The sequence below is a fragment of the Ranitomeya variabilis genome, chromosome 8 (assembly GCF_051348905.1).
Source record: "Ranitomeya variabilis isolate aRanVar5 chromosome 8, aRanVar5.hap1, whole genome shotgun sequence".
Taxonomy (NCBI): Eukaryota; Metazoa; Chordata; class Amphibia; order Anura; family Dendrobatidae; genus Ranitomeya; species Ranitomeya variabilis.
The window spans coordinates 53988573-54132751 of record NC_135239.1 but is presented as its reverse complement, the minus strand read 5'-3'; the positions used below and the strand labels follow the sequence as shown (position 1 = coordinate 54132751).

The 144179-nt window shown below is 43.4% G+C and overlaps 2 protein-coding genes across 3 annotated transcripts in view; one reads left to right on the top strand and one right to left on the bottom strand.

Moving 5' to 3' along the window:
- Window positions 1–28878: 28878 nt before the first annotated feature.
- Window positions 28879–129697, top strand: LOC143788634 (very-long-chain enoyl-CoA reductase-like). 2 transcript variants are annotated; one of them, XM_077278435.1, is made up of 13 exons: window positions 28879–29041; window positions 66865–66915; window positions 70728–70779; window positions 86432–86476; window positions 90134–90237; window positions 91359–91474; window positions 91570–91675; window positions 121609–121681; window positions 121766–121809; window positions 122146–122203; window positions 125492–125584; window positions 129137–129178; window positions 129263–129697. In XM_077278435.1, the coding sequence occupies exons 1-13, from the start codon at window positions 28973–28975 to the stop codon at window positions 129388–129390; spliced, it is 981 nt and encodes a 326-aa protein (XP_077134550.1). In that variant the 5' UTR covers window positions 28879–28972; the 3' UTR covers window positions 129391–129697. The 2 variants fall into 2 exon arrangements, with proteins under 2 accessions (XP_077134550.1, XP_077134552.1); XM_077278437.1 differs by lacking the exon at window positions 70728–70779 and having other exon boundaries at window positions 86432–86465; window positions 129263–129538.
- A 6598-nt stretch (window positions 129698–136295) lies between these two features.
- Window positions 136296–144179, bottom strand: part of ABCA4 (ATP binding cassette subfamily A member 4) — a 218507-nt gene continuing 210623 nt past the window's right edge. Inside the window, exons 46-51 of the mRNA XM_077277785.1 lie at window positions 141381–141522; window positions 141017–141151; window positions 139737–139840; window positions 139557–139649; window positions 138374–138623; window positions 136296–137201 (exon numbers count right to left, since the gene is read on the bottom strand). Coding sequence (XP_077133900.1) covers window positions 137082–137201; window positions 138374–138623; window positions 139557–139649; window positions 139737–139840; window positions 141017–141151; window positions 141381–141522 — 844 coding nt within the window. The 3' untranslated portion in view covers window positions 136296–137081. The remainder of the gene's footprint in view (window positions 137202–138373; window positions 138624–139556; window positions 139650–139736; window positions 139841–141016; window positions 141152–141380; window positions 141523–144179) is intronic.

Here is a 144179-nt window from a genome sequence, read left to right as displayed (position 1 = left end):
GTTTTGATGTGGTGGTCTCTTAATTTTTGCCAGAGCTGCATATTTAGTACTGACTAACGAACCACAAACGGTCACATATTAATAATGCTCTTACCCATCACTGCCTGTGGTGCCACCCCGACGCGCGTTCCGCGTGGGCTTCTTCCTGGGGCTGCCGCTGTCGCAATTCCACAGTTGTTTTTACTGTGTTCTCTAATTGATAAAACTGACCTGCCATTGTTATTCTCCAGGTCATTAGGAGTTCACAGACACCAATCATGTATAGGTTCCTTTTTATTTAAGTGGTGAAAAAAAATCCAAAATTTGTGGGGGAAAAAAAGGTGCCATTTTCCGAGATCTGCAGCGTCTCCATTTTTCGTGATCTGGGGCTGGTTGAGGGCTTATTGTTTGCGTGCCGAGCTGACATTTTTATTTATATCAATTTGGTGTAGATAAAATGTTTTGATTGCCCCTTATTGCTTTTGATTGCATTGTAGTAGCAACCAGAAAAAACGTATTTCTGGCATTTTTAAATTTTTTTCTCATTATGTCATTTAGCGATCAGGTTAATTTTTTTTTCTTCATATTGATAGAAATATGTGTATATTTGTGTTTGTTTTTGTTTTATTTTGAATGGGGCGAAAGGGGGTGATTTGAACTTTTATTTATTTTTATCTTTTTATATTTTTTAAAACATTTTTTAACTTTTTTCATGCTGCATGGGAGACTAGAAGGAGACTAGAAACTGCAATTCTTTGATCGCCTCTGCTACATACAGTGTTCCAAATTATTATGCAAATAATATTTCCTCATATTTTCTCTAAATTACCTATCTGAATTGCAGTCATTGTTATTTTCCAGTCATCTACTATTCTAGTATAATTGCAATGTTTTGGAACAAACTGCCTATGAAACCAGTATCTTTAAAAAAAAAATAAAAACTCAAAATGCATGTTCCAAATTATTATGCACAGCAGAGTTTTCAACCTTTTTTATTTTATTTTGAACAAAAAAATGGTCAATTGTGAAGTTATAAGCATTATCAGCTTATTACAAAATGAAATCAAACAGTTTTCAAGTGAAAACTTTATTCTAGGTGATGTTACATTTGCACATAGGACCCCTTGTTCGAAAGAAGCTTCTGAACTCTCTCGTCCATTGAATTTGTCAGTTTTTGGATGGTTTCTGCTTCAACTGTTTTGCATGTGGACAGAATACCCTCCCAGAGCTGTTGCTTAGATGTGAACTGCCTCCCACCATCATAGACACTCCTTTTGATGATGCTCCAGAGGTTCTCAATGGGGTTGAGGTCAGGGGAAGATGGTGGCCGCACCATAAGTTTGTCCTCTTTTATGCCCATAGCAGTCAGAGATGCAGATGTGTTTTTTGCAGCATGAGATGGTGCATTATTATGCATTAAAATGATCTTGCTGCAGAAAGCACGGTTCTTCCTCTTGAACCATGGCAGGAAGTGTTTTTAGAAACTCCACATAGATTATGGAGTTCATCTTTACCCCTTCAGGGATCATAAAGGGGCTGACAATCTCTCTCCCCATGATTCCAGCCCAAAACATTACTCCACCTCCTCCTTGTTGGCGCCTTAGCCGTGTTTTCATGGGGTGTCCATCAACCAGCCATCCTCCACTCCATCCAACTGGACCATCGAGCGTTGCACAGCACTCATCGGTGGACAAAACAGTTTGGAAGTCAGTCTTCATGTATTGTTTGGCACTCTGGAACTGTTTCTGCTTGTGTGCAGTGGATAGAGGTGGTTGACACGATGGCTTACGCACCTCTGAAGGACCCTGCATCTTGTTGTTCTGAGGACGTTGGAGGCACCAGCAGCTTCAAAAACTAGTCTGCTGCTATGACCAGGCATTTTTGCAGCTGCTCTTTTAATCTTATGCAATTGCCTGTTGGAAAGGGTCCTCAATTTTTCCTTATCAGCACGCACACGTGTGTGCTGGGAATCAGCTACATACTTCTTGATTGTGCGATGATCACGATGAAGTGTCTTGGCAATGTTGATTGTAGTCATGCCTTGACCTAAATACTCCATAATTTGTTGCTTCTCAGCAGCCGACACATCCTTTTTCTTTCCCATTTTGGCCAAAAATGTAGGCTGCTTAATAATGTGGAACAGCCTTCTTAAGTAGTCTTGCCTTTATTTGGACACGCCTGCCAAACTAATTTGTACAGGTATCTGCAATTGCTTTCAGTGATATAAAGAGCCCTGACACACATCACCATCAATGAGTTTAAATGACAAACAAAAAAATTCTAACCTTATCACTCCTAAACTCTTTGTGCATAATAATTTGGAACACAGTGTACAGGCGATGATCAGATTTTTTTTTGCAGCGTGAATTTTGAAAAGTTGCTACTGTAAAAAAAACCTGCGGACTTGCCTTGTGTGAATTTACTGTGAGAAGTCTTTCTATAAAGAGGTAAGGCATCAGCCATAGTCTAAAAGTTTGTGGTGGGTCGTTGCCCCATTACCGAATATGCTTGTAGACTCTAAAGATCTCTAAATCAAAACAGGTCATTCAACTAATGACCAATTTAGACCAGCTAATTATCAGCAAATGATCGTTTCTAGGAACTTGACTATTTGTAAATCTAAACGTGCCAGAAATCATCAAATCTTCATACAAAATGCACTAAGGCTACTTTCACACTAGCGTCGTTCGATGCACGTCGAAATGCGTCGTTTTGGAGAAAAAACGCATCCTGCAAAGTTGCCCGCAGGATGCGTTTTTTCCCCATAGACTTTCATTAGCGACGCATTGCGACGGATTGCCACACATCGCATCCGTCACTGGGATTTAGGCCGGGTTCTTGTTAGCGTTTCTGTGCGCAGCATATGATCCGCATGCATCATGCATGCATATCTTTAACATGGTGTACGCAGGGACATGCTTTTGCATCGGATGCGATGTGAGGCGGTGTCCGGCGAACGCAACATGTTGCATTTTTTGAGGCGTCAAATATTGTGCAATTATGTTGATTGCAGATGAGAGCGTAAAAAACCCAACGCATTACTGTGTATGGTAATGCATTGGTACGCAAAGACATGCGTATGCATGTGTTCGATACACATGCATACCTCACACTAATCATGTCCAGGAAATGATGTCACCACCTGCAAAATCCCTGATGTATGAAAGGGGGTCTGGAGACAGGTAGTCCATTACTCTCAAGACTCTGGATGGAAGCACAAGACTCTGGAAAAGACTCTGGATGTAAGTATAGAAGCTTTGAAAATGTCTGTTTGTCTTTGCAGTCTGTACTCTGTACTAATTTTTTTCTGTTCCTTGTAGACTGTTTGCTGCTCCGGTCCTGGTGCTGCCATCCTGGTACTGCTGCCTTCCGGGTGCTGCCGTCTTCCTGGTGCTGCCGTCTTCCTGGTGCTGCCGCCGTCCTGGTGCTGCATGACTACTGTGCTGTTGGACTACTGCCTGGACTACTGCCTGTAATGTAAGTATTGGTGTCCATTGTTCTTTTTTTAGAGGGGGGGGAGCTATATTGTGTTTGACTCTTAACAAGTTACATTTTTTTATCTGTTCTTTTCTCTAGTGTTTCACTTGACTGCTGCCTGCTCTTCCAACATGTCCTCCACTGAAGCTTCCGAAAGTGGACATGACACTCATTATGTAATCACATTTGATTTACTGATTAGTATGTATTGACTGTCAATACTAGACATGTGGTAAATTTGTTTTCACTTTTACTTACAAATTCTTTTTTTGTATTTCATCTATAGGTTCCACAAAGTGAGGAAGGACTATGTGACATAGATAACGACGTATTTATTCAAGCTGTGCAAGAGCAAGCAGCGTTGTGGGACCCCGTGATCGGAATCATTCCAACTCTGCCTTGATACGACGACTGTGGGAAGAAGTTGCCAGATCGCTGTTGGATGATTGGGACCGTGCAAGGCCACAAGTCAGAAATGATTTTCGTAAGTATTGCAATGTGGTCTTTTACGCATCGGATTTGCTGTAAATGTTGGTGTATTTTTACAATTAATTTTTTTCTTTCCCCTTTCACAGTGAAGAGAGTAAAAGTTCGTTGGTGCTCGATGAAGGATCGCTTCAATAAGGACATGAGAGAGGAGATTCGGCTTTGAAGTGGTGCTGCTCAAAAACTCAGAAAATATAAGTATAAGTACCATCATCGGCTTTATTTTCTGAAGCCTGAGCTTGCTCAGCGAACGTGAGTATCTTTTGTGTTGTTTTACTATTATTTAAATTTTATTTTTTTACTAATGTTTTTCACTTATTTTCCACACAGAACCTGGAGCAGCACCACAGAACCTGGATCGTCCTCTGTTGGAGCGGCCCCTCATCAACCAGCCACCAAACAGGCCCAATCATAATCATCCACCGGCAATGGAGCAACCAGGCTGGGGAATAGGAAGCCGGTCCATTTGGTTTTCCCCTCTCCCAGCCCTCTGCCACTACTTTACTTGGGTCTGCTGGCCAGCGGCAGGGGTCCTGGGAGAGGTCGGTCATGCCCGAGTTTATTCACCTAAGCTCGGTCTTCCGGGCTGGGATGAAGGCGGTTATAGAAAGACTGGATAGTTGGTTCACTCAGGTGTACAAACTTTTCCAGGCAGTCCACAGACGCCTTGACCTCCTGGAAGCCGACCTTAATAGACCAGTGCAACATTATTTTTCCGCTATAGAACAGGGCATGACGGAAAACCTTAGTCCTGATCTCCAGCTGTATGCGATGAAGGCCTGTCAGGCTGATTGCACCGAGGCCATGCAGCAGTCCCGATATCAGCAGCAGGCACAAACTTCATTCCCTACAGGGCAACAAACTCCAGCACAGCATCAGTGGCAAAATCCGCCAGCACCTTTCCCAACATCACAAGGACTTGGATACCAGTCTGGTCACCAAGTGACCTATCCACCACAATCACCGCTGGACATTAGGACTGTTCAAATAGTACCCAGCTACACCATGCAGCTGAGTGCAGCAGCCCAGCCACACACATCCACCACGCAGCCGAGTGCAGCAGCCCAGTCTTCTCCTTCAACCTCGCAGCTGAGTGCAGCAGCCCAGCCTTCCTCTTCAACCATGCAGCAGCCCAGACTTCCACTCCCACCACGCAACAACAGGAACCAAAAGGCCCAGGAAGCAGCAAAACAAAGACCAGGAAGCGAAAAGGAAAGCGACATTAGCCACCCCCTCCACCCTCACCTCCGAACGTGTCTTTGTTTTCAAGTCTGTCTACACCTTCCCTTGGTTCTTTCCCATCCAACGTGTCAATCCCTTCCAGCTTGTTTTTCACTCTAATGTGTCCTCTTCCCCCAATGTATCCTCTGCCAATGTTTCTGACCCAACCCTCCAATTGACTGCCACTTCCACTTCCCCTATAACAACTTCCCCAACCACTCCTTTCCTACCATCACAGCCCAACACCCCCCAGGTCCACCATGTAATTTCCTCTCGCAGACCCCTGGACATTATTTTCCTTTTTTATTTAAAATTTCAAATTGTTTTTATTTTTGTTAGTAAAAATTCTTTTGTTTCACAATACCTGTCTCCCTGTGTTTTTTTAATCTCTTTATTTTGGACATTAAAATTAGTGTCACGCAATGAGAAACCGATGCGTTTTGATCGGTATGTCTTAGTCTTGGCTATGGTGCATGATGATGTCTGTAGAGCACTGGGGAATTAATGACACTCTATTAGTGAGTAAAATAAATAAATACATATTAGGGAACATCCATTTTATGCACAATAATTACTTCCCAATGGGCTGAACCAATTATAAGAAACACACGTTAATTAAAATGAACACATTATACGCCTACACAAAAGACACAGATTATACAGAAATATGCAATTAACTACAATATATTCATATTGATATACAAGATGGTGTCCATAATTTAATCCTGGTGGAAAATGAATGTTCATTGCAAAAATCCCTCTCAATTTAATAAAAAAAACACTTTCCATTTTCTCCTTTGCTGGGAAACTTAACCCTGTTGATATCCAAAAAACAAAGGCTACTTGTGTTCATGATAAAATTGTTTGGATACCTTGGATGAATTGCTATCATTAGCGTTATTGCTATCAGAAAGATGTTTTCTAATTTTTACTTTAACGGGACATATGGTATACGCTATAATATACTGAATTTTGCCATAGGTGTATATAATTAAATATACAGTTTTTTATTAATCACATATAGGATGCCCTATATATTAAACCCATATATATCATTAGATAAACAATAATTCACTGTATTGGCGACCACAAGTGAATAATGATCCCCAAAAAAACTTTTTAGTACTAAAATAAATAATTTTATTGTTGTAGTTATAAAATAAATATTTAAAAGATTTTTACATATGAATAGTAGAAAAAAGGTGCTGGATTCAATTACAAACAGGGATCATAATGCCATGGGGAGATCTAGTTGTACATAACGGCTAAACAACAAAAAGTTTAAAAGACAATCGCGTGATCCATTAAATGCCCAAGGATTTCCAATGAAAAGGCTACAGAAACGTGTGCTTATACTGAAGGAAAATATCCCATCCTTAATACAGCATAGAATGTCTCCGTATGTGTTAAGCCTGTGATAATGTCATATCTTAGTATCTTAGTATCTATAATTATAGGCAACTAAATGACACTGAATTTTCTAATGAAGTATATTACCTGTATGGCCGTATGTAATCCCCTGGCGTCCCACACCCCGATGCGCATTTCGCTGTGCTTCTTCGGGAGGCGTGAATATACAGTTGTCTGAAAAAGTGTTGCCCTCTTCCTGATTTCATATTCTTTTGCATGTTTGTCACACTTAAATGCTTCACATCATTAAACAAATTTAAATATTAGACAAAGATAACACAATGAAGGTTTTTATTATTAAGGGAAAAACAAATCCAAATCTACAGGTTCCTGTGTGAAAGTGATTTCCCCCCCTCTTAAAACATAAATTAACTGTGGTTTATCACATCTTTTGGAAGCTGAATTCAAATTTTCTAGCCACACCCAGGCCTGATTACTGCCACACCTGTTCTCAATAAAGAAATCACTTAAATAGGACCTGCCTGACAAAATGAAGTAGACCAAAAGTTCCTGAAAGCTAGACATCATGCCACGATCCCAAAAAATTCTGAAACTAATGAGAAACAAAGTAATTGAGATCTATCAGCCTGGAAAAGGTTATAAAGCCATTTCTCAAGCTTTGGGACTCCAGTGAACCACAGTGAGAGCCATTATTCGCAAATGGCGAAAACATGGAACAGTGGTGAACCTTCCCAGGAGTGGCCGGCATTCCAAAATTACCCCAAGAGCACTGCGATGACTCATCCAAGAGGTCACAAAAGGCCCCACAATAATATCCAAAGAACTGCAGGCCTCACTCTGCCAAACCAGCTCTCTAGCTTTGCACTGATGAGGGGAAATTGTTATGATCCGGTGACCTTGGAGCCGCATGAAACTTTCTCTGGAGTCGGTGGAACCTGTTGTGGATTCTGTTTGTGGGCTCCCTCTGGTGGTTACTGCTGGTACTGGGTGACTTTGGTGGGTTGCGGCCTTTGGTTTCCACCTGTCCATCAGAGGCTGGGTGTTTCCTATTTTACCTGGCCTTTCTGTCATTCCCTTGCCGGCTATCAATGTATTCAGATGTGCTCTGTTTGGTTCCTGCCTACCTGCTCCCAGATCTTTCAGGATAAGCTAAGTGCTGATTTTCAGTTGTTGTTTTTTTTGTCCAGCTTGCTTATTATGTCTCTATGCTAGCTGGTAGCTCTAGTGGACTGAGGTTCTCCCCATGTGCCATGAGTTGGCACATGGGTTCTTGTAATCTCAGGATGGTTTTTTGATTAGGGTTTTTTGCTGACCGCTCAGACCCCTTTTGTATCGTTCTGCTTTCTAGTTTACAGCGGGCCTCAATTTGCTGAACCTATATATATCATCTCTATGTGTGTGCCTTCCTCTCATTTCACCGTCAATACATGTGGGGGGCAACTATACCTTTTGGGGTTCATTCCTCTGGAGGCAAGTGAGGTCTTTATTTTCTCTGCAGTACTAGTTAGCTCTTAGGCTGGTGCGTGGCGTCTAGAACCAACGTAGGCACGCTCCCTGGCTATCTCTAGTTGCGTTTGTCAGGCGTAGGGCAGCGGTCAGCCCAGGTTCCATCACCCTAGAGCTCGTCCGATATTTTGTATTACTTTGCTTGTCCCTTGCTATCCCTAGCCATTGGGATTCATGACAGTATAGCCGGCCCACAAAGTGTTAATTGTTTGGGCTGAAGCAGGAGAAAAAGAAGTGTTTAAGGGAAATTTATTTATTTATTTTTTTTTTTTCCTTCAGAGTTTTGCTGCCTAGCCCTTAATTGCTGTCTAGCTGCTTCTTACCTCCTCTTAACCCTTGAATGGCTCTGATATTAGCTGTTTAACATGGATGTCCAGAGTTTGGCTTCCAGCCTGAGTAATCTCGCGGCAAAAGTTCAAAACATACAGGATTTTGTTGTTCACACTCCCATGTCTGAACCTAGAATTCCTATTCCAGAGTTCTTTTCTGGAGATAGATCTACCTTCCTGAATTTCAGGAACAATTGTAAATTGTTTCTTTCTTTAAAATCTCGCTCCTCTGGAGACCCTGCTCAACAGGTCAAGATTGTAATATCTTTCCTGCGAGGCGACCCTCAGAATTGGGCATTTGCATTGGCACCAGGGGATCCTGCATTGCTCAATGTGGATGCGTTTTTTCTGGCATTAGGATTGCTCTATGAGGAACCCAACCTGGAGATTCAGGCTGAAAAGGCTTTATTAGCCCTCTCTCAGGGGTATGATGAAGCGGAAATATATTGTCAAAAATTTCGGAAATGGTCGGTGCTTACTCAGTGGAATGAGTGCGCCCTGGCTGCAAACTTCAGAAATGGTCTTTCCGAGGCCATTAAGGATATTATGGTGGGGTTCCCTACGCCTACAGGTCTGAATGAGTCGATGGCTATGGCCATTCAGATTGATCGGCGTTTACGGGAGCGCAAACCCGTGCACCAGTTGGCGGTGTCTTTTGAACAGGCACCTGAGACTATGCAATGTGATAGAATTCAGTCCAGAAGTGAACGGCAAAATTATAGGCGGAAAAATGGATTGTTTTTTTATTGTGGTGATTCAGCTCATGTTATATCAGCATGCTCTAAACGCACAAAAAGGGTTGATAAATCTTTTGCCATTGGTACTCTGCAGCCTAAGTTCATTTTGTCTGTGACTCTGATTTTTTCACTGTCTTCCATTTCCGTCGATGCCTATGTGGATTCGGGCGCTGCCCTGAGTCTTATGGATTGGTCATTTGCTAAACGCTGCGGTTTTAGTCTGGAACCTCTGGAAGTTCCTATTCCTCTGAAGGGAATTGACTCTACACCATTGGCTATGAATAAACCGCAGTATTGGACACAAGTGACCATGCGCATGACTCCCGTTCATCAGGAGGTGATTCGCTTCCTTGTACTGTATAATTTACATGATGTACTAGTGCTTGGTCTGCCATGGTTACAAACTCATAATCCTGTCCTGGACTGGAAAACAATGTCTGTGTTAAGCTGGGGATGTCAGGGGGTTCATGATTATGCACCTCCGATTTCAATCGCTTCATCTACTCCTTCTGAGATCCCTGCGTTTTTGTCTGACTATAGGGATGTTTTTGAGGAGCCTAAGCTCAATTCGCTCCCTCCGCATAGAGATTGTGACTGTGCTATAGAATTGATTCCTGGCAGTAAGTTCCCTAAGGGTCGTTTATTTAATCTGTCACTGCCAGAGCATACTGCTATGCGGAATTATATTAAGGAGTCCTTGGAAAAGGGACATATTCGTCCATCTTCGTCCCCTCTGGGAGCAGGTTTTTTTTTCGTGGCAAAAAAAGATGGTTCCCTGAGGCCTTGTATAGATTATCGCCTTCTGAATAAGATTACAGTCAAGTATCAGTATCCATTGCCATTATTGACTGATTTGTTTGCTCGCATTAAGGGGGCTAGGTGGTTCACTAAGATAGATCTTCGCGGTGCGTATAATCTGGTGCGGATAAAACAGGGTGATGAGTGGAAAACCGCATTTAATACGCCTGAGGGCCATTTTGAGTATTTGGTAATGCCTTTTGGACTCTCCAATGCTCCGTCAGTCTTTCAGTCCTTTATGCACAATATTTTCCGTGAATATCTGGATAAGTTTATGATTGTGTATTTGGATGATATTTTGGTGTTTTCTGATGACTGGGAGTCTCATGTTCTACAGGTCAGGAAGGTGTTTCAGGTTCTGCGGGCCAATTCTCTGTTTGTGAAGGGCTCAAAGTGTCTCTTCGGAGTCCAGAAGATTTCTTTTTTGGGGTACATTTTTTCTCCTTCTACTATTGAGATGGATCCCGTCAAGGTTCAGGCGATTTGTGACTGGACACAACCTACATCTGTTAAGAGCCTTCAGAAGTTCTTGGGGTTTGCTAATTTTTATCGTCGGTTCATTGCTAATTTTTCCAGTATTGTTAAACCTTTGACTGATTTGACTAAAAAGGGTGCTGATGTTGCTGATTGGTCTCCTGCGGCCGTGGAGGCCTTTCAGGAACTTAAGCGCCGGTTTTCTTCTGCTCCTGTGTTGTGTCAACCAGATGTTTCGCTTCCTTTTCAGGTTGAGGTTGATGCTTCCGAGATTGGAGCGGGGGCGGTTTTGTCACAGAGAAGTTCTAATGGCTCGGTGATGAAGCCATGTGCATTCTTCTCTAGAAAATTCTCGCCCGCCGAGCGCAATTATGATGTGGGTAATCGGGAGCTTTTGGCCATGAAGTGGGCATTTGAGGAGTGGCGTCATTGGCTTGAGGGTGCTAAACATCGTGTGGTGGTCTTGACTGATCACAAGAATCTCATTTACCTTGAGTCTGCCAGGCGTTTGAATCCTAGACAGGCTCGTTGGTCGTTGTTTTTTTCTCGTTTCAATTTCGTGGTTTCATACCTGCCAGGTTCAAAGAATGTGAAGGCAGATGCTCTTTCCAGGAGTTTTGTGCCTGACTCTCCTGGAGACTCTGGGCCTACTGGTATCCTTAGGGATGGGGTAATATTGTCCGCCGTATCCCCAGACTTGCGACGTGCATTGCAGGAGTTTCAGGTGGATAAACCGGATCGTTGTCCACCAGAAAGACTGTTTGTTCCGGATGATTGGACCAGTAGAGTCATCTCCGAGGTCCATTCTTCTGTGTTGGCTGGTCATCCTGGAATATTTGGTACTAGAGACTTGGTGGCCAGGTCTTTTTGGTGGCCTTCCTTGTCTAGGGATGTGCGTACCTTTGTGCAGTCTTGTGAAGTGTGTGCTCGAGCTAAGCCTTGCTGTTCTCGGGCCAGTGGGTTGTTGTTATCCTTGCCCATCCCGAAGAGGCCTTGGACGCACATTTCCATGGATTTTATTTCTGATCTCCCGGTTTCACAGAAAATGTCCGTTATCTGGGTTGTGTGTGACCGCTTTTCTAAGATGGTTCATTTGGTGCCCTTGCCTAAGTTGCCTTCCTCCTCTGAGTTGGTCCCTTTATTTTTTCAGAACGTGGTTCGTTTGCATGGGATTCCGGAGAATATCGTTTCTGACAGGGGATCCCAGTTTGTGTCTAGATTTTGGCGGACGTTTTGTGCCAAGATGGGCATTGATTTGTCTTTCTCGTCTGCATTCCATCCTCAGACGAATGGCCAGACGGAGCGAACTAATCAGACCTTGGAAACTTATTTGAGGTGTTTTGTTTCTGCTGATCAAGATGACTGGGTTGCTTTTTTGCCACTGGCCGAATTTGCTCTTAATAATCGGGCTAGTTCTGCCACGTTGGTTTCTCCTTTTTTTTGTAATTTGGGGTTTCATCCTCGTTTTTCCTCTGGTCAGGTGGAGTCTTCGGATTGTCCTGGAGTGGACGTGGTGGTGGACAGGCTGCATCAGATTTGGAACCAGGTGGTGGACAATTTGAAGTTATCTCAGGAGAAGACTCAGCAGTTTGCTAATCGCCGTCGCCGCGTGGGTCCCCGACTTCTTGTTGGGGATTTGGTGTGGTTGTCTTCTCGTTTTGTCCCTATGAAGGTCTCTTCTCCTAAGTTCAAGCCTCGGTTCATCGGTCCTTATAGGATCTCGGAGATTCTTAACCCTGTATCTTTTCGTTTGGATCTCCCAGCATCGTTTGCTATTCATAATGTGTTCCATCGGTCGTTGTTGCGGAGGTATGAGGTGCCCGTTGTTCCTTCGGTTGAGCCTCCTGCTCCGGTGCTGGTGGAGGGAGAATTGGAGTATGTTGTTGAGAAGATCTTGGATTCTCGTGTTTCCAGACGCAAACTCCAGTATTTGGTTAAGTGGAAGGGTTATGGTCAGGAGGATAATTCCTGGGTGGTCGCCTCCGATGTTCATGCGACTGATTTGGTCCGCGCCTTCCATAGAGCTCACCCTGATCTCCCTGGGGGTTCTCGTGAGGGTTCGGTGACCCCTCCTCAAGGGGGGGGTACTGTTGTGGATTCTGTTTGTGGGCTCCCTCTGGTGGTTACTGCTGGTACTGGGTGACTTTGGTGGGTTGCGGCCTTTGGTTTCCACCTGTCCATCAGAGGCTGGGTGTTTCCTATTTTACCTGGCCTATCTGTCATTCCCTTGCCGGCTATCAATGTATTCAGATGTGCTCTGTTTGGTTCCTGCCTACCTGCTCCCAGATCTTTCAGGATAAGCTAAGTGCTGATTTTCAGTTGTTGGTTTTTTTTGTCCAGCTTGCTTATTATGTCTCTATGCTAGCTGGTAGCTCTAGTGGACTGAGGTTCTCCCCATGTGCCATGAGTTGGCACATGGGTTCTTGTAATCTCAGGATGGTTTTTTGATTAGGGTTTTTTGCTGACCGCTCAGACCCCTTTTGTATCGTTCTGCTTTCTAGTTTACAGCGGGCCTCAATTTGCTGAACCTATATATATCATCTCTATGTGTGTGCCTTCCTCTCATTTCACCGTCAATACATGTGGGGGGCAACTATACCTTTTGGGGTGCATTCCTCTGGAGGCAAGTGAGGTCTTTATTTTCTCTGCAGTACTAGTTAGCTCTTAGGCTGGTGCGTGGCGTCTAGAACCAACGTAGGCACGCTCCCTGGCTATCTCTAGTTGCGTTTGTCAGGCGTAGGGCAGCGGTCAGCCCAGGTTCCATCACCCTAGAGCTCGTCCGATATTTTGTATTACTTTGCTTGTCCCTTGCTATCCCTAGCCATTGGGATTCATGACAGGAACCTGTACTGACCGCAAATCCTGAACTAACACCGCAACTAGAAGTAGCCGTGGGGTGTGCCTAACAAACCCTAGACACCTCGACACAGCCGGAGGACTAAATACCCCTATAGATGGAAATAGGAATACTACCTTGCCTCAGAGCAGAACCCCAAAGGAAAGGCAGCCCCCCACGAATAATGACTGTGAGTAGGAGAAGAAAAGACACACGCAGGTAGAAAACAAGATTTAGCAAAAGAGGCCACTCTAGCTAAATAGGAAAGGATAGAACAGAATACTAGGCGGTCAGTAATAAAACCCTTCCAAAAATATCCACCGCAGATAATACAAAAAATTCCACAATCTAACTAAAGACGTGGAATTAATATCTGCAACCCCAGAGAATCCAACAAGACTGAGAAAATACTGACACAATCTAAGCTGGACAAGAAAACACAAAAGAATAGCACTGAATTATGAAGCACACAGCATGTGTGCCACAGAAGAAAAAACCAGACACTTATCTTTGCTGATTTGGCAGAAAGGCAGGAGGAACCAGGCAGAGGTCCAACACCTCCCAACAACAATTGACAACTGTCAAGGACTAATGAATCCTGCACACCTAAATACCCCAGTCAGAACTGCAATCAGCAGACACACCTGACCAGGACTGCAACCCAGGGACAACTGCATTACCACCTACTACCACCGGAGGGAACCCAAAAGCAGAATTCACAACAGGAAATACTCCGAAACACGTGTTTGCAAATGGAGTATCTTTTTTCGGCCTCTTATCCCAACGTCATGCTGAAAGGTCTTTTTTAAAGAGTCAAAATTAGCTTTTAGGATTGTAAGATCTAATAATTGTGACCAACATGAGCTCCCATTTCACATTCAGTGCCTAAGATGGTGCTTCTCAATTAAAATTCACTGCAAATTCTTTAGGGTAGCTGGTTCCTACGCAGTTGGAGGGCACCTGGTGCACCAACCACACGACAGTAATGGCAGATTGTGTTGTTTCAGTAAAAGTTGCAGACTCTTCAAGACCAATACATCATAACTCTGAGATAAGAAGTTCCCATTACTCCTGCTTGTCCATTGATATTTGACCAATATTTTGAAAGTCCTCTGTGTAAACACAACTGTTGTGTTGCTCCATTTCAAATAATTTTCCATCCTTTTTGCTCAGATACTGTGCAAAGCTCTTCAATTGTTACCTTTTTTCTGTTTCTTACATTTACCTATCACGAATTTAATTTTTGAGCTGTTTATTGCAAATTTCTGTAAAATAAGAGTTAAGCGCAGCAGTGTCTTGAGTTTGCATTATTTATCAGTCCTCTTTTTAAAGTTTACAGAAGCCAGGTAGGAGTTTTTACATGCTTAGACGATAATGAGATTTAGTTAGTCGCATTTGTGCATTATTAAAATATGTAGTGACCCAATTAGGTGAAGCTAATTATTGAGTAATATTGGGAAAATAGTAGCAATAAAAAAGAAAATCAGCTTACTCATGAAACAAGGATCCCTGATGCGCGGATAAAGCCTTATAGTACGACAAGCGTTCACATATAGGAAAAATGTTTAAGGACGTTGTGTCCACATTGGATTTTTGATGGAGTTTCAATAAAGATGTTATTTTAAGGACCCATTTGATGAATTTCTACATTTTTCCTACATTGGCAAAATAGACCCTCAAAAAGTTGTAAATAATAAGAAGAATCAAGAGTTTTTACGTATAAAAAGTATATATTTTTTATTTCATATAATTTAATAAATGTTTTTCTTTTACAACAAGTATAAAGACAATCTGTCAATATGGACAAAAAAGATGATCCAAACCAGGTGAAAACGCAATGTAAACGCTAGTACACAGGATCGACTATGTGCAGAATTTCTAATTGTCTTTTACTGACTGCCCAGTATACATAATAATCTAAAATGGATACAATTTAAATATAAATAACAGCACCCTGTTTCTACTGATAATCATTACGCAATTGCGTTATATTAATAGAATTTTAAGTGTCACATTAAGTTTACAGAGAGCATATATCAAATGATCCAAGATGGGCGCAGTTTAAATGAAGATGCAGACACCTGATATAAATAAATGTAGATCGCGCTCTTGCGCAGATTCAATAAGTCCATAGGTGTCACACCATATTAGAAGAAAGACCGCACATAAATATATAAGAAGTTATAAAGGTTATTTACCCATATTCAGTGGATGTCAGACCTGGAAGCGTTCGTTGTCCCCGACGCGCGTTTCGCGAGAAAAGACTCTCGCTTCCTCAAGGGGGCGTGGTCTTACAGGGGTAAGCGTCTGCCTTAAATATGATCTAATTCCGGATTATTTCCATATATATCAGATACAGTAGAACAGGGAATTATTCCCAAAAAATTATTTGATGGTTTATTCACTAAATTTCCAAAAATCCCTACCTTGTACTTTATTCCCAAAGTGCACAAGGATCCAACGAATCCTCCAGGTCGCCCCATTGTCTCTGGCATAGGAGGACTTTGCGACCCCATTTGTAAATTTATTGATTTTTATTTGAAACCCTTAGTTGAGTCGCTTCCCTCCTATGCCAGAGACACTTCAGATGTCCTCACCAGAATCAATGGTATACAACTTGAAGAAGATATGGTACTAGTCACGGCCGATATAGAAACACTCTATACCTGTATTCGCCATGAGGATGGCATGGAAGCGGTCCGCTTCTTTCTGGGAACTAGCAACTGGGATGGCCATACATGTGAATTGATTCTTGAATTATTAGATTTTATTTTGACAAAAATTTTTTTTGTATTTAAAGACATTTTTTATTTACAGAAACGCGGCACTGCCATGGGCGCGGCCTGTGCGCCATCTTTCGCCGGCCTTTTCCTGGGTTATTGGGAAAGGGGAGTGTTCGGCGGAGATGGCGTCCGGGGCGCGGACCATGTGCAGTGCTGGATACGTTATATTGATGATTTACTTATTATTTGGCAGGGTAACGGAACAAAACTACAGGAGTTCATGCAGCAATTAAATTGTAATGATATGAATATCAAATTGACATACTCTTGGAGTAGAGAATCTATTGATTTCTTAGACATTAAGATCCAAGTGGACCAAGATCAATTTTTACAAACTGATGTCCACAGAAAATCCACTTCTACAAATTCATTGCTGCATGCTAACTCAAGCCATCCTTATAGCACTATAAAGGCCATCCCAGTTGGTCAATTTCTCAGAATGAGGCGGATCTGCTCATCCGAAACTAACTTTCAATTTCAGGCTAGAGATCTCCGTGAGAGATTCTTGGAGAGAGGATACTCCAGGAAAAGTATCAAAGCAGGTTACAATAGGGCAAAATCCTGTTTAAGAGAAGATCTATTGTGCCCTAAAATTAAAGGCAAAGAAAAAGAGAATAAAATCCGTTACATTTCTACTTACAACGGACAATGGCAAGAAATGAGATCTTGCATTCAAAAATATTGGCATGTGCTAAAAGCCGACCCAATACTAGCAAAAAGTCTCACTAGCTCACCCTTGATGACTTCTAGACGCAGCAAAAATTTGGGTGACCTGCTAATGAACAGCCATTATGTTCCAATTATCAAACATGGAAGCACATTTTTAGATTCTAATGGACCAGTTAAGGGATGCTTTGCATGTGGCAATTGCGTATCATGCAAAAACATTGTTCGATCTACCAAATTTTATTCGGTAGATGGAAAAGAGTTTAGCATCAAACAACGTATAACTTGTAACACCACACAAGTTATTTACTATGCAACCTGCACATGCCCTAAAATATATGTGGGTTTGACCTCTAGGCGTCTAGGAACCCGTGTTCGGGAACATGTTCGAGACATTGTAGCTGCAAAACCAATAAAGGATATTTCTCTTTTAAAAACATTACCTCGACACTTTTATACATTTCATAACTGTAATCCTAACCACCTTACAGTTCGAGGCATAGAACATATACAATGTGGAATAAGAGGTGGAAATATAAAAGGCTTATTGGCACAAAAGGAATGTAAGTGGATTTTCACTTTGGGCACAATGGTACCAAACGGATTAAATGAAACCAATGGATATTCATCATACCTTTAATTATATAGTTTAGTCAACCCCTTAATGATACCCCCTCCAGATATACCACCTTCCATATATTTTGTCTTATGGTCGGGTTTTAATTTATATGTTTCTCTATGTTTTTATTCATTTTATCTCATTTTATCCTTCAGATTCACGACAATTGTTATTTATTTCTGGCTGGTTATTCATCTTGATCAACATTAATCACTCATCTGGGAGATCACGTTTACACAGGAAGATTTTTACCTAGTATAAAATTTATTGCTTCTTTATATATAAATGTTTATTTTATATTGCATATAAAATTATTATGTATGTACCGAAAGGCTTTTAATACTTTTGTATATTAATTTAATTATATTATATGATCACCAAAATATAGAAATGTATATTTATTAATGTATAATAATTGCACTTTATATTGATCACAACATCACATTATTAATTTTAAAGTCATCATTATTATTATTTTTTATTATTTTTATTTATGCACTTGTAATATGGTTACAGCCACCAATATCTTCCAATTGTCGTTGTTAATTCATTTTTTGTGTAATAGTTTCTATCTGATATATATGGAAATAATCAACATTTTTGATCGTTTTTGCCTTGGTATGGTAATAATGCCGTCCTTCTCTGCGCTGTCAGTGCACAATCTCCTGTTGCGTGTCGGATGTCATGCGGCTTGGTGCCGGCCGCTGCTTCTGGCAGGTACATGGAGACCACTAATAGGCAGATGGTTACTTAGGAACGGCATTCACCCCTGACGCTTAGAAGCGCAACACTATTTGCCGGTCCGATAACATGTGACCGGAATTAGATCATATTTAAGGCAGACGCTTACCCCTGTAAGACCACGCCCCCTTGAGGAAGCGAGAGTCTTTTCTCGCGAAACGCGCGTCGGGGACAACGAACGCTTCCAGGTCTGACATCCACTGAATATGGGTAAATAACCTTTATAACTTCTTATATATTTATGTGCGGTCTTTCTTCTAATATGGTGTGACACCTATGGACTTATTGAATCTGCGCAAGAGCGCGATCTACATTTATTTATATCAGGTGTCTGCATCTTCATTTAAACTGCGCCCATCTTGGATCATTTGATATATGCTCTCTGTAAACTTAATGTGACACTTAAAATTCTATTAATATAACGCAATTGCGTAATGATTATCAGTAGAAACAGGGTGCTGTTATTTATATTTAAATTGTATCCATTTTAGAATATTATGTATACTGGGCAGTCAGTAAAAGACAATTAGAAATTCTGCACATAGTCGATCCTGTGTACTAGCGTTTACATTGCGTTTTCACCTGGTTTGGATCATCTTTTTTGTCCATATTGACAGATTGTCTTTATACTTGTTGTAAAAGAAAAACATTTATTAAATTATATGAAATAAAAAATATATACTTTTTATACGTAAAAACTCTTGATTCTTCTTATTATTTATGATTAAGTTGAGTTTAGTATACTTACCTATAGGCGTATTGCTGGTCTTTTTGTATCCTCAAAAAGTTGTGCTGTTTGGTTAATAACACAGAATACAACAGACTCTTCATTCATTCAGCATGATAGTTGTTGTGAATTCCGTTCTCGGGCTCCCTCCTGTGGTCGTGAATGGTACTTTGGTGAGTTCTGTCCTTGGACACCCTCTGGTGGCTTTGAGTGGAACTGCTGATCTTTGAGGTTGGCTTTCTCAGCTGCCCTCGTTTATTGCTGCTGCTCGCTTCCCTATTTAACTCTGCCCAGGTCGTTAGTTCATGCCAGCTGTCAATGTCTCAGTACTGGTTCAGATCTCTCTTGGATTTCTCTGATGACCTGTCTACTCCAGCAGAAGATAAGTCCTTGCTAGTCCATTTGCTGTTCATTTGTTCATTGGTTTTTTAATATATTTCTCAGTACATGCTATGTTTTTGTCCAGCTTGCTCTTATGATATTTCCTTGCTAGCTGGAAGCTCTGGGGGTGCAGAGCTGCACCTCCACACCGTGAGTCGTTGTGGAGGTCTTTTTGCACACTCTGCGTGGTTTTTGTAGTTTTTAATACTGACCGCATAGTTCCCTTTCCTATCCTCTGTCTATCTAGAGACGATTCGGCCTCCTTTGCTAAAATCTGTTTCATTCCTGTGTTTGTTACTTCCCTCTTAACTCACAGTCAATATTTGTGGGGGGTTACCTTTACTTTGGGGAATTTCTCTGAGGCAAGGTAGGCTGCTATTTCTATCTTTAGGGGTAGTTAGCTCTTACGCTGTGAAGAGGCGTCTAGGGAGAGTTAGGTACACTCCACGGCTATTTCTAGTGTGTGTGATAGGATTAGGGATTGCGGTCAGTAGAGTTACCACTTCCTCAGAGCTTGTCCCAGGTTTTCCATTTTAACCATCGGGTCTTTTCGGGTGCTCCTAACCACCAGGTCCATAACAGATAGTAGACAATCAATCTTCCTGTCACCATTGTCTGAACCCCTATTTTGCATCTGCTTTTACGGTGAGGGAGGAAGAAGGATGCAGAGAGCTGTGCTCGTGCGCCCACCTGTCCATTCATAGTGGTGTGAGATAAGGGAAGCTCTTGAGATGTTTGGGTCCCAGAGATAGGATCAACACCTATCAAACCTTTATAACCTATCCTAAGGAATAAGGGAGATGGGAATACTTTTTAAAATTGTAGCACATGGTGTTGAAATTTAGAACTCGCTCCAAGATCATTGACCAACGCCTGTAAATTTGGTCAGGACCCAAATCCAAGTGTCAAGCTAAAACGCTAGGCTTGTTTTCTCCATTTTAAAATAAAATTCAGATTAAAATAGTTAACAGCTATTTATAGCTATTGCATTCTCCTTTTTTCATCTGTTCTTGGAAAAAATAGTTTGGTTGGGGGTCCTCAAGGTAAAAAAAAAAAAATCCCTAGGGTTGCCTCGAGTTTGAAAAATTTGGAAACACTGTATAACAGAAGGACTATCTTCATTGTTCCTTAATTCCAAATATCTTCCAAGACTTTTGCCAGAGAATTAAGCCAATAAAGAAGCTGATAAAAGCTGTTGTGAAGGAAGACTGGTAGGATGTGAAGAATCAGATTGCAAACAATGAAGCTTTTCTTTCCTACGTCAGTGACTGTCCCTTTCCATTTTCCTGTTGAAGAACGAGACACTCATTGGGAGTCAGAGCTATATTTAAATAGTGATTGTATGGAAATGTTACACTGGATGTGAAATGTTATAGAGAACCTGTAAATTAGCCCCTTTTTTTAAAACAACTAATGAATATACTGTGATAATAATACATACAGAGCAGCACATATGTGTTAGAAAGGAAAGGGCAGATGGCAGAGTAAATTATCTGCTATTCCCTTTCATACTTTTCATTCTTCCAATCATCTTGCATGTGAATAAAATCACTCGCTCATTTATTTATGTATTTTAAAGGAAACTGTGCAGCTGAATTAACGTTTATAATATTCTATATCATTACTCTTTCGAGCATCGTGTGTACTCCGCATTGGCATTCCACACGCTTCTCTTGACATTTTCAACTTTGTATAATGATTAATTCTTACTAATTCTTGGTTTTGTCGACTGTCAGTAAATAACTAGTTGGTGGTTGGTTTATTTTCAGCCTTTCGTGGCTCCATCGGGGATAACTTTCCCTTATTGAGGTCATTATACACCACTGTAATTGCATCATGTGTTTGAGGGCTTATTTATACAACTGCTGTAATGAAAGGACCGGTCACATCCGGAAGAAGTGGACGTCAGTGCAGTCCATGAGGGGGTTTTAGACACCACTTGGACCTGCATCTATCAGATATTTATGATATATCTTGTTGATATGACTTAAATGCACTCGATGAAACAACCCTTTTAAAACTGCATAAGCTCTTAATGGGAATCTGTCAACAGGATTTTGCTGCTGTCGTCGCCACATAATGTGGGGCGTTCTGAGACTTTGTGCCTGTTCCAAATTAATCAAATAATCCCCAGTAGTAGATTCAATAATTAGTAATAACCATTACTAAAAAAATACTAAACAGATATCTTGGATGGTCAATACCCCCTGATGAACCCCCGATATTCCCACGGGGGGGAAACGCGTCGGGTATTACTTGGAATGATGTCCCGATTGGAGGTCTTCTTAGATGGCTAAAAGGATGCCTTCAGCGCTATTATTGGAACATTGGGAAATCAGATGAGTAATAAGCGCTGTATTATGATTGACTTACTAAAATGGAATGTTACCAATCAATAAGTGAGATATGTTTTGGGGCTACCACTCTGAGAGTTGTGGGACGGATTCTTCCATCATGTATGTCTTTTGAATCCGTTAGAGTGGCCCTTCATTATTGAGCAATTTTGGATGAACAAGGACATTAGTTTCTGTTACCCAGAAAGTGGTTGTATTTATATGACTACCCTATCTAGGGTCTCAGCCTGTGGCTGAAAAATGATTTTGTTTTTTTGCTGATTTTGGATTGTTTTCTTTTTTTCTGTTTTTTTTCTACCCTTTTGTTTATTTTTTATATTATTTTCTTTTTTGGGCCATTAACCTATTGGGACGCTTTCTATTAGGGATCACTCCATCACTGGAGTCTTTTTTATGTGTGTGCTCATAGAGCTGACTTTGATATTGTTGTTGTAATATAAGTCATTCAGGGTGATCCATATATGAGATATTGTTCTCTTGTCTGTCGCCCAAAAATAGCTGGATTGCAAATATCACCCTATCCAGGGTTTTAGCCTTTGGCTATATATATATATATAAGAAAAACTTTTTTGTTTTTTTGTTTAGTTTTTTTTTTCCTCTGAGTTTTTTTCTATTTTTTCACTATTTTGCTGATTTTTTATATTAATTTCATCCTCTTTGGGTGACTGAATTATTGATATACGACCTATTAGGGACCACAGGGACTATCTAGGGCTACCAGGGCCAGCCGTCGCTGAGCGGGGGCGCCAACCGCAGAAACTTAGGGTGCCAACCTCCGCTGACAGGAAGCTAACAGCACTAGGGTACCTTATAGGGTCAGTTAATTTTGATTATATATTTTCATCCCTGTGGTTTTATGTATATATATTTGTGATTAATGTCTTCAAATCTGGAACGAAGTTTTTAGCTTTATCTATTAAAAGTTATATTTTAGGGGTCCTTGTGTTTTTGGTTTCTTTTTTTGTTCTAGGACTCCGTTTTGGTATTGAATATAGGGTTTTTTTCAATGTCTGTAGACAGTAAGGTGCCTATCACAGGAAGGGGCGGAATCAGACTTGGACTCACGCTCTTCTGTGTCCGAGCAATGATAAGCTCCTGGAGCTAAAACAATCAGTGCAAGTTAACAACAGGACGGAGCATGATAAATGAGGCAACACTGAAATCTGTGTCTTAACCCATATCTCATGTTGTCTTCAGATTACAGCTGCTGACAGATTCTCTTTAAGCCGGCCATACATATTAGATGGCCAACAGGCATCTCTGCCAGCTCTCCCATACACAGGAGCACTCATTCTATTGAGTGCTCCTGTATTCACTACGAGAAAGCCATCACCAGACATGTTTGACTTATCTCCAAGAGAACAAAACAATCAGTAGACTAACATCTGACATGCCCGATCAATATCTATCCTGGCAATCAGTTGTCCGGACCCCCATACACACTAGATTGTTGGGCCAACTCTTCGATATCAAAGGATTTGGCTGACATTAGTCTAATATGTATGGGGGTCTTTGCATACTATCCTGTAGATATATAATAAATGCACATCTAAAGAAAAGCCAGTTGATTTGCTGGACCCTGGTTCACTTGCCACATCACTTATGTGACCACTGCATGGCAGTCCTGTAAACCGGCTTCTACCTGTCAGCATCCCCGTCACCTCTTTTGACTAGTAGGCCTGGCACAAGGCAATTGTTGCAACTTGTCGCTAACATGACACCAGGCCTAACTAATCAGTAGAGTCGCTGGGGATGCCAGCAGGTAGGCAATTCATAGGGCTCCCAATCAATAGCCACGAAGTAATGATGTGCCCACCAGACCAGGGTCATGTGAATCGAATAGCTTATTTCTAATGACAGCCCCTCTAGTATCTGATACCAGCGACTATGGTGTGAATCCTCCAGACTGCCTAAACATTGTTGGCACCAGCAGAAAAATCATCTGGATCTCATGTAGCCACAGAGGCATTTTCTTTTCCAAGCTGTAACCCTACAAGTTAAAGTAACAGAGGCCTAATAGATGGTTAACAAAAATTGGAAAGGTTTACAAATTACAGTAATGTGGCCAAGGCTCGCATCCTCCAAGCCCTAACACACTACAGGAAAATGGGGTGTGCTACTGGAAAATGGGGTGTGCTGCTGTTACCTTGGTGATATACCACTTCAGACCGCACGCAGCTCCCGACTACTTGTACCCACATAACTCTCCCTCAACCCTCTCTGCAGCTAACCAACAATTGTAGAACACAAACCAGATATAAAAATTTAAAACATGGCAATGCATTATATAACCATAAAATCTTCAAGATCGGTGTGGGCAGCTTTTCCTCTCCTTTACAGTCCAGCTCATCTCATGAGAACATTGCATTAGTGAGCAACAAACTGTTTCTTCATAAGTGCAACGATTGGAAAGACATGCTTGCTGTGTCAGCTGTACCTTTCCCTTCTCTTAGTGTTAGAGATAGTAGAAGGCAAAGGGAGATTGCTATTGGAAGATCCAAGTGTGAAGTAGGGGCCAGCAGGAGAGGCAGATCACAGCTGTATGACAGTATACCTAGGGCAGAAAGCAAATACAAGACAGTCGGAAGGGGTGAACTACATAGACAGTGTACAAGTGAAGGAAGGACACAGTAGACACTTCAGTAGCAGAGGGTAATAAGGGAATCATACATTCCTCAACATCAGTGTCTGTCAGCTGTGATGCAGCGGTAGCACCATACGAAGTGAAACGGCAGTGACCCAAGCAAGTTCAAACAAAACTTTCCTTTAATGTGTTACTTCACACAATCCATTAGAAATACACTAAACATGGCTTCTTCACCCAGACCATTGGAAATACACAGTACACGGCCTCTTCACACAGTCCACTAGAAATACACAGTACATGGCTTTAGTTTGCAGTCCCTAAAGAGGCCAGACTTCCCTTTGTCCAGTTTCCGTGGGCGACCACACGCCAGTACCAAGTCTCTTTACTCACGCCTTGCACCGCACGCTATATCCTCTGGATTGCAGCCGGGTAAACATAAGACAGCCAGAGATGAAGGGTGTCAGTCTCTTTGGTTCCTCTTGCTCGTGTTGCTTCACACAGGGAGTGCTCTGCAGACAACTGCTCTGTCTGCTTCCAAGGACAACACTCACACCCTTCCCCCTCTACTTCAGGGCTTTTTAATCAGTCACTGCTTCACCATTCTATGTAATCACAGCCACACCTGTGTCTGCAGTATGCCCTCATGGCCTCACTACGACTACGTGTGCATTCTGGAGAGCAAAAACAGCACCCCCTAGCTGTAACAGGGGTCACTGCCTCACACAGCACAAAGGTGAAGAGATCCATTATGGTCTGTAGAAGGGGAAATCACTAAAGGAATGAGTCTGTGCTGCTACCTGAGAGCTAATGAAGGCAGCAACCCATGGGCACATGACCTTACATCTAGCATGTATTACTGAGGGACACGTACCCAAGAAAAGTCTAAAACTAGAATCAGGCTGCGAACTGCATATCAGGCAGTCTCTAAATGTATGATGAATGAGGATTGCACCCTGAAATTCATGCAACTTTTTCTATTTCAAACTTGTTATTGCTTTTTATAAAATGTAGATATGGGTATGACAGGATAACAATGATGTTTTCACAGCATGACCGATTGTATGACATGTTGTCATGATTAAGGGAGCTTAGTCTCCAGAAACGCGTTGAGATTCTTACCCATATGGTTCGTGCTGAAGTCTGTATCCTCCATGTTTAAAGTTTGTGAATAAAGAAAACTCTTTTTTACGGACTCGGTGAAGCTGGACATTCTTTTCTTTTTTGGACTTTATACGCCTGGACACAGCGGGTCCGTGCTCCCTAGGTTTGGTATATGTATCACAGGTGAGCTGGTTTATATTCCTTCTTTCTATGGCAAAAGTTGTTACAGAATATAGTGGTAGTTATGCTGGGTAAGTATGGCTTGAATTTAGAATAAATCATCAGCAGTGTCAACACAAAGCACCACCACACCATCCCTCCATGCTTCCAGGTGGGCACCACACATGTAGAAATCATCTACTCATAATTTCTGCTACTTCCACAGACATGGTGGTTGGTACCAAAAATCTCAAATTGTGACTTATCAGTTTTGATTCATCAGACCACATATCCACATATACGGATATCCACTGATCTAATGTCCAGTCCTTTTGCTGCTTGGTTCAAACAGGTCTCCTCTTACTTGCAGTAGTACCATATTTGCAGCAATTTGACAGTAAAGGCCTCCTTCTCGCCATCTCCTCTGGACAGTTGATGTTTAGATGTGACTGCTACTTGATGTCTGTGTATTACTTATGGGGGCTGCTTTTTGAGGTGCTGTCAAATTATGATTTCTGAGGCTGGTAACCTGATGAACTTATCCTCCGCAGCAGAGGGAATTGTAGGTCTTCATCTCTTGGAGTGATTTTCATGAGAGCTAGCTACAGTATATTATAGTGCTTGATGGTTTTTATGACTGCACTTGAGGATACTTTCAAAGTTATTGCAATTTTCCAGATTACCTGACCTTCATGTTTAAAAGTAATGATGGGCTATCATTTTTCTTTATTTAGTTGAGTGGTTCTTGACACATTATGGCTTAGAACAGTTATGGAATAGGACTCACCACTGTATAGAACTGTGTACCACCAACACTGTATCTGCAAAACCCACCTGATGGTCGCAAACACTTTCTCCACAAATGAATTCAAGAATAGCATACCTGTCCATTGGAAACCATGGGGTTGTAAAGCAGCCATCTGAGTAAACGGGGGTTACTCTGAGGAATCTAAGACTTTAATGCATATTCTGGTTTATGTCTCAGAAGTTTTTACTTTTCACTTCTTTAAGTCTGAATATATAATGAATTCCAATAAGAATATGGAAAACCACTGCATGAACAGGTGTGCCAAAACTTTTGCCTGGTACTGTATGTGAAAATCAGAATTTACATGCAAAAAGAGGGTATAACCTTTAAAATGGTCAGAAAAATGTAAAATGAAACGCAAAGTAAAAGGTGTGTCCACTTCTCGGCCAACCCATTGTAAAACCCAATTCTTCGCCCCCAATAAAATGCTAACACTTAAGGCTCATACTCACTTGCGCGAGACTCGGATGAGTCTTTCACGACAATACCCGGCACTCAGATCGGAGTGTGCGGCTGCATAGGAATACATGAAGCCGCACGCTCCGCTCCTCTGTGCCGGGTGCAATGGCGGGTATTGCCGTGCGAGACTCATCCAAGTTTTGCGCAAGTGACTATGAGCCCTTATACTGACCTCTTGTGCCAGCGGCATTCCAGTGATAACTGACATCTGGAGAAAGTAAGCTCTCCAGCTGTTCTCTCACTACCTCCGAATGTCTTGATTTGTCCAAACCAGTGGAGAGTAAAGCTGTTGGCCAAAGGGATTAAAGGACAAAACAATGTCACGTGAGCCCTGAGAGAGACCGTGACAACGCTGCTGGAATGGCGCTGACAACGCTGGAGTGGCGCTATTATTTTACTTGGGGGGGGAGACCTAGGAATTCCGAAGGGGCTGTGTAAGTAGAGGACAACCACTTTAGTCCAGAGGCGACAAACCATTGGTGCAACCTGTGCAGCCACACAGGGGCCCAAGAGATAAGGGGGCCAATTCCGCCTCTAGAGCAGGTGCAATTATGCATTTTGATCAGATAGTAAACTGTAAAAGGACCATATATTGTTCTCGCAGGGGGGCCCTCTTCTCTCTGTGTTTGCCAGTGCTGTAATCAAACTTCCAGGTTCATTTGGTTGCAGAAAGGAAACCATTCCTCTGAGTTGTCACGTGACAAGTTATGTGCTTGAAGGTGGCTGGCTTGGTTCATAGCTAAGCCAGTCCTTTTCTCAGTCTCTGCCTTAATGGGGTGTCCAGGACTTTTACATTGATGGCATATCCTTATATCTGACGGGTGGGTATGTATCATCCGTCACCCCTGTCAATCAGCTAGTCCTGTGGAGCTGCACAGTACAGTGCCGTCAACTGTATAGTGGCCACAACTGGGTACTGCATATTTGAATCAATAGGGTGCGATGTGCAGTACCCTGCAGTGGCCACTATACAGTTGATGGAGCCATGCTGGTTCTCGAAGGACCAGTGCAGTTCACATACTGGTCCTAGGAGACTCTTCTGCGATTTGGCTCCTCCCAGCGGACTTATCTAACAAATGTGCTTACAGCGCATCAAAGCTTTTTTTTTTTTGTAAGGTTCGGTCCATCACAATATGGCATCAGTTGTCTCATACATGGACAGCTTTTGAATCAGTTGCTTGTCGTGTTCACATGTTGCGTTTTCACAGCTTTTTTTTAATGCAAATTTAAAACTGCATTTTACGATACCAGCAAAAGCTGTGAGATTTCAGGAATCTCATGCACACAATTGCTTTTTTTTCCTTGAACAAATTGGAAAGCTGCTTCTTTTTTAGAAAACTGCACCATGTCAATTCTTTCAGTGGTTTTTGACCTTAGAAATCAATAAGTTCAAAAACGCTGAAAAAAGCGCCACCGTGCGTTTGGCGAACGAAACTAACTTTATTAAACATGAGCAATAGACAAGTGACACACTTAGGCTGCGTTCACACATTGCGTTTTGTGCTGCGTTTTTTTTTCCTGCAGTCAAAACCTGCTCTCTTGGCAGAAAAGATGCCGCTTAACAAAAAGCAGGTTTTGCTGCGTTTTTATCAGGTGGATTTGTCTTTAGTGCATAAAAAAAAAAAAAACATGATGCAATTTCCTGAGTTTTCTGCACCAAAAACGCAGTAAAATCTGATACTTGCGGTTTTTTTTTTTGCTCTTTTTTTTTGCACTTATTGCTTTCTATGGGTGAAAAAAACGCTGAAAGAAGTTTGCAAAAAATGCAGCAGTTTTTCCAATTCAGTCAGGAAAAAAAAAAGGGTGTATGCGATTTCTGAAATCTCATAGCTTTTGCTGGTACTGTAAAATGCAGTTTAAAATTTGCGTTAAACAAAACGCAGCAAAAAATGCAACGTGTGAAAGTAGCTGTAATCTGCACCAAAAAAAAATGTGGGAAAAAAAAAATCAGCAAAAAATACTTTTTCTACTGCAGGTGTGAACATAGTCGGATGGTCAGGAGGCCATTGTAACATTTTTTTTTTTAATATATTTTAAGATTTACAAATAAATAAATGAACACCTATTAGTATAAAACATGAAAGGGAAACCTGATAATTAGAAGATTTGACTCTGGGAATGGCTAATATCGCTGTGGTCAGTGAGGATGGGACTGCCTCCCCCGCCGTGAAGGGGTTAATCCCGGGAGCCCGCTGCTAGCTCTCAGCCAGGCTCCCAGTGCTGGCCGGCTTCCCGCACACAGCCGCTCTGATAAGCCGCTGCTGATGCTGAGCGCTGCCGCTATATAACGCGCTCCCCGCTGCGGGCCGGCACTGGCTGCCGGGGTGTGCGGGCGGGCGGCGCGGGGGGCTCCGGGCGACTCTCCCCCACTGCATGGCTTCCTGGCGAGGACCCCCGCACCGAGCGATCATGAGCAGCAGCAGCAGAATCAGTTTCTTTGAGGTAAGTGCCAGGATCTGCAGCTAGAACCGCAGCCTCCAATCACCGCTGTATACCCCTATATACCGCATGGAGCCGCCGATCAGCTGCACAAACTTTCCACTGCCATTCATCTGCGGTTTAACCAGTTCAGTGCCGGCACTGGATCTCTGCAGTAACGCCTTATCTTAGAGGGGTCTCCAGAGGCCCCTTTTTATACTGATCACCTATGTGGGCAGCTTTGCAGCATTGTGCAAACAAAAAAAAATTATTGATTAGATGGTTGTTTCTTCAGGCTGCGTTTACGCATTTTTTGCAAAAAAACCCCCAAAACTTTATTTTTACTGCAGTGTAAAACCACAGGCGTGATTTTAACTATATGAAATGATGACCGTATTGGAGCAGGTATGACTCCTAGCGAACGCCGGTGTGCAGCCTGCAGGGCGCCCAGTGGTTCAGGAATACTGTCATGTCAGTACCTGCTGTAGGTAACTTCTTTTTTTTTTTGGGTACAGAAAATTGGCAAAAACTTGTACAAGGCTATGTTCACACGTTGTATTTTTGCTGCGTTCCCCCCCCGCAGGCAAAACCACCTCTCTTGACAGTAAAGAAGTTGCTTGCAAAAATCAGGTTTTGCTACGTTTTTGTTGTCTCTTGTGCATGTTGATAAAGATAGTGACCCCCAAGAAAAGCCTGATTTTACTTCCTTAGGTTTTTGCACCAAAAACGTACCGAAAACTGTTAAATGCATTTTTTTTTTTCTTTTTGCTACGTTTTTGCACTTACCCATTGTTTCCTATGGGTGAAAAAAACGCTGAAAGGAGTGACGTGCTGCAGTTTTCCAAATCAGATAGGAAAAAAAAACCCACAATGTGTGCATGAGATTTCTGAAATCTCATAGACTTTGCTGGTAGTGTAAAACGCACCTTAAAATTTGCATTAAAAAGATGCAGCAAAATCGCAATGTGTGAACATTACCTAAATGAGTCACTCTCAAAGGATGCCATGAGTCCTCTTCCCGACTATTAGAAAGATAGAGTCCGGGTTTAAAGAAATTGGGGGAGGGAGAGGATACAGGGGTATAAATGTGCCCCATTATGTTCATGATCCAGAAAGGTGATACAGGTTTCATCACTGGGACCCCCATGATCAATAGAACAGGGGTCCTGAGCCCCATATTGCTCAAAAGTGATCACTATGCCGGCGCCATGATGAGATCAACCATACGTGGTCAGTGCGACAGCCGAGTTCAGCGCTTAGATGTTTGCATCAGTCGGGTAATTATAAAAAGTTGTAAGATCGTCTGGGTGACTCCTAATATCCTTATATAACCTATAAGTTCTTTATAGTGCATGCTTGGCTGCTGCAGAACCTCTTTTTAAAAAGTAAAGCAAGCTTCCCATCCATGACAGATTGGTACTGTAATATATTCCTCTCCTTTCACGGAAGAAGTTCTGCAGCGTCTAAAGCGTGGATCTTGACAAAACACTGTATAGTAAATGCTGCAGCACTTCTTTTTTTTTTTTTTTTTTTTTTAATTTAATTTCAAGAAAGATTCTGACATCAGACGGTTTTATGAAGTAATTTGAAGACACGTCTGCCCTGACTATGATATTTTTAGTATATAGGCTATGGAAAAACCAGCCTAGTTGTGAATGCTGTGCGACACCGCGTCGGTAGGGTGTTAAATGTGATAATGGGAATGTGAGGGAGTAGTTGGAGCGCAGAGACTTGTCGTCGCACATCCCAGGTGTCCTACATAAAATGGTAGGGATGTCTCATGTAAGTGCTGAACTGCTGTAGCCATATTATTGTCCAATCACTGTATAAAGCATTACAGGTAAATGTATAGAAACAGTAAGCTATGTGCACACGTTGCGGATTAGGGTGCAGAATTTTCCCAACAAAATCCGCATCTTCTGGCAGAAACCGCAGGTGCGGATTTGCAGCGGAATTGACGCGGATTTTGTGTGGTTTTGATGCGGATTTTGTGCGGATTTTCTGCAGTTTTTACCCCTGCGGATTTCTATTATGAAAGGGGTCAGAAACGCTGCACTTCCGCACAAAAGAAGTAGCATGCTACTTCTTTTGTTCCGCAGCGGTTTTCATGCGGATTTTTCCGCACCATTAGCACAGCTTTTTTTTTTTTTTTCCAATTGATTTACATTGTACTGTAAATCACTGTGCGGAACTGCAGCATTTCTGCATGGAAAAATCCGCTGCGGATCTGCACAAATTCCGCATTGTGTGCACACAGCCTTAGGCCGGTTTCACACGTCAGTGGCTCCGGTACGTGAGGTGACAGTTTCCTCACGTACCGGAGACACTGACACACGTAGACACATTGAAATCAATGCATCTGTGCAGATGTCATTGATTTTTTGCGGACCGTGTCTCCGTGTGCCAAACACGGAGACATGTCAGTGTTCATGGGAGCGCACGTATTACACGGACCCATTAAAGTCAATGGGTCCGTGTGAAACACGTACCACACACGGACGTTGTCCGTGTGCATTCCGTGTGCCGTGCAGGAGACAGCGCTACAGTAAGCGCTGTCCCCCCCACATGGTGCTGAAGCCACCATTCATATCTTCTCTGCAGCAGCGTTTGCTGTAGAGAAGATATGAATAATCCTTTTTTTTTTTTTTTTGGTTTCTCATGTTTAACATAAAGATCCCTGTCCCCACCCCCCTCCCACCCCCTGTGCGGCCGCCCGCTGTTATTAAAATACTTACCCGGCTCCCTCGCAGTGTCCTGTCCTGGCCGCAGCTTCTACTGTAAGCGGTCACGTGGTGCCGCCCATTACAGTGATGAATATGCGGCTCCACCCCTATGGGAGGTGGAGCCGCATATTCATCAACTGTAATGGGCGGCACCACGTGACCGCTCATACAGGAGAAGCTGCGGGGCGGAGAGCGAGCGTCGAGGGAGGCGGGTGAGTATTTTAATGCCGGCGGCCGAGCGTACAGGGGTTGGGAGGGGGGAGGATGCCCTAAAGTTTATTTTAAACACATAAAAACAAAAAAAAAAAGATTTTTCATCCCTTCTCCCCAGCGAGCGCTGGAGAGAACGGATGAATGGCGGCTTCAGCACCATGCTGGGGGGACAGCCCTTACTGTAGCGCTGTCTCTCCTGCACGGTCCGTGTGGTACCCAGGCGGCACACGGCTGCCGCACGTGTGCCACATGGATGGCCTACGTGAGCTCACAGACACACGGACACCTCCGGTACCGATTTTTTTTTCCGGTACCGGAATTATCTGGACGTGTGGGACAGGCCTTAAATAGGAAAACTACCAAACCAGGTCTCTAAGGGTATGTGTCCACGGTCAGTAAACGCTGCTTGTTTGACGCTGCGCAGAGCTGCAGCGTCAAACACGCAGCGTCCAGATGTTCCAGCATAGTGGAGGGGATTTTATGAAATCCTGTGTCCACTATGCGTGGAAACACGCATCCGACTTCCCTGCGACTCCGGACATGCTGCGCATCTTTTCAGATCGCAGCATGTCCGTGCTACCTGCGGCGACGCTGTGTCGCCGCAAGTAATATCACAGGGCGCTATGCGAGGATGCGATGATCCCGGATGTGTACAGTTAACACATCCGGCATCATCGCGTCCCAGAAAGGGGGTGGGGCTTAGCGCCGAGCGGCTTCGCCGCTCCGGCGATACCGCCGTCCATCCTGACCATGGACACATACCCTGGGTCTTAGGGTATGTGTCCACGTTCAGGATTGCATCAGGATTTGGTCAGGATTTTTCATCAGTATTTGTAAGCCAAAACCAGGAGTGGAACAATTAGAGGAAAAGTATAACAGAAACATATGCACCACTTCTGCATTTATCACCCACTCCTGGTTTTGGCTTACAAATACTGATGAAAAATCCTGACCAAATCCTGATGCAATCCTGAACGTGGACACATACCCTAAGACCCATATTCAGATTAGATAAATTATCTGAACCTTCTAATTTGTCGCCCCATCTTCACTTTGCAGGTTGTCAGACGTCCTGCACACCATGGACCGGCAGTATTATATTCTCACAAACTAAGGGAGATTGTTGTATTTACTGTATAAAAGTATTCATTCCACTAATATTGATAAATACTTGTTGGATTACAAGCATGGTTGTAATAAACAGATACATTGTAAATCTCAAACATAGAAGGTACAGTCTAATCAGATCTGCTCTCCTTATAGAGTGCGATTCCAGGGGGTAAAACCTCACCAATCCTGAATTCTGGGCCTATAATTAAAGGAATGTTTTTTTTTGGACAATGTTATTTTCTGGTGATACCTTCCCTTTAAAGGGGTTGTCCACTACTAGGACAACCCCTTCTTGATAAAATTGTTTGGCTTCCATAAAATAATACAGCTTATACTCCCATTCCGTGCTGGTGCCATTCTCATGGTATTGGCACTCGCTCTCCTATCGTGCGGTTGGGCGCCGGTGTTACAACAATCTACGCTGCCGTCCCTATCTCCGTCACCACTTCTGTATTTATCACCTACTCCTGGTTAGGGCTTATTAATACTGATATATAATACTGATCAAATACTGAATGTGTGAATATGGTCTAAAAGACAGATCATCTGGCCACATACATACAACCCCTGGCAAAAATTATGGAATTACCGGCCTTGGAGGATGTTCATTCAGTTGTTTGATTTTTTTTTTTTTATTTTTTTTTTATATAAAAAAAAAAAAGCAGATCAGACATGGCACAAAACTGAAGTCATTTCTAATGACCACTTTCTGGCTTTAATAAACACTAAAAAGAAATCAAGAACAAAAAATGTTGTAGTCAGTATTTGTTACTTTTTTAGAACAAGTAGAGGGGAAAAATTATGGAATCATGAAAAACAAACCAAAAAAAGACTCCAAAACATCACTAGTATTTTGTTGCACCACCTCTGGCTTTTATAACAGCTTACAGTCTCTGAGGCATGGACTTAATGAGTGTCACACAGGACTCTTCATCAATCTGGCTCCAACTTTTTCTGATTGCTGTTGCCAGATCAGCTTTGCAGGTTGGAGCCTTGTCATGGACCATTTTCTTCAACTTCCACCAAAGATTTTCACTTGGATTGAGATCCGGACTATTTGCAGGCCATGACATTGACCTGTGTCTTTTTTTCAAGGAATGTTTGCACAGTTTTTGCTCTATGGCAGGATGCAGTATCATCTTGAAAAATGATTTCATCATCCCCAAACATCCTTTCAATTGATGGGATAAGAAAAGTATCCAAAATATCAACATAACCTTGTGCATTTATTGAAGATGTAATGACAGCCATCTCCCCAGTGCCTTTACCTGACAAGCAGCCCCATATTATCAATGACTGTGGAAATTTGCATGTTCTCTTCATGCAGTCATCTTTATAACTCTCATTGGAACGGCACCAAACAAAAGTTACAGCATCATCGCCTTGCCCAATGCAGATTCGCGATTCATCACTGATTATGACTTTCATCCAGTCGTCCACAGTCCACAATTGCTGTTCCTTAGCCCACTGTAACCTTGTTTTTTTTCTGTTTAGGTGTTAATGATGGCTTTCGTTTAGATTTTCTGTATGTAAATGCCATTTCCTTTAGGCGGTTTCTTACAGTTCGGTCACAGACATTGACTCCAGTTTCCACCCATTCGTTCCTCATTTGTTTTGTTGTGCATTTCCTGTTTTGGAGACATATTGCTTTCAAGGGAACCTGTCACCACGTTTTTGGAAGATGGGATAAAAATAGCGTTAAATAGGGGCAGAGGTGGGCGTTACATTAGTGTGTTTGTTATGCGTTTATTACCCACCTAAGTTGCCGAAATACCTTTGCAAAGTCTCCGTTTTCGCCTGTCAATCAGGCTGGTCTGGTCAAAAGGGCGTCTTGTCTTCCCCCAGATTTTGCGTAGTTTTCCGTTGGTGGCGTAGTGGTGTGCGCATGCCCAAAGTCCTGAATCCTCTGCCATGGGATTTAAAAGAGCGCGCTGTTCGTTTTCATTGGTGATCGGTGGGCGCGGCCATCTTCCTTTGGCCGCGCGTGCGCAGAAGCGGCGCTCTGCTGGCCGCGGCTTCAGGAAAATGGCCGCGGGATGCCGCGCGTGCGCAGATGGATATCGCGGCGGCCATTTTCCTGAAGCCGCGGCCAGCAGAGCGCCGCTTCTGCGCACGCGCGGCCAAAGGAAGATGGCCGCGCCCACCGATCACCAATGAAAACGAACAGCGCGCTCTTTTAAATCCCCTGGCAGAGGATTCGGGACCTTGGGCATGCGCACACCACTACGCCACCAACGGAAAACTACGCAAAATCTGGGGGAAGACAACGCCCTTTTGACCAGACCAGCCTGATTGACAGGCGAAAACGGAGACTTTGCAAAGGTATTTCGGCAACTTAGGTGGGTAATAAACGCATAACAAACACACTAATGTAATGCCCACCTCTGCCCCTATTTAACGCTATTTTTATCCCATCTTCCAAAAACGTGGTGACAGGTTCCCTTTCAGTTTCCAGTCTTGACGCTTTGATGTCTTCCTTGGTCTACCAGTATGTTTGCCTTTAACAACCTTCCCATGTTGTTTGTATTTGGTCCAGATTTTAGACACAGCTGACTGTGAACAACCAACATCTTTTGCAACATTGTGTGATGATTTACCCTCTTTTAAGAGTTTGATAACTCTTGATGTCCAATAGTCTGACCGATGCCATTGAACAAAAGAGCAGATGACCATTTTGTACTTCAATATGCCCAATCTTTCGCAACTTTTTCCATTTCCATGGTAATTATAGATATTGCCCGCTTTCCCCTTATTTTGGGAAACTTCGAAGAAAATAGATAAATATGGTAATTTAAATGTATTGTCTGAGATAATATTATTGATGACCTATCCTGAGGATTAGTAAGTAATCAGATCTGTGGTGGTCCGACACACGGGAATCCCATCGATCAGCTGCGGCTGGATGTAAAACGCAAAACACCACAGCGCCATTCAGTGTGAAGTGGCCGCTGCTGAGAACTGCAGCTCAGCGACTAGTAAGAAATCATGTAAAAAGAAAAAACAATCAAAAACCGTATTTTCTTTTTCTTTGCATATAGTCTGCAATGTACACAACAGATTCTTCTCTGTATGCAGCAGAATGCATGGAGTTAGTTTCTTCTCTATCACATAAAGACTATTCTACAGTAATTTGACCAATAATACAATATTGTCAACCACATTAGTAAAGTTTAACAATCGTACAAAGATTTTTTTTCTTTAAATGAAATAGTAGGAAAATAGGAGGAATATATTAGATGTATACATTAGAGATGTACACATATCTGTGGATATATATAACGTTGGCAACTAGGCTGGAAATATTCCTTGTATATATGGCTGGTTTCACTCACAGAACTAGGAGATGTATACTAGAAATCATGTTTATATTGGAAATAATTTAGTTTTTTATTTCAGAACTGAAAAAGTTTAATGCTAAAAAAAGTAAAACAAAATATATATATATTTGCAGCCCCTTATTTTATGGTATTTGCAAAACCTCTTTTGTAATAATACTAGACTTCTTTGCAATGTGGTGCAGTGCATTTTCCACCCCAGACTTCCTCCTGAATGTTCTCTCTCCCCAGACGTCAGTACATTTTCAGTATCATCGACCACGCTTTGCTTACATGTAATATATACAACAGCTGTGGTCACCGGTCGTTATTCTGTCCAGCACAAAATATCTGTCTGATCCTTTAGGCACAGATCCTGAGGCTCGGCTTCATAAAGAGGGGGGTGCTGGAGAGCAGGGAATGGATTAAATAGGAAATAAACCCTATGCTCGCCTCTTGTATCCACCCAATGTTCCAGCGCTGCTCCTGTGATGGTCTCCACTACCAATGATTGCTTCATCTGGCAAAATTACGGATAAGCCAGACCTTGTTTCCTTAAATGATGTAGACGACGCTTCCAAAGTCATCCTCGGGCTTTTACAGCAAAGAACCAGGGAAAATATTCCCACTATTTGTCATTGTGTGCATGCCCAGCCCCAATACCATTTTTATCCTTGATGGGGCCGGGTCAAAACAGTGTTTCCTCTGGGAACAAAAGGAATAATTTATGGTGCGTCCACTGTCAGAGGCATCATCCAAATAATTCAAGGGCTGACTTAGTATTGACTATGATGACTACTTGGAAGGTCTGGATGTCCCCAAAGGACACTTCTCTAACATACAACATGGAAGGTTTTCTTTCTTCTTTTTTTTTTTTTTTTTTTACCTAATTTTTTAAGGATGGCAGCATTGGTGGCAATTTATAACAATGGGCTTACAAAGGTTTTTTCATGTCATACATTATGATAGAAAGGGTTTAGAAGGGTTAAAGCCTGGTGGAGAACCAGGCTTCAAACCTTCTTATCCACCATTCTTATCATAAGGGCAGGCTCAGAAGACCATAAATTCTCTCATCCGAGATCAGAGTATGATCGTAATGTGATCTGATTCTCTCGGATGTGATGAGATGGAGAAAAAAAAAATGTCTTAATCTTCTCCATTCTGTGAGACTGCAGAAATCCAACTGAACTTGGATGTCACCCGAGGGCTGTCTGACGTTTCCCATGCACTCATTGACTTCAATCGCCGAGTGTGAGCTGAATATAGGATCAAACCTGGGCAAACAGCGATTTCCCCACCCTTGGTAAATCTGACATGTGCACGGCCCCATGGACTAACATTGGTCCAAGTGTGATCCAGTGTTTTGTCAAAAGACAAATATGGTTGGGTGCACCTTCCCGAACCTTTACATTGTGGGCCTCAACCTACATCAGGTCCCTTCCGCTTCTTGGTGCCATCTACACTCCTTAACATTGAAATTGCAACACCATGTAGGAAAAGTCATGGAATTATGGAAATCACAGGATTGACAGGTGTGTTAGTGATCTACAAATGATTAAAGGGAACCTGTCATGTCTCCGATGCCCTATAATGTTATACAGGGCTGGTAAGGCAGGGAATTTGCTCATACATAATAATGTTAATAATAATAATAATATTTTATTTATATAGCACCAACATATTCCGCAGCGCTTTACAACTTATAGAGGGGACTTGTACAGACAATAGACATTACAGCATAACAGAAATCACAGTTCAAAATAGATACCAGGAGGAATGAGGGCCCTGCTCACAAGCTTACAAACTATGAGGAAAAGGGGAGACACGAGAGGTGGATGGTAACGATTGATTTAGTTATTTGGACCAGCCATAGTGTAAGGCTCGGGTGTTCATGTAACGCTGCATGAACCAGTTAACTGCCTAAGTATGTAGCAGTACAGACACAGAGGGCTATTAACTGCATGAAGTGTACGAGAACATGATGCGAGGAACCTCGCAATTGTCACGGATCCCTACTCCGTGGTCTCACTTATTTGTCACGTGACTTGGGGTTGTGCCTGCAAGGGTTAATTTATCTCCCCTCTCTCAGTCCAGCATTCAACCTCTGTCCTATGCTGTAATGGGAGCATAAATCACACACCGACCCAGGCCACACACCTGCTCATACGCGCTGCCACCACTCATCGAATACACGGGCGATGAGTCCCGGACTAATAATAATACTAATAAAAATATGTCTATCACTCATAAGGCTCACACACCTTTAGGCTATGGATTCTTTAGAACATTCAAGGTTCAACTTGTTAAAGTTTTATACTTTAATAACAAAAGGGTCAGTGCTTACAATAAGAAAAGGTATAAAAATATGATAATAAAAAGACATACATAGGTGAATGCTGCTGGGTTGGAGGGCACGGAGGACCTGACAGGTTCCATTTAAAAAATTGAAAATGTACAAAACATCTAAATTTATTCAGTATCGAGTATGGGCAACACGTTCATATATGACCACACTTTGCTGTCAATGAAGTTATTAATGGCTGTCTGAGGAACATTCTGCGATGCTGACTGGCACGCAGATTAACAAGATCCGCTGCTGGCAGCTTCCTTTGCAGTTGCCAACCAATGACGTCCCAGATGTGCTTTATGCAAGACAAGTCCAGAGATGCTGCAGGCCATAGGAGCACATTCAGACCACAGTAGTACGAGCAACATGCAGCTTGGGACTGTCGTATTGAAAAACTGCTCCTGGACATGTAAGTGCGGGGATTTCTGTGTCGCACTCATACTTAATACTGAATAAATTGAGAATTTTTTAATTGTTGCTTCTATTTCTTCAATTGTATCAGTAACTTGGATTTCCATAATTCCACGACTTTTACTTCTTGGTGTTGCAGTTTCTATGTTGAGGAGCGTATAATACTGATGTCTTCTTATGGGGTACCACAGACAACAGGACCTGGGTGTGACAGGTATCTGCCCCATGTATAGCTGCACCCCTGTTTCCGGTTCTTTCTTAGGTTCTCTTGGAAAGCTCAAAGTAAATTTAATGTAATACATCCCAGGACGCTTCATGTAAGAAGTGTTTTTCTTTTCATCTGTGTTCCTATGGAAGCGGCCTAAGCCTTCAGGAGCAGGGTATGGCTTAGTGTTGTTTCTTAATCGTCGTCTCCTCTGTGACTGCTAATTTCTTTGTTTCTGGAAAGATGTGCTTCTTAGGTGTGATTTACTATTTGCAATGCTGATTTAACGTTTTTGTGAGGGAAGAAATGGCTGCCATCCAGTCAGTTTTTTTTTTTCTTTGTCACACATATAAGCCTTCCAAGGATTCCACAGCGTTGCCAAGTTTTTCTGCCACATACGTATATGTCTCAGACATCGCAAGTCAGGGGAATGCAGTATGTCTATATCAATTTGCTGAGGCTTAAAAGCCACCGGGGTGTAGATTATTAATCTTAAGGTTTGTGTTGCCTAAACAACCCAAGTCTGAATTACTGTCATAGGCAGCGGCGGAGCGTCGGGGGACACCTGGGTGGTTAACCTGGTTACAAAATTCTTAGGAGCTCAACATTTCTAAAGGAAAAATGGTTACTATATATTTTTTTTTTTTTTAATTTTCCTTTGGAAATCTTATGCCCCTAGGTGGCGTCACCAGCATCGACAATCCAGTGCACTCTGGGCAAGTGCTACTTTGAATCACATTGGGGTCAATATGACCCCAATTCACTTAGGTCCTGTGGTAGAGTAGGCAGATATAGGCCTATGGAGAGGGCTGACACTAGGACTAATTACAGGGCCCCATACTGGCAACATTTTCGGGGACCCCTTGAGACTCCGCCCAGGCTCTACCCCTCGAACTGACCACAGTCCCACCGCTGTCTCTTAGAAAAACTCCACTTCTCACCAATCACACTTTAACAGTTCCCATTACCAGATCACAAATATAGCCAGCAGCTTTTGTTTTGGCCAAAAGATTTTTTTATCTACCTCCACGACAAGGTAGACTCTATTGGCCGAACACTACTCTACTCTATCAAATTAATAATTTGTTAAAATATGCAATACAATTTAGGTATATTTTTATTTATTTTTCAATTTTTAAAATGACCAATAATATCACATACAAGGGACAAATACCACTGCACCACGACCAGATCACACATTACCACCACATAGTGGCCGAATAATACCACATGCAAGGAACAAATACCACCACACCATGACTGGATGACATACACTGCTCAAAAAAATAAAGGGAACACTAAAATACCACATCGTAGATATTTCTGAATGAAAAATTCCAGTTGCAAAATTTTATTCATCGCATAGAGGAATGTGTTCAGAACAATAAAACATAACAATTATCAATGTAAATTGAAGTGAATATCCCATGGACGTCTGGATTTGGAATGATACTCAAAATCAAAGTGGAAAATCAAATTACAGGCTGATTCAACTTCAGTGGAAATGCCTCATGACAAGTAAAAGATGCTCGGTATTGTGTGTGGCCTCCACGTGCCTGTATGACCTCCCTACTGTACAACGCCTGGGCATGCTCCTGATGAGGCGGTGGATGGTCTCCTGAAGGATCTCCTCCCAGACCTGGGCTAAAGCATCCACCAACTCCTGGACAGTCTGTGGTGCAACGTGACGTTGGTAGATGGAGCGAGACATGATGTCCCAGATGTGCTCAATTTGATTTGGGTCTGGGGAATGGGCGGGCCAGTCCATAGCTTCAATGCCTTCATCTTGCAGGAACTGCTGACACACTCCAGCCACATGAGGTCTGGCATTGCCCTGCAAGAACCCAGGGCCAACCGCACCAGCATATGGTCTCACAAGGGGTCTGAGGATCTCATATCGGTACCTAATGGTAGTCAGGCTACCTCTGGCAAGCACACGAGGGCTGTGCGGCCCTCCAAAGAAATGCCACCACACACCATTACTGACCCACTGCCAAACTGGTCATGCTGAAGGATGTTGCAGGCAGCAGATTGCTCTCCACGGCATCTCCAGCCTCTGTCACATCTGTCACATGTGCTCAGTGTGAACCTGCCTTCGTCTGTGAAAAGCACAGGGCGCCAGTGGTGAATTTGCCAATCCTGGTGTTCTGTGGAAAATGCCAATCGTCCTGCACAGTGTTGGGCTGTGAGCAGAACCCCCCATCTGTGACCATCGGACACTCAAACCATTCTCATGGAGTCAGTTTCTAACAGTTTGTGCAGACATTTGCACATTTGTGGCCTGCTGGAGGTCATTTTGCAGGGCTCTGGCAGTGCTCCTCCTGTTCCTCCTTGCACAAAGGTGGAGTTAGCAGTCCTGCTGCTGGGTTGTTGCCCTCCTACGGCCCCCTCCACGTCTCCTGGTGTACTGGCCTGTCTCCTGGTAGCACCTCCAGCCTCTGGACACTACGCTGACAGACACAGCAAACCTTCTTGCCACAGCTTGCATTGATGTGCCATCCTGGATGAGCTGCACTACCTGAGCCACTTGTGTGGGTTTTAGAGTCCGTCTCCTGCTACGAGTGTGAAAGCACAGCCAACATTCGAAAGTGACCAAAACATCAGCCAGAAAGCATTGGTACTGAGATGTGGTCTGTGGTCCCCACCTGCAGAACCACTCCTTTATTGAGGGTCTATTGATGATTGCCAATAATTTCCATCTGTTGTCTATTCCATTTGCACAACAGCATGTGAAATTGATTGTCAATCTGTGTTGCTTCCTAAGTGGACAGTTTGATTTCACAGAAGTTTGATTTACTTGGCATTCTATTCTGTTTAAGTGTTCCCTTTGTTTTTTTGAGCAGTGTATTACCACGTTCCATTTTGTTCCATTTGTTCCATGAACAGTTTAATCAATTTCACCCTACCATCAACTTGACACTCAACTACTCCTGTACTGAAATTAACTTTTTGGACACCATCATTAAGCTGCAGAACAATAAAATAGAGACATCCCTGTATCAGAAGCCAATCGACCGTCCAACATGCCTTAAATGGGACAGTTTCCATCCAAAACACATAAAAAAAACTCCAAGCCAAGCCATCAGATACAATTGTATATGTTCCAACCCAATGGATAGGGATGAACACCTTGGTCGCCTCAGAAAGACCTTTTTGAATCAGGGCTACCATCCAAGAACAATTGAAAACCAGATTACAAGACCCACCAGAATATCAAGGAATCACCTGCTACATTACAAAGCTAAGGAAGAAAATAACCGGGTGCCTCTAGTAGTTACCTACAATCCAAATCTGGAGGCGCTAAGGGGAGCTGCACGGAAATTACAACCTTTACTACAAAAAGATGCCCGATTACAATCCATTTTTCCAGACCCCCCACTACTGTGTTTTAGGCAGCCCCCAAATCTAAGAAGCATCATTGTCAAGAGCTCCCTGTCCTCTCCCAGCAGCTGCAGGTACCTTTCCCTGCAATCAGTAAAAATGTAAAACCTGTCCATTTATAATGACCACGGACAAGATAAAGATCCCCAATTCACATCAGGACTACAAGATCCCAGGTAGTTTCAGCTGTGTCACTTCTAATGTGGTGTACCTAATTATTTGTACTAAATGTCCAACTGGGGGTCTGTATGTGGGGGAGACAGGGCAAAAGCTTAGAACAAGAATGAATTCTACCTGTGGCAATACATTTTTGTCTCCCAAATCATAACATTATGGACATGAAATTACTGGTATTAAAAGGTAACTTCAAATCTCAGAGAGACAGAAGAGTCTGGGAATATAAACTGATGTCGACCTTTGACAGTCTTAGTGGTGGAATGAGTGTGTCGCATGGATTTATGTCTTTTTACATCAACTAAGGAACTTGTCCCTCAGACTATAAGGGGTCATCACAACAGAACCAGACCCCAATCAGAGGACAATAAAACAATCCTTATCTAAGAACTGGCCCAATATTTATGGGCATAACTGTTTATCACTCATGGTAATTCTGCCTCATGCCACCTGTCTTATCCCTGTTGTGGTTTTTTTTTTCTGTGCTATGTTGTGCATAAATATGTGATTCTTCAGAATTTCTTTTAGTCTATGCCTGATGAAGAGACCTGTGTAGTCTCGAAATCTTGCAACTTGTTACCATCTTTTCAGTTAGCCATTAAAAGGTATCAACCACTGAGGACTCTCAATTCTAAACATTTTTCTTACTACCACATAGTGACCGAATACTCCAATACTGGTCATTAATTAAAAAAAAACAAAAAAAAACCCCCACAATATTGAAATTACCATAAGTGTCATTATACACAGGAGATCTGCACTTAGTATGCAGTGTCCGTGTACAGGTAATATACTGATCACCTGTGACATTATACACCGGAGTTCTGTATGCAGAATCAGTGTACAGGTAATACAGTGATCAACAGTGACATTATACACACGAGCGCAGTATATATTGTACAGGTTATACAGTGATCAATAACATTATGCACAGGAGCTCTGTATACAGTGTCAGTGTACAGGTAATACAATGATCACTGGTGACATTGTACACCGGACCGCTGTATATAGTATAGTGTCAGTATACAGGTAACACACTGACTCACCAGTGACATCTCTAGGTGAAGTCCTTCATCTTCGCTTTTCATCTTCATGCAGCACAGACCGCTATCACATCCTGCCCCATGTGTCTCCATCCTGCTGTCGAAATGTATTGCGGCGTGCTGCTTTCAATAAAAAAAAAACAACTTCCTGCTTACTTGGCTGCAGTCCAGCGGTGATGTTCTCTCCAGGCATTTCAAGGGCGGACTCACTGGCGAATGATAATGACATCATATGTCAGCGTTGAATGTGCTGACGTCAGCTGCCAGCCTCCGATTGGCTGGCGGCCTTTAACTAACTGCGGACCTGCAAGGCAAAAGAGTTTAACTGAACCTGCATCGCCGAATCCTGCCGCTGGGGCCCAGTGAGCAGAAGAGATGGGGCCCACTGCGGGCTCCCTCTGCTCATCGGGCCCCATATGCCATACTGCGACGTTTTGCTTGAGGAAAAACATGTTAGTAATGCAATGTGCATCATTAACAAGGCATTGGGGGCAGTTTAATACCAAAAAAGGACGTCACAGGTTCCCATTAAAGGGAACCTGTCACCCCGTTTTTTTCAGTATGAGATAAAAATACCGTTAAATAGGGCCTGAGCTGTGCTTTACAATAGTGTATTTTTTGTCCCCTGATTCCCCACCTATGCTGCCGAAATCCCTTACAAAAGTCGCCGTTTTCGCCTGTGAATCACGCTGGTCTTGTCAAAAGGGCGTGGTGAAATGGCTGTTTCTCCCCCACCTCTTGCTTATCTTCCCGGCATTGGCGTAGTGGTTCTCGCATGCGCAACAGCCGAAAAAGAGCGTGATCTGTGCTGTTCCCCTGGTTATCGGTGGCGGCGGCCATCTTCCTGAGGCCACGCGTGCGCAGATGGAGTGCTCTGCTTCCCGGGGCTTCAGGAAAATGGCCGCGGAATGCCGCGCGTGCGCAGATGGAGATCGCGGCGGCCATTTTCCTGAAGCCGAGTTCGCATCTTGTGTACTGGCCTGTGTCCTGGTATCTGCTCCATGCACTGGACACTGCTGACTGACACGGCTACCTTTCTTCCTACAAGTCGCATTGATGTCCTGGATGACATGCACTAACCGAGAAACTTCTGTGGGTTGTAGACACCACCTCGCGCTATTATACAACACCTCTAGGGGTGAGAGCAATGACAAAATGCAAAAATGACCAAAACAGCCAAAAAGGATGAGAACAGAGAAATGGTCTGTGGTCACCCCCTGCAGAACCATTCCTTTATAGGGGTTGTCTTTCATTTCTACCTGTTGTCTGTTCCATTTACAAACAGCAGGAGAAATTGATTCACAATCGGTGTTGCTTCATAACTGGACAGGTTGATTTCACAGAACTGTGATTGACTTGGAGTTACATTGTGTTTTGTTTTTTTTTTGTGTTCCCTTTATTTTTTTGAACAGTGTGTCTGTGTATATATGTGTATAAAGCTAAAGGCTGAAAGGGGCAAATTCGAGGAGGTACATTTCCAAACTGAGCAAACGTTACATTTTGTCTATTTTAATATTGATGTCTACCAGTGCCCATGTGTCAGCCAAACCAGCTGGTAATCTGGTGTGTATTGGGTTCATGAAACTCCCCATGTTGCAAATGTCAATGGAAAGTATAATCAGGGGTGGCCTTTGTCCTTCCAGATTCACGTTTTGTTTCACTTACACCATTACAAACACATGCACTACCCGGTCTTCTAACGCAATATTCAGTGTAGATTAAATACATTTGTTTATATTTTTGTTTTTGTAATCTCCTTTAAAATTAAGAATTTGGTTATCATGATTTACATGAAAAATAGAAATGGATTGCCCTGTTGCTGTGCAGATAGCGTTGTCGTTCTGCATAAGAAAAACTGAGAACTGAATCAATTTTACAAGGAATGCAGCCAAAAAAGCTTCTTCCTTCCCTTATGGTAAGGTTGCTCGAAGATCTAGCTTTTCTGTGGAATTTTCCAAATTACATCTAGTAAATAAAACCCAGTCTTCAGACGACAACTGTTCTTGTGCTGACTGTGATAATTACGTGAATTCATCTTCTTTTACTACTGCCTTCATTCATTACTAGATTGACTCTATACAACTCACCAATCAGTTGTTAATTAAATGGGTTTTCGACTACGTGGACAATCACTTCTTCAATGCTGCCTTATCCCATTGAAAAAAAAAATTAAGAAATTAAAAAAAAACAAAAACAAAACCAGATACTTCCTGCCATTCCAGCAATGTCAAGGTCTGGTCTGCTAATTGGCTGCAGCACTCCTCTGACATAACAATGTCCTACAGGTCATGAGACCACCGGTGCTGACATCACTGGACTGGCGCTGCTGCAGGTGTAATAAAAAAAAATATATATATTGGTGTGACTGGTGGTTAATGGGAGGTATGTATCACAGGGATGGATGCTCCCTGCGATGTAACCCAGAGTGTTTTTGCACATAAAGCAATAAGGAGTTGTTTAGTATACTTGGGTCCGGGTTACGGGTAGCTATGAGAGATGGGAGGGTCTGGCTACCCATATACCTCACCCCTGGGTAAGGGGCATAACCATACCTTTCTATATGTGTTTCAGGACCTGTGGTGATGTCACAACCACATGTCTAATCATGTGATGGGTTCCTGGGTGTGGTTTCAGGCTACCTAATGGAGGTGTGTTTGGCACATGGGAGAGAGTGTGGGAGTCTGTCAGGGTGGACACACTTCCATGTGTCTAGGCTGGACACTACAGACAGGAGTCTGTGTAAAGAGAGGGAGAAGCCTTTCTGTGTCTGTGGCTTCAGACAGAGCCTGAGTGCTGGACATTGCACAGCCTGTGTACACCCCAGGCCTGAGAAGAGCAGAGCTCTTCTATGGACTTTTGTGCTATGTCGGCCTGATGTAAGGACTGTTTTCCTTTTTGTTGCTGCCTTGCTGGTTTATGGAGCAACTATACATTTTTTTAAAATTTTCTATGGGGAAAATACAGCATTTAAAAGAGGTTGTCCAAATAGTGGCAATCCCCTTAAGCTGGCTGCCAATATTAATATTTCAACTTAATGTGGTGGCAATCCATTCTTGTTTACATAGTATGCCCCGTAACCCAGGGCTCAAGACAGCAAGACAGAAGGGTCAAAATTTTGTATGGCAGATATACAATTATTCCTTAAAGGCTACAGTAGAAGTGAAGTGAAGCACACAGAGCAGACATTCGGATAAAAGAAAAAAGGCAGAAAAAAAAAATATCCAACGCGTTTTAAAGTATTCAGTTCTTATTCCTGTCTTCTTGTAAGCTCCGAATAAGAGCTGATTAGTTCAAAACGCGTTGGAAGTTACGTTGTGTTACGTGTACATATGATCATGTAATAAAGTCTAGTTTTGGATTGCTCGCTTGCGTGTTTGCCCTGCCTGTGCACCATCAAAAGGGAGACCTTATTTGCAGTTGGAGTTAGCTGTTGTGTCCTATAAATCCTATTCTTTAGAGATCGTACTTGGTAAAATTCTCATTTATTCATCCATATTATAAGTAGAAAAAGCGCTTTCACATGGAAGGTTACAAACTGGGGACAGAACAATCATCGTTACTACAGTTGTATTGTCCCCATAGAGTGTGCATGCTGTTTCCAGCATTATGTGCGCTCAGCGGTGATGTGCATAAACCAACCAGTTAGCAGACAAGAAATCATGTTGCTCATTCAACTGCTTATGTGACATGTTTAAAGAGAATCTGTCTCCAGATTTTTGTTACCTCATCTGAGAGCAGCATAATATAGGAAAAGAGACCCTGAATCCAGCGATGTATCACTTAGTTTACTGCGTGCAGCAGTTCTAACACAATCAGAGTTCTTAGATATAGAATGCAGCAGAGCTGAGAAAGTTGGCCCCGCCTACACCACTGTTTACATTGTCTATTGACAGTGAGCTGCTTATCAAAGGAGGGGGCGGAGTGAAACTAGCATGTACATGCTACTGTAGTCCAAGCAATAATAATGTCCTGGTGATAAAACCTTCATTATAAGTAGATTGCACACAGCCTAATAAGTCACACATCGCTGAATTCAGTGTTTTAACTCTTACCTCATGCTTTCAGATTATATAGCAAAAACCTGCTGACCAATTCCTTTTAAGCAAGACAGTGATCGGAACCAGACTTTCTTATGAATGTTCATTTGGTCGATTATCGGCCTTTGTAAATGGGGTTGAAGTGGTGCACGGTGAAGAATCTATCTCTCCCCTTGAAAAACTCAATTTCAGAAATTGGAATTTATTACAGGGTTATGGATGTCCCCTGTTTAAGATTTCCTTCCATGAGCCAAAACTGAGGTGGAGACATCAGCCATGAGGGGAAATGTCTGGTAGGCCATGGAATATCCCTTGTAGCTTATCAGTAAGGGCTTGACTAGTCAGAGAAATAAAAATGAAGACAAATAATGACCGACTACAATTTATTTTTTTTCATTCTTGCATTAAAAAAATAAATAAATAAAAAAAATACGAGATAGAGAGAGATATATATATATATATATATATATATATATATATATATATATATATATATATATATATATATATATATATATATATATATATATATATATATATATATATATATATATATATATATATATATATAATTTTATTATTTTTTATTTTTCAGGTTTGCTTGACCATGTAGGAATGGTTTTCATTATCCAAATCTTTGGGGCTAATTAACTATTTGTTCAAAATTTATAACATTTTTGTGCAATTTGTGAAGTGCATAAGCGGGTCTTCTTCTTTTTTTTTTTTTTTTTTTTCTTTAAGTTTTATGCTGTTGAAGTCTAACTTGTGGCACTAAACCTTTTATTGACAGGGTTGAGCAACTTTTTACTCAAAAATGCACTAATTAAGCATAAGTGCAAAAGCATCTATGAATTTGTGACAGATTCCTCAAACGTCATGTCATTTTTTTCCATGAAAAAACACACCAGTGCTAAAAGAAATTACTTGACCCCTCAAAAATTGCAAATGATGAATCGCTCCTAAAATATATATATATATATATATATATATATATATATATATATATACAGGTCCTTCTCAAAAAATTAGCATATAGTGTTAAATTTCATTATTTACCATATTGTAATGATTACAATTAAACTTTCATATATTATAGATTCATTATCCACCAACTGAAATTTGTCAGGTCTTTTATTGTTTTAATACTGATGATTTTGGCATACAACTCCTGAAAACCAAAAAAACCTGTCTCAATAAATTAGCATATCAAGAAAAGGTTCTCTAAACAACCTATTACCCTAATCTTCTGAATCAACTAATTAACTCTAAACACATGCAAAAGATACCTGAGGCTTTTAAAAACTCCCTGCCTGGTTCATTACTCAAAACCCCCATCATGGGTAAGACTAGCGACCTGACATGTCAAGAAGGCCATCATTGACACCCTCAAGCAAGAGGGTAAGACCCAGAAAGAAATTTCTCAACAAATAGGCTGTTCCCAGAGTGCTGTATCAAGGCACCTCAATGGTAAGTCTGTTGGAAGGAAACAATGTGGCAGAAAACGCTGTACAACAATAAGAGGTGACCGGACCCTGAGGAAGATTGTGGAGAAGGACCGATTCCAGACCTTGGGGAACCTGAGGAAGCAGTGGACTGAGTCTGGTGTGGAAACATCCAGAGCCACCGTGCACAGGCGTGTGCAGGAAATGGGCTACAGGTGCCGCATTCCCCAGGTAAAGCCACTTTTGAACCATATACAGCGGCAGAAGCGCCTGACCTGGGCTACAGAGAAGCAGCACTGGACTGTTGCTAAGTGGTCCCAAGTACTTTTTTCTGATGAAAGCAAATTTTGCATGTCATTCGGAAATCAAGGTGCCAGAGTCTGGAGGAAGACTGGGGAGAAGGAAATGCCAAAATGCCTGAAGTCCAGTGTCAAGTACCCAGTCAGTGATGGTGTGGGGTGCCATGTCAGCTGCTGGTGTTGGTCCACTGTGTTTCATCAAGGGCAGGGTCAATGCAGCTAGCTATCAGGAGATTTTGGAGCACTTCATGCTTCCATCGGCTGAAATGCTTTATGGAGATGAAGATTTCATTTTTCAGCACGACCTGGCACCTGCTCACAGTGCCAAAACCACTGGTAAATGGTTTACTGACCATGGTATTACTGTGCTCAATTGGCCTGCCAACTCTCCTGACCTGAACCCCATAGAGAATCTGTGGGATACTGTGAAGAGAAAGTTGAGAGACGCAAGACCCAACACTCTGGATGAGCTTAAGGCCGCTATTGAAGCATCCTGGGCCTCCATAACATCTCAGCAGTGTCACAGGCTGATTGCCTCCATGCCACGCCGCATTGAAGCAGTCATTTCTGCCAAAGGATTCCCGACCAAGTATTGAGTGCATAACTGAACATTATTATTTGATGTTTTTTTTGTTTGTTATTAAAAAACACTTTTATTTGATTGGACGGGTGAAATATGCTAATTTATTGAGACAGGTTTTTTTGGTTTTCAGAAGTTGTATGCCAAAATCATCAGTATTAAAACAATAAAAGACCTGACAAATTTCAGTTGGTGGATAATGAATCTATAATATATGAAAGTTTAATTGTAATTACATTATGGTAAATAATGAAATTTAACACTATATGCTAATTTTTTGAGAAGGACCTGTAGTATATCTCCTGTCTCTCCATTTGTATCTTGTGTAACCACCGTTGTGTGTGCAGCCAAGTACTCCTGCACCCTGCATTGTGGATTGCATGTGACAATATCTCTTTTAGAAATGTAACAACAATTTGTAATGAAATTCTAGTAAACAGTGTAATGAAATAAGGCGATGGATTTGTTCTCGGTCTGGGCATTGATTCGGTAAGGGATACCATCTGTTGTAACTTAATTTAGATGATCAGTCCTAGCATCATTTGTCCTGAGTTTTAACTTTAAATCCTTCATAAGCCGCCTGTCCCCTCCGTGCAATGTTTATATCGCTGTGACTCAGTCGTCCTGATTCAGAATTAATAGCTGTTCCTGTATTACAGGAAAGGTTAAACATCTTAAAAATTCCCAGGCCTCTATATACAGCTAACAATAAGTTGTGATACCAGTGAGGCCCGAGGTTGTGAGAGGAACAGATGCATGATATCACCCGAGTGCTATAGTTTACACCAAGATAAAGATTGGATTTTATAACACTTTGTACACAGAATGAATGGGTCTCTCATTTCAATACACTTTTCCAGAAGTCAGTAGTACAAGTGAGTATAAGAAACTTTGTAATATGTTTTATTTGTTACCAGAAGCTTCCAAACACATGACCTCATTGTATGGGCAGTCCGGAATTGTTTAACCCCTTAAGCCCCGAGGGTGGTTTGCACGTTAATGACCGGGCCAATTTTTACAATTCTGACCACTGTCCCTTTATGAGGTTATAACTCTGGAACGCTTCAACGGATCTTGGCGATTCTGACATTGTTTTCTCGTGACATATTGTACTTCATGTTAGTGGTAAAATTTATTCGATATAACTTGCGTTTATTTGTGAAAAAAACGAATATTTGGCGAAAATTTTGAAAATTTCGCAATTTTCCAACTTTGAATTTTTTTATGCCCTTAAATCACAGACCTATGTCACACAAAATACTTAATAAATAACATTTCCCACATGTCTACTTTACATCAGCACAATTTTGGAACCAAAATTTTTTTTTGTGACGGAGTTATAAGGGTTAAAAGTTGACCAGCAATTTCTCATTTTTACAACACCATTTTTTTTTAGGGACCACATCTCATTTGAAGTCATTTTGACGGGTCTATATGATAGAAAATACCCAAGTGTGACACCATTCTAAAAACTGCACCCCTCAAGGTACTCAAAACCACTTTCAAGAAATTTATTAACCCTTCAGGTGTTTCACAGGAATTTTTGGAATGTTTAAATAAAAATGAACATTTAACTTTTTTTCACACAAAATTTATTTCAGCTCCAATTTGTTTTATTTTACCAAGGGTAACAGGAGAAAATAGACCCCAAAAGTTGTTGTACAATTTGTCCTGAGTACGCTGATACCCCATATGTGGGGGTAAACCACAGTTTGGGCGCATGGCAGAGCTTGGAAGCAAAGGAGCGCCATTTGACTTTTCAATGCAAAATTGACTGGAATTGAGATGGGACGCCATGTTGCATTTAGAGAGCCCTTGATGTGCCTAAACATTGAAACCCCTAACAAGTGACACCATTTTGGAAAGTAGACCCCCTAAGGAACTTATCTAGATGTGTGGTGAGCACTTTGACCCAACAAGTGCTTTACAGAAGTTTATAATGCAGAGCCGTAAAAATAAAAAATCATATTTTTTCACAAAAATTATCTTTTCACCCCCAATTTTTTATTTTCCCAAGGGTGAGAGAAGAAATTGGACCCCAAAAATTGTTGTGCAATTTGTCCTGAGTACGCTGATACCCCATATGTGGGGGTAAACCACAGTTTGGGCGCATGGCAGAGCTTGGAAGCAAAGGAGCGCCATTTGACTTTTCAATGCAAAATTGACTGGAATTGAGATGGGACGCCATGTTGCATTTAGAGAGCCCTTGATGTGCCTAAACATTGAAACCCCTAACAAGTGACACCATTTTGGAAAGTAGACCCCCTAAGGAACTTATCTAGATGTGTGGTGAGCACTTTGACCCAACAAGTGCTTTACAGAAGTTTATAATGCAGAGCCGTAAAAATAAAAAATCATATTTTTTCACAAAAATTATCTTTTCACCCCCAATTTTTTATTTTCCCAAGGGTGAGAGAAGAAATTGGACCCCAAAAATTGTTGTGCAATTTGTCCTGAGTACGCTGATACCCCATATGTGGGTGTAAACCATTGTTTGGGCCCAGGGCAGAGCTCGGAAGGGAAGGAGCGCCATTTGACTTTTCAATGCAAAATTGACTGGAATTGAGATGGGACGCCATGTTGCATTTAGAGAGCCCTTGATGTGCCTAAACATTGAAACCCCCCACGAGTGACACCATTTTGGAAAGTAGACCCCTTAAGGAACTTATCTAGATGTGTGTTGAGAGCTTTGAACCCCCAAGTGTTTCACTACAGTTTATAACGCAGAGCCGTGAAAATAAAAATTATTTTTTTTTTTCACAAAAATGATTTTTTAGCCCCCAGTTTTGTATTTTCACAAGGGTATCAGGATAAATTGGACCCTAAAAGTTGTTGTCTAATTTGTCCTGAGTACGCTGATACCCCCTATGTGGGGGGGAACCACTGTTTGGGCGCATGACAGAGCTCGGAAGGGAAGGAGCGCCATTTGGAATTCAGACTTAAATGGATTGGTCTGCAGGCGTCACGTTGCATTTGCAGAGCCCCTGATGTACCCAAACAGTACAAACCCCCCACAAGTGACCCCATATTGGAAACTAGACCCCCCAAGGAACTTATCTAGATGTGTTGTGAGAACTTTGAACCCCCAAGTGTTTCACTACAGTTTACAACGCAGAGCCGTGAAAATAAAACATATTTTTTTTCCCACAAAAATGATTTTTAGCCCCCCAAATTTTTATTTTCCCAAGGATAACAAGAGAACTTGGACCCCAGAAGTTGTTGTTCAATTTGTCCCTAGTACGCTGATACCCCATATGTTGGGGTAAACCCCTTTTTGGACGCACGGGAGAGCTCGGAAGGGAAGGAGCATTGTTTTACTTTTTCAACGCAGAATTGGCTGGAATTGAGATTGGACGCCATGTCGCGTTTGGAGAGCCCCTGATGTGCCTGAACAGTGGAAACTCCCCAATTCTACCTGAAACCCTACCCCTAACCGTTTACTGAACATTTTCTGACAGTCATAAGTGCCACGTATATAAGTGCCACGTATATAAGTGCCACGTATATAAGTGCCACGTATATAAGTGCCACGATATTTCAGTGCCACGATATTTCAGTGCCACGATATTTCAGTGCCACGATATTTCAGTGCCACGTATTTCAGTGCCACGTATTTCAGGCACTGAAAAATACGTGGCACGTAAATATTTCAGTGCCACGATATTTCAGTGCCACGTATTTCAGTGCCACGTATTTCAGGCACTGAAAAATACGTGGCACGTAAATACTTCAGTGCCACGATATTTCAGTGCCACGATATTTCAGTGCCACGTATTTCAGTGCCACGTATTTCAGGCACTGAAAAATACGTGGCACGTAAATACGTGGCACGTAAATACGTGGCACGTAAATACGTGGCACGTAAATACGTGGCACTGAAATACGTGGCACTTAAATACGTGGCCACTGAAATATCGTGGCACTTATATACGTATATACGTATATAAACGTATATTTCAGTGCCACGTATTTCAGGCACTGAAAAATACGTGGCACTGAAATACGTGGCACTGAAATACGTGGCACTGAAATACGTGGCACTTAAATACGTGGCACTTAAATACGTGGCACTTAAATACGTGGCCACTGAAATATCGTGGCACTTATATACGTATATACGTATATAAACGTATATTTCAGTGCCACGTATTTCAGTGCCACGTATTTCAGGTTAGGGGTAGGGGTAGGGTTAGGGTTTTTTGTTTTTTTCTTGTTTTCTTGTGTTTTTCTATAAAAACGCATGCGTTTTACCGCGTTTACATGCATTTTTTCACACATGCGGTTTTTTTAAAAAATGCATGCAGATAAAAACGCAAGTGTGAAACCAGACTAAAAGACGCTTTTTATAGCAAAAAAGTTTTTGCGTCTCCACATTTTGAGACCTATAATTTTTCCACATTTTGGTCCACAGAGTCATGTGAGGTCTTGTTTTTTGCGGGACGAGTTGACGTTTTTATTGGTAACATTTTCGGACACGTGACCATTTTTTATCACTTTTTATTCCGATTTTTGTGAGGCAGAATAACCAAAAACCAGCTATTCATGAATTTCTTTTGGGAGAGGCGTTTATACCGTTCTGCGCTTGGTAAAATTGATAAAGCAGTTTTATTCGTCGGGTCAGTACGATTACAGCGATACCTCATTTATATCATTTTTTTATGTTTTGACGCTTTTATACGATAAAAACTATTTTATAGAAAAAATAATTATTTTGGCATCGCTTTATTCTGAGGACTATAACTTTTTTATTTTTTTGCTGATGATGCTGCATGGCGGCTCGTTTTTTGCGGGACAAGATGACGTTTTCAGCGGTAACATGGTTATTTATATCCGTCTTTTTGATCGCGTGTTATTCCACTTTTTGTTCGGCGGTATGGTAATAAAGCGTTGTTTTTTGCCTCGTTTTTTTTTTTTTTTTCTTACGGTGTTTACTGAAGGGGTTAACTAGTGGGCCAGTTTTATAGGTTGGGTCGTTACGGACGCGGCGATACTAAATGTGTACTTTTATTGTTTTTGTTTGTTTTTTTTAGATAAAGAAATGTATTTATGGGAATAATATTTTTTTTTTTAATTATTATTTATTTAGGAATTATTATTTTTTTTTTTTTACACATGTGGAAATTTTTTTTTTTACTTTGTCCCAGGGGGGGACATCACAGATCGCAGATCTGATAGTGTGCACAGCACTCTATCAGATCCGTGATCATACTTTCATCGGAGCAGGCTGCAGCTTTCATCTGCAGCCTGCTCCGACCCGGAAGTGCTCCCTGCAGGACCCGGATACAGCCCCTCGGCCATTTTGGATCCGGGGCCTGCAGGGAGAAGACGTTCGGTACGAGGTGAGTACATCACCTTGTACCGATCGTCTCAGGGAAGCCCGCAGGGAGCCCCCTCCCTGCGCGATGCTTCCCTGTACCGCCGGTACACCGCGATCATGTTTGATCGCGGTGTGCCGGGGGTTAATGTGCCGGGGGCGGTCCGTGACCGCTCCTGGCACATAGTGCCGGATGTCAGCTGCAATATGCAGCCGACACTCGGCCGCGCTCCCCCCGTGAGCGCGGCCGATCGCGTATGACGTACTATACCGTCACCGGGAATTAAGGCCCACCCCACCGACGGTATAGTACGTCATATGGGATTAAGGGGTTAAAGGGAAACTGTTTGCAGGTTTGTGCTAGCACCCTACAGACAGTCAGGTCACCACCGTTATACTGATTACAATGATACCTTGGTTGGTGAAATCTGTCTTGTGGTTGTTGTTTAATTCTTATTTTCAGTTTTGAGTTAATGATATGCTCGTGCTCCGGGGCGGCCTGTGTGGGTCTTCATGTGGTGCTCTGCTTAGATCTTTATAATGCAGACTGCTGACAGGTCACTGATCCCTCACTGACCTGTGCTCTTCAGGGGCGCCTGGTCTCGCTGTGCTCCATGAGCCTTGGCGACGAGCAGAAACGTTACCGATGTCACCACTGTCCAGAGCCACCCGGTCTCGCTGAGATTCGTGGAAATCGCTGGACTACGTCGGATCTGGTTGGAACTATTAATAAATTGGTTAAGTACGAACAGTGTCTTGTTTATATTTCTATTTGTTTTTCAAGTTTCCATTTGTGGACTGCATTGGATTCGGTGGACTATGTCAGACCTGCGTGGGAACATTATTTTTATTTTTTTAAATAAAATGGCGAACCAGGGAGCATGTTGGGGATTGTTTATTTGAATACAGATTTTTTTTTTTTGTGTGTGTGTTTGTGTTTTTCCTTTTTATCTACTGGGTTAGGAATGGGGGTGTCTGATGGACACCTCTCCATTACGAACACCAGGGCTTGATGCCAGCTGGTATTTTTAGGCTGGAAAGGGCCTAATGACCATGGACCTTGCCAGCCTGATAATATTAGATCACAGCTGTCTGCTTTACCTTTGCTAGTTACAAAAATTGGGGGAGACCCCACTTCCTTTCTTTTTTCATGACCGCGTATGCCGAGTACGGTCTTTTCCTACGTATGTAACCTAACCACCAGAAACTGCCCACCGACCCAACCCTTTTCTTAAATAAAAACATAACCAATTTTTCTTTTGGATATTTTGGCCACAGCGGCCAACTTTTATTAACAAAATTAACATAAACATAAATACAACAGTATAAATTCGAGGGGAGGGTTCTTGGAGCTAAAAAGATCTGGCAAAACCCCACAAAAGAAGATCGACCACCATATTACCCTCAGCCGTGAAAACCAGCTCGAGGGCACCGTACATCCCGTTCCGGGAAGAGAAAAACCACCAACAGCTCCCAGGGTAAAACCCCGTCCAGAGCCCATACCAAAATGCCAGATCCAACCCCGCCACATTTTAAATTGCCTGCAATTATGCTCCAATTCCTTCCCCCAACCAATCAGCGTCAACTCCACGAACCCCCACCCCCCCACCACACACGAACAGCCCTGACCACCTCAGGCTCGTGAGTGCCCCAACGCCCGTTCAACTCCTTCTTGCAATGCCAAAGTCCACAAATCAATCCCAATCGCGTTTAAGTGAACTCCGTCCTCCAACCAGTAGTTACCAAGCCCTGACTCCAATTCAAAATGTCTAACGCTAATCCCCCCGTTTCTGGAAACAAAACCTGCTATTGCCCTATTCAACTTGACCCTAGCCCTATTAATACCCTTCAAAGATCTAGCTCCCCTCCACCGTTTCCTAAGCACAATATCTGACCACACAATCAACACCCCAGGAAATGATACTTGCAACCTCAACAAATCGAACCGTATGTCCCTAATCAACTCCCTGACAGGCCGCGCGCCCAAGTCGTTCCCCCCCCAAATGCACAATTAAAATGTCAGGTTGTCTATCTAAACGAACCGCCTTGGAAAATTCAGGAAGGGCCCTGCTCCACACCATCCCCCTATATCCCAACCACCGAATGACAACTTGACGCCTACTAAACCCCAGTTGCCTACCGTCCGGCCTGACCTCGGCCCGCAGCGCCCCCCAATGAACGAACGAATGTCCGAAGATCCAGGCTAAGTAAGGGGACACACCTGCAACAAGATGCATGAAGAAAAAACACTGAGGTCAAATACAAAATCATAACCACACCACTAAATTAATGACGGACGTAACTTAGGTAACGATTGGAAGTCCACCTGCCAATTCTACAAATGTCCTCCGCGCCCAAACCCAAACTATCAGCTTCTGATGCTGCCCCGATACGAAAAGAATGCGACCCAAACAAATCCGGAGAAAGGCCCAACTCCCACAAGCCCCTTAACACTGCAATGAACTGAAAGCGTGACAAAAAGGACCCTTCTGCGTGACACAACAAAGGGCCGGATCTGCCTGACCATAACTGCCAGTATGCTTCCACACAACCTCTAGGGCACATCCGAGACCCGTTAACCCTCCCCAGCACCACACATTTTCCTCTCCCAACTTGGTCAGTCTTTGAACGCCGAATCCAAAAAACGATACCCCCCGCCCATACTTCCACATCCTCCGCCAACAAACCCCCTGCTCTAACTTTAAACCTCGACACCAGCTCCCCAACGCGCATTGCCCCAAAAAATGCTAACGAAAAAGCGAGACGAAACAACGCCAACTCAAAACTCGAACCACAAATAATCTCCAAGACTCCGCCCAACCGTTCTAAAAGGCTGAACGAAATGGGGCGGCGACGGTCAACCGTCTGATTACCTCTCCCAAAACCCCTAAGTGCTTGTCTGACCAAAAAATGTTTCGTCGCGTCAACCAACCCCTGTAACTTAAAAGTAAAAGCCAATCCAGCAACAAATTTATTTACCTTCGAAATCGACCAACCTTCCTCGGCCGCCTTACCAATCAAGAATAACACCGCCAACATCCTATCCTCGTCAGACACCAACTGGCCCCACACCGACAACCAACTTTGCCATACCCGCCAGGAGGCTTCGTATGATGCCCAGGTTTGGCTCGTAACAGACTCCCGAATCAACCAGCCCGCTCGTCCATAATCACGCTCCAAAGATGCAAAGGGCATTCCTCTCCCGAGATCTCCGCGTCCGGCGCCAATTCCCGAAAACGGTCCCACTGGAAACGAGACAATGCATCAGCTATTGAGTTCTGCACACCCGGCACATGCACCGCCAAAATACAAGCGTTCAGCTCCAAGCATCGGAAAACCAACTCCCTCACCAACTTAATCACCGGGGGGGATGATGCCGATAAACTGTTCATCACCGACATGACGCTCATGTTGTCACAATGAAAACGAATCCTCCTGTTAGCAAACATTTCCCCCCAAATGGAAACCGCCACCACGATAGGAAACAATTCCAACAAAACCAGATTTTTTGTAAGGCCCAACTCCCTCCACTGGCCCGGCCACCGTCCGGCACACCAACGACCACCGCAATAGGCCCCGTAACCAGCCGAACCGGCTGCATCCGTATATATCTCGCAATCAAAGTTTGTTAAGACCTCCTGCTGAATCAACGACCGCCTGTTGTAATTGCACAAGAAACGCTGCCACACTAGCAAGTCGTCTTTGTGTTCCTTGCTCAGGCGAATAAAATGGTGCGGCTCTTTGACACCTGCCGTCGCGACCGACAACCTGCGACAAAATATCCTGCCCATGGGTATGATCCGACATGCAAAATTCAATCTACCCAAAAGAGACTGCAACTCTTTCAAAGTCAGCTTCCGCCTCCTTCTAGCTCTATCAACCTCCTGCTGCAGCAGGGCCAGCTTATCCTCCGGCAACCGACACTCCATTCTCTTGGAGTCAATTAAAATTCCCAAAAAACTCAACACCGTAGTGGGACCTTCCGTCTTATCTGCCGCTAATGGAACTCCAAAAAGCTCAGCGACCCAAAACATAGCCATTAACGTATTACGGCATACTGCGGAATCAGGCGGCCCGATAAACAAAAAATCATCCAAATAATGGATAACCGACTGAACTCCCGCCACGTCCCTAACCACCCACTCCAGAAAAGTACTAAACGTCTCAAACAAGGAACAAGAAATGGCGCAGCCCATTGGCAAACATCTATCCAAATAGTAACCACCATTCCAAAAACAACCTAATAACGGGACGCTGTCCGGATGCACCGGAAGCAAACGGAAGGCCGATTCAATATCCGTCTTTGCCAACAGCGCCCCCGGGCCATGCCTTCTCACCCACTGCACCGCTGCATCGAATGATGTATACTCAACAGAGCACAGCTCTTGGGCGATGCCATCATTTACCGACCGACCCTTTTGGATACGACAAATGTTGAATCAGCCGAAATTTATTCGGCTCTTTCTTAGGCACCACCCCCAAAGGGGAAACCACCATACCCTCAGTCGGCGGGTTCAAAAACGGCCCCGACATCCTTCCCAACTCCAGAAGATAAATATGAAGGGGGCACCACGGATAATATAATGGGATCACCCTGACCTCCAAAACAGTACATCAAAAAACAACAAAGAAAAAGACGAAGGTCATATGAATGGGGATCACCACACTTTGGATTTAGCAAAAAGTAGAAACAATTTTATTATGCTGCAAAAACACATGAAACACGCAATACAGAAAACAGACAGTTAAAAACAATTAAAAAAGCAACACACTTGTTCCTTAGAACCATGGCCCTTAATAAGGCCTGCACCTGCGCTATGGCAAATAGGGCAATGTCACATAGCATGAATACCTATATGGACACCACTGTACATACACTTAGTAATGCAATGAAATAGGCCCACAATAAAGTATACCCGGTGATCACTGAGAGACAATCCTCTGACCCTGTATCATAAGCACCGTATACACCAGAGGGTTCTGCCATAAGTGCAGACTAATGTTCTCCCTCATACAGGCATGACCCTCACTTTAGCATGCACAGAGGTGAGTGGCCTCACACAAGTCACTGAATAAGGTCTATAGGTAAAATACCGAACATAGACCTCCATGTGTAGCCATACCATACAATACCATGGACATGTGCAGCCAAGTGGATAGCGCAAGTGGAAGAGGGACCCAACGCGTGTCGCCCCGCAAAGGAGGCTTCGTCAGGGGTCCCCTGACGAAGCCTCCTTTGCGGGGCGACACGCGTTGGGTCCCTCTTCCACTTGCGCTATCCACTTGGCTGCACATGTCCATGGTATTGTATGGTATGGCTACACATGGAGGTCTATGTTCGGTATTTTACCTATAGACCTTATTCAGTGACTTGTGTGAGGCCACTCACCTCTGTGCATGCTAAAGTGAGGGTCATGCCTGTATGAGGGAGAACATTAGTCTGCACTTATGGCAGAACCCTCTGGTGTATACGGTGCTTATGATACAGGGTCAGAGGATTGTCTCTCATAGTGATCACCGGGTATACTTTATTGTGGGCCTATTTCATTGCATTACTAAGTGTATGTACAGTGGTGTCCATATAGGTATTCATGCTATGTGACATTGCCCTATTTGCCATAGCGCAGGTGCAGGCCTTATTAAGGGCCATGGTTCTAAGGAACAAGTGTGTTGCTTTTTTAATTGTTTTTAACTGTCTGTTTTCTGTATTGCGTGTTTCATGTGTTTTTGCAGCATAATAAAATTGTTTCTACTTTTTGCTAAATCCAAAGTGTGGTGATCCCCATTCATATGACCTTCGTCTTTTTCTTTGTTGTTTTTTGATCCTTCCCAACTCCACTTCTTTCTTGAGTTTAACATCAACAACCTCGGCATGCAACATTGCCGACCGCAAATTCTTAATCGAAAAAGGAACCTCGTGACTCGGTGGAGGAATCCTAAAACCATCCGCAAAACCATTAAAAATAATACCGGCGTTCACCTGATCGGGGTACCTATTTAGAAAGGGGGCCATCTCGTGAAGCCTCACCGGGCTCTCCCCCTTGACCGGCACCCAAAGCTGGCTTTCCTTTTCCCTTCCTGAAACACTTTGAAGCCCCGTGTGAACTTCCATTACAGTGGGAACACACATGCTTAAATTTACAGGTGTTACCGTATTTGCACAGACCGTCGTTAAACTGCCAGCAGGTTCCAGACTTCTCCTTTGCTCCCTGTGCACCCTGACTACTGCTTCTGTGTCCCGCCTGCTGGCTGCCCCCACCCCCGGACCCATGAAAGGACTGCCCATGTCTAGCTGGGGCCATAACCTTCAGCCAAAGGCCTATATCCTTCTGGTCCCACCTAATTTCCGGCCTTACCGACTTTCGCTGCCTGAACTGCTCATCATACCGCAGCCACGTCTGACCGCCATATGTACGATGCGCCTCCCCAATCGAGTCTAAATAGCAAAACAAACCCGAGCAATTCTCAGGCGCCTTCTCCCCCACTACGCTCGCCAATATTGCAAATTCCTGCAACCAGTTTACAAATGTCTGCGGAATTAGCCGCCACCTCCGCTTTTCTTCCTCCTCCTTTTTGCTATCGTCTTTTTTCCCTTTATCCAAGTTAAACTTCTCCAACGGAAGCAGCGAAAAAATTTCCACGTACTCGTCTCTCCAAATCTTCTCCTTCACCTCCTTTTTTAAATGCGCTCCCAACGGCCCTTCAAAGCACACATAAACTTCCCCTTTCGCTCTGTCATCTAATTTGACCGTATCGCCTTTTTCCTTCTCTGTCTGAACCGAAACCGATACACCTGACGATGCAACCTCCAATACCCGACCAGGGCTTAACAACCCACACCCCGCCGGGGGTTCCACCCCTCGCCCAGACAACCACGCCTCAACCGGCGATGCGGCAACCCCAGTTGCCGACCTTCCCTCTAATCTACGCAAAATTTGCGACATACCCTGCAATAAATCCTGCATACCTGGCACTTCTGCCACAATCGGCCCACTCCTCTGCCGGTCCTCACACACCGCCACCCGACCCCTCCTAGTTTCCTGCAACCCGGCCCCTGCGGGCGACAAACCAGACATAGACTCATACTCACAACGCTGCGCGGGTGCTGTGTCCCCGCCAGCCGGACCCCCGGATCCCTGTCGCTCCGACCTCACTTGACGATCACCGCTGGACTCCGCCACCTCGTCGATGCCCTAGGCCCGCGCCCCTGGCCTCCTCGTCACCAGGGGGGACCCGAGCGTGTTGGAACTGCTGCGCCGCTAGGCCTCTCTGCCCCAGGCCCGCGCCCCTGGCCTCCTCGTCACCAGGGGGGACCCGAGCGTGTTGGAACTGCTGCGACGCTAGGCCTCTCTGCCCCAGGCCCGCGCCCCTGGCCTCCTCGTCACCAGGGGGGACCCGAGCGTGCTGTAGCTGCTGTACCGACCCACTCCTCCGTCCGTGGTCGGTGTCCCCCGCCACCCCACCGTCCGATGGGTAACGAGTAAACGCTGCTCTGTGTTCCGGAGACCTCCTGGGCGACCTTGACCGATCCCCGCGTTCCAACCCGGGCGGGCCCGCCCGGTCGTGTAACATTCTTCGCTCCCGGTCAGGCAGCTCGACACTGCTGCCTGCATCTCTCCCTCCGCTGCGCCGTTCCGTACAAGCGGGACGTAGAAGATCTCCCGACCGCTGACCGTCCGCCGCCTGTGTACTCCTCGTGGTCATCCCAGCAGGTAAAGGGTCCGGATTCCTGGCCGTGCTGCTCTTCCTGGCTGTGCTGTTCTTCCTGGCAGCGCTGCTCTGCCTCTTCCTGCCGCCGCGCGCCCCCTGAGCGCCGTGGATCTGCTGGGAGCAGGGGGAACGGCGGCCGCTCTCCCTCTGGACACCGGTACGACAGGAGAAGCCGGTGGAGCGGCGGCCTCGCGCCCCCCGAGAGCAGGGGACCTGACAGGAGCGGGGGAAGCTGCGGCTGCGCTCTGCCTGGATCGCGCAGGCCGCACTTCCGGTCCGGCGCTCCCGGCAGCAGCGGTGGTGTCCTGGGCCCGACTCCCGGCGCATGCAGGCCGGGTACTTGGATTCCTGCTGGAGCGGGAGCGACCGGAGGGGGCAGCGCCGCCGGACTCACCGCCCGCAGGGTCCCTGGAGGGGCTCCGGAGCCTGCGCCTGCCACGCGCCGGGACTTCGGGAGACAGTCTCTCTGGGGGCCTGGTCCTCCTGCCCCGTGAGCTCTGCCCGGATCCTCCTGCAGCACCGATGATGGAGGCCAGCTGGGCCTCAAGCCAGCCCCCTCTCCTGGACCTGGCCATCACTCGAAGCTGTGACATCATGGATTCAGCCGACGCCATCCTGCACATCATCTTCTTCCTGAATTAAGGTAGGGAATGGCGGTTTTCCCGCACTTTCCCTACTACCTCCCCCCTTCCTAACTCCTCCCCCCACTTGCAATCCTCCTATCCCCAGCCGCAGCATTATTTAAAAAGACCGCCCGGCTCAAAGCAGTCATGGGGGGCCTCCACCCAGCTGCGCTTTGTTCCAGCCCCCATCTTTTATGTATTTAATCATAAAAAGATGTCCAGTAAACTCCACAGGGTGCAATTTTATAATGTTGAGGGGTTGTGAAATTGTATATCTGTCACGCCCACAGATGACGCACATGGTTTGTGGACCCGCTGTACCACAGGGCCGGGCTTGTCTAGGAAGGGGGCATAGCTAAGCAGCTAACTGGTGTTCACTGGAGCACTGACTTCTTCCTCCATTTGCAAAGGAAACACTGGAAAAAAATAGCACAATACAGGGTCTTATCCGGTGTGCAGTGGAAAAACGAAATGTAGGGATGTGCTCACCTGGCATGGTTGTGTAAGCCACAAGACTGTACGAACTCAGAAAAAAACGGCTTCTGCAGATCCAAGGAGGGATGTCCAAGGAGAAAAGTGGAGAGATGGCTCTTTTCTGAGCTGCAGTGTTTATGGTGGAAGTATCCAGGAGGCAGTATTAGTTTATAGTGGTTTTTTGTTTGTTTGATTTTTATTTTTTATTTTTTTTACTGTCATCTCGTTTCAAAGTTCAGACTTCTTGATGATTGCTCTGATGAAGATGTCTGTGAACTTTGAAACGCGTTGAGAATAAAAAAAAACGCTATCTGCTAATATTGCCTCCTGGGTACGCCCACTATATACACTATAATTGGCGTCTTTTGGCAGTGCAGCAAAAAGCCATCTCTCCAATTTTCTTCTATTGCACTTCCTCCATTTAGCTCTTTGAGCCTACTTTCTCTTCATTTTTTTTAGTAGCATTTGTGCCTAAAATTACGGTACATCTGTGCTCCTTTCTAGTGTATGCAAGGGAAGTTCAATAACAGACACCGCCATTGCTAAAAATATGGGTCTATGCTCCACGAAATGTAGACAATGAAACGTGGATGTAGAGTCTAACCACTCCTTTGTAAGGTGCCCGGGTGAGGTAGTCATGGGCAAGCTGCTGCTCATGCTTACTCTGGCATCTTACAGACAAAACATGTCCCAGTCCCAGAGTGCTCCTGTGTGTGGGGTGCATCACTTATTTGTGGCCCATAGGCCTCCACTGGTTCTAGGTTTCATCTTATAGAACATTTTCAGCAAACAATCCAAGGAACACTGAATTCGTTAACAGTCAAACTTTTCGGACATTACAATCAGGCATATAGGATAGGGCTCAACGTGTTTGTTTTTCCCACAGGTGCTGGACTTAACTTCAGCCCTAGTTCTCGGTATAGGTAGAGCATCCCTCTGTCACGCTGGGTGAAGGATTAAGTAAGGACACAACAACAGAAAGAGAGAAGGGGGAGTCCAAACTCTAGGGTATAGGGCAGTGGCGACCCTTACGCAGATCTAAAATCACCCTGTCTACCCTAAACGTCTATGTAGGTTCTGCATCTATTGCTGAACAGGAACCTAATCCCTGCCTGATCATAGCGATAGGCACTACATAGGGAGAGGATGGGGAGAGCACTAGTCAGGCCCCACTAAAAGTAAAGACAGAGAGGGTAGACGGATGGGGGAAACACTTAGCTTGAGAAGACAACCGAGATGTCACGCCAGCAATCCTTCAAAGGTCCTCAGGGAAGACGCTAACCGACTGCTAGAACTTCCAACAAGAGTGAGGCAAGTATGAGCTAACACCTGCCCCATGCTGCAATTGAATGTATTTAAATCTTCAGCACTGGTGTGTGATTAGCAACAGAAGGTGGAGGTAACTATTGGACCCTAGAGGGATAAGGATATCACTCCATAACAGAGATGCAAAAATCAAGAAGATGCTTGAGCTAAATGCAAAGACCTTCTACAGCTGGATCCAAGATGACGATCTGTCACATCTGACACACCCGTGACACCTTCTTGCTTACTCCTCTAGCACTAGGAATTCTTCACCACCACAAGCAGTGCACCCTGATTCCATCACATCCTGCCTCTGAGAGTTTGAGTCCCTCTTTCCCTGCAGCTTCACAGGCTTTGTGTGCCCAAAGGCCCCAACATCCATTTTGAGGTTCCCAGGCCGACAGATTCACACGGAAGGGTTCTTTGGCAATCCAGTGCCCCAAGTTTCAGGCTCTCGCTATCCCTAGCAGCCTATCGCCTATGACCAGTTCTGTCACTTCACCACACTTTCTCTAACTGACTGTGACACTTCATGAACTTGGCACTAACTCTCAGTTCCCCCTCCCTAATCTGGGCCTTCTGTTGCAGCCCCAGAGGGTTTTACCTATTAAATAACATATTTTACTACGAAACACATTTAACCATTTGGGGTGTGAGAGAGTGGAACCTCATCTCCGCCACTCCTACAGATGTAATATTGATGGCCTATCACACAGATGGGACATGAATTTTAGAGAATTGGAAAACCCCTTTAAGACTATTATTATATTACAGCTACAAGTCTGTAATCTCAGTACCTAAGATGGCACCAATTGATGGCTACTAGGAGCTCTGAAAGAATACTGTGGACAGGTACTTTTAGCCCAGTGTGTTAATGAGATCTAGCCCACTCCTCTAAATCCAAGAAGGGGAAGTGATTGACTGGCAGTATGGGATTGACAGCAGCCATACGGCAGGATATCACTGTAATAATCTATAATCTCTATAATAATGTACTTATATTGGTCTAGGTATAGCAACCACCCATGTACCAGTGAGGTGACGAGCCATCTATGTGCTTTGGTTTTAGAATGTAGTCTTCATGTTGATATGGACCTTTAACTGTGTTAAGATTTTTTTATTTTTTTTTTAATCTATTTCAGGTGGAAATCCTGGACTGCAAAACCAAGCAGCAATTGTGCTTTCTAGATAAGGTAAGACATTAAACACAGATGTATTTAAAGGGGTTGTGCCAAGTTTGGAAATTATTCCCTATACATGGGACAGGGTATACCTTCCCGTTTGCTAGGGGTCACACATATAGATACACGATGTGTCTACACACTGTGACTAATGAATACATGAATTCCAATATTACTAAAAAGGTAAGGTACTTAACGTTTTTTGATGAAAGAGCCAAAAGCCAATCCAGTCACCTTTTTAATATGGACTGCTTTAACATATGGAGGGGTAGGACAGTAGTGTTTAGGGATCATCCATATTTAGGTAAACCTTGATGTGATGGGAAGGCTTTTGAGCTCTTTAATCAAAAACGCTAGTAAAGTACCTAATGTTTACAGCAATATTGGAGTTCATATATTCATTAGGCCGGTTTCACACGTAGTGTCTCCGGTACATGTAGTGACAGTTTTCTCACATATCGGAGACACTGACACACGTAGACACATTCAAATGAATGGGTCTATGCACATGTCAGCGTGTTTTCGCCTACCGTGTGTCCGTGTGCAAAACACGGAGACATGTCCATTTTTACCCAGACAAACGGCCCGCACACGTGCACATGGAGAACAGTGTACACTGTCCTCCATGCGCACGGACGACCGCGGGAGAAACAGCGCTACTGTAAGCCGCTGTCCACTTGCGTGTGGTGCTGAAGCCGGCTCTCATCCATTGTCCACTGCTGTGCCAGCGAACAGGGGACAATGAATGAAAGAAAAACCCGACATGGGGTCCCCCTATATTTTACAACCAACCCGGCAAGACTCACAGGTGCTGGCTGCTATTCTCAGGCTGGTAAGGGGCCATGGATATGGGCCCCCTCAGCCTAAAAACAGCAGCCCGGAGCTGCCCAGAAAAGGCGCATCTATTAGATGCACCAATTCTGGAGCTTTGCTCGGTTCTTCCCACTGCCCTGTAGCACTGGCATATGGGGTAATGAGGGGTTAATGTCACCTTCATATTGTAAGGTGACATTAAGCCGGCTTAGTAATGGAGAGGTGTCAATAAGACACCTATCCATTACTAATCCCACAGTTGTTAAAGAGTTAATAAAACACACACAGTAAGAAAAAAGAATTTTAATGAAATAAAACAATACACAGTTTGACCATTTTATTGTTACAGGTAATCCAAGCAAAGCCTTTGATCTCCTGCGAAAAAAGTCAAAATAAAAAACCAACAATGTACCCATACCTGTCCACCATACAGTCAAGTCCCACGCAGTAATCCATATCTGGGGCATTTACATTTTACAACCAGTAGTGCTGCTAAAGCAACCACTCCCGGCTGTAAATGACTGAGGAATGAATGAAATGCAGGGGGAGGAGCTTCGGAGACTAGCGGTGACGTCACCGAAGCTGCGACCCCTGGCGGCATGAACTCAAATGAACTCTTCAGCATGGGAAAATCGGCTGGCATAGGACATTTTGATCCCTGGCTACAGCATTTTTTGTGATTATTACAGCAACCCCCCAAAATTACGTAATTTTGGCGTTCTTGAATTGTTTCTGCTTATTGTGTTTACCGATCAGGCTAATTGTTTTTATAGATAGGACTTTTGTGTACACGGCGATATCACATGTGTATGTTTTTTATTATCTTTATTTTTTAATAGGGGGAAAGGAGAGTGATTTGATTATGATTTTTTTTTTTAAATATGGTAATAAACCTTTCTCTTTTTTTTGACTTTTAACTGTACTTGTTAGTCCCCATAGGGGACTTTACCCTGTGATCTTCTGATAATTTGTGCTATATACACCAATACCTCAACAGTATTGCTGTATATATTGTAAATCACGGGATCTCCATACTCACAAGCACGGAGGTCTTCAGCAGACCCTCGACTGTCCTAACAACGCATCAGCGATCATGTCATGGGCGTGCCGCTGGATGCATAGATGACACACCCTATGCCGGTGCATTGTTAATGCTGCTGTCAGGTTAACGATCGTGGGTGGCGTTTCATGCCACCTGCGATCGTTAGGCCGGAGTCACACTAGTGTATGGCATCGGATGCGATATGCTAATGACCCTCAGCTCCTGCTCCGCTGCGAGTGGGAGCCGAGTGCCAGTGCTCTGTCCTCCCACATGACAGGATTGGCGAATAGCTGTGGAGGAGACGGAGAAAGTAATTTCTCCATCTCCTCTGCTGCCAGCGTCGGCAGGAATCGCACTGCACTTGGGTGATATCCGAGTGTAGTGTGATGTTTCCCTCGCACCCAGAGACTTGTACGGGTGCGAGTGACCCGAGTCTCTCCTGCCACATCAACATGAGAAAATAATCACAGATGTGAGCTGCCCCATAGTATAACTCTGGGCAGAGTTATATATGATGTTTTATCGTACAGCACTCGGCCGGGTTGTACGGTAGCGTGACTCCAGCCTTAGAGGCAGGTCCTGGCTGTAACACAAAGCCCTGACTTGCTTAATATGGGGCCAGCTCACCCTGTGAGCCCACTCCATACACTCGCTACCGACTTGCGCCATACATGTACAGTGGACGACGGTAATGGATTAAAAAGTGGAGAAATGCATAGTTATATTGCTGCAGATGGTCACATTTTCACCCTTTATTCTACAAAAATGTGTAAAATCCTTAATAAATCCCATCTTGATATATACCTAGATGCTCTATGATTAAGTTTTTAGCCCCATCCCTATGTCCTCCTACAAATGCTTAGTTGTATTATAGAATGCCTGCTAATTTTTACATTAAATGTGACTAGTGTGAGACAGAGGAAAGTGGAGCGAATATGGAACAGTCTTTGAATTACTCCATTGACTTAAGGCACAAAGCTAAAAGTTATTCAACACCCATGTTACTCCTGTGAAAAAATAACCGCTCCTTTAAAAAGTTTTGCCACAAATAAAGTTAATTTTCATCAATAGATCTTGGAATAAAAAGAAGTTCCACAATTGGATGTGTTTTTAAATTTATTTTAACGCATCCAATTGTGGAACATATTTTTATTCTAAGTTCTAGTGTTGAAAATGAACTTTGTTCATGGGGAAACGCCTTTTAACTTAAGGGGGTTCTCCAGAGAGAGAAAAATGTATTTCAATGTATAGTCTGTCTAAAACTATAAAATCCCATACCCCTCTGTCTGTTCTTAGTTGTTACTTCATGTGATTTCACTACTTCTCACTGTGAGCTCATGTCACAGCACTGCTGCTGCTTCTGAGAGTCCCCCTCCCTTCTAGGACATGATATCAAAGACCATAAGACATGGATTGTCTTGCTGTTTATAAGCCATCCCTCTGACCAAGGCTTATTCTGTGCGCTGGTTTGATTCCCCCCCCCCCCCCTCAATTTAGTTCTGTTCTGGTGCCTGCATGTTCACAGCTTGTATGTGACCTATCATTTCCCTCTTCCTTCTTCCCCAGCTCGCACTCCACACTTCTTGGCAGGTCACATACAAGCTGTGAAGGTGCAGACACAGTGCAAAATGAGAGTCGAGGGGGAGGGACATCAAACCGGCTCAAAGACTGTGCTAAGCCTTGGGTATGGGGATGATTTATGAGCAACAAGACTATTGCCACTCCCCCTGATCCACAATGTAACCTCCCAGAAGGTAGGGAAGCACCAAGGAGCAGCAGCAGTGCTGTGACACGAGGACACTGAGAAGTAGATATATAACATGAGGTTACGTATAAGAACAGGCAGAGGGGTATGAGTCTTCATAGTTTTAGACAGAATGTGGAGTGAAATAGATTTTTTTTTTTCTCCCCAGAGTACCCCTCTAACATTTTTAGTAACTTCTAACTCCTTTTTTTTTTCCCCACGTAGGTAGAACCAAATGTTACAGTTAACGACATCAAATTGATGTTTCATAAATGTTGTAAGTATTATCGTATGCATTCTTACATGACATGTTTTTTTTCCTTTGTGACACTAGACATCTATGTAGAGTAGAAGAAAAAAACAGGAGGAAATCTGGTCTAAAGTCGCTTTTTCTTTTTGTCTTGTGGTATTTTGAGCTAAATTATTAAAAATGGTGCACATGGTACATGAATTTTGCGCAAAATAAAAAATGCTAACACTAATAGACTGACTGATTAAGTAGTCACAAGAAGTGAACCATAGTATAAAAAACACAAGTTTTTTTTATTGAAGCCAGGGCGAAACGTACGTTGGGGTGAGGAGGGTCTCTGGGACTGTTGTGGCTTACATACGGGCACTGGTCGCTGTTTAGCAGTTTGGAAAGTGATAGAATTATATTATAACTGTCATTTCACGTACTCCTTTGGAGACCTTGCATTATTACTAGTGATGAGAGAGTATACTCGTTGTTCGGGTTTTCCTGAGCACGCTCGGGTGGTCTCTGAGTATTTGTAACTGCTCGGAGATTTAGTTTTTGTTGACCCAGCTGCATGATTTACAGCTGCTAGCCAGCCTGAGTACATGTGGGGGTTGCCTGGTTGCTAGGGAATCCTCACATGTAATTAAGCTGTCTATCAGCTGTAAATCATTCAGCTGGGTCAACAAAAACTAAATCTCCGAGCAGTTACAAATACTGCATTACTGCGCATTCGCACTATGTCCCGGAAGTATTTCACTGTGCTCCGGGACATAGTGCGCGGGCGCATGCGCAGTAATGCTTTTCGGCTTTGCCTGCAGTTGGGCAAAGCATACTGCGCATGCGCCACCGAAGATTGCATTGCGCATGCGCCAACCATGGCGCTCACATACGCTGAGTGTGACGCCAGCCTTAGAGTATGTAAATACGGTCCGTTTTTTACAGCCGTAATACGCAGAAAAGTCCCCAAAATAGTAATCCGTATGTCATCCGTAGGCAGGGTGTGTCAGCGTATTTTGCGCATGGCATCCTCCGTATTTAATCCGTATGGCATCCGTACTGCGATATTTTCTCGCAGGCTTGCAAAACCGACATCTAATGGATTTATGTGCTCAAATGTTCGTTAAAACATATATACAGTGTGTATATATACTGTATGTGTGTGTATATGTATATATATATGTGTATATATATATATATATATATATATATATATATATATCTATCTATCTATCATTGAGACACATATACACTATGTTCCAAATTATTATGCAAATTACATTTTTCTCCGATTGTCCTAAATGGTCGGTGCAAATGACAGTCAGTCTAATAAAAGTAATCACCCGTTAGATTATACATCGAATTTTATTGAAGAAACCTCCCAATGATAACAGTATAATCTCCAAAATGAATAAAAACTCAAAATGCACTGTTCCAAATTATTATGCACAGTAGAATTTTTATACATTTGATATGTTTTAAAGAACTGAAAATGCTCATTTGTGGAATTTGCAGCATTAGGAGGTCACATTCACTGAACAAAAAAGCTATTTAACGCCAAAACATCCTAACCGGCCAAGTTACATGTTAACATAGGACCCTTCTTTGATGTCACCTTCACAATTCTTGCATCCATTGAACTTGTGAGTTTTTGGAGAGTTTCTGCTTGTATTTCTTTGCATGAAGCCAGAATAGCCTCCCAGAGCTGCTGTTTGGATGTGAACTGCCTCCCACCCTCATAGATCTTTTGCTTGATGATACTCCAAAGGTTCTCTATAGGGTTGAGGTCAGGGGAAGATGGTGGCCACACCATGAGTTTATCTCCTTTTATGCCCATAGCAGCCAATGACTCAGAGGTATTCTTTGCAGCATGAGATGGTGCATTGTCATGCATGAAGATGATTTTGCTCCTGAAGGCACATTTCTGCTTTAGACCATAGAAGAAAGTTGTCAGTCAGAAACTCTATATACTTTGCAGAGGTCATTTTCACACCTTCAGGAACCTTAAAGGGCCTTACCAGCTGTTTACCATGATTCTGGCCCAAAACATGACTCCTCCACCTCCTCGCTGACGTTGCAGCCTTGTTGGGACATGGTGGCCATCCACCAACCATCCACTACTCCATCCATCTGGACCATCCAGGGTTGCTCAACACTTATCAGTAAACAAGACTGTTTGGAAATTAGTATTCATGTATGTGTGGGCCCAATACAACCATTTCTGCTTGTGAACACTGTTTAAGGGTGGCCGAATAGTAGGTTTATGCACCACAGCAAGCCTTTGAAGGAGCCTACACCTTGAGGTTCGAGGGACTCCAGAGGCACCAGCAGCTTCAAATATCTGTTTGCTGCTTTGTAATGGCTTTTTAGCAGCTGCTCTCTTAATCCGATGAACTTGCCTGGCAGAAATCTTCCTCATTATGCCTTTATCAGCACAAACACATTTGTGCTCAGATACAGCCACAAATCTCTTAACAGTACGATGATCACGCTTATGTTTTTGGAAAATTTCTAATGTTTTCATCCCTTCACCAAGGCATTGCACTATTTGATGCTTTTCAGCAGCAGAGAGATCCTTTCTTTCCCATGTTACTTGAAAACTGTGACCTGCTTAATAATGTGGAACATAATTTTTAAGTAGTTTTCCTTTAATTAGAATCACCTGGAAAACCAATTATCACATGTGTTTAAGATTGATTTCAGTGATCCATTGAGCCCCGAGACACAATACCATCCACGAGTTTATTTGAAAAACAAAACAATTAAATCTTTATGACACTTAAATCCAATTTGCATAATAATTTGGAACACAGTGTGTGTATGTATGTATATGTGTGTGTGTGTGTGTGTGTATATATATATATATATATATATATATATATATATATATATATATATATATATATATATATATATATATATATATATATATATATATATATATATATTCTGTATTTATATTTAATTCAGCGCGATATATGTGAAAAGCCGGTAATTCAATTGCCGGCTTTTCATTTCTCCTTCCCAAACCAGACATGATATGAGACATGGTTTACATACAGTAAACCATCTCATATACCTTTTTTTTTTTTTTTTGCATATTCCACACTACTAATGTTAGTAGTGTGTATGTGAAAAATTTGGGCACTGTAGCTTGTAAAATAAAGGGTTAAATCGCGGAAAAAATTGGTGTCGGCTCCCGCGCAATTTTCTCCGCCAGAGTGGTAAAGCCAGTGACTGAGGGCAGATATTAATAGCCTAGAGAGGGTCCATGGTTATTGCCCCCCCCCCCCCTGGCTACAAACATCTGCCCCCAGCCACCCCAGAAAAGGCACATCTGGAAGATGCGCCTATTCTGGCACTTGGCCACTATCTTCCCACTCCCGTGTAGCGGTGGGATATGGGGTAATGAAGGGTTAATGTCACCTTGCTATTGTAAGGTGACATTAAGCCAGATTAATAATGGAGAGGCGTCAATTATGACACCTATCCATTATTAATCCAATAGTACTAAATGGTTAATAAAACACACACACATTATTTACAAGTATTTTAATGAAATAAAGACACATGTTGTAATATTTTATTAGACTCTTAATCCACCTGAAGACCATCGTCCTGAAACAAAGTTAAAAAAACAAACAACAATATTCCATACCTTCCGTCGTTATGTCCCACAATGTAAATCCATCTGAAGGGGTTAAATCATTTTACAGCCAGGAGCTGTGCTAAAGCACTCGCTCCTGCCTGTAAAACCCCGGGTACTGAATGGAAAGCAGGGTGATCTGTAGTTACCTTGAGTCGTGGTGATGCGCCCTCTGCTGGATGTCCTCATATGAACTCGAGCGTGGGAACTTTTCCAAGGCTCCAGTTCATGAGGACATCCAGCAGAGGGCGTATCACCGCAACTCAAGGTAACTACAGATCACCCTGCTTTCCATTCAGTACCCGGGGCTTTACAGGCAGGAGCGAGTGCTTTAGCACAGCTCCTGGCTGTTTAATGATTTAACCCCTTCAGATGGATTTACTTCGTGGGACGTGACTGATCATCGGAAGGTATGAGATATTGTTGATTTGTTATTTTTACTTTTTCACAGAACGAGGGTCTTCAGCTGGATTAAGAGAATAATAAAATATTACAACAACCTGTGTCTTTATTTCATTAAAGGACATTGAAATAATGTGTGTGTTTTTTATTAACCATTTCGTACTATTGGATTAATAATGGATAGGTGTCATAATTGACGCCTCTCCATTATTAACCTGGCTTAATGTCACCTTAGAATAGCAAGGTGACATTAACCCTTCATTCCCCCATATCCCACCTCTACACGGGAGTGGGAAGAGAGGCCAAGTGCCAGAATAGGCGCATCTTCCAGATGTGCCTTTTCTGGGGTGGCTGGGGGCAGATGTTTGTAGCCAGGGGGGGCCAATAACCATGGACCCTCTCTAGGCTATTAATATCTGCCCTCAGTCACTGGCTTTACCACTCTGGCGGAGAAAATTGCACGGGAGCCCACGCCAATTTTTTCCGCCATTTAACCCTTTATTTTAGCAGCTACAGCGCCAAAATTTTGCACATACACACTACTAACATTAGTAGTGTGGACTATGCAAAAAAAAAAGGTATATGAGATGGTTTACTGTATGTAAACCATGTCTCATATCCTGTCGGGTTTGGGAAGGAGAAATGAAAAGCCGGCAATTGAATTACCGGCTTTTCTCTCTAACACCGGTGTGTATTTCTCGCAGGTCACACTGCTGGTCCGTGTGTAATCCGTATTTTTCTCGCCCCCATAGACTTTCATTGGAGATTTTTTTTTTTGCGCAGTACGGTGACAAACGCAGCATGCTGCGATTTTGTACGGCCGTAGAAGACCGTATAATACGGATCAGTAAAATAAGGCTGATAGGAGCTGGGCCATAGAGAATCATTGGGCCGTGTGTTATGCGTATTTTACGGGTGTATTTTCTGGGCTCATACATCCGTAAAACTCGCCAGTGTGACGCCGGCCTAATTCACTAACATATTGTGGACAACAGGGACGGACGAGGTGGAGAAATGAAGAGGAAACGCCGCCCATCGGACCGGTAAAAACTCATTTAAATATCCCGCCAATTTGAGGTGACAGGTTCCCTTTAATATCCACTATATATTGGGAATTACTCAATTGACACATTAAAGCTGCATATTTACCACCTTGGACATGGTCAGCCATTGATACCATTGCGAGAGCCCCTCCTATTGGACATTCTTGTTTTTTCATAATTTTTGTTGTGTGTGTTTTAAAGATGTTTAATAAAAACTTGTGTTTTTTTATATACTATGGTTCGCTTCTTGTGACTACTTAAATCAGTAAGTCTATTTGTGTTAGTGTATTGTTGAAGTGCCATTGTTACATTCAGGGACTTTTTCTTGATAATGCAAAATAAAAAATGTTGGTTTTTTTTGTATATACCTTTTTTTTTTCTTTTTTCTTTTGCATCTTTTTTAGTTTATGTTCTTCTAAAATGTTGCAAAAATTACAGACCTATATAAAATCACTCCACCGGAGTACATCTGTGCAAAAGTCTTCTGACTTTGATGAAGTCACAAATTGATGAATCGCCTGAAAACATCTGGCAACCCCAAACCCACCCACAGTGGTGAACATATAAAAAGAAACAGGGAAACGTGTATAAAATAGAGCATATCCAAGGGGGCACAATAATAAACAGGGAAAAACTAAACACAAAAAGTATGGCCAGGTACTGCACATCCACCATCAGATCAATAAGTGGCAGATGTGAAGTTCCCGGCTGTGGCCACTATTCCGTTGTTGGAACTGTGCAGTTCTATCCGCAGCTGACATCAGGAACAGATGATCGGGAGATGTGCCGGTTGTCTTACTCCCACCGATCAGACATTGATGAGCTAGCCTAAGGTCTTAAGGCTGAGTCACACATAACAATATCGTTAACGATATCGTTGCAACGTCACGCTTTTGGTGACGTAGCAACAATCCCGCTAACGATCTCGTTATGTGTGACAGCGACCAACGATCAGGCCCCTGCTGGGAGATCGTTGGTCGTTGGGGAATGATCAGGACCATTTTTTTGTCGCTGATCACCCGCTGTCATCGCTGGATCGGCGTGTGTGACGCCGATCCAGCGATGTGTTCACTTGTAACCAGGGTAAATATCGGGTTACTAAGCGCAGGGCCGCGCTTAGTAACCCGATATTTACCCTGGTTACCATTGTAAAAGTAAAAAAAAAAAAAACAGTACATACTCACATTCTGATGTCTGTCACGTCCCCCGGCGTCCACAGGGTTAAAACTGCTTTTGGCAGGAGCGCTGCTTATGCACGTGCTGCTGTCGAGAGCTTCCCTGCACGGACTGTGTCAGCGCCGGCCGTAAAGCAGATGACAGCGGTGAGGTCACCGCTATTACTGCTGGCGCTGACACAGTCCGTGCAGGGAAGCTCTCGGCCGGAGCGCGTGCATAAGCAGCGCTCCTGCCGAAAGCAGTTTTAACCCTGTGGACGCCGGGGGACGTGACAGACATCAGAATGTGAGTATGTAGTGTTTTGGTTTTTTTTTTACTTTTACGATGGTAACCAGGGTAAATATCGGGTTACTAAGCGCGGCCCTGCACTTAGTAACCCGATGTTTACCCTGGTTACCCGGGTGCTGCAGGGGGACTTCGGCATCGTTGAAGACAGTTTCAACGATGCCGAAGTCGTTCCCCTGATCGTTGGTCGCTGGAGAGAGCTGTCTGTGTGACAGCTCCCCAGCGACCACACAACGACTTACCAACGATCACGGCCAGGTCGTATCGCTGGTCGTGATCGTTAGTAAGTCGTTTAGTGTAACGGTACCTTTATGTTATGGACTAGCTCTTTACATAGGTGAAAGTTGAGCTGATCTTTGTTTTCACATATTGGCTAAGAGGAGCTCAGAGGAATAAAGATAAAAATGGTGAATTCTCCTATCAGAAGGAGCTCACTGGCGGATTATCAGTTAATTCATTCTACAGCTAGCGTGCCCAGTGCAAAACAGTCTGTGTACAGCCATACAGTGCACATTTTATAATGAATAATAATAATTTAATAATAATCATTTTATTTATATAGTGCCAACATATTCCGCAGCGCTTTACAAATTTATAGAGGGGACTTGTACAGACAATAGACATTACAGCATAACAGAAATCACAGTTCAAAACAGATACCAGGAGGAATGAGGGCCCTGCTCGCAAGCTTACAAACTATAGGAAAAGGGGAGACACGAGAGGTGGATGGTAACAATTGCTTTAGTTATTTGGACCAGCCATAGTGTAAGGCTCGGGTGTTCATATAACGCTGCATGAACCAGTTAACAGCCTAAGTATGTAACAGTACAGACACAGAGGGCTATTAACTGAATGAAATGTATGAGAATCTGATGCGAGGAACCTGATTAAGGTTTAAGTTTGTTTTTTTTTTTAATGGGCCACACAGGGATAATTAGGCTAATGCGTTGAGATGGTAGGCCAGTCTGAACAAATGCGTTTTTAGGGCACGCTTAAAACTATGGGGATTAATCTTTTTAACCTGGGTAGTGCATTCCAAAGAATTGGCGAAGCGCGTGAAAAGTCTTGGAGACGGGAGTGGGAGGTTCTTATTATTGAGGATGTTAACCTCAGGTCATTAGCAGAACGGAGAGTACGGGTAGGGTTGTAGACTGACACCAGGGAGGAGATGTAGGGTGGTGCTGAGCCATGGAGTGCTTTGTGGATGAGGGTAATAGTTTTGTACTAGATTCTTGAGTGGATGGGTAACCAGTGTAATGACTGGCACAAGGTAGAGGTAACAGTTGGTGAGGAATATGATCCTGGCGGCAGCATTCAGGACAGATTGGAGCGGGGAGAGTTTGGTAAGAGGGAGGCCAATTAAGAGAGAGAGTTACAATAGTCCAGACGAGAATGAATGAGTGAAACAGTAAGAGTTTTTGCAGAGTACAAAGTAAGAAAAGGGCGAATTCTAGAAATGTTTTTGAGATGCAGATAAGAGTGAGCCAATGATCGGATGTGGGGGGTGAAGGAAAGCTCGGAATCAAGTATGACCCCAAGGCAGCGGGCATGTTGCTTTGGAGTAATGGTGGAACCGCACACGGAGATGGCAATGTCAGGCAAAGGTAGGTTAGTAGAGGGAGAAAACACGAGGAGTTCAGCTTTTCACAGGTTCAGTTTCAGATAGAGGGAGGACATGATGTTAGAGACAGCGGTAAGACAATCACTGGTGTTTTCTAAAAAGGCAGGCGTGATATCAGGAGAAGAGCTGTATAATTGGGTGTCATCAGCATAGAGATGGTACTGGAAACCAAATCTACTGATTGTTTGTCCAATACGGGTGGTATACAAAGAGAATAGGAGGGGGCCTAGGACTGATCCTTGAGAAACCCCAACAGTAAGGGGAAGGTGAGAGGAGGAGGAACCAGCAAAAGATACAGTGAAGGATCGGTCAGAGAGATAGGAGGAGAACCAGGAGAGAACGGTGTCCTTGAGGCCGATGGAGCGGAGCATAGTGAGGAGGAGCTGATGATCCACAGTATCGAATGCTGCGGAGAGATCCAAAAGAATTAGCATGGAGTAGTGACCATTAGATTTAGCTGTTAGTAGGTCATTAGAGACTTTAGTGAGGGCAGTTTCAGTAGAGCGTAAAGAGCGGAAACCAGATTGAAGAGGGTCGAGAAGAGGGTTATCCGAGAGATAGCGGGTAAGACGGGAGTGGACCAGGCGTTCAAGGAGTTTAGAGATGAAGGGAAGATTAGAGACAGGTCTATAATTAGCGGCACAGTTTTGGTCGAGGGATGGTTTTTAAGTAATGGGTGTATGATGGCATGCTTAAATGAGGAGGGAAAAATACCAGAAGTGAGAGAAAGGTTGAATATTTTTGTTAGGTGAGCGGTGACAGCCAGGGAAAGGGACTGGAGGAGATGTGACGGAATGGGGTCACTGGTGCAAGTGGTCGGGTGAGAAGATGCAAGGAGCCTGATTAGTTCTTCTTTTTAACTGGTTCAAAGTCAGAGAGTGAACTGGATGGAGTGGGGGAGGGAGGACAAAAATGTATTTAATTTACTTGCATGCATGTATTTTTGACTAAAAATCCATTGCCCCAAAGGTGTCAGTGTCATTTAATTTACACAAGATTTTCTGCCGTTGTACGTAGATTTCTTTAAAACTAATGTGGAGGTTCTGATAGAGGATCATCATTACCGACCATCATTTCTTCTACAATAGAGCAAATGACAGAAAAGAATGATGTACCCGCGTATTGTCTGTTGCTAAGCAATGGCCCAAATATGTTTTGGCTTCTGCCTAGTAATAGAGATAAGAAATTTCCATAGGAAACTTTTTTTTTTTGCCAGAGTTTCCCTGTAACGTAAAACTCTGTTAAAAACACTCAGGCTGCTGCCTAGCAAACCGTACAAACACAATTATTGGCAAGCCTAAAAAATACTCTTTCCAATTGCCAATATTTCTATAAAGTTAATTTTGATTTACAAGTCTAGCAAAGATGCAAATTGGGATCTGCTGACAGAAGACAGTCACCGTCATACAGGGTCATGTGAGGGCTCGTGCACACCGTCCTTTTAGTGCTGTCCGTAGTTTGGGGAGATGGCACTCGTACCGATGTTATTCTATGAGGCCCTGCACATGGCTATTACTTTTTTTTTCTCGCGGAGGAAAAGAACTGTAGGTAGCATGCACGATTTGCCTCCAAGAATCAGATCACTCGCCCACTCAAGTCTATGGGACCGTAAAAAAAAAAAAAAAATCAGCCCACCCTAGGATGACATCTGAGTGTAATCTGTTTTTCAGGGACTGATCTATTACAGAAGGTGAATAATTTTTTTTTCTCTCCACCTCTGAGAAGATCAGATCCCAGATGAGTCTGATTGGCATAATCAGACCGTTTTTCTCGGATGCAGAGAGAATGGTAATGTGCGGTTTCCTTATGGTGAACACATAGCGGATTTTTCTGCTGAGGATTTGTGTGGAATGCAAAAACTAAAATATGTGGCAAACAAGCCCGTTATCCCAGTAAGAACCGCTGTGGTTTATCCAGTGAGGAAATTCTCCAGCAGATACAAGCACAACGGAGCCTACATTTGGGGTATGTGCACACGTTCTGGATTTTCAACACAAAAATACTGATGTGTTGGCAGGAAAAACTCTGCGTAAAATTCACACATTTTTGAGTGCTTTTTTTCTGCTTTTTTTTTTCATTACTAAAATGGATGAAAAATGCGAGATTTCCAAAATGCCTCCGTGCATATGTCACTGTTTTAATTAATTTTTCTAGTTTCTAAATAAAATGGAATGGTATATGTAATGCGGCCAAACACGGAACAGTTTCTGCACATAAGTAACAGGCGTTCAATTAATTCTATTCTCTATATCAAAGTGACTTGTCCCCATGTGTGCGATATAAAATACAGTAAGAGCATCGTACTGAGGGCTAAGACGAGCAGCGATTCTCTCTTCCAAGAAAATCTGATTACAGTAATGACACTCGGCTCAAACTCTGATTAAAGTTTGAGCCGAGTGTCAATTTTCTGTGATCGGATACTCTCACATGTATCACAGGTGCTGATAAGATGGAGAACTTAATTTCTCCATCTTCTTCATTGTCTGTCTCCCCGGTAATCAGATTTCAGTCAGATGACATCCGAGTGCAGTCTGATGTTTTACATGCACCCATAGAATTGTGTGGGAGTGCTTGATCAAATTTGCAAAGCCACTAGCGGAATGCTGCAATTTTTTTTCTTTCTTGCTCGGCTTCAGAAAGTCGCATAACAGTGTCCCATAGATTTACATTGGTTTGAGTGCTATCAGATAAAACATCAGCTATCACTTTGCCTTGTTATACGATCATGTCAGCAAGCCCTCAGTCAGACCTGATGGTAGTGGTGTGATGTGTTCGAGATACATTACAGGATAATAGGCTATTATAAATACCACCACACTATCACCAGATCACATAATAATAATAATAATAATAATATATTATTCATTTATATAGCACCATTAATTCCATGGTGCTGTACATGAGAAAGGGGTTACGTACAGGGTTATAGATATCTTTTACAGTGACAGACTGGTACAGAGGGGAGAGGACCCTGTCCTTGCGGTTGCGGACTTCTATTCTATGGGATGGTGGAGAAGAGGCAGAAGGTAGGGGGCAAGGCGGCGGCTCTGGCGATGGTGAGGCGGCGGCAATGGCAAGGCGGCAGAATGGTTATTGCAGGCTGTAGGCTTTCTTGAAGAGATGGGTTTTCAGGTTCCGTCTGAAGGATCCGAGGGTGGTGGATAATCGGACGTGTTGAGGCATGGAATTCCAGAGGATGGGGGATATTCGGGAGAAATCTTGGAGGCGGTTGTGTGAGGAACGAATAAGTGTGGACGAGAGTAGGAGGTCTTGGGAGGATCGGAGATTACGTGAGGGAAGATAGTGGGAGATAAGTTCAGAGATATATGGAGGGGACAGGTTGTGGATGGCTTTGTAGATCAGTGTTAGTAGTTTGAACTGGATTTGTTGGGGAATTGGGAGCCAGTGGAGGGATTTGCAGAGGGGAGTAGCGAGGAGAGAGGTGGATTAGCCGGGCAGCAGAGTTGAGGACAGACAGGAGTGGTGCAAGAGTTAGCGGGGAGGCCACAGAGGAGGGTGTTGCAGTAGCCGGGGCGGGAGATGATGAGGGCATGCACAAGAGTTTTGGTAGATTGTGGGCTGAGGAAGGAACGGATTCTGGCAATATTTTTGAGTTGGAGGTGGCAAGAGTTTGGACGTGCGGTTTGAAGGACAGGGCAGAGTCGAGAGTTACCCCTAGGCAGCGGATTTCAGGTGCGGGAGAGAGCGTGATGCCGTTTACCATAATAGATAGATCAGGTAGGGGGGATACGCGAGATGGGGGAAAGATGATGAGTTCGGTTTTGTCTACATTGAGTTTTAGGAAGCGAGAGGTGCAGGAGGATAAGGCTGACAGACACTTTGGGATTCTGGACAGCAGAGAGGTGACATCTGGGCCAGAGAGGTAGATCTGAGTGTCGTCCGCATACAGGTGGTACTGGAAGCCATGGGACTTTGTGAGTTGTCCTAGGCCAAGGGTATAGATGGGAAAAAAGTAGGGGCCCTAGGACAGAGCCTTGAGGGACTCCATATTACCACCACAAAGTGACTGAATACTACAGTACTGATCATTAATAAAAACCACAATATTAATAACACTAATATTATCCTCAGTGCTATTATTGATAAGAGCTCTGTATATAGTATACAGTGTATAGTGTACAGGTAATACAGTGATCACCAGTGACATTATACACAGGAGCTCTGTATATAGTGACAGTGTACAGGTAATACAGTGATCACCAGTGACATTATACACAGGAGCTCTGTATATAGTGACACTGTACAGGTAATACAGTGATCACCAGTGACATTATACACAGGAGCTCTGTATATATTAAATAGTATACAGGTAGTACAGTGATCACCAGTGACATTATACACAGGAGTTCTGTATATAGTGTCAGTGTACAGGTAATACAGCGATCACCAGTGACATTATACATAAGAGCTCTGTATATAGTGACAGTGTACAGGTAATACAGTGATCCCCAGGGATATTCTACAGAGCTCCTGTGTATAATATCCCTGGGGATCACTGTATTACCTGTACACTGTCACTATATACAGAGCTCCTGTGTATGTAGTGTACAGGTAATACAGTGATTAAAAGTGATATTATACACAGGAGCTCTGTATATATTATATAGTGTACAGGTAATAGTGATCATCAGTGACATTATGCACAGGAGCTCTGTATATAGTGACAGTGTACAGGTAATACAGTGATCACCAGTGACATTATACACAGGAGCTCTGTATATATTATATAGTATACAGGTAATACAGTGATCACCAGCGACATTATACACAGGAGCTTTGTATATAGTAACAGTGTACAGGTAATACAGCGATCACCAGTGACATTATACACAGGAGCTCTGTATATAGTGACAGTGCACAGGTAATACAGTGATCACCAGTGACATTATACACAGGAGATCTGTATATAGTGACAGTGCACAGGTAATACAGTGATCACCAGTAACATTATACACAGGAGATCTGTATATAGTGACAGTGTACAGGTAATACAGCGATCACCAGTGACATTATTCACAGGAGCTCTGTATATAGTGACAGTGTACAGGTAATACAGCGATCACCAGTGACATTATACACAGGAGCTCTGTATATAGTGACAGTGTACAGGTAATACAGCGATCACCAGTTATACACGGGAGCTCTGTATATAGTGTACAGGCAATACAGGGAATACCAGTGCTGTTATACACCAGAAGCTCTGTATAGAACATATAGTGTATAAGTAATACAGTGATCACCGGTGACATTATACAGAGGAGCTTTGTATGTAGTGTCAGTGTGCAGGTAATACAGTGATCACCAGTGACATACACAGGAGCTCTGTATATAGTGTACAGGTAATACAGGGATTACCAGTGATGTGATATATAGGAGCTATGTATATAGTGACAGTGTACAGGTAATACAGTGATCACCAGTGACATTATACACAGGAGCTCTGTATATATTGTACAGGTAATACTGGGATTACCAGTGACCTTATACACAGAAACTCTGTATATAGTGTCAGTGTATAGGTAATACAGTGATCACCAGTGACATTATACACAGGAGCTCTGTATATAGTATATAAAGTGTAAATGTACAATAATATCATGAGGTACCAGTCACGTGTTAGAGAACCTGTCACCAGGTTTGGCTGATACAAGTTACGGCCACTGCCTTTCAGGGCTTATCTACAGCATTCTGTAATGCTGTATATAAGCCCTCGATCCAACCTGTAAGAGAAGAAAATAACTTTTATTATACTCACCTGCGGGGTTGTCCAGTCCGATGGGTGTCGCTCTTCTTGGTCTGGCGCCTCCCATCTTTTTGCGATGCCGTCCTCCTGCTTGCTTCATGTGGATGACGGCATCACAAGAAGATGAGAGGCGTCGGACCAAGAAGAGCGACACCCCTGGGACTGGACCACCCCGCAAGTGTGTATAATAAGTTATTTTTCTTATCTTTACTGGTCAGATCGGGGGCTTTTCTACAGCATTATAGAATGCTTTTGATAAGCCCTGAAAAGCGGTGTCCGTAATGCATATCAGCTAAACATGGTGACCGGTTCCCTTTAAGACATCATTCATCTTCACTTTTCCTCTTCATCTGGTGCAGACCACCATTACTTCACCCAGCCAGGATTAATCTCTGCAGAAAATAACACACGGTCATCTATAACTGATCGCTTCAAAAACACATTCCCCACTTTTCCCCAATTTCTACACTGCACCAGATGAAGGAAAAATGCGACATAGTGCTGCCCTGCACAGTAAAATTACCTCCCTTTTGTCAACCCCCCCACCCATGGAAAACCAATATCCTCAAAAGTAAAATATATTACAGCAGTAATAATGTCCCCTAATTGGCCTCTACAGTAATTATGTCCCCCACATGCCACCATAGAGCAATATAATCTGTTATTCACTCTCACCCCAATACAGTAATTATGTCCCTTATCCTGGGCCCCTTCCTGTAATTATGCCCCCCATGCTGGGCTCTCATGTGTCTCCCATCGATTCTGTAATTACAATAAAACAAGATGCTTCTTACGTGTCCGTGGTCCAGCAGTGTCCTTTTCTTGCTTCATTTGTGGCGCAGATGTGCTGACGCATGGTAGTGATGTCATACGCTGGTGACATGTGCCCCGACATCAGCTGCCGGGCCCGCACCCATTTTACCTATTGTGGTGCAGGAAGGGCTTCCTGCTCCACAATATGTCAACTGAATGTGCGTCTAATGAAGCACATTCAGTTGAAATTGGTGAGGCGGCCTCCGTAACCAGATCGGGGGCTGAAATTTTAATTGGTTCTCCCGAGCCTGCGTGAACTGGCTGAATCCCACCCCTGTGTGAGCGGGATACTTGGCTGTATACATTCAAGGCTATACAGGCAGTTTTAGTTAGAGCATAACCAACCCACAGAGTTTAACCCATTACAAAAGGGCCAAGGGTGGTGGAACCATAGAATCAATAGTTGTCTACAAACTTAGCACTGTCCCCCAGTGGCATCCTTTCTTCTTTTTCCAGCAAAAAGTGATCATCATCAGCGGCCTTTTCGTTCCTCTGATCCAGAAGATGTATATCTGGCTCGTACAGAATGTGAAGGCTGCAGTGTTGCCGATTGGCAGCAGCGGTCATGTCATGCCATCTGCCAGAAAAATACAAAGGGTAGAGAAGGGGCACTGGTCTCCGACCACCCTTGACCCAGTTAAAAAGGGTTTTTAAACTAATAAACTGCAGGAAAGTAGGTTATAGCTGAACTGTTAAAGGGGTTGTCCATTACAGTCCATATATCATAAATCTAAAAAAAACCCAAAAACAGACAGAAACTTGGCACAACATTGATTGGAAAACTGTACAAGTAGCTCGGACCTAGTAATGAGATTTTCGAAATCCATTTTCCCAGTGGCAAAGGTGAGTTTTTAGATTTTGACTACAGATTACCTTGACATAAGACTTTTTCCATTTCTTGTTTTTCGCTTTTTGTTTTCTAAAGCTTGTTTCTTCTCTTACAGATCCTCAGTGGTATCCAGCAAGACAATCAATACGGTTAGACCCCAGTATGTAGGGGAGATTCCCTTAGGAGTAAATAACTTTTAAACAAAGTTTTGCTTTACTTTTGATAATGTTCGTGTAGAAGATGTTTCTCATCATCTTCGCACTGAACCTCATCACTCAGCCTCATCTGATTATTAATATTAAGAATTCACATTAGTTTATGCAATGTTCATTGAGCTGGATTACGCAGAATTTGTGTTTTTTATTGAATAGACTAGCTGTACTACCCGGCTTCGCCCGGGTTAATGACTGCTGTTAGCAAAATAGAATGTGTTAACAAAAATTTATTCTGCACGCAAAAACCACAAAACAAATAGATAGAAATGTAATTATTAAAAGGCAAAAACTAAGCAAATAGAAGCATTTCTTAACATATATTAGCTTTGTTATACTGAGAATGTCTTTGTTGCCTATATTAACCAATCAGAGCTCAGATTAATTAACTGTAGCAAAATAGAAGCTGAGCTGTGATTGGTTGCTATTGGCAGCCTGATAAATCCCCAGCCAACAGTAAGCCCACCCCCTGGCAGTATATATTAGCTCACACATACACATAATAGACAGGTCATGTGACTGACAGCTGCCGGATTCCTATATGGTACATTTGTTGTTCTTGTAGTTTGTCTGCTTATTAAATCAGATTTTTATTTTTGAAGGATAATACCAGACTTGTGTGTGTTTTAGGGCGAGTTTCATGTGTCAAGTTGTGTGTGTTGAGTTGCGTGTGGCGACATGCATGTAGCGACTTTTGTGAGATGAGTTTTGTGTGGTGGCATGCGTGTAGCAACATTTTGTGTGTCGAGTTGCATGTGACAGGTTAGTGTAGCAAGTTGTGTGCAGCAAGATTTGTGCATGGCGCGTTTTGCGCGTGGCGAGTTTTATGTGTGGTGCGTTTTGAGTATGTGCAAGTTTTGTGTGAGGCAACTTCTGCATGTGTTGCAACTTTTGTACATGTGGCAATTTTTCTGTGTGTGCAAGTTTTGCATGAGGTGAGTTTTCCATGAGGTGAGTTTTGCACGTGTGGCGAGTTTTGCGTGAGCCTAGTTTTGCATATGGCGAGTTTTGCATGTAGCGAGTTTTGCGCGTGGCGAGTTTTGAGTGGTGACTTTTGTGTTTCGACTTTTATGTGGCGAGGTTGGTGTGTGTGTGTGGTGAAATGTGTGCTGAGGGTCGTATATGTGTTCAAGCACGTGGTAGTGTGTGGCGCATTTTGTGTTTGTGTTCATATCCCCGTGTGTGGTGAGTATCCCATGTCGGGGCCCCACCTTAGCAACTGTACGGTATATACTCTTTGGTGCCATCGCTCTAATTCTTTAAGTCCCCATTGTTCACATCTGGCAGCTGTCAATTTTCCTCCAACACTTTTCCCTTCACTTTTTCCCCATTATGTAGATGGGGGCAAAATTGTTTGGTGAATTGGAACGCGCGGGGTTAAAATTTCACCTCACAACATAGCCTATGATGCTCTCGGGGTCCAGACGTGTGACTGTGCAAAATTTTGTGGCTGTAGCTGCGACGGTGCAGATGCCAATCCCGGACATACACACATACATACATACACACATTCAGCTTTATATATTAGATATACCTGTATGTAATCTCCTGTATATAGTATATACCTGTGTGTCATCTCACCTATATATAGTATATATCTGTGTGTCATCTCCACATGTATATAGTATATACCTGTATGTCATCTCCTCCTATACATAGCATATACCTGTATGTCATCTCCTCCTGTATATACTATATACCTGTAGGTAATCTGCTCCTGTATATAGTATATACCTGTGTGTCATCTCCTCCTGTATATAGTATATACCTGTGTGTCATCTCTCCTGTATATAGTATATACCTGTGTGTCATCTCCCCTGTAAATAGTATATACCTGTGTGTCATCTCCTGTATATAGTATATACCGGTGTGTCATCTCCCCTGTAAATAGTATATACCTGTGTGTCATCTCCTGTATATAGTATATACCTGTGTGTCATCTCTCCTGTATATAGTATATATCTGTGTGTCATCTCCTGCATATAGTATATACCTGTGTGTCATCTCCCCTGTAAATAGTATATACCTGTGTGTCATCTCCTCCTGTATATAGTATATATCTGTATGTCATCTCCTCCTGTATTAGCCCTCGTTCACACGTTATTTGGTCAGTATTTTTACCACAGTATTTGTAAGCTAAATTGGCAGCCTGATAAATCCCCAGCCAACAGTAAGCCCACCCCCTGGCAGTATATATTAGCTCACACATACACATAATAGACTGGTCATGTGACTGACAGCTGCCGGATTCCTATATGGTACATTTGATGCTCTTGTAGTTTGTCTGCTTATTAATCAGATTTTTATTTTTGAAGGATAATACCAGACTTGTGTTTTAGGGTGAGTTTCGTGTGTCAAGTTGTGTGTGTTGAGTTGCGTGTGGCGACATGCATGTAGGGACTTTTGTGAGATGAGTTTTGTGTGGCGACATGCGTGTAGCAACTTTTTGTCTGTCGAGTTGCATGTGACAGGTTAGTGTAGCAAGTTGTGTGCAGCAAGTTTTGCGCATGGCGAGTTTTGCGCGTGGCGAGTTTTATGTGTGGTGCCTTTTGATCATGTGCAAGTTTTGTGTGAGGCAACTTTTGCATGTGTTGCAACTTTTGTGCATGTGGCAATTTTTCTGCGTGTGCAAGTTTTGCGTGTGGCGAGATTTCCATGAGGTGAGTTTTGCATGTGGAGTTTTGCGCGTGGCGAGTTTTGAGCGCCGACTTTTGTGTTTCGACTTTTATGTGGCGAGGTTGGTGTGTGTGGTGAAATGTGTGCTGAGGGTGATATATGTGTTCGAGCACGTGGTAGTGTGTGGGGCATTTTGTGTGTGTGTTCATATCCCCGTGGTGGTGTGGTGATTATCCCATGTCGGGGCCCCACCTTAGCAACTGTACGGTATATACTCTTTGGCGCCATCGCTCTCATTCTTTAAGTCCCCCTTGTTCACATCTGGCAGCTGTTAATTTGCCTCCAACACTTTTCCTATCATTTTTTCCCCATTATGTAGATAGGGGCAAAATTGTTTGGTGAATTGGAAGGCGCGGGGTTAAAATTTCGCCTCACAACATAGCCTATGACGCTCTCGGGGTCCAGACGTGTGACTGTGCAAAATTTTGTGGCTGTAGCTGCGACGGTTCAGATGCCAATCCCGGACACACACACACACACACACACACACACACACACACACACACACACACACACACACACACACACACACACACACACACACACACACACACACACACACACACACACATACATACATACATACATACATACATACATACATACATACACACATACATACACACATTCAGCTTTATATATTAGATTAACTTTTTTCCATTAAAACTATAAGACTACAGAGCTATATATACCGTATATATTTTTAAAGTTTTTACCATCCATTGTGGAGCTTTTATTCTACTACAATGTAAATCCGCACTAGTCCCTTTACCCATAGTTTAGTGTAACATACATAAGAAATAATCAGAACTATGTAACGATCTACCACTGTAATATCATCTCCGGAGAAATCGGTGTCCTATGTAGGAGATAGAAGTCTGAGCATTATGTACTGAACATTTACAAGTATTTCCATGTTTTCAATATAGAGGGAAGGTCATTAAAAGACGACGAAGTCCTGCGAGAGCTTCCAGTTGGCACCACAGCTACCTTATATTTTAGAGATTTAGGTCCCCAAATTGGATGGACTATGGTAATCCTTCAAATTATTCATCTATAGTTAAAATAAAAGGGTTTTCTAATTTAGAAAAAAAAAAACCATATTCTGCTTAAAGCTCGTTGCAGATGTCATTCTTGGGGGCTTACCTCCTATCTTCATAAGATGATGTCCTCTTTGCTTTTCGGCTCTGGCATACTTTGTCTGCCCTGTTGAGGACAGAGCAAAGTACTGCAGTGCGCAGGGACTGGGCCTCTCTGACCTTTCCTGGCGCCTGCGCGCTGCAGTACTTTGTTCTGCCCTTAACAGGACAGACCAAGTACACCTGCGCCGGAGCCGTGGCAGGAAGACAAGAAGAGGACATCATCGTAAGAAGATGGGAGGCCCCGGACCGCGACACCCATCGGACCTGAACCTAACCGGGACAGCCCCTGGGCGAGTATAATAAAACTTGATTTTCTTATCTTTCAGGTTACATCGGGGGCTTATCTACAGCATTCCAGAATGCTGTAGATAAGCCCCTGATGCCGGTGGCCTTAGCTTATAGGCGAATTTTGGGGTGACACACTCCCTTTAACAGGGTCAACTGTTTGTAGTGGAAAGCTCCGGTGCAGAATCGCGGCTGGTCAGTCAGGTCATCCTGACGTAGAATGGCTCAAAATCACCATCCACATCAATGTCCATCTGATTGCAACTATTAAATCTATTTCTGATGTGGATGGCGCTTTGACACTACACAATGGTCCCGATTCATCATCATCTTTTCTCGTCTTGTGGTATTCATTGCCGTTTTCTGTGCCAAACTCTGCAAAATGGCGCACGGAGTACTTGAATTTCGAATCAGTTTTAGCTTAAAAAAAAAAAAAAGTCACAAAAATTGTGCAAAAAATTTTTGGGGCGTACATAAAATCACTTCAGGGGGAACCTGGAGCACATTTAAAAAAAAAAAAGGTCCTTTCGAAATGTTGCAAATGATGAATCGGGTGAAAAAATCTGGAAAGCCTAAAATCCACCCACAAGGGCAAACTGAAATAAAAAAATCAGACACAAAGTCATTAAGTAACTTTATATAAAGGTGACGTTGAAACACTGAATATCGTGCAAACAAAACTATACACTGCTGATTCAATATCTGTTTTTTTTTTTTTTTTTTGCAGGTTTTTCTAACAGAATATGCAGGGCCACTTTTTGTATATTTTTTGTTCTATTTCCGGATGCCTTTTTTCTACGGATTAGCCAAGGCTTTTACCTCAAGTCCTCACTCCGTCGTTCAGTAAGTTCCATATTGAAGTAACGTTGCCTTTGCTTGATGTTCAGCTCTGGGATAGGATGTTGTAACCTGCTGATGAGATGCATTTTCTTCTCCAGCTTGGCTTGCTGCTGTCACTCGTTCCACTATATCAAAAGATTGATAGAAACAATATTTGTTCATCGATTTTCCCATGGGACAATGCCGCTGAAGAGTATAGTAAAGGTAAGGCGTACGGCTGCTTTTGTAGCATCCATTCATATGTATAGACCTAATGCCTGTACATAGAGAATGGTTGGGAAACCCTCCTGTATTCATATCTGTGATGTATGGGGGGTATATCAATATCTGGTGCTTTTACTGCAATTACTGTCTCAAAACTTGGGTGTCATAAGAATATGCCTAATGGACCAGAGCGATGATCCTTTTTAGTCTTTGTACTAAAATTATATGTAAAAATGATAAAATATTTGTATGTGCTATGTAAATGACCATTAAAACAAATTAGAGGAATGATATATATGGGACAAGCGGATAATATTCATTTAAAGGGAATCTATCAGCAGGTTTGTTATGTAATCCTAGAACACCATGATAAAGTTGCTGAGAGCCTGATTCCAGCAATGTGTCACTTACTGGGCTGTAATAATAAAATCAGTGTTTTATCAGCAGGAAATTATCACTAGAAGACTAGGAGTCTCATGCCTCCTAGTCAACTTCTCAATGTAACCCCACCCCCCTCACTGATTGGCAGCTTTCTGTGTACTATAAAAGGCTGCCAATCAGTGATGTGGGTGGGGTTACACAGGGTTCAGCATTGTATCAAAATGACAGTAAGACCAGCCAGTGACACATCACTGAAATTAGGGTTTTAGTCCAAACACCATGCTCTTAGACGGCGTAGCAAAAACATGGTGACCGATTCCCTTGAAAGAGCGTTTCTATGCAAAGTTATGTAAGAGGTGTTAACTCATCAGAGGCAATCCTTTCCGATTGTGACTTTACGGGAGGGTGATCAGCGGATCACCTTGGCCCTTCTTACAGAATGACTTTGTTTTGGCTCATAGAGGGAAGTCCCAGCAGGACAAATCCTTCTATAATCATTACTTTTAAGTGCATGTTATGCAGTGTATAGAATGTCCTATTTCCTATTAAATGACAAAAGTCATTGAAAGGAGAAAAAGCCGAGCCGCACAGCCGTGCATTCACCCAGAACTAACTGCGGTTTAATCAAGGTGTGTGCGGAGAGCCTGACACCAAGGCAGAGGTGCTCGCTTGAAGCAAGGGAACCGCCAGAGGAAACATGTAGAAAGCGGCAACACTCACCATCCTTGTACGATCTGATTTCTTTATTGAAAAGTGCGATACAACACCGGCATCTTCACGGCTCGGGATAGTGCAGGAAAAGAGGAGGTGAGCAGCGCTTCATTGGACCCGTGGAAGCGCTGCCGTTGGCGCGAAACGGCCGTCGTCACATCCTGCTCACCTCCTCTTTTCCTGCACTATCCCGAGCCGTGAAGATGCCGGTGTTGTATCGCACTTTTCAATAAAGAAATCAGATCGTACAAGGATGGTGAGTGTTGCCGCTTCTTTCTACATGTTTCCTATTAAATGACAACCCTTACGTAACAGCAGATGGACAGTCATGGCTGAAAGTGTTGCCACCCTTGAAATTGGTCCAGAAAATGAAGTATTTCTCCCAGAACATTATTGCAGTTACATATATTTTGTTGTTCACAAGTTTTTTCCTTTTATGTGTATTGGAACAACACAAAAAAAAACGGAGAAAAAAAAGCAAATTGGACATTTCGCACAACCTCAAAAATGGGCTGGACAAAATTGTTGGCACCCTCAACTCAATATTTGGCTGCACACCCTTTATAATAAATAACTGCAATCAATTGCTTCCTATAACCACTAGCAAGCTTCTTATATCTCTCAACTGGAATTTTCTCTGTCGCCCATGACGGCACCATGGAGAGAGGGGATCCGCCCACCAAGGACAGGAAACCTACAGATAAAAAGGCGGTACCACTCTCCTGCATCAGTTGGTTTCCTGTCCTTGATGGGAGACCTACAGACTTACCAGAAAGAAGATCGACGTGGGATTCCGGGGCCAATCAGTCCGACTCAGGCAGCTGGGGTCCCTCTGCCTCGGCTGGTGTGGTTACCCGAGGCACCACCGCTGGGGCTAGTAGGCCTTTAGGGTGTGTGGGGGAGGTGACATGGAGTTCGCGGTCACCTCCCCAGGTAAGAGGCAGCAACTGCAACATCCAGGGGGGTCCCTCTGTGGTTGCGGGAGGTGTAGCGTGGCCCTCCCTGTAAAAGCGTCAGCCTGCACACTGCACCGCCACCCGGCGTGCAGAGCCGCGCATTAAGGCCGCAAGGAGCCGGTTCCTCTCCAGAGGTGCTTCTAGGGCGACATCTTGGTCCGACGGCGCATGCCCGAGACTTACCAGTCTCTCGATAGCGCAGGAGCACGGGAGCTGCGCAGGCCCCAGTGGGGCGCTTCTGCGCAGGCGCCGACGGCGGGAGCTTCTGCGCAGACGCCGGTGGGGGCTGCGCGGGCGCCGGAGGAGGCTTCTGCGCAGGCGCCGGCGTTGACCGCTACGGCGCATGCGCCAATGATGGGCGCATCTGCGCAGACGCCGGCGTTTGATGGGTCGGCGCTCGCACCGGCGTTGTGCGCATCTGCGCCGGCTCTGGACATCTGCGCCGGCGGATGGGCGCATCTAAGTATCGGCGCGGGCGCTGGCAGGGAGGCGCATCTGCGCCGGCGGACGGCGCTCGGCGCCGAATCTATGAGCTCTGCGCAGGCGCAAAATTAAAAAAAAAAAAAAAAAAGCGGCGGGAATCTCCCGTTTAAAAAAGGAACAGAATCAGTTGCCAGCGGCTCCGCAGCGTTACCCGCAGTGTTATCTGTAACACGAGCCAAGCAGCAGTACGAGCCTCTGGCCAGCGTGAGCCTTGTGTCACAGCATTGGCGCCACAGTGGCAGCACCAGCCGCAGCAACAACGGCAGTATGAGTGACCCAGCATCACCCGTGCCAGAATCACCACCTCCAGGGTCGTCGCAGCAGCAAAAACGATGACGACAACTGAAAGGACACCAGGATACCACCGGTAAAGAACGCCAAAGGTCTCAGCATAGCAAGGAGTCCAGCACGGCGTCAGGGAAAAAGACGGACACAGAGCATCCCCAACCGGTATTTATGGGTCCTGGAGGTGGTAAGTGATCTTCCTGAATGTCAGAGGCAGTAAGATTATTATTTGTCTCTCTTATAGGGGAAGAAAAGCTTAGGAAAAACTAAGCATAAAATCTGTGCCCTTTGTAGAGAAGATCTCCCATCTACCTGGGAGAAAAGACTATGTAATACATGCATACAGCAAACAGTATCTGAGAGCCTTCCCGGGTTCGCAGCTGATTTAAAAACCCTGATCAAGGATCAGGTCGAAGACACCTTTAGATCCCTTTTAAAAAAGGAAAAAAACGGAGAAAGACCAGACACAGGTCCCCGTCTCCGGCATCAGACACAGACAGTGATAGCTCAGTCTCAGGTTCCTCTGACTCCTCTTCTTCATCATCGTCCTCTTCTTCCTCGGCGGGGCACAGTTGTTTTCCCATAGAAGACACTGATGGCCTCATAAAAGCAGTGAGGAGCACTATGGGGCTGGTAGACTCTCACCCCAAAAGATCGGTTCAGGACATTATGTTTGGGGGTCTAGAACAGAGAAAGAAGAGGGCCTTTCCGCTCAATGATGCGATATCGTCACTAATTAAAAAAGAGTGGAAAAAAAACATAAAAAAATCACTGTTAACTCCGAAAAGAAAGTACCCCTTCGAGGACGAATCCTGCTCCTTCTGGGATAGAGCCCCTAAACTAGATGTCGCCATAGCTAAGGCATCAAAAAAATTTGCTCTCCCTTTTGAAGACATGGGGGTCCTGAAAGACCCTATGGACAAGAAGGCGGATGCCTTTCTCAAAAGCTCCTGGGAGGCAGCGGGAGGAGGTCTAAAGCCGGCAGTAGCAGCCGCATGTACATCCCGCTCCCTGATGATCTGGTTAGATCAACTAGAGGGCCAGCTCAAAGGAAAATCATCCCGGGACTCAATCCTCAATACCTTGCCGGTAATGAAAGGGGCTGCGGCATTCCTGGCCGATGCTTCGGCCGTTTCCATCAGATTAGCTGCCAGATCAGCAGTCTTCTCGAACTCAGCTAGGCGCGCGCTCTGGCTTAAATGCTGGCCGGGCGATCTGCAAACAAAAACAAAACTATGTACCATCCCCTGCGAAGGAGAATTTCTGTTCGGCTCCACCCTAGACGACATCCTGGAAAAAGCAGGGGATAAAAAGAAATCTTTTCCCTCTCTGAGTTTCCCCTCCTATAGGAAGCCCTTTCGGAGCAAGAGGTTTTTCCGTAAAAAAACGGGGAGAGGCCAAGGGAGATGGGAAGATAAGAAAAACAAAAACAAGGGATTCATTTTTAACAAAAATCCCAACGATAACAAAAAGCCTCCCCAATGAAGGTTGGCCCCAGGTAGGGGGGAGACTGTCACTCTTTCTCTCGGCCTGGGAGAGGATTACCTCCAGTCACTGGATTCTGAGCATAATAGAATCAGGGCTGAAATTGACATTTCAAAAATACCCTCGTCCCTCCTTTACGATGACTTCTCCAAGGTCTTCAGCGGAAGAACAACTGGCATTGGAGAACGAAGTCATCGGGCTAGTAGGAAAAGGCGTACTCCTGGAAGTTCCCCCTCAAGAAAGAGGGCAAGGGTACTATTCTCCTCTGTTCCTGAGGAAAAAACCAGACGGGTCCTACAGGACGATCATAAACTTGAAAGCCCTAAACAGTTGTCTAGAGATTCAAGATGGAAACAATAAAGTCATCTATAAAAATGCTGTTTCCTCAATGCTTCATGGTAGTCCTGGACCTGAAGGACGCGTATTACCATGTCCCCATACACAAAGATCACCAAAAGTTTCTCAGACTGGCAGTTTACATCGGGGGGTGGGGGGGGGTGGTACGCCGCTTTCAATTCTTGGCTCTACCCTTTGGTCTAGCCATAGCCCCGAGAATTTTCACAAAACTGATTGCGGAGGTAATGGCTCATCTCAGGGAACAAAACACCCTAATTGTGCCTTATCTAGACGACTTTTTGGTGATAGGCTCCTCCCCCCAACACTGCGAAAATCAGCTGACAACAGTAATACACTCTTTAAGGGAGTTGGGCTGGCTAATAAACTTACAAAAGTCCAGGCTGTTGCCTTCCCAGGTCAGGAGTATCTAGGACTCTCACCCTAGACTCCATAAAAATGGAATGTCGGCTCCCGGGGAACAAAAAAACAAAAAATTCAGGGTCTAGCATCAAAAATGCAATCTCTTCCCTCCATAACCCTCCGCCAGGCAATGTCCCTCTTAGGCTCTATGACTTCATGCATCCCCGCAGTCCAGTGGGCTCCGTTCCATTCAAGAGACCTCCAGTGGCAAATCCTATCAGAACAGGTCTCTCTAGGGGAGCATTTAGAAGGGCGGTTAACATTATCTCCTCGCACAAGTCACTCACTAGTCTGGTGGACATCGCAGGAAAATCTTTCCCGGGGAGTCCCGTGGGTGTTCCCAGTTTCAAAGGTCCTAACCACGGACGCAAGTCCCACGGGGTGGGGTGCTCATCTCGACGATCTAGTAGCCCAGGGCCCTTGGTCATCAACACTAAAAAACAAATCCTCCAATATGAAGGAACTTTTAGCAGTCAAGTTTGCCCTGCGGGAATTCTTGGGTCCTCTCCACTCTCACCATGTCAGGGTGATGTCGGACAACCAGGTGGTGGTATCATACCTAAATCACCAGGGGGGTACTCGTTCCCAGAGTCTGATGGAGGTGACCAAGTCAATCCTACAAATAGCCGAGACCAACCTCCTTTCCCTAACAAGCCTGCATATAAAGGGGGTCGACAATGTCAAAGCAGACTTCCTCAGTCGCTCCAGCCTAAAACAGGGGGAATGGGAGCTAAATCAGGCAGTATTTACCCAGATCACAAAAAGATGGGGTGTTCCCAAAATAGACCTCTTCGCAAACTACCTGAACAAAAAAGTGGACTCTTTTTGCTCCATAGCTCCCCTGGGGAACCCAGTAGTAGTAGATGCATTCCTGATCCCTTGGCATCATCAGCTGGCTTATGCTTTTCCTCCTCTCTCTCTGATTCCGGCAGTGCTGAGGAAAATTCGGGAGGACGGGGCTCTTGTAATATTGATAGCCCCGTTCTGGCCGAAGAGGCCTTGGTTCTCCTGGATGAGGAAAATGTCAATATCCGATCCATGGTTGTTACCAGACCTCCCAAACCTTCTATCTCAAGGCCCGGTCCATCATCCGCAAGTCAAGAGCTTGCACTTGACGGCTTGGCTTTTGAGAGGAAGCTATTAGAAGGCAGAGGATTCTCTCCGGGGCTAATTTCAACTCTACTTCAAAGTAGAAAACCAGTCACAACAAAGCAATATGGTAAAATATGGAAAAAATTCCTTTCATCATCAGGGGCAAAAATAGGGGAAGAAATCCCCCTTAAATCCATATTAGAATTTTTGCAAAATGGGTTGGAGATTGGTCTAGCCACGAGCACCCTAAAAGTTCATGTCGCAGCTTTAGGAGCCCTATTCAATTTCGATTTAGCCTCAAATAGGTGGGTCTCTAGGTTTATCAGGGCAGCCGGGAGATCTAGACCTCTTCCAGTAAGGGTTACCCCCCCAATGGGACTTAAATTTGGTCCTTAAAGCACTGACTAAATCTCCTTTTGAACCATTAGATGAAATCTCATTGAAAAACCGATCTCTCAAAACCTCCCTGCTGGTCGCCCTCACATCCGCCCGCAGGGTTAGTGACATACAGGCACTTTCAGCTAACCCCCCTTACACTCAGTTCTTAGAGGATAGAGTCATTTTAAAGATAGACCCAGCATACCTCCCGAAAGTGGCTTCCAGATTTCAGAGATCTCAGGAGATATCTCTCCCCTCTTTCTGTCCCCACCCTAAAAATAGGGAGGAACAAATATTACATACATTAGATGTCAGAAGATGCCTCCTGCAATACTTAGAAGCCACCAGGGAGAGTAGGGAGGATGCTTCTCTGTTTGTGTCTTTCCAGGGTCCCCGAAAGGGGAAAAAAGCCTCCAAAGCCACACTAGCGAGATGGATCTCGGAAGCTATCAGCCTATCATACTCGGCAAATAGACTGTCCACTCCAGGGGAAGTCAAGGCTCACTCTACAAGAGCAGTAGCAGCCTCTTGGGCGGAGAAGGCCGGAGCTTCTATAGACCAGATATGTAGAGCTGCTACTTGGTCATCACCTTCCACATTCTATAGGCACTATAGATTGGACCTTATCTCCTCTTCGGACCTTACCTTCGGTAAAAGGGTTCTAGAGGCAGTGGTCCCTCCCTGAATGTACAATCTATTCAAATCTCTCCGTGGTGCCATCATGGGCGACAGAGAAAAATATAGTTCTTACCGATAACGGTATTTCTCTGAGCCCATGACGGCACCCGTACATTCCCTCCCTTCACTTATGGGTGTACACATCAACACAGTGTCATAGATTATTTGATTTTAGGCACGCGGTATCTTAATTATACTAAGTAATGTTAAAACTAACTAACTTTTGTAGTCTCCCATCGTTGTCTATGTAAACAACTGATGCAGGAGAGTGGTACCGCCTTTTTATCTGTAGGTTTCCTGTCCGTGGTGGGCGGATCCCCTCTCTCTGTGGTGCCGTCATGGGCTCAGAGAAATACCGTTATCGGTAAGAACTATATTTTTTGACCACTCTTCTTTTGCACACTGCTCCAGATCTCTCATATTTGAAGGGTGCCTACTCCCAACAGCAGTTTTAAGCTTTCTCCACAGGTGTTCAATGGGAGAATTCTTCAGCGCTTTGTTTCCATCCATTTCTGGGTGCTTCTTGTAGCATTTTTAGGGTCATTGTCCTGTTGGAAGACTCATGACCTAGGAGGCAAATCCAGCTTTTTGACACTGAGCACTACATTTCAACCCAAAATCCATCGGTAATCTTCAGATTTCATGATGTCTTTCACACAGTCAAAGCATACAGTGCAAGAGGCAGCAAAACAAACTCAAAACACCTTTGAACCTCCACCATATTTGACTGTAGGCACTGTGTTCTTTTCTCTGTAGGCCTCATTCGGTTTTTGGTAAACAGAAGAATGGTGTGCTTCAGCAAAAACCTCTATCTTGGTCTCCTCTGTCCACATGACGCTTTCCCAGATGGATTTTGGCTTACTCAACGTACATTTTGGCAAACTGCAGTCTAGCTTTTTTATGTCTATATGTCAGCAGTAGGGTCCTCCTGGGTCTCCTGCCATAGCGTTTAATTTCATTCAAATGTCAATTTATAGTTCATGCTGACACTGTACCCTGAGCCTGCAGGAGAGCAGAAATTTCTTTGGATCTTGATAGGGGCTGCTAATCCACCATCCTGACTATCCTGCGTGGCAACCTTTCATCATTTTTTTTTTTTCTCTCCCATCCACGTCCAGTGAGATTAGCTACAGTGCCATGAGTTGTAAACTTCTTTATTATGTTGCACACTATGGACAGAGTAACATCAAGATATCTGGAGATGAATTTGAAACTGAAGCCTTGAGATTGTTAATATTTTTCAACCATTTTGGTTCTCATGTCCTCAAACTGTTCTCTTCTCCTCTTTCTGTTCTTTCTGTTCTCCATGCTTATTGAGACACACAATGCAAAGATTGAGTCAACTTCTCCCCTTTTTATCTGGTTTCAGGTGTGATTTTCATATTGTGCACATCTGTTTCTTGCCACGGGTGGGTTTGAATGAGCATCACTTACTTGAAACAGAGTTGTTTACCCACAATTTTGGAAAGGTGCCAACTATTTTGTCTGGCTCATTTTGCGGGTATTGTGTGAATTGATGTCCAGTTTGCCTTTTTTTCTCTGTATTTTTTGTTGTTGTTCCAATACACCCAAAGGAAATAAACAAACGTGTATAACAACACATGTGTAATTGCAATAGTTTTCTGTCAGAAATGCTTCATTTCTGGAACAATTTCAAAGGTGCTAACACTTTCGGCTATGACTGTATCAGATGCAGACAAGGAGCTGCTAAGGAACCCATACTGTTACTCATTGGGTGGGAGCCTTTTGTGCTTTAAATTGGAACTGTGCTTTCCACAAACTTTGCAAAAATAAATGGCACAGTTGAATAAAAGAAACATTGAAATATGTTGGAGAAACGTGCTACTTTTTCCACTTCTGAGCCTATTCTTCCATTTCTCCCTGCCTCCCAAACTGGTCATCCACTCTGAAACAGATCTCGACTCCATTGTGCTTAGACAAGATGCACTGCCAAGTCAGTGAGTCTACACCTCCTGCTATACTTTAGGGAGAGAGAATGAAGAAGGATGAGAGTGAGAAAACAAGCAGGGAAAGTTAGATTCTGCTGAGTGTTGCAACGAATCTTCTACCTCAACCTTGGAGTTGGATTCACATCTATACAGCTCATTACTGCTGTTTAATTTCCTTCATGCTACTTTTGTCTGTGTGCTAACTAAGGCATGAAGAACCGGAATCCCTCTTTGTGCTGTGCTCTAAATAGGAGACATCATATCAGCGAATTTCCACCTACCAGCTCAGAGGCAATTGCAAATTAAGAGATCTAGTCTGCAGAGGGGAAAACTCGTGAAAATGAAGAATGACCTATAGAGGCCGGAAATAGTGTTACTCATCATGCACAGACAGGACAGCTTATTGTGAATCGTTACTTGAAAGTACGTAGTTATACGCATTGCCTCCACCATGTTTTACAGAGGATGTGGTGTGCTTTGGATCATGAGCTGTACCAACCCATCGCCATACATTCTTCTTCCCACTATTCTAGTACAGGTTTATATTCATTTCATCTGAGTAAAGAATGCTTTTCCAGAACTGGGCTGGCTTCTTTAGCTGTTTTTTTGGCAAAGCCTAATCTCGCCTTCCTATTTTTAAGGCTGACTAATGGTTTGCACCTTGTGGTGAACCCTCCGTATTTGCTTTCATGAAGTCTTCTCTCTATAGGAGACTTGGATAATGAAACCCCTACTTTGTGGAAAGTGTTCTTCACTTGGGAGGATGTTGTGAAGGTTTTTTTTTTATAAGGGTCCTGTGATCATCCACCACTGTTGTCTTTCATGGATGTTCAGGCTTTCTTGAGTTTCCAAGCTCACCAGCGCACTTTTTTTTTTTTGCAGAATGTACCAAGCTGTTGATTTGGCCACTCCTAACATTTCTGCTATCTATCTGATGGACTTTTTTTAGCCTAATAATGGTCTGTTTCTCTTCCATTGACCATTCCTTTGACCGCATGTTGTGGGTTCATAACAGCTTCCAAATGAAAATGCCACACCTGGATTCAGCTCCAGACTTTTTACCTGCCTGATAGATGATGCATTAATGAGAAAATAGCCCACTAAAGTGCTTTTGAGATAATTATCCAATTACTTTTGGTCCTTTTCCATGGCGACGACTATATCATAGTGGTTGCCATGGCGACAATAATGTCCGTGTATTGCCATGGTCACGTGGATGGCATAGTGGGTTGCGTTGGTGATGATTTTCATAATGAGTTGCCATGGTGATGAGGTCATAGTGGTTGCCATGGCAACAATGCCGGTGTGTTGCCATGGCGACGGGAATGCCACAGTGAGTTGCCATAGCGGCTATGATGTCATAATGGTTGCCATGACAATGTAATAGGGGGTTGCCATGGCAACTGTTGTCATAGTGGGTTGCCATGGCAACTGTTGTCATAGTGGGTTGCCATGGCAACTGTTGTCATAGTGGGTTGCCTGGTGACAACGATGTCAGTGTGTTGCCATGGTGACGTGGATGCCATAATCGGTTGCGTTGCTGATGATTATGTCATAATGGGTTATCATGGTGACAATGATGTCATAGTGGTTGCCATGGCAACAATGATGTCAGTGTGTTGCCATGGCGACGGGAATGTCAGTGAGTTGCCATGGCGGCTATGATGTCATAATGGGTTGCCATGGTGATGATGCCACAATTGGTTGCCATGATGATGATGTCAGTGTGTTGCCATAGTGATGTCATAGTGGGTAGTCATGGCGACTATGCCATAGTGGGTTGCCATGGACATGAATGATGTCATAGTGGGTTGTCTAGGCGATGATGTAATAAGTTGCCATGGTGACCATTGTCATAGTGGGTTGCCGTGGCAACAATGATGTCATAGTGGGTTGCCGTGGCGACAATTCCATAATGGGTTGCCATGGTGATGATGATGCCATAATGGGTTGCCATTATGACGATGTTTTAATGGTTGTCATGGTGACGGTCATATTGTGTTGCATTGGTGATGATGATACCATAGTGGTTTGCCATGGCGACGATGTCATAAGCTGCCATGGTGACGATGGTGTCAGTAGTTGCCAATGCGACGATGATGTCATAGTGGTTGCCATAGTGGCAATGATGTCAGTGGTTGCTATTGCGGTGTTGCCATGGCGATGTTGATGTCATAGTGGGTTGCCATGTTAATGATGTCATAGTGGGTTGCCATAGCGACGTGGATGCCATAATGGGTTGCGTTGGTGATGATTGTCATAATGGGTTGCCATGGTGATGTCATAATGGCTGCCATGGCGGCTACGATGTCATAGTGGGTTGCCATGGTGACGATGTCATAATGGCTGCCATGGCGGCTATGATGTCGTAGTGGGTTGCCATGGTGACGATGATGTCATAGTGGGTTGCCATGGCTATGATGTCATAAGTTGCCATGGCGACAATGATGCCTTGGCAACCCATTATGACATAATCATCAGCCGCCTTGGCAACCCACCATGGCATCCATGTCATCATGGCAACACACTATGACAGCATTGTCTCCATGGCAAACCACTCTGACATCATGCTCGCCATGACTATGATGTCAGTGTGTTGCAATGGCGACGAGAATGCCAGTGAGATGCCAAGGCGGCTATGATGTCATAGTGGGTTGCCATGGCAACAGTGATGTCATAGTGTGTTACCATGGTGACAATGTCATAATTTGCCATGGTGATGATTGTCATAGTAGTTGCCGTGGTGACAGATATCATAATGTGTTGTTATGGCGATGATGACAGTGTGTTGCCATAGCGACGATGATGTTGTAGTTGCCATGGCGACAATCATGTCATAGTGGTTACCATGGCGATTATGCCAGTGAATTGCCATGGCGACGAGGATGTCATAGTGGGTTGCCGTGGCGACGTTGATGTCATAATGGGTTGCCATGGTGACGATGTCATAATGGTTGCCATGGCAATGATGCCATAGTGAGTTGCCTTGGCGACTATGATGTCAATGGGTTGCTGTCGCGACAATGATGTCAGCGGTTGCCATGGCGACAATGATGTCATAGTGGTTGCCATGGTGTCGATGATGTCATAGTGGGTTGCCGTGGCAACATTGATGCCATAATGGGTTGCCATAGCAACGATTATGCCATAAAAGGTTGCCATGGTGATGATGTCATAGAGGTTGCCATGGCGATGATGTCATAGTGTGTTGCCAAGACGACTATGATGTCATAGTGGGTTACCATGGCAACTATGATGTCATAGTGTCATAGTGGGATGCCATGGCTACAATAATGCCATAGTGGGTTGCCATGGCTAAAATGATGCCATAGTGGGTTGCCATGGCGATGATGATCTCATAAGTTGCCATGGCAACAATTATGCTATAATGGGTTGCCATGGTGACGATGATGTCATAGTTGGTAGTCATGACAATGATGTCAGTGTGTTGCCATGGTGACGATGACATAGTGGGTGGCGATGATGATGTCATAAAGTTTGCCATGGTGTCGATGATGTCATAGTGGTTGCCATGGAAACAATGTCACTGTGTTGCCATGACAACGGGAATGCCACAGTGAGTTGCCATGACGACTATGATGTCATAGTGGGTTGACATGATGACAATGATGTCATGGTTTCCATGGTGACAATGATGTCGTGGTTGCCCTGGTGACGATGTTGTGGTTGCCATGGTGACAATGATGTCATAATGGGTTGCCATGGTGACAATGGCAATGATGATGCCATAGTGTGTTGCCATAGTGACTATGATGTAGTAGTTGGCGTGACGACAATGATGTCAGTGGGTTGCCATGGCGACGTTGATGCCAGAATGGGTTGCCATGGTGATGATGTCATAGTGGGTTGACATGGAGATATCATAGTGGGTTGCCAAGGTGATGTCAGAGATGTTGCCATGGCAACTATGATGTCATAGTGGGTTGCAATGATGCCATAGTGGTTGCCAAGTTGACGCTGATGCCATAGTGGGTTGCCATGGCGCTGATGCCATAGTGAGTTGCCATGGTGACAATGATGTCATAATAAGTTGCCATGGTGATGATGTCATAAGTTGCCATGGTGACGATGATGTCACGATGATGTCATAGTAATTGCCATGGCGACAATGTCACTGTGCTTCCATAGCGATGGGAATGCCACAGGGAGTTGCCATGGCAATGATTGTCATGGTGGGTTGCCATTGCGACGATGATGTTATAGTGTTACCTTGGTGACAATGCCATAATGGTTTGCCATGGCAAGAATTATGCCATAATGGGTTGCCATAGTGATGATGATGTCATAGTTGGTAGTCATGGCAATGCCAGTGAGTTGCCATGGTGACTATGACATAGTGGGTGGCAAAGACAATGATGATGTCATAAAGGTTGCCATGGTGTTGATGTCATAGTGGTTGCCATGGAAACAATGTCACTGTGTTGCCATGACAATGGGAATGCCACGGAGTTGCCATGGCGACGATGATATCATAGTGGGTTGAAATGGTGACAGTGATGTCATGGTTGCCATGGCGACAGTGATGTCATGGTTGCCATGGCGACAGTGATGCCATGGTTGCCATGGCGACAGTGATGCCATGGTTGCCATGGCGACAGTGATGTCATAGTGGGTTGCCATGGCGACAGTGATGTCATAGTGGGTTGCCATGGCGACAGTGTTGTCATAGTGGGTTGCCATGGCGACAGTGTTGTCATAGTGGGTTGCCATGGCGACAGTGTTGTCATAGTGGGTTGCCATGGCGACAGTGTTGTCATAGTGGGTTGCCATGGCGACAGTGTTGTCATAGTGGGTTGCCATGGCGACAGTGTTGTCATAGTGGGTTGCCATGGCGACAGTGATGTCATAGTGGGTTGCCATGGCGACAGTGATGTCATAGTGGGTTGCCATGGCGACAGTGATGTCATAGTGGGTTGCCATGGCGACAGTGATGTCATAGTGGGTTGCCAAGGTGATGTCAGAGATGTTGCCATGGCAACTATGATGTCATAGTGGGTTGCAATGATGCCATAGTGGTTGCCAAGTTGACGATGATGCCATAATAAGTTGCCATGGTGACGATGATGTCATAGTAATTGCCATGGCGACAATGTCACGGTGTTTCCATAGCGACGGGAATGCCACAGGGAGTTGCCATGGCAATGATTGTCATGGTGGGTTGCCATGGCGATGATGTTATAGCGTTACCTTGGTGACAATGATGCCATAATGGTTTGCCATGGCAAGAATTATGCCATAATGGGTTGCCATAGTGACGATGATGTCATAGTTGGTAGTCATGGCAACGATGCCAGTGTGTTGCCATGGTGACGATGACATAGTGGTTGCCATGGAAACAATGTCACAGTGTTGCCATGACAACGGGAATGCCACAGGGAGTTGCCATGGCGACGATGATATCATAGTGGGTTGACATGGTGACAATGATGTCTTGATTGCCATGGTGACAGTGATGTCATGGTTGCCATGGTGACAGTGATGTCATGGTTGCCATGGTGACGATGTCATGGTTGCCATAGTGACGATGTCATAGTGTGTTGGCATCGAGATGTCAGAGGTTGCCATGGCGACGATGATATCATAGTGGGTTGCAATGGTAACGATGTCATAGTGGTTGCCATGGCAACTCTGATGCCACAGTGGGTTGCTATGGATATGACTGTCATAGTAACAATGTCAGTGGTTGCCATGGCGACGATGATGTAATAGTGGGTTGCCAAGGCGATGCTGATGTCATTGAGGTTGCCATGGCGATGATGATTTCATAGTGGGTTGCCATGGTGACGATGTCATAGAAGTTGCTGTGGCGACAATGATGTCAGTATGTTGCTATGGCGACGATGATGCCATAGTGTGTTGCCATAGCGACTATGCTGTAGTAGTTGCCGTGGTGACAGTGATGTCATAGTGGTTGCCATGGCGATGATGCCATAGTGAATTGCCATGGCGATGATGTCATAGTGGGTTGCCGTGGCGACGCTGATGCGATGGTTGGGTGCATTGGTGATTGTCATAATGGGTTGCCATGGGTTGCCATGGTGACAATGTCATAGTGGGTTGCCATGGCAACAATGATGTCATAATGGGTTGCCATGGCAATGATTATGCCATGATGAATTGCCATGGTGACGATGATGTCATAGTGGGTTGCCAAGGCGATGATGTCATAGATGTTGCCATGGCGGCGATGAATCCATGGTGTGTTGCCATGGCGACTATGATGTCATAGTGGGTTGCAATGGCAATGATGCCATAGTGGTTGCCAAGTTGACGATGGTGCCATAGTGGGTTACCATGGCGCTGATGATGCCATAGTGAGTTGCCATGGCGACAATGATGTCATAATAAGTTGTCATGGTGATGATGATGTCATAGTGGTTGGCATGGCGACAATGTCACTGTGTTTCCATAGCGACGGGAATGCCACAGGGAGATGCCATGGCAACAATTATGTCATGGTGGGTTGCCATGGCGGCCATGATGTCATTATGTGTTGCCATGGTGACGATTATGTAATGGTGTTACCTTGGTGACAATGATGCCATAATGGGTTGCCATGGTGACGATGATGTCATAGTTGGTAGTCATGGCAACGATGTCAGTGTGTTGCCATGGTGACGATGACATAGTGGGTGGCCAAGGTGTTGATGATGTCATAAAGGTTGCCATGATGTCATAGTGGTTGCCATGGAAACAATGTCACTGTGTTGCCATGACAACGGGAATGCCACAGGGAGTTGCCATGGCGACGATGTCATAGTGGGTTGACATGATGACAATGTCATGGTGACAATGATGTCATGGTTGTCATGGTGACAATGATGTCATGGTTGTCATGGTGACAATGATGTCATGGTTGTCATGGTGACAATGATGTCATGGTTGTCATGGTGACAATGATGTCATGGTTGTCATGGTGACAATGATGTCATGGTTGTCATGGTGACAATGATGTCATGGTTGTCATGGTGACAATGATGTCATGGTTGTCATGGTGACAATGATGTCATGGTTGTCATGGTGACAATGATGTCATGGTTGTCATGGTGACAATGATGTCATAATGGGTTGCCATGGTGACAATGATGTCTTAATGGGTTGCCATGGTGACGATGATGTTATAGTGGTTGCCGTGGTGACGGTGATGTCATGGTGAGTTGCTATTGCAATGGTGATGTCATAGTTGTTGCCATGACGACGATGTCATAGTGGATTGACATGGCGACAATAATCTCATAGAGTAGGAAGTGTTCTGGATCAATGCGTTGAGAAACACATGATGGTGTCTCCGCGGTGTTGGAGGTTTTGATCTCCCCAAGGTCATTCATCCTCATGTTTATAGTCTTTTCACTAGGCACTGCTCCTAATAGCCAGTTTCCTACTCCACACTGATGAGGGGCAAATACCCCGAAACAGCTGTCTGTGGATGGATACCATGTTTTGGCATAGGTGGTTTTCCTTTATTGGATGCTGCCCTTCCCGTGGTTGTTCCTTCCCGGTGAAAGACCTGGCTATTCATTGCTTGTGTTGAGAAACACGTGATAGTGTCTCCGCAGCTTTTCTACAGTGTGTTGCCATGGTGACGATGATGAAGTCATAGTAGTTGCCGTGGGGACAATGATGTTATGTTTGCCATGGCGAAGAGAATGGCATAGTGTGTTGACATGGCGACAATGATGTCATAGTAGGTTGCCATGGCGATGCATAGTGGTTACCATGGCGATGCTGATGCATAGTGGTTGCCATGGCGACGATAAATCCATAGCCTGTTGCCATGGTGACGATGTCATAGTGGGTCTGCCATGGCGATGATGATGTCGTGGTTGCCATGGTGACAATGATTTCATAGTGTTGATATGGCGACAAGGAAGCCATAGTGTGTTGCCATGGTGATGATTATATCATAATGGGTTGACATGGCGACGATGATGTCATAGTGGTTGCATGACGACAATGATGTCATAGTGGGTTGTCATGGTGACAATGATGATACGGGTTGCCATGGTGATGATGTCATAGCGGGTCTTCATGGCAACGATGTTGTCATAGTGGTTTCCATGGCGATGATGTCAGTGTGTTGCTATGGTGACGATGATCTCAGTGGTTTGCCATGGCGACGATGTCATAATGGATTGCTTATGGCGACGATGAAGTCATATTGGTTGTCATGGAGATGATGTCATAGTGGGTTGCCATGGTGACAATCATGCCTTAGAGGTTGCCAGGGCAACAATGTCATAAGTTGCCATGGCGACAATGATATCATAGTAGGTTTCATGGCGACAATTATGTCATTGGTTGTTGCCATGGTGACAATTTCATAGTGGTTGGTCATGGCGACAATGCCATAGTGCGTTGCCATGGTGGCTATGATATCATAGTGGGTTGCAATGGTAATGATGTCATAGTAGGTTGCCAAGGCGACGATGATGCCATAGTGGGTTGCCATGGCGATGATGATGTCATAATAAGTTGCCATGGTGGCAATGATGTTAGTGGTTGCCATGGTGACAGTCATTGTGTTTCCATGGCGACAGGAATGCCACAGGGAGATGCCATGGTGACGACGATGTTATAGTGGGTAGTCATGGCGACGATGTCAGTGAGTAGTCATGGCGACGATGTCATAGTGGGTTGCCATGGAGATGATGATGTCAAAGAGGTTGCTGTGGCGATGATGATGTCATAGGATTTGCCGTAGCAACAATTATGTCATAGTGGTTGCCATGGCAACAATGATGTCAGTGGTTGCCATGGCAAAGATGTCATAGTGGGTTGCCATGGAGGAGATGATGTCATCTCAGTAGGTTTTCATGGCGACAATGATGTTATAGTGTGTTGCCATGGTGACGATGATATCATAGTGGTTGCCATGGAGACAATGATGTCATAGTATGATGACATGGTGACGATGATGCCATAGTATCTATTGGATGGACTTACCTGCTTAATTGATGATGGATTTATGAGGAAATAGCCCACTAAAGAGCTTTTGAGATAGTTGTTCAATTACTTTTGGTCCCTTGAAAAAGAGGCAGCTGCATTAAAGAGCTATAATTTCTAAACACTTACTCCAATTAGGTTGTGAATACCCTCATATACGTCTACGTATATAAAGTTGGTGAGTGTCATGGTTTCTTTTCTTCTCACTTCGCATCCGTATGACATGCGCTTGAAATCTGTATGCAGTGCGTTTTTATCAGCTTTTACATACAGTAATTCTGTCATTTCAAACCAGTTTACTAACAATCTTATATATAGATAAGATGATAGACACATGTCACTGAGATATATAATCAGTGCTTTGTGTGTGTAGCTTACTGTACATGTATTCAGCTAATAATTAAATAAAAATGGTGTGGGGTCCCCATATTTTTCTTAACCAACTGAGGAAAAGCCGACGGCTGGGGGCTGATGTTTATAGTCTGGGAAGGGGGAGTAATAAACATGGAGCTTCCCAGTTTACTTAGCTGTTACTGGCTATTAATATGGTGTGACCGAAAAAACAGCGATGTGGGGTCCTCCCTATTATTAATAACCAGCAAAGGCTAAGCAGACAGCTCTGGGCTGATAATAGCCAAGGAAGGGTACCCCCTCCCGGACTAACATCAGCCCTCAGCCACCCCAGAAATGAGTCCTCTAATGGATGCACCAATTCTGGCGCTTGGCCTCAGCTCTTTTCACTTGCCCTGGTGCTTGTAGCATGTGAGGTAATAGTATTGGGGTTGATGTCGGCTATTTTATGGCTGCTGACATCAAGCCCAGGGGTAATAATGGAGCGGTGTCTGAGACTCTCCCATTACTAACCCCATAGCCAAAAGTAATAGATAAACGCAGCGTAAAGTCCTATATTTGAAATAAAAACTCCTTGACCCTCTTACCCACGTGTGCCATGCAATATATATATATACATTTTTCCCTCCCACCCATTGACTTTCATTTGGTGAGTCCCTGATGTTTTACACGACCATACACATCATGCTGCAAATTTTTCCTCTTTTACCCCCCCCCCCCTCCAATTCTAGGTGAGGAGAAACTTGCAGATGAGCCCTGCCTAACTGAATGTCATTGTAGCCAATACGAGGGTTTTCTCACATTGTATTCGCTGACTTTGAACGCTGATGTGAGCTATCCCTAAAGCTGAGATTATAGAACTGTATCTTGAATGTATTGGTAAGCAGCTAAAATGCAGAAACTTGTGTCATTTCCCAAATATTCCGGAACTGTTTCTAATTACGCTTTAGGCTGTGTGCACACGTTGCAGATTTAGTGCGTTTTTGGTGCATTTTTTTTCCTGGCAGATTTTCGAGAAAAACCTGATGCAATCCTGATACCAGCAAAGTGAATGAGAAACATGGAGTGTCCTGCACACATTTGGTGCAGAAAATAATCTTCAGTGTGTCAATTCTGTGTGTTTTTCTCCATTGACTTTACTCAAATCAGTCAAAAATACAGGGCAAAAACACACTTTTTTTCAGCTGCATTTTTCCCGCCAAGAGCAGCAGAAATGGTGCAGAAATTTTACTCAACGTGTGCACGTACTTAAATGAATTGAGCCAGCTTGCATAAGTTTCCTCAAAAACGATAATTTGGTGTAAAAATAAAATAAAATGGAAAAACACAAACGGAGTGTTTCTTATCCTCACCAGTCCAGTAGACTGTCCAATATGCTGGATAATTTGCACTGTCAGTGATATCACCGCTGCAGCCAAACAGCGGAAACGGAGTGGCAGTGGAGACACAGCACTGGACCAGGGGAGGGTAAGTAAAGCTCAGTTTGTTTTTTACATCTAACTGATCACGCTGGCTAAGGTTGCTAAAAAAAGGATGACCCCTTTAAGTAATGGGAGGAGAGTAGGGAGCCAAAAAACAATCTACAATGGGTCCATATCTACCCTAAACACTCTGCCATAGAGATTGCCATTATTGGATTTATTTATAAGATCGGCGCCCAGCAGATTAAAAGTCGATTATATTGATGTTGTATCGAGTGTAGAAAAAATGCAAACTTAACTTCCAGGATATTCGACTGCAGACGTCAAGTGTGAGGTTAATCCGGCTAACAGTAATGTTTATCTCTCTACTACCAGTTTTGCTTTTAGGGTTAATTCTCGATGTACAATAATAAATTATATTGTGGCCAAATTACCCCATATCATATGAATAGGGGATAACTGTCTAACCTCTTAGACGGAGATTTGGATCCAGAGATCGGGGCTCTGTCTTGGGTAGAGGTGAGCATTCTCCGATTCTGCTCTGTTCCTTTTCTGCCATAGACATTCGAGCCATGAACTTGGCTATTTCCGGGAAGTCTCTATGACGATACATGGAGTGGTGGCCTAGTATGCACTCCCCTGCTCCATTCAATATAGAAGAAGGGGATGACTCGTTTTATTGGGAATAACCCTTTAACTCTACCTCCAGCACCAGGGCCGGACTGGCCATTTGGCAATTCTGGCAAATGCCAGAAGGGCCGGTTTGGTTGTGGGCTGCCTTGTGTGCTACGTTGTTAACAGAATCATTGTTCTCAAGACACCCATACTGTTAAAAGTTGTGACTGAGCACAAAGCCGGTCACTCCGTCACTTACCCCAGCATGCCGTGGGTAAAATTAGAAATATTGGTCTTGTAGTAAATCTTCCTTTCCTCCATCCAGGGTAATACTAGTAATCTACTATATAATTGTCTAAGGGTCACTTATGTCTTTCTGTCCTTCTGTCTGTCTGTCACGGATATTCATTGGTCGCGGCCTATGTCTGTCATGGAAATCCAAGTCGCTGATTGGTCGCGGCAAAACAGCAACGACCAATCAGTGACGGGCCCAGTCCGGCAGCAAAATGGCCGCTCCTTCCTCCCCGCAGTCAGTGCCTGCTCCGTAATCTCCTCCAGTCAGCGCTCACACAGGGTTAATGGCAGCATTAACGGACCGCGTTATGCCACGGTGTAACGCACTCCGTTAACGCTGCTATTAACCCTGTATGACCAACTTTTTTACTATTGATGCTGCCTATGCAGCATCAATAGTAAAAAGATCTAATGTTAAAAATAATAAAAAAAAATAAAAAATCGTTATATACTCACCGTCCGTCGGCCCCCGCATCCAAAACAGGCCTTTCCCGCTCCTCGCAACGCTCCGGTGACCACTCCATGCATTGCGATCTCGCGAGATGATGACGTAGCAGTCTCGCGAGATCGTTACGTCATCATCTCGCGAGACCGCAATGCACTCTTGAGACCGGAGCGCACGAGGAGCACCGGTAACCACTTCGCCTGGATCCGGGGGCCAATGGAAGGTGAGTATATAACTATTTTTTATTTTAATTCTTTTTTTTAACAGGGATAAGATGCCCACATTGCTATATACTACGTGGGCTGTGCAATATACTACATGGGCTGTGCAATATACTGCGTAGGCTGTGCGATATACTGCGTGGGCTGTGCGATATACTACGTGGGCTGGGCGATATACTACGTGAGCTTTGCAATATTCTACGTGGGCTGTGCAATATACTACGTGGATGTGCGATATGCTGCGTGGGCTGTGCGATATACTGCGTGGGCTGTGCGATATACTGCGTGGGCTGTGCGATATACTGCGTGGGCTGTGCGATATACTGCGTGGGCTGTGCGATATTCTGCGTGGGCTGTGCGATATTCTGCGTGGGCTGTGCGATATTCTGCGTGGGCTGTGCGATATACTGCGTGGGCTGTGCGATATACTGCGTGGGCTGTGCGATATACTGCGTGGGCTGTGCGATATACTACGTGGGCTGTGCGATACACTACGTGGCCTGTGTTATACACTACGTGGCCTGTGTTATACACTGTGGCCTGTGTTATATACTGTGTGCTTGGGCTGTTATATACTACTTGGCTGTCTTATATGCTATGTGGGCTGTTATACACTCCGTGGGCTCTGCTATATACTACGTGGCTCTGCTATATACTCCGTGGGCTCTGCTATATACTCCGGGGGCTCTGCTATATACTCCGGGGGCTCTGCTATATACTCCGGGGGCTCTGCTATATACTCCGGGGGCTCTGCTATATACTCCGTGGGCTCTGCTATATACTACATGGCTGTGCTATATAATACGTGGCTGTGCAATATACTACGAGGCTGCTATTTACTACGTGGGCTGTTATATACTACGTGGCTGTGCTATATACTACGTGGCCGGCCGCGAACAATCAGCGACAGGCGCAGTCCGGCCGCGAATTGACGCAGGATTTGAACCACGCTTTGCTAATTGGTCGCGGCCGGCCGAATCCTGTGTATTCAATGTAGTATTCTAAAATCTTCATGAATAAACTACATACATATTCTAGAATACCCGATGCGTTAGAATCAGGCTACCATCTAGTACTGTATATCCCATCTGGTTATTGGGGACGGGGACACCGTGGGCCTGTGTGATTTCAAATGCCAGGGCTGAATTTCATTCCCAGTCCGTACCTGTCCAGCACCATTTTTGGCAATGTTATACTGCCCCAATGAACTGAAGATGAAGCATCTTCAAATGTCTAAGAAGTAACACTCCTATCAGACTATGGACTAAACTAATATTATGTCATCCATGCAGGAGAAGACCACTGTGCTGTACAGTGTGCTACATTACTTCTCAAATAGGCATCTCACTCACTGCTCATTTTTTCTGGATAATGAGGTCTACGGAATGTCAGGTACAGGCATTTATTCACAGTTTTTCTTTTGCTTGGCACCTAGACCAATTAGGCTACTTTAGGCAGACAGAAAAGTTGTCACTCTTCACTAATCAATATATCTTGCTGAGGGTGTTGTCTATTCACCGAATAAGGGCTCACTCACATCAGCGTATACATCGGAGGAGTGCTATCCGATTTTTTTTTTATTTATTTTTTTTTTATTTTAATTTTTTTCTTATTGGACAGCACTTATGCCAATGTTAGAATCATAGAATGTTAGAGCTGGAAGGGACCTCTGGGGTCATTGTGTTCAACCCCCTGCTCAATGCAGGATTCATTAAACCATCTCAGCAAACGAAAAATCACGATCTCCCATGAACGCCGGCCACAGGCTGACGTTCACAGGAGATTCACAGTGACAGGCACAGGGTTCTTCTGCAGACCTCCGACTGCATTGGCAAACCATCGGCGATCACGTGACAGGGGTGCCAATGGGCGTGTCTTGTGATCTCCTTCCTCCCGGCGTGTGATTAATGCCGCTGTCAGAGATTGACTGCAGAATTTAACTTGTCAACAGCTGCAGGTGGACCGAGGATCCATATGTAAGAAGAGGGACTGTGCCGCGGGTACCTTTTCTGTGCCGGCTCCGGAACTGTCAGGGCTGTCTCCTCTGTCTGGGGGAAAGCTTAAGAGACCGGACCAATCATTGCAGGTGGAAACAGGGGGTGTGGCTAGGAGTTTACAGGCTCGGCACGCGCGGAAACGGGCAGACTTGGTGGGAAGAGACAGTGGGCAGCAGGGGGACGTGAGTGCTCCGGCCCTGGAGCATCAGTATAGTGCAGGCCGGCGCTCGAGTTTCCCCACCAGCGCTGATGGAGACTGTGGAGGAGGGATGTGCAGTGCGCCCGTTGGTGACCATAAAGTGCGGCGTTGAGCGCTCCAGGCTACTGAGTACTGCGCTCATGTCGTTTCAATTTTTAAGTATTTGCAGCAGACAATTCTGCACCAAAAATGTGTCTTGGTAGGAAAAAATGCTGTGTAAAATTTATGCTTTATTCAGTCGCCATGACAGCACAACGAGAGAGGGGATCCGCCCTTCAGGGACAGGAAACCTCAGGCATAAAAAGGGCGGCACCTCACTCCCCCGCCAGTTGGTTTCCTGTCCCTGACGGGGAACCTCTTCAGGCAGACCCTATGAAGAGGGTTGAAGATTAAAAGAAGAGATCCCACGTCTGACAGACCGATGCAGGTAGCGGGGGTCCCCTACCTCGGTCTAATCAGGTTGTGGAAGCACCACACGGCAGGGGCACTGTCTGTGTCGGTGACAGCAGAGAGAAGCGGCCTCTGAGGGTAGCCGACTTCTATTGTGGGCCGCATGTACCTGGTGAGTATTGGGGCTGCTGTCCTGGGGTCGTGCCTGCCGGTGCCTCAGGGGATCTGTGCGCTATTCCACGGGCGCGCTGTCTACTCCGGGCGGCACTGGCGTCTCCTCGCGCGTGTCGGCCGGCGTTGCTGCAGTCGCAGCCGGAAGTGACGTTTCCGGATGTTGCGACGGGCGGCACGGCTTGATGACGCGACGGGGCAGGCGCAGTAGTGCCGTCCCCGAGTAATGGCGGCGCCCTGTCGTCCGGATGGCGCCGGATCTCAGGGGCGTTGCGGGGGGGCCCTGGGGAGCGTGCCCTATTTGCACTAAGTGCAATTCGCACCACCTGGATTCCCTGCTGTCCCCCATCAGGGGGTGGTACCGTGGGGGTTTATTAAGGAGCTCGTGTGAGCTGCAAGCTGCTCCTGATTCTTCATTTCTGCAATGGATTCGTCGGACGGAGCATCGCGGCAGCAGCAGCAGCAGGAGCAGCAGCAGCAGCAGCAGCAGCAGCAGCAGCAGCATGAATTGAAAGAGCCTCAGGTCAGCTCCCAGCAGCGGTCTAGTGGCAGTAGTCGCGCTGGTGGAGCTAGATCGGCTCAGAGATCATCAAAGTCCTCAGGCCGTAAGAAACCTCCGGCTGATAAGGACCCCCCAATTACGGTACCATTCGCTACAGGGACGGGTAAGTGAGCTACGTGAAAGTATGCCTTCTGATTGCTGTCCCTCCTTGTATTCCCTCTCTCCTTATTAGGGGAGAAAATGTACCTCCAAATCCAAGCATAGGGAGTGCGCCATATGTACGGAGCCACTTCCAGAGGGACATAAAAAGAAGCTGTGCAAATCCTGCATACAGCATCTATTGGAGGAGGAGGCCCCTGACCTAACGTCTACTCTTAGGGACCTGGTTAGACAGGAGGTCAGAGATTCCATGAATTCCAGCTCTCAAAAAAAGGTCACCAAAAGAAGGAAAGAAATTTCATCCCCAGTGTCAGATGTGGATTCTGAGTCAGGCGGTGTGAGCTCGGATTCACTTCCGTCTTCATCATCCTCTGAAGGAATAGAGTCCAGCCGAGCCTGTCTGTCGCTAGATAGGGTTAATCATCTAGTGAAAGCTGTTAACAACACCATGGGGATTGAGGAAACTCAGTCTGAAAGTTCTATTCAGGACATCATGTTTAAAGGCATAGACCGTAAATCCAAAAGGTTTTTTCCGGTAGTAGAAAAAATCAAGTCACTGATTACGAAGGAGTGGAAAAAGCCCGAAAGGAAGGGGTCACTACCACCAGCTTTCAAAAGAAGGTATCCTTTTGAGGAAGAGGCTTCGTCTTCTTGGGACAAGGTCCCAAAATTAGATGCTGCGGTGGCCAAGGCGTGCAAAAAATCGTCTCTCCCATTTGAGGATTTAGGCAACTTGAAAGACCCGCTTGATAGGAAAGCTGATGTGTTCCTTAAAGGAGCTTGGGAGACATCTGCGGGATCTCTGAGACCAGCAATTGCGGCCACCTGCACGGCCCGGTCGTTGATGGTGTGGCTAGGCCACCTGGAAGACCAACTTAAAGATAAAACTCCTAGAAGTGAGATCCTGTCATCTATGTCCATAATTCAGGATGCGGCAGCCTTCCTTTCCGATGCATCAGCGGATTCCGTCAGGCTGGCCGCAAGATCCTCAGCCTTATCCAATGCAGCCCGCAGAGCACTCTGGATAAAATGTTGGCCAGGAGATTTGCAGGCCAGGTCAAAATTATGCGGCATCCCCTGTGAGGGGGTTCATTTGTTTGGTCCAGTGCTAGATGAGCTGCTTGAGAAGGCTGGTGACAGTAAAAAACGATTCCCTTTTTTGGGAAGACCCTTTTACAGGAAGGATTACACCAGAGGATGGTCTTATCGCCGAAGATCCGAGAGGGAGCCGAATAGAGATTCGACCAGATATTACAACAGCAGACGAAGAGGTAGAGGTTATATGTTTAACTCCTCTCGAGACTCCAAAAAACCTCAATGACTGGCGGACCAGGTGGGTGGTAGGCTTCTAGCCTTCTATCCAGCCTGGTTGAAGATCACCAATAGTCCATGGATCCTCAGTATCATCAAAGAGGGCTTAGAGTTGCAGTTCCATCAGATGCCTCAGGACAAATTCAAATTAACTCCTATCCGTTCTTCTTCCGCAGAACAATTGGCTTTGGAGTCAGAAGTCCATGATCTCCAAAAAAAGGGGGTTCTGATTAAGGTACCCACAGAGGAACGAGGTAAGGGGTTTTACTCCCCTTTATTCCTGATTAAAAAGCCAGATGGGTCGTATCGCACCATCATCAACCTTAAAGGCCTGAATGAATTCTTGCTGATCCCATCCTTTAAAATGGAATCTGTGAAAACAGCAATAAAGCTACTTTTTCACAATTGCTTTATGGTCGTCTTAGATCTGAAAGACGCCTATTACCATGTCCCAATACATGTAAATCATCAGCGCTTTCTCAGGGTGGCGGTTTCTCTTGCCGGCACGGTACAGCACTTTCAGTATCGAGCACTCCCTTTTGGTGTTGCAGTTGCACCCCGGGTTTTCACTAAGATCATGGTAGAGGTTATGGCACACCTTCACGAACAAAACATACTAATAATTCCATACTTAGATGACTTGTTAATTGTGGGACGTTCAGAGTCACACTGTAAAGACCAGTTGGGAAAAGTGATAACAGCATTACATAGCTTAGGATGGGTTATTAATCTCAAAAAATCGCGTCTTCAGCCCGTAACATCACAGGAGTTTTTGGGTCTTATTGTGGACTCGGTTCAGCAGGAATGTCGCCTGCCGGACTCGAAAGTCCACAGTATTCACCGACTGGTCACCAGAGCAATTAATAATCCTGTAATCTCCTTAAGGGGGGCAATGTCACTTTTGGGTTCTCTTACTTCGTGTTTTCCGGCAGTACTCTGGGCACAATTTCACACTAGGACTCTGCAGTGGGATGTGCTACATAATTTTCGTCGGCTGGGCGCTAACCTAGATAACAAATTTTCTCTATCGGTTGAGGCCACTGATTCACTAGTTTGGTGGACACACATTCCAAATCTTCGTCGAGGAGTACCCTGGTCAAATCGGGTCACGCGAGTAGTGACAACTGATGCTAGCCCCACGGGTTGGGGGGCTCACTGGGAAGATAATTGCGTGCAGGGATTGTGGTCCCAACCTGAGCGAGCGTCATCCTCCAATCTAAAAGAATTGTTGGCGGTAGAACGTGCCTTAAACGAGTTTCTTATACCTCTACAGGGTAGACATGTCAGACTACTCTCTGACAACCAAGTGACCGTTGCCTATATTAACCACCAGGGAGGTACGCGGTCTAGATCATTAATGGATGTTGCAAATCGTATTTTTCAGATGGCCGAGAATCACCTGCTCTCCCTTACAGCGCTCCACATAAAGGGAAAACTAAATACCAGGGCCTATTATTTAAGCCGCAACGAGCTCAAACAAGGGGACTGGTCTCTGAAACCGGCTGTCTTCAATCAGATCGTACAGTTATGGGGATGTCCGGAAATAGATCTCTTTGCCAATCGTGGAAACAGAAAACTACATCACTTCTGTTCCCTAAGTCCAGGGGACAACCCATACGCAGTCGATGCTCTCTCAATCTCCTGGAACTTCAGGCTCGCCTATGCTTTTCCCCCTCTAAATCTGATTCCTTTAGTTCTGAGGAAAATTCGGGAAGACAGGGCCCGAGTGATTCTGATAGCCCCGTTCTGGCCCAGAAGATCGTGGTTCCCATGGCTGAGAAACATGTCCATTTCCCAGCCATGGATCCTACCAGAGATACCAGACCTCCTCTCCCAGGGTCCAGTCCTACACCCACGAGTAACCAACTTACACCTAACAGCGTGGAATTTGAGAGGTCACTTCTGAAGGGGAAGGGATTCTCTAAAAATCTTATCAATACACTGCTAAAAAGTAGGAAAGCCTCCACGACTAACATCTATGTCAGGGTCTGGAGAAGATTCCTTTCAAGTTCGGGGGCACAAATTGATCAAAAACCTAATATTACGCAAATTTTAGAATTTTTACAAAGGGGCCTAGAGATGGGTTTAGCCACCAGTACCCTCAGAGTTCAGGTTTCAGCCCTGGGGGCGCTATATAATACTGACTTAGCCAATAATCACTGGATATCTAGATTCTTCAAAGCTGTTACCAGATCCAGGCCAGTTATTAAACAAAGAATAGTCCCATGGGACCTAAATCTCGTGCTCTCAGCTCTAACACAAGCCCCGTTCGAACCTATTGATACTGTTCCAATCAAAATCCTGTCGGTCAAAACAGCCCTCTTAGTTGCCCTCACGTCTGCGAGAAGGGTTAGTGACCTACAAGCATTGTCGAGACAGCCTCCATATATGCAGTTTAGGGAAGATAGAGTGATTATGAGACCTGACCCCCTTTATCTTCCAAAGGTTGCCTCAAAATTTAATAGATCCCAAGAGGTGGTCCTACCTTCTTTCTGTTCTAATCCCTCTAATGATAAGGAACATCGGTTTCATTGTTTAGACGTACGTAGGTGTCTTCTCAGATACATTTCAGTAACAGACACCTGGAAAAAAGATCACTCCTTATTTGTATCCTACCAGGGAGTTAGGAAAGGGCTTAGAGTATCGAAAAATACACTATCCAGATGGATTAGGGAGGCGATATCTCTTGCTTATACCGCAGGTGGCGTGGAAATTCCGGAAGGTATAAAGGCTCATTCCACTCGAGCGGTAGCCACATCCTGGGCTGAGAGAGCTGACGTGTCGATTGAAGACATTTGTAAGGCGGCCACATGGTCTTCTCCATCCACCTTTCTTAAGCACTATAGATTAGATCTAGGTGACTCCTCCGACCTCACATTCGGGAGAAGGGTGCTGGAGGCAGTAGTCCCTCCCTAGTCACTTTTTAACTTCTCTGAAAGTCTCTCGTTGTGCTGTCATGGCGACTGAATAAATACGTACGCTACTTACCTGGTAGCAGTGTTTTTTCAGGAGCCATGACAGCACCCTTATATTCCCTACCCTTTTCTTTATTGGGATCAACACTTCCTGTAGTAATTCCTAAGTTTACTCACTGGGTGAATTGTACCATATTTAATATTGTTGTGTATTACTAACCTAAAAGGTCCGCTTGTACTCTGTAAACCAACTGGCGGGGGAGTGAGGTGCCGCCCTTTTTATGCCTGAGGTTTCCTGTCCCTGAAGGGCGGATCCCCTCTCTCGTTGTGCTGTCATGGCTCCTGAAAAAACACTGCTACCAGGTAAGTAGCGTACGTATTTTTTTCCCCCTGTTAGAATGGGTGAAATCCTTGCAAAAAAGCTAAAATAATTGACTTGCTGTAGATATAAAACTGTTTTAAATCTGCAAGGAAAAAAATAAGCAGCGTCTGCCTGAGACTTCCGAAATCTCATTCACTTTGCTGGTACAGTAAAATACAGAGGGTTTTTTTGTGGCGAAAATTCACCGTGTGAACATACCCTTACAATCTGCATCGATTTTGATTATAATTATCTCATGTATGCCCAGTTGATATTGGAGAAACAATCATTTAATCCCGGTCTGCTAGATAGGAGATGAACAGCAGACTACGGTGCTAAGAACTTCACTGGGGGAACAGTATCATGTATCTATATATCATATTCTGTATTGTGTTAACATGTCGTTCTATTTTCCTAAGGGTCCTGGTATTATACGAGGGATAACTGTCAGATTGTTTTACAGAACTGCTTCTACTACTGGGGCTTTGCAGCGTGGCTTGCATACTATATCAATCACCCTTTGTACACTCCACCCTGTAAGTTTCAGAAAGATGTTTTGTATAAAACGCCCCAGTGTGGCCTTCAAGATCCATTATTTGTTTTGCTTTAATGTCTTACAGCTTATGGGAAAAAGCAGATAAGCGTCTCCATGATCATGTTTTTGGTGGGTATCTTCATTATATATATATATATATATATATATATATATATATATATATATATATATATATATATATATATATATATATATATATATATATATATATATAATTTTTTTGCCACTTGTCTTTAGTTTACATAGATCCTATTGTATTGCAGTTTTCATATTGAGCGCTAGATATCTGTGCTGCTGCTGTAGTTAGGGCTGTGGATTTACAGCCTGCTGCAAAACTGAATCTAATCACCTATGTATGATTAGTTACCTTTATTTTATAGGTACATCATTGCATAGGGGACCATTTATAGACTCTTATTTGTTGTGGTTTTTCTTTTTTCACAGATATGTGAAACTGGTAATTTCTTCATTCATGTAGCACTGAGTAATCTGAGAATAGAAGGTATGCAATTTATTTTAATGTTATTAATTGTTTTTCTTATTTGACAGCAGATATTATTCGCATTAGGGGCACAAGGGCAAGTAGCGATGCTGAGGATTTGCAAATCCTACAAATTTTTTTAAACATCCCCCCCCCCCAAAAAAAAATAAAATAAAAATAAAAATAATAGATAGATAGATAGATATAGTACAGACCAAAAGTTTGGACACACCTTCTCATTTAAATCATTTTCTGTATTTTCATGACTGTGAAAATTGTACATTCACACTGAAGGCATCAAAACTATGAATTAACACATGTGGAATTATATACTTAACAAAACAGTGTGAAACACCTGAAAATATGTCTTATATTCTAGGTTCTTCAAAGTAGCCACCTTTTGCTTTGATGACTGCTTTGCACACTCTTGGCATTCTCTTGATGAACTTCAAGATGTAGTAACCGGAAATGGTCTTCCAACAATCTTGAAGGAGTTCCCAGAGATGCTTAGCACTTGTTGGCCCTTTTGCCTTCACTCTGCGGTCCATCTCACCCCAAACCATCTTGATTGGGTTCAGGTCTGGTGACTGTGGAGGCCAGGTCATCTGGCGTAGCACCCCATCACTCTCCACATGTGTTAATTTATAGTTTTGATGCCTTCAGTGTGAATTTACAGTTTTCAGTCATGAAAATACAGAAAAATCTTTAAATGAGAAGATGTGTCCAAACTTTTGGTCTGTACTGTATATAATATTTATATATTTATTTTTTAATTAATTATAATCAAAGTTTACTTTTTTTTTTACAGTGGTCCTCCAGTTGGCGACTGATGAATACTCCCATCAGCCGCCATGTGCTCTTGCTGTTATCAGTGGAATACAACTCTTAACATTGTTCCCTGCTGGCGCTGATCGCAGTGCGAGCAGGGGGGACAATGATGTGAGCTGTCTTCAGCACCCAGCCCCGGGGAACACTGGGCTTATAAATAGTGACCTACAAGGGAAGTATTATATTTGAAAGGGGACAACTCCTTTAGGGCTCTTTCACACATCCTGGAAAAAAACACTATCAGAGATATCCATGTATGTGTGTTTTTGATACCTGTGGCATATGTGTGGCAATTGTGTGCCGCATCAGTATCACACGTGCCGGCGCCTGGGAAGCATTGATACTGTTTGCGCTGTTTCCTGGCTTCGGGTGCAGAAGAGCGCTCACATCATTGTCCCCTGCTTGTGCTGCGATCAGCGATGGCAGGGGACAATGTTGAGAGTTGTATTCAACTGATAACAGCAAGAGCAAGTGACACCTGGCTGGTTATGAAAAATACAGGAGAACTTACACAATTTTTTTTAAAATGTATTTATTTATAGCACAGGCGGGGGCTGATGAGAGTATTCATCAGCCGCTCCCTGTGCTATAAATAAATACATTAACAAAAATGGCGTGGGTTCTCCTGTATTTTTCATAACCAGCCAGGCAAAACTGACAGCTGTAAGCTTTAGCAAGACTAATTATCCAGAATAAAGGAAAACACACTCTATATTTTTTAATTATTTAAATAAATATATAAAAAATAAATAAATAAAAACCGCTTGGGATCCCCTTTATTTTTGACAACCAGCCAAGCTAAAGCAGACAACTAAGGGTTGCAGCCCACAGTTGCCATTTTTGTCTGACTGGTTATCAAAATACAGGGGAACCCATGTCATTTTTTTTAATTTATTTATAGTGCAGGTGGAGACTGATGAATAATCCCATCAGCTGCCATCTGCTCTTGCTGTTATAAGTTGAATACAACTTTTATCATTGTCCCCTGCTGGCACTGATCGCAGAGCGAGCAAGGGCATCGGGGAATAGTGATCTTATAAATAGTGACCTATTTTAAAGAAACGCTCCCATCAAAGTTTTTATCCTCTTAATAATTTACAGTCATCGCATTATACAGCACTGTGTTCTTTCAATTGTTCATTTTGTGTTTCTACCCAGCTAATTCTTCTCTTTTCCTTGTTCTTTGTAGAAACAGGAAGTCTCTTTTCCCTTTTCCCTTCATTAATCATTCTCCTCTTCAATTCCTGAATCCTGACACAGCTGCTTAGATCCTCCCCTTGATAGGGATTTTGCAGTATTAACTCATGCAGGAAAAATTGACCTCCTGTTTCTACATAGAGCTTAGAAGGATACACCTAGTCAGTTTTTAATCTTGTGATGTCATAAACCTAATGGAAAAGGAAAATAATTGGGTAGAAAGGGAAAATGAGCAATTGTAAGTACACAGTGCTATATAATATGATCGCTGCAATATATTAAGGTGACAAAAATTTTGGTGGGAGGAGGAGGAGTGCTTCTTCAATGTAAAGGAGGAGGAGCTAGGAGCTTTTCCCCAGCGTCTACGTCCTGATAAATGGACTGGAGTGAGACTTCTGGCATACGGAACGCCACAGCTCGTCATAAATTAGACAAGCTATGGCATCGTGCTCCTGTGCCACCCCAGCTCTACTCCTTTTGTTAGAGTTGGGAAAAACTGGTGTGAAAACACCAACATTTTGCAACTTTTCAAAGCTTTAGCGCAACTTCTTTAGCGTAAATGTTTTGATAAATCTGAGCCTAAGCCTACAAAAATGTACTGAGTAAAGAGAAGGACCGAGTTTGTTTTGGAATTGAAAAAAACTGTATGAACCGTATAAGGAAAATGTTTCGGCAGAGCATTCATGCACTTAAGGGGTCTGTCATCAGGTCTGTCATCAGGTCCTTTATTTGCATTCCCCGGAGACTAAGGCAGTGGAATGGATTTAAAAATGGGTTGCACAAGAAACCAATAAGATTTTGGCAGAAGTAAATGTGAAAGAAGTGATCTGATCACAATATTCGTAGCAGCCAAAAAAATTAGAATAGTAAGTCAAATACTGTCTTTTATACAGCCCAGTGCAAAATAAATTGCTCTTTTACCTTTGACTTATTATAAAGGGCTGGACGTCTTCAGAGTAAAATCCACTTGAATATTGGTCAGGTCACTAAAGCTATTAAATGACTAGGAAATGTGAGAATATGTGCCCCCAGATAAACTGTCCTAAATATCTGCATGGGGCAATTCTGGTGCAGAGTTAGTGCTCATTCACATGTTTGTTATACATAGTTCTATATGTGGCTCATCTGCAAATTAAATCTGCTACTTAAAAAAATTAAAAAAAAAATCTTCCACATGCTCTAAAATCCACATGAGAGGGTTTTGTAGACCTACATTTGCTAGTACTGTAAAATAATTTTGGATTTTTTTTGTAAGCATCTGATAGAATCCTCAATATCTTTCAGGTCCCAGGTCGCGGAGGTATCCCTTTCCTACACGAAACCCTTTTACATGGTTGTTTTTCTTTGTGTCATGTCCCAACTATACCTATGAGGTAGGTATCGGCATCTCATCACTCCGGGAGCAAATTAGCGTCCTGATCTCATTAAAGTAAATGCCGGCTATAATGGCCGTTCTGGCAGAAGCGTCTGTGAGTCGCTGCCGTTCTCCTGCTGACATATTGTATATAGCATAGTGCAGACGCTGAGCTGGATGTGCAGTGCCTTCACTTTCTTTCCTAAAGCCACATATAGAGGAAAATAAAATACCGTACTTGTTTAGATTGTAGAGAAGAAACGGAAGTAGGGAAAGCTGTAACCAGCCGGACATTTCTATAGTATTACATGGGGGGTGCTGTTAAAATTATGTCCTACATAAATCATTAAAGGGAAGCTCTAAAAAGAAAATTACCTATTGATTTAATCAGTTTTTTTTGTGTTTGTAAATGGATTTTTAAAACATTTTGACAACTTTTTTAAATCATTTTTTTAAGCATATCACAATTTGCATGAAAAATAATAAAAAATAGAATATTGCCATTTTCGCATTGGTTGCTAGGACATTTTTAGATTCTAACTTGCTGTTTAAGGAAACAGCACTTGTACATTAGCCACAATGAGCAGACTCTGATCCTATATTTGGAATCGAAGCATCTAATGCACGTGTGCAAAGGGAGGGAGAGCGGGAGGAGCTGTGACATCTCCTATTCTGATAAGAGGATCATGTGCTATCAGCTGTATACACAGTGCCTTGAGAAAGTTTTCGCCCCCCTGGAACTTTTCAACCTTTTCCCACATAAGTGGGGCGTGCAATATTACTCGGCCCCTTTACTTTCAGTGCAGCAAACTCACTCCAGAAGTTCATAGTGGATCTCTGAATGATCCAATGTTGTCCTAAATGCCTAATGATGATAAATATAATCCATCTGTGTGTAATCAAGTCTCTGTATAAATGCACCTGCTCTGTGATAGTCTCAGGGTTCTGTATGAAGCACAGAGAGCATCATGAAGACCAAGGAACACAACAGGCAGGTCCGTGATACTGTTGTGGAGAAGTTTAAAGCCGGATTTAGATACAAAATGATTTCTAAAACTTTAAACATCCCAAGGAGCACTGTGCAAGTAATCATATTAAAATAGAAGGAGTAGCATACCACTGCAAATCTACCAAGACCCGGCCGTCTCTCTAAACTTTCATCTCAAACAAGGAGAAGACTGATCAGAGATGCAGCCAAGAGGTCCATGATCACTCTGGATGAACTGCAGAGATCTACAGCTGAGGTGGGACAGTCTGTCCATAGGACAACAATCAGTCGTACACTGCACAAATCTGCCTTTATGGAACAGTGGCAAGAAGAAAGCCATTTCTCAAAGATATCCATAAAAAGATTCATTTACAGTTTGCAACAAGCCACCTGGGAGACACACCAAACATGTGGAAGAAGGTGCTCTGGTCTGGTCTGAAAATTGCAAGATAAAAAATGTATTATTCTTAATGATTGTGATGTTACAAAAATGCCATTTAAGAATACATGTACCATGAAAATTTGACTAAATAGCAGTTTGATTCAGATTTAGTAATTTTAGGCAGGCGTTTGATTTTTTTTTTTTTTCTTTGTAAACCTGGCACAAGATCTAAAAATGCCAAGTGTAAAGTTATATTCACACACAGCAGATTTGCTCCAGAAATGTCAATGACTATGTGAATGGGCTGCGCAGAAATATTTGCACATGATGCAGAAACAGCACCAATTTTTCAATGTTGGAAGTTTCTGCAGTACAATTTGCCTTGGGTGAACAACATACATTTTCTCTTTCTTCTTTATGTGAATACCATTTATCTACTAGGATGAATGCACTTAAAAATAATTAACCTCATCTATCATCAAGCCTCTGCACTTCACATTTATAGCTTCATGGCTCTAGATGTGATTGCTATCCAATATGCCATTGTGCACAAAAACTAAGGATGGGGTAGGACTTATTTTCCAGGATTGGCTTATTTTTTTTCCATGAACAACAATCTATACACACACACACACACACACACACACACACACACACACACACACACACACACACACACACACACACACACACACACAGATCATTATGGCATGTCTTTTCAATTCCTCTAGACTTCCACAGTTAAAGGACCCTCGGTGACCTTCTGTCATATAACCATGATGTCATCAACAGTCCTTTTAGCAGTCTTAATCTTGGAACAGAAATGCCACAGACCCCTAATAGAGTGGCGGCCCTGAAAAATTGGCCTGACACCTCCTACCACCAGCCTTGACTGTAGGGCTTTTTGGAGCAAAGCTTACATTCCAAAAATCCTGGAAAATCGTGCTAGGGCTTATTTTTGAGGAAACATGAAAAGAAAAAAAAATAATAATATATAATATACACTCACCGGCCACTTTATTAGGTACACCATGCTAGTAACGGGTTGGACCCCTTTTGCCTTCAGAACTGCCTCAATTCTTCGTGGCATAGATTCAACAAGGTGCTGGAAGCATTCCTCAGAGATTTTGGTCCATATTGACATGATGGCATCACACAGTTGCCGCAGATTTGTCGGCTGCACATCCCAAAGATGCTCCATACAAGGCAGGATGGATCCATGCTTTCATGTTGTTTACGCCAAATTCTGACCCTACCATCCGAATGTCGCAGCAGAAATCGAGACTCATCAGACCAAGCAACGTTTTTCCAATCTTCTACTGTCCAATTTCGATGAGCTTGTACAAATTGTAGCCTCACTTTCCTGTTCTTAGCTGAAAGGAGTGGTACCCGGTGTGGTCTTCTGCTGCTGTAGCCCATCTGCCTCAAAGTTCGACGCACTGTGCGTTCAGAGATGCTCTTAGGCCTACCTTGGTTGTAACGGGTGGCGATTTGAGTCACTGTTGCCTTTCTATCAGCTCGAACCAGTCTCCCCATTCTCCTCTGACCTCTGGCATCAACAAGGCATTTCCGCCCACAGAACTGCCGCTCACTGGATTTTTTTTCTTTTTCGGACCATTCTCTGTAAACCCTAGAGATGGTTGTGCGTGAAAATCCCAGTAGATCAGCAGTTTCTGAAATACTCAGACCAGCCCTTCTGGCACCAACAACCATGCCACGTTCAAAGGCACTCAAATCACCTTTCTTCCCCATACTGATGCTCGGTTTGAACTGCAGGAGATTGTCTTGACCATGTCTACATGCCTAAATGCACTGAGTTGCCGCCATGTGATTGGCTGATTAGAAATTAAGTGTTAACAAGAAGTTGGACAGGTGTACCTAATAAAGTGGCCAGTGAGTGTGTGTGTGTATGTATATATATATATATATATATATCACCCACACACCACACACCACACATAATATATATATGTATATATAATTTTTTTTATATATATAATTTTTTTATATATATATATATATATATATATATATATATATATATATATATATATATTTATATATATATTTAGGAACCACGCCTCTCGTGTCCACGAAGTTGTCTTGTATTTCAGCTCCACTCCGTTCACTTAAATGGTGAAGCGCAGCAATACCAAACTTGAATGAAAGCCTTCTCTCTAACGCTACACATTATTTTCTAGGTAGGAAGTTGGATTAGTTTCACTGTGATGACCCAGTGTGTTCCAGGTACGGATTCTTTGCCCTACCACAATCTATACTTGCTCTCGATGTCAGTCTCTGTCTCATGTCACTTCTTATTTTTCTTCGCAGTTGGACTTTTTACAGTGATTGGTTTTATTCAGATGACAATCTGGGCAAAAGAAAAGCATCATAGATATATCAGGGAGTTCAAGGACTATCCAAGGATACGGATGTCAATAGTCCCCTTTCTACTCTGAAGACACATATGCAAAAAGGACGTTTCTAATACTTTGTTTTAACATTTGATGCTGAATTCTAGTTGAATAGAAGGGTATACTCAGAACAGCATTACATTTTTTTTTACTTTTTTTTCGTATAGCTTTTTCTGCAGATTTGGAACAATGTAACTTCCATTACTGTAAAACACAACTGTATTCAGTCAGAACAGCGACAACGACCATTTTTAAAGAGAGCGCAGATGTCATCCTAATACAATGTCCTATTGTATGTGCCGTTATGGCTTTACCCTCAATAAATGTGACACTGCTGGGTCTCCTGCTACACATTTCAGGACATAACATGTTTCATTCGTCAAAGATAGAGGCGTAGCTAGGGGTTTAGCACATGCGCTGTCAGGGTCCTAATACTCATGGGGGGCAAAACACATCTGAGTGGGCCCCTAATGTACCTAACCATGTGTACAGCTACAGTAGCACATTCTAGTAATAGTGTATTACTGCCATACGGTGACCATACAGTGGTTGATTGCAGCTCTGCAGAACATAGTAAGAAATTGCAGTACGGTTACAGATCGTGACATTCTTTCTCATGGAGTCATTCACTTTTCCCGTCTTTTCCATCTGGCCCAGACCACCATTATAAATTCTTCCAGAGGACTGATCTGCAGAAATTGCAACAAAGCCACATTTGACTTCTACATTTCCAGCACCGTCCCCATCTATTGGCAACCTGCACAACGCCGCATCCTACTGATACCCCAATACTGAGCTGCTGCTGCCATATGTGTCTCTATTACTGCACCTACTGTGTGATACAAAGCAGTGCGCCTCTTAGAGTTCCTCATAATAATGCCCACCACTGTGCCCCTTATTTAAGAACATGACCTTTTGCTGGTAAAATTACCCCTACCAAATAATAATGCCCTCTGTGAGTGCCCTAGAAAGTAATAGTACTCAAATTTTGCCCTTTGAAAGTTATTATGCCTTCTTTGTGCCCCTTTGAAAGTTATTATACCATGAGTGTCCCTTATAATGTATTAATGGCTCTTAAGTTCCCACTTAACATCTAAAATAGTTCTGATCCCCTATAAAATAATAATGTTGCCTGAGGCCCCTCCACATGATGGTTTATAAAGCTGCACAGTACGATGCCTCCATAGCACCCCCACACAGTATGAAGCACTCCAAAGTTCCCCCCCCCCACACAGTATGATAGACTCCACGCCAAATAGTATGATGCACCCCTAAGATTTCCCAACACACAGTTTGAAAAATCCCACGCCACAAAGTATGATGCACCCCTAAGTTCCCCCCACACATAGTATGATAGACCCCACGCCACAAAGTATGATGCACCCCTAAGTTCCCCACACAAAATATGATGGACCCCACAGTTTCCCATATACAGTTCCCAAAGCCCTACACATACGGTATGATTGCACACATAGCCCCCTCACACAATATGATGGTCCTCAGTCCTGCATACACAGATGATCACCCCCACAGCCCCCTACACACAGTATGATTGCCGCACAGCTCCCCCACATAAAGTATAACATCCCCACAATTTCCCCACACACAGTATGATGACCCCACATTTCTGGACAAGTACCGACTCAAACTAAAAGAAATAAAACACTAAGGCCCCGAGTCATAAAGGGGTTTACGCCAGTTTTCTGGCATAAAGCGCCTTCAAAGTCACAACATTTTTGTGCAACTCGGATATTCTGTGACTTTTGGAGTAGTCCCCGTCATGCATGGGATGTGGCGGGCTAAACCTGCCGGTCTAATTCATGAAACGTTAGGCCAATTTAGTGATGCAATTTAATCCAGAAATTTATTTTTGCCAGAGACAAATGTGCACGTAATTCATAAAGTGGCATGCACTTTAGGGGAAAAAAAAGAATATTCCTTATCAAAGCATTGTCCATTGTTGGTTGTTCTCATCTACCCTTAGTAGAGAAGGCTCTCCAGTTATGATGCAAACTTATTTTATTGTTTTATTAGCTTTTGTCAAATCCTGTTTCAACAGGCCTGGACCTTGGTTACCAACATCCTGGTAAAGTCACAACACGTGAAATTGTAGCTGATGGCAAATTGAGTATCATAACTGGAATGCCTTTTTTTTTTTTTTTTTAAATACTATTGGTTTGATCGGACCCTTTAGTGGAACATGGAGTGCCCATAGCTCTGTAATGTGGTCGTTTATGGTCTACATGTGCATGGACCTTTAAATGAAAGGTTGAGGCTTGGTGACTCCATAATTCATTTTATTCAGAAAAGTGAAGGATGGTGTTCAGCATTCATGTTACAACTGGAAGAGGACTCCTTGATTACTTGTGCTGGTGAAACATTTGTTAGTACTTCGCTCCCTCAATGCAATAAATAATTTGTATAATTTTTCTCGGAGAAACTTGATTCCAGCTCACCCAGTTGCTCTATGCTCATCCACCTGGGGCTCAGACACCGGCCTCGCCCTGGCCTCACATCAAGGACAATAGAAAAAATTTGAGTCCGGCTCAACGCGTTTCGACTGCACTAGGCAGTCTTACTCATGACCCATAAGTAAGACTGCCTACTGCAGTCGAAACGCGTTGACTGGGTCATGTCGATAATGTAAATTTTTCTTTTGAAAAAGAAAAAGGAAAATCCAGTCTTGTTGAGCTGGACTCCAATTTTTTCAATTTTCCATTCCCGCGGTGTCAGCACTCTCTCCCCGGTGCTCTAGTGCGGTGTTGTGACATGTGACACCGGCGCCCAATCAGATCTGGAGTTGCTGGCTCCGCCTTTGGACAAATCGAACATGAAGAGGAAGTCCGAGATCAGCTGGAGCCAGGGCTTCCTCTTCATGATCGATTTGTCCGAAGGCGGAGACAGTGACGCCAGCACTGATTGGGTGCCGGGCATCACATGTCACAACACCGCACGGGAGCCCCAGGGAGAGCAAGTGCCGACATCACAGGAATAACGCCGGCACAGGAGGCGAGTATAGGCTTTATTATTTTATGGGGGCCAAACCTTTTGCTCTAGTAGGGGACCACCCCTTTAACACTTTTAAATTCTGTTTACAGTTCGATGCCTAGGAGACCGACCACCGCTGATGTCTAACTGTTCAGCACGACAGTGACACTAGCAAGGATTAGGAGGTAACAGCATAGTTCAGTGATCCCGTCAGCCTCAAAACAGTGCTTACAAGCTCAATACAAAGAGCTTGTTAGCACTGCTCAAGTTTGCCCATAGTTTGCCCATTAATAGACAGCAGCGGTGGTCAGTCTCCAAGGCAACTAGCTGTAAAGAAAAGAAGTGTTAATATCTAAAGAATTGCAGTTTACAATTTATGACCTTTTTCAGCCACTGTGCTTGCTTTTTACAGGTGCTATCCAACAATCCCGATCTATGAAAATGGGAATAATCCTTTAAGTGTAATTCTCATTGGACCATGTTGTATTTTATTAATGATCTGTCTAGTGTTTTTTTGTTTTAGATGCTTTATCCAATTTTACGACTAATTATTAAAGCACAATATAATGGAAAAATAAAATTGATTTAGAGAGCAAAAACTTGCTGACAAACTATTTGAGAGGTCGTAAAGTTTGTGCTCACTCGAGCGTAAGGAACATTAGATCGCGCATATATCCACCTTGTTGAATCCCAGCATAGAGCTCTGTAAATATCAAACTTCTTTCTAGGTCCTCGATGTATACAAGAAGCCTTATGCACCATTTACAAGCCAAAGCTTATTACAGAGTTCTCCTAAATCGCCAACAGAAGCCATATAACCAGCTAATAAACCATTGCTGTTTGGTGCTGTGTGTTTTTACAGCAGTAGAAAAGCCATACAGTCTGTATAATTCTGTACATCGAGTAATAAAAGACTGGGTTTTTATATTCCATCATCTTTGTGTTTTGTTTTTTTTTAAATATCGGATAGTAAGTGTTGCGGGTCGAGCCTACTATATATTGCAATTAAATGAGTAGTAAAAAAATAAATAAAATAGAAAACATGGCTGCTTTCATCCAGAAGCCGCTCCCCCCCCTTGTCCAGGGGTTGTATGTGGGACTACAGCTCCGCTCCATTGAGTGAGCTGCAATACAACACACAACTTGTGAACAAGCGTGGCATGATTTTTGGTTAAAAAAAAAACTGCAGTTATTTAATATTTTAAATTATTTCAAGGCAGTTTTAAAGGAATCTGGCACCAGAATTTTGCTACTCTAAGAACAGCATGATGTAGGGGCCGAGTCCCTGATTCCAGCGATGTGTCACTTACTGGGCTGATTTTTGAAGTTTTGACAAAATCATGGTTTTATCTGCTGCAGATCTACCAGTTCTACAGAGCGCTGTATGGGGTTATACAGAGCTCTGGGGGTGGGGGTGGTGGTGTGGGTGGGGTTACCCACACCCACACCACCAGATTGGCAGCTTTCTGCCTATGAACTGTGTACACAGAAAGCTGCCAATCGGTGGTGGGGTGTGGCTGAACTACATGGCAGCAGGTTTACTAGTCCTCTAGTGATCATTTCCTGCTGATAAAGCTGTGTTTCTCAAATCTACAACAAACAGCCCAGTAAGTTTCTCCTGCTCTCTCTATTATCCCGCTCTCAAACTAGGTGGAAAAAACTGACAATTTCCTTTACCTAGTAACTAATGAAAAAAAAGCTGGTGACTGGTATTGAGCTGAGAAAACTTAGTTTTTATGCTTTTAAACTTTTAACTCTATCACTGTAATCAGTTTTTGGCTGTTTGATTTGGATTAAAAAAAAATACCTTATGATATCTTTCACATCACATTTTAGGAATGCAGTTGAGGCATATTGTACCCCAAAATACATACATCTGTGTTAACTGCTTGTTATGGCAGAGCGACAATACAGCCTTACCTCAGAAGGCAGCAGCTGTGAGCCCCTGCTGTCTCGTCTGTATACTCATCATAAGTGACTTATGCTTCCCCCACCCCCTGGCCAGGAGATGGTGGTACATGTTGGCCATGAACTGGAGCAGCTCTGCATGGTCAGACACGGCCATTACACAGTACACAGCAGGGGACATTTATAAGATTATCTCGGCACAGGAACATTTTTTTTAACACCTCCAATTGTGGAACTTATTATTTTTCTAAGATCTATTAGTTATAATATACTTTGTTCGTAAGAAAACACCTTTTAAAAATGTTTTTCAAAATATAAATGTGAATAAGAAATATAGGTATGCTTGTACATCTGTAACTTCCAAAAGACAGAATATACACAACATTGCAAATGTGCAGCTACCAGTATACCCTTTCTTTCTGGATGTGATGCCCATCTCAATAGACTGTCAGGGGACTCCTCACCATAGATGCTCATCCTATCAAACTATAAAATGTCAAACTCCTGTGGCTATGCCGTAATTGTCGGAAATCAAAGAATAGTTTAAAGGAAATCTGTCAGCAGGTTTTTGCTATCTCATCTGAGAGCAGAATTATGTAGGCAAAGAGACCCCGAATCCAACGATGTATCACTTAGATTACTGGGTGCAGCCATTATGACACAATTAGAGTTTTTAGATTAAGCAATGCAGCAGAGCTGAGAAAGCTAACCCCGCCCCCACTCTGCATATGCGGACAGTGAGCTGATTATCACAGAAGGGGAGGAGTCAGACCAGGAGGCACTCACTGCTGTGTCACAGCAATGATAAGCTGGTGCTAAAACAGTCATTGCAAGCAAAACGCTGCTGACAGATTCCCTTTAAGTATAGGTGCACCTTTACCACCATTGACCTAAAATAGATAATTGTCCTGCTATTTTATATCTGCAGTTACTATTCAGAAATATGTATTTCTATGGCTGGAGATGGCAATCAAATCTTGTGTGTTCTTTTAAACCCTTACTGAGAACTTTATTTCTTTAAAACCTCTGCCCAGTCTAGAAAAAAGGGTTAGATGGAACAGATGACTAGATATCCAACTACACACAGGGTTCTGTAGTCTGTAACCGTGGACACACATAGTTCAGCATAGCTGTACACCATTATATTTCTAAACAAGACTATTTGCAAAGTGTTTTTTTCTATTTTAATGCATTAAAACTATAAAAAAAAATGGTACAAAAAACCTATGTATTAAGATGAAAGGAAAAGGAAGAGAGCGTCTAGTTGTTTAGTATGTTGCTCACTGTTACGATTTGCACACAACTAATGTTGGACTGGGGTGCCAAGAGCCCACCAGTAACTTTAATTCTAGGTGCCCATTGTTAAAGGGGTTGTCCAGGCTTGGGGCTCAAGTTTGCAGACTCTTCCTGACCGTAGACTTGTGAATCCTCCCAGCGTGCACGGTGCAGACAGTCATGTGAACACAAGTATGGGGTTTGCATACTTCCGGCCACATTCTGACTAGACATATCCAGCCTCGCTCAATTCACTTGTGTTTCGCGATGTTGCACATGTCTAGTCTGCACGTGACCATATGAATGCCAATCACATACTTGCAGTCACGCTGCAGATCCGGTACTGGCACCAAGTCTGTAATCAGAGTTATTGCAGACTGGAACTTCAAGCCTGTACAACCCCTTTAAACTACAAGTAAAAATAAACTGACCATATTACACAAGTTTACCTATGATTCTATGTAATATTATTATACTGGATTGTATTTTTTGTGAATGATTAGATTCTGCCTTTTATTTGTAAATAGTGAATCAAAGGCATTCACATTGCTCATGTAGGGTGTAGATGGGCCCATTTATTCACAATTCACAGGGGCCCACCAGTGGATTCACCTGCTGTCCAGTGGGCCAGTCCGAGCTTGCACACAAGTATACCGATATTCACCAATGGGATCTGAAAAATGTACCGGCGTGTTCACTGTTATGAAAATCATTTGTACTTAAAAAAGGAATGCTCTGAAATCCTGGGGAAGTCACCGCTCACAATGTAAGAGGTCAAATCTTATAGTGTCTGTTTTATTACAATGACATGCATTAATATCATAGCCGTACATGATAAACTTAAGAATGGAGATTCAATTCACTACATTTTATTTGTTATTAAGCATATGAAAAAAAACAAACAAAGTAAATCTATTCCCAAATCAAAGTTAGCAAATACATTGCAATATTACTCCCAATTACAAATATTCTCATCTGCTAGCCTTCGTATTTCTGAGTCTTCGCTGTACGACAAGCAGAGAAATGTTTCCTTATAGCTGCTGATATTGTACTGCTGAAACACATATACATACGAAAACATTTCTTTCTATAGGTGAGAATCCTCTTGATGTGAAATAAGTTCTCAAAATGTATCACAAAATGTGTGATACCTTTGTTTTATTTTTTTTTAGAAATGCAGGAAAATAATTATGGCATTCACGAAATTTGCCTTTTCACTGATTTGATTGACATTGGTTCCTATCAGAAGCTATAATCGCTAAACTGTCATGAATTGCCCTCTGTATAGACCTGGCACAACCCGAACCTACGTGCCAAGCAACATCACTCTACAACACTGGCCCGCATAGGAGAGAGCAGCAGACGGAAGTGACCACCAAGAGTGTATCCGCCATGCCTCATTGCTGGAGTGTGCTGGGACACTGCCCTAAAACTTGGCTCAGATTGAAGCAAATGTCAAAAGTAACAGCTTCTTTTGTGCTTGTAGACACAATTTCACATTTCAGAAAAACACCATCACCATCCGGTCCTATGCCCCGATGCCTAGGGCAGATGTAGCCTGATCTTTATGATGCCTTTCGTGATGGAGCTGGTGCAACTCTAATTTCTCGAGATGCTCCAGCCGCTCGGGGATGTAGGTGGATATCCTCATCGTCCGTCTGCTGTTTAGCAAAGTTTACAAATACCTGTAAATGGAAAAGTAGAAGTTTCTACTATAGGTATGAAGTGATTAAAAGAAGTTTTATCTGCTAAAAATTGGAGCGAAGCGTACTGGATAGGGGAGAGGTGGGGAAAAAAGAATGGAATAGAATGGCTATATAATAATGGTAATATGTGTATTTTGAGACCAGTTATAGAATGAAATAGCTCACGAGTCCAAATGTATTCACTCTTTATGCACCCAGGCTCACTGACATCTGCAGCTTGTACCGATCAGGGTGAGATCCCAGCAGGGAGGAGGAATACTAAGGAGATGTCAATCAGGCTAAGTGAGTGAAAAATCTGCTGGATATTAACTCACTTTTCAAAGTGCAGCATCCTTATCAGTTGTAAGAAACCTATTAAATAATGTATGCAGCCTGCATTGTGAAATCTTGTGACACATTGGCTTGAAATCTGAAGCCTTACGAGAATTGTAACCACTAGAATAATTTTTGTAAGACGCGCACCATACAGAGTGTTTACAGGGCCATAATAAATACTCCCTCAAATTAACAAGAATTTATGGAAAAGCCATAGGAAAGGCACAAATGCCTGATAGGTGCAGGAACCAAAATTCTGTTAAGATTTTTGTACTAAAAAGAAGTGTGTGTGTCACACTCTTAAAACTTGTTATCTCAGCTTGAAAACGTACATGCTAATTGTAGTCGTAATTTGCTCCAAATGTATTATTGCTATGCACAAGCATATTGGCAAATAACTAGTGTAAAGTAAGTCAACAAAAAGTAGGCACAAGTGAAGGACAGATACCTAAAGTTATATAAAAAAATCAGAAAAAAGGCCGCTATATTTACCAAGCCCAGGTCACAACGCTAATGCACTACATCTTATGGTTGCACATTTTTCATCTTTGTACAGGATGCAGCCGGGCCCTTAAGTGTTTGCTGGGGGGATTTTGGGATGTCTGTCCATTTGGGGGGCACTAATCTAGTGCTAACCTAACACTAATAGGATGTGTACCTGGTACAAGCCTTATCCATGTGCTGCCCTTAAAATGAACATGTGTTTCTCAATAAAAAGAATAAAAAACTAACCATAAATGCAGTAGTATTTCCAGCCTGTTTGAACCCACTTTAGTTAATTTGATATCGTTAGGATATCACAAACGTGGCACCAGATCCCCGTGACTGATGATTACCTGGTCTAGCGTAGTCTGGGACACAGAGTATTCCTCAATGTGAAGGGTGTCTTTGTTGGAGATAAGAAGTTGGAATATCTTGGCCAGGGAAGAGGAGGAGATCTGATACTGTAGCGTGTTGTAGTGTTTCTCTCGCTGTAAGCTGCCTGGAAAGTTTGCCAGTATAAACTTCTCTGCCGGTCCTGGGTCAGGGGCCAATCCTGGCGTCTGTGCTCTGATCTTCAAGGTAACGATATAGCCATCTCCAAATCTGAGAAACAGAATACAGAGTGAAAACTAAACCCCCCTATATATTTTAGAAGGCTGTTGGCCAAATGGTGGTTCAGCTGGCAGCTATAGTGCCTGACTCTCCCATAGGCAGGAGTGTTGGCTGAGCGCCTACGAGAGAGTCACCGTCAGTCTCTTCTGGTGGCAGCTTAGCTCGTAGAGACCAAAAGGATCGGTAGTGCGAAATTGGACATTCCAGTTTCTGTTGATGCCCCCATTCACGTTAAACTATTGGCTGAACTCGTTGATATTGGTGGGTTAGGCTGATGTTAGTCTAATGTGTACACTGGGGGACACAGAAAAGGGCCCCTAGGGGTGCAAGAATATACAGTATGGGCCTTTTCCAGACCAATAGCTCATCATAATGTCCAATTCCATCTGCTTTAGAAGTAGTAGTGGTCCCATTTCCGCATAGGCCCCTGTGCGGTTGTGCAATAGGATAGACCTTTCACAAAGTCCACACAAGTGCTTTCTGCGGATCTTTGGATTTCAGCCATTTTTGGCTAGAATAGAAAATCATCAGGTACAATTTGTCATCAAGGCTGAATTGGCTGATTGGCTGAAATTAAAATAACCTCTTCAAATCAAAAGATCCATAGGTAGCACTTGTGTGCACTATTAATGGAAAAAACTCTATCCTATCCTATCGATTTGCATAGATAAAAATAATAATAATAAATTAGACTCGTGTGCATGAGTCATGTCTGATTATTTTCTACACCGGTACAATTTTTTCCCATACAAGGTGCAAAATGGAGTTATAAATACATTCATTTCAAGTCTGATGTCCATGACACTTCCAAAAATGTTGGACTCTGAATCTTCAAGATAATATATAAAATAGAAACAATAACAGAAGTAATGATAATGGAGTTAGCATAACAAAATTACATGTGTAAAATGTGAAACAACATACTTATATTTTAAGTGCTGAATGGTTCCTAGACATTTAAAGGTTCCCTGGACCATTATGGCGAGACGAGTACAGAGAGCTTCACATTCCTCCATACTGAAGAAAGCAGAGGACAATACAGTTATTATGGTATTATGCACGGGATTGTACACACTAAGGACATTCTTATAAAAATGAACATGCCTGTGTGAGGTCAGGACCACGGCTCGGCCGTCCTTGATGATACTGACAATAGAATTCCACAGGAAGCGCCGTGACTGAGGATCCATCCCTGTGGTCGGCTCATCCTAAAAGTGCACATTTATTATTTCTATAGGGGCATTTCAAAACTGTTGTCACATGGAAGGTTGGGCATTTATATAGAAGATTAAAGCCAAATGTAAGGTTTGTCTACTGGCTTAAAAAAGACATGTCTTAATATATGGGGGATGTAACGCTTAAATCAATAATGTTCATAAATCCAGAGGTATTTACAAACTACATAGCACTATATAATCCCGACCTGATCCTCCCAAGGTCAGCAATATTGTTAGACTCAAGAGAAAGGTGTCATGCACATGGCTGTATGTCCTCTTATAGAGTCACAATCTTTATATATGTTAGAGGCTACTATTGGTTTATTGCACTGAATTTCTGTCTACAATATTCTTATAATTTGCAGTCTGATCGAAGTTTTACATTTTATCTTTTGTGTGAGTTTCTCAGTAATGTAGGCTGGATGTAAGGTGTGTGTATCTAGGGAACTGCTGCCTTAGCGCATATATCAGCACAGCTTCTATCCTGCACTTATTTCCTGTCCATCTTTTCTATTGCATTTTTTCTATGCTCCCTGATTTACTTTATTCTTAATCTACTGCAGATCTTTGTAAAACCTGCTCCCACTTTCTGCTTTCTCTAACACTGAGAGAAAGGAGGAGGATAGCAGAGAGCCATCAGACCCAAGGGCAGGATTCTGACAGATTTGTAGTATTTTTTCCAAACACTCAGCTTGATATAAGGATTTGCAGACATCAGCTAGAAAATGGTAAAATATTTTTAATGAAGACAACTTAGAAAAGTTTTCAGATAGGAATCAAATGATCAACTAAAAAAAAATTATAGTCTTAAGGCCACGATCACATGTTCGGCATTTGACATCAGTATTTGTAAGCCAAAATCAGAAGTGGAACAATCAGAGGAAAAGTATAATAGAGACACGTCACCACTTCTGTATTTATCACCCACTCCTGGTTTTGGCTACAAATACTGATGGAAAATACTGACCAAATCCTGAACGTGCAAACAGATCTGGGGATCCCATTAAAAGAATAATAATGTACAGTACCTATAATAGGCTGATTGATTTAGTTATAGGTAAATGAAGAGAAAAGCAGGAGATGAGGAAAGTGATTGCATGGTGAAGAAACAATGAAGATTTATAAAGGTTTATTCACCCACAATAAAAAAAAATACCTAAAACCTACCAACAATACCACCGGAGGGCATCCGATAAGAGCAATCGCAGTTGACAGCTTGCGCTTGTTTCCACCACTGTAAGTGCCCGCTGGTTGGTCTGCATATCTTTTAAGGCCCAATTTTTCAATCCCCCAATCTGCAACCTGGGAAATAACAGATTAGCCATTATGCCTGTTCCCATCACTAGAGATGAACGTAATGCTGCCTGCTATAATACTGCTTTAGAATAATTGTGGGAACAGATAGCCACTACTTTCCAAGTATTTTTTCCAAGGTTTCTTAAAAAAAAAATAAAAAACAATATAATGGTAAATACACTTTTACAAGACAATTTCTAATAATTTGTGTTCTCAGGCTAAAATATGGTTTTACCATAGCCACTTCATCTTGTGGAACTCCCCTTAGACGCGCATATAGTTGCAGATGCTCGCGACCCGTCAACAGCTCATCAATGGCATCAAACTGCGGACAGTAGCCCATGTTCTGGTGCACGTCGGCTATATTGGTCAGTATACTGGAAAGTAAAAAAAACAATAACCCAATACAATTACCATAAGTAGGTTTAATCTGATCCCCTGTTATTACTAAAAATACTTTTCTAAAAATAAAGATGATAACCTCTAATGAATATGGTACCAATAAACACTACAGCTCGTCACACAAAATACAAGCCCTAAAAAGTATATCGCTTTTGGTATATGGAAACACAAAGAAAGAACTGTTTGTTTGTCTTTGTGATCCTTTTTTTCATTTCTACCAGGAAGGAGATAATAAAAGTTAAGTGTTTTTTGCAGGCACATTAAGCATTTCTGGTGTTGTGACCATAAGGATGCGATTTGCGTACTTAGTCAAGTGACGACTAGCTTCTCATCTGATATTCTTAATAGAACATTGAGAAGAGCAGATGAGAATCTAAAATCGGCAGAGGAATCAATCACAGTGCGCACCTTGCATACTGACAGGATTCGGCACTCTGTCATCACAAAAGGTAACTGCAGAAATTTATGTAGAGCCCCACAAAACTCCTTAAAAGGGGTTATCCAGGACTGTTAAATGTAGTTATTATGGACATAACTAACAGACATGTAGTTGCTAACTACCTGCCTGTTGTGCCCGGTGTTGATCTCTGCCAGCACAGAGTTGTCACAGACCGTACTTGCCGGTGAATCCGAGGCTTCCGCTGATTGACGGAGCAGCGGCTTGCCTTCCACTCCGCTATACTCCGCTGATGGGGCGTGACTGCTGACATGCTGATTGATAGCTGTCTCCCTTCTGTATAACTGTATGGAGTCGGCTGTCAATCAGCATGACGTCAGCATTCATGCCCTGTCGACAGAACAGCCCGGAAGAGGAAGAACTGCTCTGTAGACGTGGAGCAGCTGAATTGCCAGCAGGAGCAGTCAGTGACCGCTCTGAGACAGAACAGACAGGAAGTTATCTCTATAAGCAACTTCCTGCTTTAGTTTTTAGGCCCAAAGTAAAAAAATGACAGTCTTGGATAACCCCTTTAATCAATAACTTATATGTACCCATAATTGGCGGCATTAAAAAGTACAACCTATCATGCAAAAAAAAACCAAGCTCTCATACATTCGAAGAAAAAAATAGAGAGTTATGTAATTTTGAATGCTTAATGTAATAATACCCAAGGCAGTGTTCTTAAGTGGTTAAAAACTGTGAAGAATTTACAGAAAAAAATGATATGCATTGGAAAATTGTTTAACTTTTTCTTTTTTATATACAAAAAAAAAAATAATTTGCAAAAATTAGAATATCCTTTTTTTTTTTATTTCAAGTTAGTCCTACTCCTCAACCTCAACCTCCCTCCTTTCCTACGTTCTCTGTTAAGCCCTCCCGATGGGATCACTAATACTGTATTGATCACTGGCAGATTCAGACACACATTCCGCAGAGAATAAGCATCTTCCTGGGCGGCGGGTGGCAGAAACACACTGAACCATCAGACTGCTGAGCTGTATTTTCCACCCTAATAGTCCAGATATCAAAAACATGTTGTGAACACGACCCGTCAGATTGGACATAAACCCTTTACAAAAACAGATTCATTTTGCTGATGGTGTTTTTTTATACTATGCAAATAAAGGGGCATATTGACTTTCTGCATCGTGCCAAAGCACGTACCCGGCACAACATGTTTATGTGTTTCTGGGCAGTAGAAGAGAGGGGAGGGCACGTCTCAGCGCTGATGGCATCAGCTTATGAATTCTAGCAGTGTCATTAGGTTGTTAAGAAAATCTTTGCTATTGTGGTAGTCTTAAGGGGGTGCTATCTATATATATATATATATATATATATATATATATATATATATATATATATATATATATATATATATATATATATATATATAAAGAAAAAAATAGGAACAGCATCAATATTACCGCAATTGTGGTGCAAAGCTTCCCAAACCAGGGTTCCAATGGCTTCAATATAAAAGTAAAAAAGAAAGCAGCACACAAAAAAAACGCCGTCCAGGCATTAAAAGCCCACCTTTTCTATTTTTTGTGTGCTGCTTTCTTTTTTACACACATATATATATATATATATATATATATATATATATATATATATATATGTGTGTGATAATTTGATTAATGCAGATCTGTTACTAGATCTCCTAACACAAACTGCATACATTATTAAATCGATCCCTTAGACCTAGTGAGACTGGTGCATTTATTATTATTATTTATTATTATAGCGCCATTTATTCCATGGCGCTTTACATGTGAGGAGGGGTATACATAATAAAAACAAGTACAATAATCTTGAACAATACAAGTCACAACTGGTACAGGAGGAGAGAGGACCCTGCCCCCGAGGGCTCACAATCTACAAGGGATGGGATTTACTTTGAAGATCCATAGTAGAATGGCTGTATAATTATAATGTTAGAATTATTATTATACTGTAGAAAAGCAGGAGGTAAAGTCCTAGACGGCAGGTATGTGGCAGTGATACAAATCCTCAAACAGAGTGCTCCAGTGACAATAGGTTACTGAGAGGAATTTTAATGGATCAGATTGTGGGTCAGGGATTTAGGAGCGACTAAAAGAGCTTGGGTGGGAAAGGTCGCTCCCATATGTTCCAGTCTGGGACTTGCAGGTCCTACATAAGGCAGCTGGGTTGGCTCAGGTGTGGTCTGTAGTG

What these genes read in the sequence shown, in the direction of transcription:
- LOC143788634 (XM_077278435.1), top strand. Translation starts at nt 28,973, where the DNA reads ATGGCTTCCTGGCGAGGACCCCCGCACCGAGCGATCATGAGCAGCAGC. An exon ending in AGTCCTCACTCCGTCGTTCA is followed by an intron (nt 91,475 to 91,569) that starts GTAAGTTCCATA and finishes TTTCTTCTCCAG; the next exon opens with CTTGGCTTGCTGCTGTCACT. An exon ending in CCCTTTGTACACTCCACCCT is followed by an intron (nt 121,682 to 121,765) that starts GTAAGTTTCAGA and finishes AATGTCTTACAG; the next exon opens with CTTATGGGAAAAAGCAGATA.